The sequence below is a fragment of the Amblyomma americanum genome, chromosome 2 (genome assembly GCF_052857255.1).
Source record: "Amblyomma americanum isolate KBUSLIRL-KWMA chromosome 2, ASM5285725v1, whole genome shotgun sequence".
NCBI lineage: Eukaryota > Metazoa > Arthropoda > Arachnida > Ixodida > Ixodidae > Amblyomma > Amblyomma americanum.
Genome location: NC_135498.1, coordinates 23,921,401 through 24,063,649, shown reverse-complemented (window position 1 = coordinate 24,063,649; position 142,249 = coordinate 23,921,401). Strand labels below are relative to the sequence as shown.

Genomic DNA, 142,249 nt, shown 5'->3' with positions numbered 1-142,249 from the left:
ACCACAAAATGATTCCTAATGAACCTATACAGCCCATGATTAAATTCCTTCTTGCAAGAATTCAGCCATTGCGGCGGCAGCACCAAACTTTTTCGCCTCGCTACAATACCACGCAGATGCGCGAGCTTGCCTATCCAAATAAGAATGGGAACAGTGGTATTCACACGCTTATGACGCTTCCGCAGTGACGAGCCGCGTATTCTCTGGAGTATACGATAGACTCCTCGGGCTCATGACTAGGCAGCGTCTGGTCGCGTTCAACAGAAGACAACAGTTTACCCGACCTCACAGCTGTTCCGCGAAGGCGGCTCGGAAAATTGACCGTACACCACGTTCTTCAGCGTTCTCCCAATGAACCTCGAACGTTATAACGGGAGACAGGCTTTAACCCTCGTTTGCAGGGTACAGCAAAGACATTCGAAATGTTTTTTTTTTCCTGATTCGTTTTTACGTCCTCTTTTGTCCTAGTCGTATTTTCTCCACATGGCTCATCATCATAACTCCCAAAACGGCAGCCCACTAATTGCGTCGTCCTTGTCCGCTAATCGCTCTTTCTCGATGACGACGTCCCGCCCCGTGCGAGTTCTGCGCGTTGAGTTGCCCAATCAACTACGGGTATAATTTTGCGCTGGTCCAAGCTGAGAACCAAAAGACGTTATCTGGCGCCGTGCCGCGTTACCCTCCGGGCGTGAAAGTCGCTTGCTAGAAACGAACGCCTTTCGCTGTCGGAGATTAGCTGGCCACCATCACCGCTACCGCTTTGCGGCGTCGAGTCAGTCGGCGGTCCGCACAGCGCTAGAGAGGCGGGGCTGGTCGTCAAACTGGTTTACAGTCTTCGCCTCGGAGTTGCAGCAACCGGGCTACCGACCGCAAGACAGATCACTTCGCTTGACGCACAGTTGCGCGACAGGAACACGCTCACTCGATCGAAAGGAGTACTCGGAAGGAAGCCGAGGAGCAGCGGAGCTGCAAGCATAGCCTGCCATAGCCGTCTATACTAGCATGTTGGTTTGTTGACGTCAATCCAAGTTGCACTTCGTACGGAAGAAGCAACTACAGCCATGTCTACTCCACTGTTCAAGCTTCTGTTGCTCCTGGTTTCAGTGCTCGTGGTGCGTGCCCTCATAACCTACGTGGAGGTCCGCCTGCCGCTACGGGTGAGTTCTGGACGAAGCCCCCCCCCCCCCCCCCCTACAAAAATTTCTTTATACAGTCTATAGACTATCCGTAGACTTCTTTCTGTCTATAAAGTCTATAGACTATATAGACAAACCCTAGAGCACAGTCTATAGGCAATACAAATCCAATAGACAGTCCGTAGATTTATGGCCATACACATTTAGTAGACTTTTGTCTATAGATAGTCTATAGACTATGAATAGACAAAAATATCTATAGGAAAGCAATGGAGTCCATAAGAAGTCTATATATTGTCTATAGACCATTTTTGTAAGGGCCGCCACTGTTCGGAGTATGCTATAAAGCCGACCTTTGTTAGCCTCGTATCTGCCGCTGCAGCGGCGGCTCTACTATATGGGTGTCTCACGGGGAGTTAACTGTGGTAGCCGATAAAAGAACGCGGGAAGCTAAAACGCCCTACTCAGCCACGTTGTGCCCTCCGTACACGGTCATGAGAAAACCGGTTTGCTTTTTTTATTTCCCTGGTAAGCTTGATTTTGATATATACATGTGTTTTCGGAAGACGTTTTGGGCTGTCTCTTCTTCAGTTATTATTCGCGAGGCGAAGCTTTGTGCCCTTTGCGGATTTGGACGACCTTCTGGCCTGCGGCGTTCTATATACGTGGGGAAGCTCGCTTGCGGTGTCTCTCTCGCTCCACAAGAAGACTTGACCGCCCCGATTCTCAACACGCTTCTGCGCACTCCTTCACTACACTACACACATATTCCGATGTTACAGACAGGAAAGCCGTGAAGGTGGTGTTATACTTAACATTAATGAACTGATTTCAGTGTTTTCAGGCTACTTCAACAAATAGTTGAGAAATCACTCGGTGCTGTATAACCCTAAACTTTAAGGAAATTATGTTTGGTGTGTGTCGTCTAGTCCCATCAGTTCTAAAGAGAAGATCTGCACGACAGCCTCAACGAAATCTCCGTTCGTTTTCCGGGTGTGACTGTTTTACTGTTAGGGGAATTCTGCTTACATGGATTCACTGGAATCATTCTGACAACTTTATTCGCATAAGTTACAATTTCGAGTTATCGCGTGTCAGTGTCAGTCCCACTGCATCATACCTTCTTGATCTTGTCCTCACATCCTTTCGCCTGTGCTAGGTGACCGCAAGATAATCCATTTCACCCTGTAATTACCAGTAACATGTTCGTGTAGGCGCTTTAAATGCATCAAAGATTACAGCAAGGATGACTTTCACCCTATGAGTGATAAACTCGTCATTTTAAATGAATTCATGCCTCCGTACTTATATAAACCATAGTGTCCACTGTAACTGGGAGGTCTTCTGAAAATTTGGCTGTTGGGGAAAGGAAATGTCGCAGTATCTGTCCCATATACCGGCGGACACCTGAACTGCGCCGTAAGGGAAGGGGTAAAGGGATGTACTGAGAGGTAAGGAAGAAAGAGGTGCCGTAGTGAAGGGCTCCGGAGTAATTTCGACCACCTGGGGATCTTTAACGTGCACTGACATCACACAGCACATAGCTGCTTTTTGCGTTTGGCCTCCATTGAAACACGGCCGCCGCGGTCGGGTTCGAACCCGGGTACTCCGGATCAGTAGCAGAGCGCCCTAACCGCTGAGCCACCGCGGCGGGTCTTCAAAAACCAGGATTTCTGGTCTAGTAATGAAATCATACATATGTTAAGAAAGTGTACACTAACAGTGCTGAACTCTGGTACAACAGATGTCTCAGCCGCCTGTCCAATAAGAAAAAAACAACTCTTTCGCATCGCTCGCACGATGCACTCTGCTAAAGAAAAAAAGAGGTGCCATATTATGAAGGCTGTGCCATAATTTCTACCCCCTGGGAATCTTCAACACGCACTGACGTCGCACTGCATATGGGCACCTTTTTGAGTTTTGCTAAAAGGCGCCAATACGCTATGCGATGTCAGTGCATTTTAAATATCCCCAGGTTTGGCGATAGCCGACGAAGTGAAAGGCGAAGGAGGAATCAATCATGAAGAAATGAAAGTCATGGAACCTTGCTGCTGACACGAAAGACGCGGGTTCGATCCCAGCTGCGGCAGTCGCATTTCGATGGAGGCGAAAAGCTATAGGTCCGTGCGGTGAGATGCCAGTGCACGTTTAAAAAACCCTAAGTGGTCGAAATTTCTAAAGCCCTTCACTACGGCGTCCCTCATAGCCCGAGCTGCTTTGGAACGTTAAACCCCGATAAACCCATAAACCAAACCATATATCCGAGCCCACTGTATATAATTTTCACGTTTATCTCATCTCTCTACTTTTGTATATAGCGATACAGTTTGTGCTGTCCTTTTTTATGGTTTCAGTCCTGATATACGCCCTGTCTAGCGTTCTATATATTTTCCGTTGTGACTTTTGATCTCCTTGTGAATGTGAAATAAACTTTTTTTCTAACCAGTGCTCTTGAAAGATGGTTTGTAAATTATGCTCTAAAATGGCATGATGATGTTGTATACGATTGTGTATTTGGACCGAAAATATAATCGAACTATTCGTGCATGCAGGTCGGGTTCTTTTCTGAAATTCTGATGCCGTAAATACTCAACTGTACGAAATTGTGATTTTATCTTTTAGTCTACGAAGATTCAGTCATATTAATTTCACATCAGAAGTGTCCAGGCCATGGAGACCGCTCGTGTATACACTGCGCTGCAAATTCATACACATCCCGCATACATCTAGCTGGAATATCTATAGTGCGCACTATACCCCCGAATAGACAGTAATTTTAGTGTTGTAGATGCGTAGATGACCAAAATAGATGTCTGCTAGAGGCGTCAAATAGCCAGTGTAAATATCTCATGAACGCCCATGCAATGTTTTGTGGTTTGCTGAGTCCGTAAAAAAGATTCGAGTTTGCACAGCTGCTGCTAATTGCCGCGTGGCGCTGAACACTCAATCACCGGGGCAGTTTTGATTTTTTGGTGCGTCCCACTGATTTTCTATGGCCTTCGGAGATAGTTGCTTTGAGAGCCGGAAACAATTGAGAGGTCAGATTTGATGCGGTGGGAGTGCGCCTTCCAGGGCAAAGGTTGCCATGTGATCAAAGTGGGATTTAAAAAATCTTCTCTCAGTCAGTGATGAGCCAGCAGAGACCGAGGTTTTGAAGCGAAAGCTTCACTACGCTAGGTAAAGCCGATTTCGCCGTGCGTTGCCGGTTGACCTTCAGGAGAGCCAGAGGTCAAGTGTGGCTATAGGCCGTATCCAGTGTGCGGAACGCACTCAACGTTACAGACGCCAAGCCGCGTCTACTTGCCCGATACACCACAGCCTTAGCTCTCTAACAATGAAGGTTCAGTAGTAGTAAAACCGCAGATTTTTTTTTTTTCACATTTGTGTGCGTCTTGCTCAATCGGCGATTCAACTAAATAGGGGAAATCCTTCAGAATGTTTCGCTAACCTTCACTGCTGTGGTCGCACTCGTGGTCTGGGAACAGATGTACAGCTCTGCTTCAGAAGTTTGTCGCGTATACATAGTGCACGCATATTTTGCGTTTTCCCGTGGCGTATCCCGCGCGCAGGGCAAGCGTGCTCCTCCGGGATCCCCGTGGCCTCAGCCCCGGCGCTGGCAGTCGTGGCCGCTGCAGAGGAGCCTGGACCCGGACACGTTCGCCCTCAGCTCTGCCGCCGCAGAGTCGTGCGACGTTGTGGCCAAGGCGCTCTCCCGGTACCGCAAGCTCGCCTTCCTCGGTGACTCCACCCGGAGGAGAGGAGGAGGAGGAGGAGGAGGAGAGGAGAGGGGCTTCTCGGCGGTCGTCGACCACGGACTCCTGCCCGCGCTCAGGGTGGAGGTGGCCCAGTACCAGGGAGAGCAGCACTGCGGGTATCCACAACACAAGGACGACGAGAGCTGTGAGTCATGCAGGGGGGGGGGGGGGGGGGGGGGGGTAGAAGTAGAGGCAGAAAAAAATTGACAGCACTGTTACCACTTTGTAACGTGAGATTCAGGGACAGCTAGCTGTTAAGGCGTTTATATTTCACGATATGTTGAGATTGAGAATATGGGAGCGACTGCATATCTGTATAGCTCTAGAGCACTACTCTTAGTTTTTCGCAAATGCTTGCTTTTCGACTAGCTGTAATTTACAAGTCCGCCGCTCTAGGCACGCGGCGCCACCATTAATGACTCTCTCCTTTGCCAGGAGGCGCGTTTCGATGCAGCTGCCACAGACCCCAAAAAGCTGCATTGCTCACATAATGGATGTTCACAGAAATAAGTGAAAAGAAGTAGGACTGGCATGCTGAAAACAGTGTAATGACGTGGAGGTATCAGGGCCTGACAAAAATTGCATAATTGATTACTTAGGAAGGTTTAATGTGTGTGCGTGCGCGCGCGCGCGCTACCTAGTCATATTTTTTACAAAAATCTGAAATTTCGAGTTTTCCCTCCTTCAGGGTCGTAATTCATACTAATTCATAATACTTGCCTGTCCAAGCCAACAGAAGGCTTGTGGTGCAGTTTCAGCAGCGAGGGACACAGACTGACATCAGTTAATATCACTAAACCGAAAACAACTAGATAAAAACCGACAAAGAGCAAGAAAATAGGGAGGAAAAAATAAAAACAATCAAGCAAATGATTCTATAGGATAAGAGACCTTACGTGTGTTTCCGACTTCCCGAAGAAAAAACCCCGTTAGTTAAATCTTTACTCTTAGCAAATTAAAAGCGCGAATGTGTCCATCATATCTTGTCCGCACACTGCAGGTAAAATGAAACTCTCACTCGGGCATGACGTTCGAACAGCGGCATACGGAGGACAGATTTCTTTAGTCCACAGGAGCCCACGTACTAATGAAGCGCCATTTTCTGGTTAGTCAGGTAACTATTACTGTCTGCAAACAAACAGCGCACAAAGCTCACCTTCTGAGAACAATAAGTAGCCATTTGCGAAGTATCTCAGCGATGAGGGCGCGTATAATAAACCCCTGAACAAAGCCGAGTGCCTGGCCTGGGGGGCGCTTGTAGCCATTTTTAACGATGCGTGTCGGGCGCTGGGCTTCGAACCAACCACCTTGCGCAGCCGAGATGGGTGCCCCAAAAGATTTATACAACCTGCAGTAGCACTTATAGTGTCATTCTTCGGGCCGAAGCCGATGGATTTGGCAGGCGGGCACATGTGTGATGTAGTCGCGCAAATGAAAACGCTTGTTATTATCGTATTCTTGAAAGTACCTCATAATTTGTATTGCTCTTTCTTTTTCCTTCAAGATTCCCTCAATGTACCTGAAGAAGGAGACGCTGTGCTTAGTTCTCAAACCGTTTGGGGTGCTCTCCGCGGTGAGTTGTGCTGTTTGATATCGTTCTTGAAGCGGCGCTACAGCGCTTGTGAATGCTGACACCCATACGGCTGTGATTTGTCAGACTGCAAGAAAAATTAATTAACTAATTAATTTGTTTGTTGTTTGTTAGTTCTTTTGTTTGTTTCTTTGTTTATTTGTGTGTTTGTTTGTGTATCGGTCGGTCGGTTCGTTCGTTCGTTCGTTTGTTTGTTTGTTTGTTTGTTTGTTTGTCGGTCGATCGGTTCGTTCGCTCGTTCGTTCGTTTGTTTGCGTGTTTCTTTGTGTGTTCGTTCGTTCGTTCATTCATTTGTTTGTTTGTTTGTTTGCAAAAGGAGGGCACCGGCCACTAGTAGGGGAAGGAGAGAGGAATTGAGATTCGGCGACGTCCTCTTCTTGAGCTTCTAGAGATTTTTTTTAGAGCAAGGGAAGATACTACAATGCTCGTTTATAACACAGGCTTGATGAGTACAACGCGACGCCCTGGAATCTCAGAAATGTGGGTCACATGGTTGAAATTTGCATACGTTATCTATTGCAGGACTGGAAACTTTCAGCCAGCTTGTTCATCAGGATCCCATTAGTAAAGCGGTAAGCAAACATATAAACGTACTAACACGGCACGTCATATCTTTTTTTCATGGCGGCTCGTGTCAAAACACAATGACAGTTTGCAGACGGTGATCACATAGCGCAAAGTCACAGCATGCTGTCAACGAATTGCGGTATTGACATCGCCTCTAAGAGTGTAGAACAATGCACCAATTTTAACGAAGGTCGCATTCAGGGACGGCGCTAATATTAGCAAGAAGCAATCCAAAGAAGATCGTTGCGAATTACTAGACATTCTAAAATTAAATAAAAAGTACACATGGTACGCCATGCTTCTTTCCAATTATTCTTGTCTGTAACCCTTAAAAATGTTATACAATTAGGTGAAGATTTTTTTTTAACAAAGTGAGTTTCGTTGTGAGGCAATAAATAAAAAAGTTTCAGTAGTTTCACCACATTCGCCGTTACAAGTATTATCACCCTTGTTACTCTCTACTTAATTGATATTTGGATATCTAACTGTTGCACTTTTAGTCTCCTAGTGAAAAGTTTAAACTGTTTTTCGCAGAAGGCGTTATTCAAAGAGGAAAAATGATACCTGCGCGACCTTTGTGTTTAATTGTGCGGTTCCCCCCTTTCTTCCTCTTTCCAGTTCGTAATCAACGTCACCGCCGTGAAGGACTTTCCCAGATTCTCGTACAGAGGCCTGCTGCTCGACTCTTCAAGGCATTTTCAGCCACTCAAGATTCTGAAGCAAAACTTGGTGCGTCCTACAGATGCAAAATAATCCTTAAGATGTTCCCAAAATGACAACACACTAATTTCTTTACAGTTTCAACTTTATATAATTTTCACTTGCCCAATGACTTTTGCACCGCATGCGGCGATTTTCAAGATCATGGAAGCCAGTCACAGATCATGTAGGAGTCTGTGTATTTCATGTGACGAATGAAAGTGTTTGAAGCAGAGAAACCAACTGGCCCGGCCAATTACGGCATTTTTTTTTCAGTACGTGTGCTTGTTATTCAGTCTACGCATGTTTTCGTGCTACCATGAATTTTGATCACCCTGAACCAAATTGACTAACTGAATTTTTTTTTGTCTTGCTCATGTTGCTTGAACAATTAAGAACTAAATGCGCGTGTACAGATCTGATAATCAAGATTGTAACAATTGTTTTTCAGCTATGTTCTTTCGTATCTCAGAGATGTAGGCCTAGCCAGCCAAATATTTAACGCCACTCCTCACGCTATGTGTTTTTCTCATTCGGTGCCAGGACGCCATGGCGTACAACAAATTCAACGTCTTCCACTGGCATCTCGTCGACGACCAGTCTTGGCCGCTCGAAATGGCGACGTTCCCCAACCTGACGCAGGTACGCAGTTTGTATCGCAGCTATATTCATGAGAGTCATTCTCATGAGCGGAGTCGCGAAAATTGTGACTATATATAACTGTCCTGAAACACTTTTGGCGTAGTGACTATATGATTACGTACGTTCCCACACGGTCTGTTCGACCGAAGGAACCTTTTTGTAATCCCCGACGGTCCACAAGATCCGGAAAGCGAGTAAGAGATTATTACGTTCCCTTTTACTTTAACAGGTTACCTTTAAGTGTTCGCCGGGCAAAAACTAAATATAAAGTACAAAAGATTCTGCGATACACTAATTAGTGGCTTTCGACGTTGTACATATGCTTTACCACCTGTCAAGTAAATCATGATTTCACTGGTAACTGCTGTTTTTTTTTTTGCACGGATTTCAGGTATCTTTATGCCAGTTTGGTTTCCTGTCTATTTTTATTTTGCCTCTGTACTAATTTGATATTCTGTCATTTTTAATGTGCGTTTATGCCTGTGGGTATGTTTGCGCGGTTCCGCTGCCTGTCGGGTTCTGCCACTCGAGCCCTATGAGGCTTTGGCAGGCCGGATTTTTTGCACTTTTAAAACATTTGGTGCAATAAAGTATTATTATTATTATTATTATTATTATTATTATTATTATTATTATTATTATTATTATTATTATTATTATTATTATTATTATTATTATTGCTGTGCACATTAACACTCACTAGAGCAATGTTGCTGGAATGATGGAGCAGCGTAAAGGTTTGGGCAAGTTGGTGCGACATGCTCTGAGAGGAATGCTCTGGGTGCTTGTGTGTATGTGTTTTCTTTCGTCCACGTCTTTCTTGGCGCGCCATTCTACCAGAAGCAATCATAGAGCTGAGAGAAATGTATACATTTCTGAAACATTTTCGGTTTTTCACAAGTAGGCTGATAACACAGCACTGTGCTGTTCAGAGGCTATGAAGGTGTAATACTTGGATGGTGATGTTTACATGTGGTCCATGGAAACAGTCGCTGGTTTTTGAGTGAAATGTGCGCTCTCCCTCTGGTCCTCACAGAGCGCCTACTCCCCGAGGCACGTGTACAGCCTGAAGGACGTGCAGGACATCATCGAGTACGCCCGCCTGCGTGGCATCCGCGTCATCCCGGAGATAGACACGCCGGGACATACGCAGGCCCTGGGAAAGGCCTTTCCCGGTGAGGAGTTTGATCAAATACGCCGTGCAATGCCCACACACCAGCCATGTCTCGCGTGTGGTGATGCTTGAGTTGTTGAGTCTTTTCATCCGCTTGGAGCCTCTTCAGGCTGCCAGGCCTTTGTACTTCGTAAGCTATAAAGGCAGCAGAGGAACTTTCATTCTAGCCGTTTGAACCTAGATAGCTGGACTTGGTAGATATCGATGTGATCATTATATATCGGCTCCCTGCTTGCGCTCACGCCGGCACCATTCGGGGTTGAATGTTAAGGGAGACGGGAGGACAAGATGCAAAGGATCAATACAGATAAAAAAAAAGCTCGAAACACAGACATTCTACTTTAAAGCGCCAAATTACTTGGTGAATAATCAGGCATTAATGAGGGAATGCGCTTCGTAAATAACACAACAGCGGCTAAAAGCAGGCCTGCCAATTCTAAGATCAGGACTGTCGGTAAACGTGTTGAGGTCATTCTGACGGCAGAGAATGAAGCAGCTGTCGAGTCGCAGCAACACTGCCAATGCATATCTTCGGTGGCACCACAACATTACGGGTTTCTTCTCACGGCTCAGGTTAATAGCATCTGCCGAGAGCGAGTGATCATGACTCGCAATTAGTCGCCATGCTCATTCGCCGATACTCAAAATGGGTACTCCGGACGTCTTTTCGTGCCACCAGCACGATGAAAAAAATAGTTCCAGGCACGTCACTTTGCTGTCTGGGCCAGTAGCACAACAAAATATGTATGATCTTTTACGCTCAAGGCCAACCGCTTTGAACGAATTCATTCCTTACTTCCCACCCCTTCTCACCCTGACTGAAAAAAAAAAATCCTGAACTTTCCATTTATATTAGGGTTGTTAGTCATTTTTTTTAATGCCAGCGACCTTGTTCTGCCTTCTACGGCAAGTTTCAATTCCACAGTGCAAATTCCTGGCCCTCTTCTAGGGATTCTCACAGCGTGTTACTCCAATGGCACACGTGGAAAACCTGACTATCCAAAATCATGCGGCATTCGAGATGCTAGACCCCGACACAAAACTACACCTATGACGTCATGCGGGCAATCTTTCGAGAAGTCATCGAGACCTTCAAGGACAAGTACATCCACCTGGGCATGGACGAGGTCTACTACTCCTGCTGGTCGGTAGTACAGACTACTCAAAGGCATTTCACTGCACGCCGAAGGGAAAGACTAACCAGTACATTGTGTTTGCCTTTTTCTTTTTAATTTAAATGACTTTACATACGTTTTACGCTTTGTCATTCGCTGCCGCACATGTATGGCGGTGAATGTGCTTTTGATATTTGTTGCAATACTGAAAATAGACAATTACGGGTAGGTTTCTCGATTTCTTGAGACTTGCTAAAACCATTTGGTTTGCGCTTCAACCTTGTGCAAGAAAAAAAAATTGGCAGAGACGCTTAAGGTTGCTTCGTACGAGAATGATTAAAGTGCTGAGTCATGATACGTTTCAGATTTACTATGAGTCGGGACTACAGCGCTCGCCGCGCTGCGATGTCGCTAGCGTAATGATTCGCGCGACGCTAAGTCGATGAACAAAAAGCCATGTCTGTGGCGTCCAGTTGTGGTGTGTCTCGACATTTCAACGAGCAGTATAGCGCGACACACGGAAAGGAGCCAGCTGACAAGCCTGCGGATAAGATTGGTCCCCCTTGAGCTTTCTCACCCCCGTCGTTGTCGCTAGATGACGTTTCGATGCAGTTTTCCCTAGGGTGCCTCGATGGGGAGGCGAGAGAGCAGGCATCCAGACACCCTAGTTTTCCCTAGTGCTCCCTGCGGGAGCATATATGGGAACACTAGTTTTCCCGAGCTCCCGCCACCGGTGTACATTTCGCCTTTCGACCTCCTTCCCATTGGATCTTTCAATTTGATTTCGCCGTCACTTTTTCGACACAGTGCTACGTGCTCTTTAGGAGTGTAGGTGGAGGCGCGAAGGGGGCGGGGGGGGGGGGGGGGGGGTTGTATTTTAGACCGCGGTTTTTTCGCCGAAAGAGGACTATTTACTGATAACGGAGTAAAAAGAAACTTTATTGAGCTTTCAATTGCTAAGTTCTTTTTTTCGCCAAAATTTGGAAAGGGAGTTGTCGAAATCTCAAGATCAGCCGGAATGCATGGCGTGGCTTGTAATGTGCACCAAAGATCACGACACAACAGCACCGTAAGCGTCATTGAAGGTTGGGAGGTTTTACATTGACGCAGTGAGGAAGCTGTGATGAAGCTCGTTGGCTTTTCGCGACGCAGGGAATCGAGTCCCGAGATTGCCGAGTTCATGCGGCAGCAGGGCTTCGATGCCGTGAACCAAGTGGAACAATACTACGTCAAGCGAACACTGGCCAACGTACAGGATCTGGGAGCCAAGTACATGATCTGGCAGGACCCCATCGACAACGACGTTGACGTAAGCCGTTGTAACTCATGTCCAACATTCTTGGACAAAATTTTTGAATATTGGAAAGCTGTAGGGTACTTGTTTAGAAATATTGAAGGTAATGGTGCATTCTTCCGATATGTAACAAAAACTTTCTTTTATAGCGTTTCTATTGCTCGCATCGAACAGTTAAGAAGGGCCTTGAATAGAACCAATGTGGAACGCTTTTGACTACAGCAAAATCGTCAATAGCAAAAAAAAAATGCAAGCCAGCAGACGGGATATCTGTGGATAATTGATTGTTATAGGGAAATGAATATATGAAAAAATTTGCGTTTATAAAATTTTTCCCGCTCAAAAAAAATGTTTCTGGCCATAATTGTTGGGTATGTAGTGAGTCACTCCATATGGTAATTCTTAAAATGCCCCTCACGTGCCATCCAAGGGACCACCGGCCGCAGGTTAAATTAAAGCTTACTTCTGGAAAACAGAAAATTTTGAGAGTGACATATCAGCTTTGAAAAATAGCTATTGCAACGAGACGGAGCGAAATTTAAGGTGGTTTCTGTTTGTGCAATACGGGCAGAGTACACCATGGAATGTGCATTTCAAAACAACACTTAATCACGGGGCTTCAGCGTACTCGCCTTATCGGTTGTTGCGTAGAAACAGTGCTCATGTCTACCTCCTGTTTGTTAAGCGGGGCCACTGTTCCTGTCGAGCGGTATCAAACAGTTTTTGAAGTCGGCGCCGTGTTTTCATTGGAACTCCACTGTGTAAAGTCACAGAGTTCAGTAAAGTGACAACCTTTTGTGCAGGCCAGAAGTCTTCAAAAAGCGGAGGTGAAGGCCTCCAAGGCACTGCTCCGCTTTTTGAAGACTGGTTAACCTCCTTGCCTTTCCTCCTCGTCCTCCATCTGTGACGTGCCTCTGTCCGGTTCGTCCAGGCTGCGAATGACACCCTGGTGGTCGTCTGGAAAGGCGGCCGAGACACAGTAAGACGAGGCCCTCGTGGGAGGACGACGTCAAGCGGATCGCCCGCAAGGGATACCGGATGGTGCTGTCGGCGTGCTGGTACCTAAACCACATTGGCTACGGCCAGGACTGGAAGAGGCTTTACGCGTGCGATCCTCGTGGATTTGATGGTAGGTGCGCGATTATAAGTTCTCGTTCCCTTCCAGAACCTCACACTTGTCTGAAAACTGCAGTCGCACACCTCACTCTGCTGAAAGGTCCTCGAGTCCGATGAGGGAATCTCATACACTTCGAGCTAAAGCAAACACTATCTGGCCTGCAGTGTCTGCGGCACGCTCATCGTTTGCTCAAGAGTGACGAAAATTGCGACGTTTTATGCGTGTCATATGCTGAGAAGCTATCGATATTAAAAGGGACAGGTGTCCGACTCCCCCAAATGACAATGATATCATGTATGGGGCATTGAATAAGCCTTGAGTATACCCACTTAGATACGTTTGGTAGTTATGTACGCCATCTGCATGTACAGTCTTTGCCAAAAGTGACCAGGCTTTGGGGTTTGCTTCTCATTCGTATACTGAAGCTATTATGCCAGCCCTCAAGCTCTAAATCTCTGTATGGTAAGGAGAAGCCTTGACCTCACCTTCCGAGAGCTTTGATCGTTAGGGAAGCCGTAAGGGCCCTACTTTTCGAATGAGAAGCAGACCATGCAGCCTGGTTAAGCTTGAAAAAGGCGTCAAAGGTAGCCGTGAGAAGGTACACTAATCCCCAGCGTTTTCGCTGTATCCACAGGCACCGAGGCAGAGAAGAACCTTGTCGTCGGCGGAGAGGCCTGCATGTGGGGCGAATACGTTGACGGCACCAACCTCATTCCCCGTCTGTGGTAAGCACGTTAAGAAGACTCGCAAGCTCGCAGTTAAAAGTGCATTTGGAAAACCTTATTTCTGTACCTTATGAATTAACTCTGTGGGCAACTTAGCTGAAGTTCGAACTGAATTAATTTACTTCATTTTCGTCTCGACAATCGAGTTTGCTTTCCGCGCAAGAAACACGTGGATTGCGTGTTATTGTGAATGCGATAGGAACCAACAGACATTGAAACCAGAAGAAGCAGAGGAAAATCTTGCTCTTTTTTTTCTTGTTAGGTGGTTACCCAGTGATACTGAAAACGAAATCGATCGAAATAAGAAATGATTTTATTGTAAGTAAAGAAAGAGAACTATTGCGTGCCTCCGGGGGCATCCGAACCCACGACCTTCTCATGCCGTGTGCAGTGCTCTACCGACTGAACTATGCCGGTTGCACGTGGTTGTTTTATACTTCTACTTTATGCAAAATTTTCTGCTATACAAAGTGGTTTCGCAAATAATTTTATTCCGTAATCAACATCGTACATACAAAACAATCAGCGACATGGTCCAGCGTTTTTAGTGGCTTCCATAACTTTTGTCTCCTTTCGAATTCATATCTTTTAACTATAGCCCATCTACCCGTGTCTGTTCAATAGCATAGCGATGATCTCGGTTCCGGCAGTCTTGGTGCCATAGGTAACAAAAGAGGATTCTTGCATTGCTCCTGATTTCCCCCATTCTACCATGCTCTGCATGGCGCTTGCTATATAACAGCGCGTACCTCGTCCGCCGCTATGGTCGCAAGTGGCGCTGCTGAACATTCTCAAGGTTGGGAACACAAACATCTTTGCAATCAGAAGGCCTGACAGCCGCCGCCGTAGTTCAATTGATAGAGTACTGCACGTGTCATGCAAGGGTCGTGGTTACGCATCTCTCCAACGACGTGTGGTTGTTCTCAAACATTCTGAAAAATTATCTTGTCTGAAATGATTACGCACTGATTTTCTGCTATTATCAAAAGCACCATGCAAGATATGAAGGAGTGACGTTCTCCTATGCTTTCCTTGGTTCCAATGACGGTTGCTTTCGTTCGCACGTGCAACGAGCCCCTTATCTCCACATATGCTCGTCTGCTGTTATCGTTATGAGGCACTCACACCGTCCGCCGCAGGCCCCGCGCTTCCGCCGTGGCCGAACGCCTGTGGAGCAGCGCTGAAGTTAACACGGATGACGCCGCTTTCAGGCTGGACCAGCAACGCTGCCGGATGCTCAGGTCGGTCAACTTGACACAGCCTTGCTACTCCTTCTGCAGCGATAGCTACATTACGGTAGCATTTCGAGTCTTCAGCGTGGCGGCGCCGCCACGCTGTCACGTGGTTGGTCACGTGACCAAGTTCCACTCAGCCAGCTGTAGCTATCAAATTCACTCCAGGTTTAACCAGAGCTAAACCACCGCCAATTTTTTGTTGTCTATATACAGAAAAGCTGGAATCTTAACATTGCCGTCGCATGCTGACTCAAGTTTATTGGCGGAGAGAGTTCAATTCCACTAAATCTCTATTGATCAGCATTATCCTGTTCCAGCTGCAGCCACGTTATTGCATGTGTTTCTTCCGATGATACATACCCAGCAATTCTGGACAAAGGCATTTTTGAGCGGGAAACCATTTATGAACGCACTTTGTTCGTATAATGTAAGATTTCACTGTAACAATCAATATATCTACAGATCAACCGACGGCAGTCTTGATTTTTTTTTTTCTGTTAACGTTTTTAATTTCATCAAAAGCATTCCCCATTGGTTTTCTATGGGAGTTTTAACTGTTCAATGCGACCTATGGAAACTCTTTAAAAGAATGATTTTGCTACCTATCAGAAGAATTCACCGTTACCTTCAATATTACCGTAAAGGTATCTTATAGTATTGCAAAATTCAAAATTTTTCTTCGAAATTGCTGGACTTGAAATTTATAGAGTTGAAAGGAAGGGATTCTTACACATCCTCAAAGCCTACAAGTTCATTTCCCCTTTGTTCATACCCGTGTACTGTGCGATGTCAGTGCACGTTAAAGAACCCCTGGTGGTCGAAATTTCCGGAGCCCTTCACTACGGCGTCCCTCATAGCCTGAGACGCTTTGGGACGTAAAACCGCCCTAAACCAAACCAAAACTTTGTTCATATTGCTTGTGTCAAGAACAACCTGCTGATGGTTTGATTTTACTGTAAAAGTGGGTGTTTTCATAAAACGATTAAGAATCTGTTTCCTCATAGCAAGACACCAATCTTAATCTTTTTTCTTTTTTTTTACAGGCGTGGAATACCCGCGCAACCCGTATTGAACGGCTACTGCGGCGACTACGAATGGGACCTGGACACTTCGTACCATGTCGACTAAAACAATGTCCTCGCTGGCTCGAGGGCTAGGGCGGGTTCACTCGAATGCTGCTATACCAACAAATATACACCTCCATCACTGTTTAATGCACCAGCACTCTGAAGTGCGTCGCCGGTGCATTTTCATAGCACAGGCTATACTTCGTCTTTCTGTACACCCAGAGGGCCACTTCCCAGAGTACCAGCATTGAACCAAATCCACACTTGTACCCCGTTAGAAGAAACCGGCAAGATTTCTCTGGTGCCACCTTTTGAACGCCGTACGGCTTTAGGATATAAGTTAAGTGCGTCGTAAGAAAAGACCATCATGGTGGTTCAGGAATGGTGCACTTGTTTGAATACCGTACGATAAGTCTGAGTCGGTCGACAATGGAACGAACGGATAATCCTTGGATGCCACACCTGACATTCTCGCCAATCGTTTTTTTTTTCTTGCGAAGGTTTTCAACAGGCCTTGGAACATTTACACCTGTCGGAAAAGCGGTGGCTTCCTGGAAGTTCCAGTTTCTAGCTGAAGAGCAGATGCTCTTTAGCTATGCATAGGCCACCGCGATCCGCATCGCAAGGCGCGCACCACCATCCCAACCACCGAGGCTTCTGACCTTATGAAAATCACCTAGGCTCTTGAACAATGAAACTATTCGCCGGAATCATCCATGGGCAACACTTGTGGGGAAACCACCGCGCCATCAAGCAAATGGAGACGATATATATAGACTGCTGCTCAAATTACGTTGTTTGGTGCAGGTTTAAGCTGCGAATGTCATTTGTTTGCATATTTAAAGCATCCCACGCTTTAGGCTTTTCTGGGGTACTGAGGATGTTTCTCACCTTTTAAATCGGTCTAAGTCACCTTCTTCCGAAGCAGCCGTTCCGGTCTCTGACGCTCTTCCTGTCCTCTCCGTATTGCTAGAATCCACTCTTCCAGTTGCAGGGACATGAATGGCGCAGCGCGTGTTCCCGATGCTCCCGACGATGTAGGATGATCGTGAAACGTCATGGGGTGTCATTTTTAATCTTTTATTTAACAATGCGCTCACAATACACGTTCTCTTCTCGCATGCTAAGCCTGTCAGCGGGCGCGTTCTGTTTTCGTGTTTCATTCACTTGCAGACTACGAGTTCCCACTGAAAGAAAAAGCATGTATGAAGTGGTCACATTCATCATCATCATCTGCCAGGTTGCAGACCGCTCCCACTAAACGATCCTTCTCAAGCTGCGGCAGCCTTATCCTTACAAATTTCCTAACTCCATCTGCTCCACTAACTCCCGATCGGACGCCCTCGGCCCAGTTTTCATTCCTTTGGGTTCTACTTTTGTCACCCGAGGCCACCGATTACCTCTTCTACTCACTACAAGTACCCCATAGTTCATTTGCTGATCTTCCGCTGGGATATCATTGACCTTGAGGTTGTTCTCTGATTCCTTCTCTGAAATTTGCTCAGGATTCTTCAAACACGAATCGTCATCTCTTTTCCGCTACTCCATATTCATTGTACGGAGCATGCGAATGACACACCCTGTATATCCTTCCTTCCATGCCCGCCACTGACCGATCGCCACCGACGACGTCTGTCACCCCCTCCCCTTTCCCCCTCATCCGCGCTTCGTGAACAGAGCGACCCCTGGAGAAATGCCCTGACACACTATAGGCATGCAGGTCGGCAGACGGAGCCTCGTGGCGTCTTATCGCACCGCGTTTGAGCAGACACGCTATACGCTGTCTGCTGGCCCACTTTGCGGCAGATTTCCAACAAAGGATGTCTGAAGATGTACGACAACACAACAAGCCTCGAAAGATAGCGCGTCTTTTTATGCTGCGTGTATGCACCCGGCGTACACAGATACGTCGCATATGTTACAGCAACAGCTCTCCACACACCGCACACATACGTATCGCTCTTGAACACGTTTAGTCGTGCATACTCAGACGCCTATAAGCTTCGAACACTGTTCAAGCAGCCGTATCCGGTTCGTCCGACGATCAGCGACACGAGGTTGAGCTTCAGCTCGATTTGCAAAATTGGACATAATACTCAAGAAGGAAAAGTGTGCTTATGTCTTCCAAGGACGGGGGGGGGGGGCATGGTTGTTCGACCTTTGTGCTTTGTCTTGTTGACTTTCGCTTTTCTGAATACGGTATACGGTGCCCGTTTTCCTTTAGGATTTCGCTGACGACAGGCCGCAGCGGTGGCTGAGTGGTTTTGGCGCTCGGCTGCTGACCCGAAAGGCGCGGGTTCGATCCCGGCTGCGGCGGTCGAATTTCGATGGAGGCGAAATTCTAGAGGCCCGTGTACAGTGCGATGTCAGTGCACGTTAAAGAACCACAGGTGGTCGAAATTTCCGGAGCCCTTTACTACGGCATCCCTCATAGCCTGAGTCGCTTTGGGATGTTAAACCCTGATAAACCAAACCAAACCATTTCGCTGACGACAGTAGCGAAAAAATGTGCCCTTTAGGAGAGTGAAATAGGCTCTTCGTCGCTTCGTCGGAGAGAAAGAGAGAGAGAGAGAATAAGCATTTATTTGTAGAAAGGCGACCGGAGCGGATTGTGGGTGGGGTCCATCAGTCCAAGACTCCAGTGGCTGAACTCATTCAAGCGACGCTGTCGCCATAGTGTTCTGCCGGCCTGGGATGCCGAGCAAGAGATTTTCGAAAGTGCTGGCACTGCGGGCTGTGAGAAAAGGGCCCAGTTTTGTCCCTAATCAACGGCGAATCGTTGTCCACTTTTATCGAGAGCGTTGTAACATATCAGCCAATCGTTTCCGCCTCGCTGCTGCTACAAAGCGCCAAATGCCCCGATGCCGAGGTTGCGCTGCATCTGCCCGACTGGTTATTCGACCTCGACGTAGAAGCCTCGTCTGGCAGAATCGCAAAGCAAGCTGCGTGGTCTACTTGGAGGTGTTTCCTCCGCACGCTGGCGGGCTTCGGCGTTGTTTTCCTGTAATGGGTGCACGGAAAGCAGGTAAAAGAAAGCAGTCAGGTTCTTTGCTTGTGCATTTTCTTTGACTATTCTCCCTCTCTCTCCTGTAAGACGCCCGTCCGGGCAGTCGCCTGTGAAACGACAAAATGGGTCTGTCACTACAGACCTCTCTGCTGCTAATGCCAATCAGCTTTCGCTGCTAATGAATGCGCTAAGCCGGTAAGCTTAGATCTGATAACTTATTCGTCTCCCCTTTCACTTTATTCGACATTTTCTTGACGTCATGGTTGAGACTCGCACTGTGAGTGGAAAAATTACAGCCTTTCATCTCCCAATGTCTCCTCGTGAGGAAGACGACTCCTACGAGGACGAAGAACTGTATGTGCAAATGCTTGCCGCATTCAAAGCGAGTTCTATACTAAACAGCGATATGCGGTGCCTGCACTAGCATGCACTCAGACCCGTACCTGGAGACCATGAGTGGTGGTTTACTCATACTCACACTAACACCCGCATCCACTCACGTTTACATCTAATTCGCACTCGCGCCCACTAACACATCCCCTCAAACTCGCGATACTAACTCTCACTCACTACCACTGACGCCCACTCACACCTACCAACTCGCACTCGCGACCACTCACACTCCCATTCATGCTCAGTCATCACCAGGGACTCCGGAACAGGGGGGGGGGGGGGGGAAGGGGGTTGTCGCCCCCCCCCCCGAACATTTTTCCAGAGGGGGCATGCGCCACCTCTCCCCCTTTCACCCAGTCTCCATTTACTTGCACTTAATAATAATAATTGGTTTTGGGGAAAGGAAATGGCGCAGCATCTGTCTCATATATCGTTGGACACCTGAACCGCGCCGTACGGGAAGGGATAAAGGAGGGAGTGAAAGAAGAAAGGAAGAGAGAGGTGCCGTAGTGGAGGGCTCCGGAATAATTTCGACCACCTGGGGATCTTTAACGTGCACTTAGATCGCACAGCACACGGGCGCGTTACTGTTTTTCAGCTTGCTCACTCGCTTGCCTTCAAAAAAAAAAAAAACGGTAAGGCGCCCGTGTGCTGTGCGATGTCAGTGCACGTTAAAGATCCCCAGGTGGTCGAAATTATTCCGGAGCCCTCCACTACGGCACCTGATTGGTGACAACTGAAACACTTCAGTTCTAGGGCTCTTTTATGCAAAGCACAGTGGGGCCGAGCTACTTGGCTTCGTAGCCTGTTGTAAAGCATTTCATATATGAGTAACCTAAACCAGTCATGTCCCAACAGAAGTCGACTGTCTGGCCCGTGTACGTGATCATGACTAGCAGAATTTAAACGAACTATGCACAAACTTTTTTAATGCAACTGATCACTCCTCGTGCGTAAAGCTTCCCATTTCAGCTCGTTTTATATTGCCGTGAATCTTTGCACCGTTTGATCGTACGCGCTGAAAACCGTCAGCACGCGGCTTTATCATTTTGTTTTGTAATGCGAAATGCGACCAGACTTATCTCCATTGATTGTGGTCATGATGCAAATGCTTCCACATTTTTTCCATATTGTTGTAGTTGCTTTTGGTTCTTCATCTCGAAGGTTCCTTGCCAGCTTCTGGTGGGCGGAGGCTCCACCTTCTGAAGCTACCGACAGATGCATGAATTTTTCGCCTTGTGACAAATCTATTGCTTTCGCAGCATAAAACTAAGCGTATACCGTCGTCACGAAACACGCGTGGCAAATTTCTCTGTCGTATATGCTCTCGCACTCATGTCCGCCCAATCCCATTGCAATCTGCTCGCTAACACTCACTCTCACCCACATCCTATCTCTCACTTATTCAAATCCACTCACCCAAACTCAGTGCAAGTTTGAGTGAGGCGAAATGGGTGCACTCATGGGTGCACGAGTGGGCCGACATATATGCTCCACCAACTCCAAATCTTCAACGAACTTGCTGTCGTAACAGAGAAAATGATCTATTCAATTCTGCCTTAACATTAGTCCTAAAGGCTCAGCATTCGTGCAAGCGGTCGCTTTGCTTTTTTATTTTATTCGAATCGCTTCCCCCGCCGCGGTGGCTCAGTGCACTGGTTAGGGCGCTTGACTGCTGATCCGGAGTTCCCGGGTTCGAACCCGACCGCGGCGGCTGCGTTTTTATGGAGGAAAAACGCTAAGGCGCCCGTGTGCTGTGCGATGTCAGTGCACGTTAAAGATCCCCAGGTGGTCGAAAGTATTCCGGAGCCCTCCACTACGGCACCTCTTCTTCCTTTCTTCTTTCACTCCCTCCTTTATCCCTTCCCTTACGGCGCGGTTCAGGTGTCCAACGATATATGAGACAGATACTGCGCCATTTCCTTTCCCCCAAAAAACCAATTATTATTATTATTATTCCTTCGAATCGCTGCCATGGCCCGGGGCAGAGGGCAATGATGCATCTCGAAGTTCTCGTTCCTAAATTACCCCGGTGGTAAATGTGATTAGCAGCTGCCGCATACATACGAAGTGTACTAAAGAAAGTTCAGCCTCCTGGGGTATAGCGTTTTATTAACATATGCAAGTGAAACGTGTTGCATTCAATAAGAAATCTGCAACGTCATCTTTCCCAGGGACACGTAATTCTTCAACGCAGTTCTCGCCACTGCCGGGTCACTGCCACCCCTGGTGCGTTAGCCCTTGCACGCTGCCAGAGAAGAATAAAGGCGGCCGTTTTGCAGTCCGTATCCCTGCTCGCAGCTGCTGCACATGAAACAACGCAACTGGCGTGGCGTGCGCACTTCTGGAGTGCATCTTGCGTAGAGGTATACACAAGGCTTTCAAGAATCGCGAGAGCACGCATTTTAAACACTTCTTTAGTACGTAACTCTCCAAAAATGTCTGCACCTGCTCACTTTATCTTTGAAGCAGTTGAACGTGACATATCGGCGAATATTATCTTTAGGGCGGTCAACCCGATATAAGCTGGCAGAACCGATGGCTCTATAAAAGTAGGCTGAATGATGAATTTTGTAAAGACACGCTGTACAATTAATGTCCTAAACACAAAGCGTTCCAAAAATATGTTCAAGCATTCCGCCGATAGGGAATCGAAATGCTTGTAACCCTATCAACAATAGGTATAAGCCTTTCAAATATCAGTTCTGCAAGTTTGGCGACTAGCAAGTGCTGACGCCGTTGTCATTGCATTAAAGAAACACGCACTTGGTCATGGGGATTTCACGCCTGACTATACCCTATACTGCATGTAAGCGAGGCGTGCTCAATTCACCGTGTTTTGTTGCCATGCGCACACAACAAGAATTGCGTGTTCAACGTCCTGGAGCTGTCATTAGAGACGCTTTAGGGGAGGCTCCGGTTTATTTCGGAACTACTGTGGTTCTTCAGCGTGCACCATCATCGCACAGTACACGGACGCCATTGCGTTTCGCCTCCATCGAAATGGAGCCGCCACGGCCAGGATTTAATCTCACGGCCTACAGGAACCAGCAGCCGAACGCGCTTACCGCTAAGCCTCTGTGGCTGGTAAACATGTATGCGTGCTATCTGAAGACTTGGGTGCTCTTTTTTCCTTTTGATCTTATCCTTCTACCTAGACATATGATTGTCCAACTGTCCGTCCGCAAGGGGGCGGAAACGCTGTTGGGACGTGGAAAAGTGCCCATGTACACGTCTAATTATACACTCCATGCGTTAAGTAGGGTGCGGGTATTTTGGAAATTTTCGAATAGCGAATCGTGCACTGACATCGCACAGCACACGGGCGCCTTAGCGTTTTTCCTCCATAAAAACGCAGCCGCTGCGTTTTTATGGAGGAAAAACGCTAAGGCGCCCGTGTGCTGTGCGATGTCAGTGCACGTTAAAGATCCCCAGGTGGTCGAAATTATTCCGGAGCCCTCCACTACGGCGCCCCTTTCTTCCTTTCTTTTTTCACTCCCTCCTTTATCCCTTCCCTTACGGCGCGGTTCAGGTGTCCAACGATATATATGAGACAGATACTGCGCCATTTCCTTTCCCCCAAAACCAATTAATATTATTTAATCGGATATCATCGTGCTGTTCGATTCGCTGAACGAATCAAATAGTGCATGTTACCGTGTTACCGTTGCCGTGACTGGAATCCCGCTCACCGGCAGTAAGCATGCGCTGATTGGCCCCGATGCGGAAAGCTTGCACGCAGCTGCCGGGTACCTGGCGCCATCTGGCGGCCTCTAGGTGATCTGCGCATGCGCAGTGACGGTCATGGTACTGCTAACTCCGGCCTACTAATCCCAAGTTTTAAAATAGTTTCCGAAAAATCGGCACGAAGTTCGTAAAGGTACGCCGTAGTTTTCTCCGGCGGCTGTTTCAACAACGGGAGCAACTCCGACACCGCACAGCGCGCTGCCGCGATCAGATAGTGAACGATGCAGAGTTCAGCGCCGCTGCGCGGTTGATTCGCATCGTGGAGTTCGTACTGCTCATACATGGCCTCCACGCGATACCCCGCTCATGAAGCGCACCAGTATCAGTGCAATGGAAATAAAGCGCTTACAATTTAATCTTGTTTGCCCGGGAGAAGTATTACGCGCTTACTTGGCTAAAAACACGAAATTCCTGATTAATGCAAAGGGATTTTGATGTGGACAAATGAGCCCGTGTTCCAAAATATCACCGCCCTGGTAAAGGAACACTGCATCGAGGCATCCTAATCACTTTGGCAGACGCGAGATGATGACGGGTAGAAGGCATAATGTGGCAGCTATAGGGCCCTCTCGTTTCCCAAGTGCGGCTTACGCCGGTGTCACTGCACAGTGACCAGGAGGGCGCTCCGGTCACCAAATGGTTATAGGGTGCCGTCATTGCGAAATACCCTGAGCGCGCTATAGTACCACATCTAGGCGGCTGAGATACTATACGGTGTCATACCAGAGAGTGTAACGTTCCTTGACCTTTGTGAACAATAGGCATCCGCGCCAGCTGGTTTCAACCACCCATTCCCTCCGCAAACGCGCACAGTTGTTTAGTAGCAGTGCACTGACATATATGTCGTACACGTGCGGGGATCGTCTGTGTCTATTCACATAGAAGCAGTCGGTCTGATGTAGCAGACGGAGCAACCAGGCATGAAACAGCGAAGCAGAAAAAAAAAAGAAAATGGAATGCACATACCCGCGGGAACAGCCGGCGCCCATGTCGACTAATTTTATCATTTCCTTTTAGCAACGGTTGAAAATGAAAACTGGTTTTTGAGGAAAGGAAATGACGCAGTAACTGTGTCACATACCTCGGTGGACACCCGAAGCGCGCCGTAAGGGGAGGGATAAAGGAGAGACTGAGAGAAGAAAGAGGTGCCGTAGTGGAGGGCCCCGGAATAATTTCGACCACCTGGGGATCTTTAACGTGCACTGACATCGCACGGCGCACGGGCGCTTTTTGCGTTTCGCCTCCAACGAAACGCGGCCGCCGCGGTCGGGTTTGAACCCGGGTACTCCGGCTAAGCAGACGAGCGCCTTAACCACTGACCCACCGTGGCGGGCCTTTAGCAACAGTTCGGAACGCCGTCCTACAGACAGACTGTTTGGACACCAATATAGTCGACAGAAAGGTATGCCACAATGCCTTACTAGCCGAGTTTGTTAATCGTCGGGAGTCAGTAACAATTTAATCATCCCTCGAAAAGCGCGGATGTAAGAACAAGACACACGAGCCGGCACTTAATTATCAGAGCGCCACGCACTCATCACTAGGTTTTTATACAGACCTTGCGAACGGCGGCAAGCGAAGCTCCGCCGCGGCGGCCTTATGTCGATGGAGGCGCTACGGGACTGACGCTGCTTATTGAGCCCACATGCAGGCGCGATGATATATCCAACCATTGGCAGTTATCCAAAGCGCGCGATTCCGGTCGGCGATTTTCGAGCAGCCGGCAAGCTAGAAAGGCTTGTATCCTAAAATCAAGACTATACATACAAACATTTCATAAATTAATTTATTGCCAAAACATCATCTGTAAAGCGAAACGTAACTTTCCGCTGCCAACACGCACGCGGTCCTTGCGCAAATGGCTGAATGCGAGCAAGACGTGAAAATTGCACAGGAAAAACGGAGCTTCAACAACTGTAGTACAGAAGGAAACACATTCGCGGAGCCACCGCAAACGCAGTTCATCACCGGCGCTCAATCCAAAAGCACTCCTTGTTTTCCTTCCATTCTTGGCCACCGTCCTCGTAGTACTCCTTCTTCCAGACGGGCACTCGACGCTTGACCTCGTCGATGGAGTACTTGACAGCCTCCTGGGCTTCCTGCCGGTGCTCGGACGAGATGGCGATAAGTACGCTCGCCTCGCCAACGGGGACGTCGCCCAGACGGTGGATCAGTGCTATGTTCTTGACACGCCACTGGCGCCGAACAGCAGCGCAGATGCGGAGCATCTCGCGCTTCGCCATCGGAGCGTAAGCTTCGTAGCTCAGTTTGCTCACTCGCTTGCCTTCAAAGTGGTTGCGCGTCGTGCCGAGGAAAATGGAAACCGCGCCGCAGTCCGGGGATCCGACCTTGGCCAGCACCGTCTCAACGTCCAGTCTGGCCGCTGTCAGTTCTACGTAATCCATGGCGATGACGCCGGAGACCCCAGATCAACCGCCGCTGATAGGGGGAATGAAGGCAACTTCGTCTCCTAGCTGCAGCGTCACTTCGACGCCCGACTCGAGGTACGACTCGTTCACGGCGATCACGGCGCTATGCTGCAGCACTGAGAGCTTAGGGTACACACTGAAAATCACCTGCTTCAGTTCCTCGACGTCTCGGAGCACTGCGGGGGCGACGAGAGACGCTTCGGAGGCGCCGACCAACTCGCGGGCCTTGGCGAACAGTAGCAAGCGCACGGGCACCTCTGGCCGCATTATACAGTGAGCGGCAGCTGTCGAATATGGCTGCGGTCGGCTTTGTGCCTAGCCCTTAAGACATTATCGAACGCATGCGAATGAAATGACGACTTCCGTCGCGCACGGCGCAGCAAGGACGAACGTCCAAAACATCGCGGGGTAACTCGCCACATGTGGCCGAAAGCCAAAAGCCGGCTGCTATTTACGATCAAGACCGCAATGCGTCGCGACCGATGCGATTACAGTGGCTTCTAGCGGCAAAATATCACACTGTCAACAACTCGTGTGCCAGAGTTGCCGCAGGTGGCGCTAACTGCCCCAAAAGTGGTACGAAGTGGATGCTTCAGTCGCATTGTGTGCTTGCACCGCGGGCCGCGGTTTTAATGCTGGAGCGGTCGTGGCCCATGCCTGAGTGTATTCTCCTGAAGCACCAGCATGGCCTGCCATACGAGCGAGTTCAGGTCAATTTGTAATTAATTTCTTGTTTGTGCTACAGCGGGAAGGAACAAAACAGAAATCACAATGAACAGTACAGTAATTCGCACAGTCGCAAATGACATACAGTTCAGCGAAAAGGCAAATGGATTTGCAAATTAACCGACGGGTTTTATGTTACCGCACAGTATCCTCACTCTAGCAAACCAAAGTTAAAATTCAGCTCATTTTCTAAATAGTTAGCTCCCCCTCACTGTTTTGTTGCAATGCGGGAAAAGTAACGCGTGTTGTGCTATTGTAATGTGCAACCTGTGCAACCGCACGTTTCCCCAATCGAAGCTTGCAACTTTCGGAACATGCTTGCATTCTGTAACGTTATGACCACTAGCAACATTATAGAATTGACATGAATTCAATGAGCATAGTTTGCAAAACACCATGCGCAAAGGCATTTCGAAGGTGCAGTTGCTTTCAAATAGCCTCTTTGGAACTGTGCGTACGTTTACGCTTGCGTTAGCAGCTCAAGATTTACCAGCGAACGAAAAAAAAAATATCGTATCAACAAAAATAGCAAGCGCGAAATGCCGTCACCCGCCCCTGGACCAAACCTTTCCCGGAACAAGTAATATCCGTGCGTCATTTCCGGTAGTGCGTGGTCCTCCGCGCAGCCGCTGTGGGATTGTGCTTGGCGCATGCGTCGAGCAGTCCGCTATTAAATTCAGTACGGGGTCTTTGCCGGTTTGTGCACGGGAGCCGCACCCTGCTCAAAGCGGTCGGGAAAAAAATTTACGAACACGCTCGAGGGTTCTCGTGCACTCGCCGGGTACCGAAGTGCGGTGGATGCTGAAGTGTGGTTTGTGAGGTTTGTTGGACATACGTAGTGGACATTCTTCCATGCTGCTCAACGAACTGCTGTGACGGCACGCTGGGACACCATTCGCCCCACGGCAAGCCTGGGACACCCGGCGAATTGTTTCAGCGTTAGGCCTATTATTAGAGGGAAGTTACTCTCGGAAGGTATGGTTCCTCCATGTTTCGCCTGATTCCGTTCCAGTCGTCCTCCGATGCCGCACGGACGGAGCTTTGCGCACGCTTGCTCGAGTGTTCGGAACTGCTTTCGAGTCGCCGATTCGGCGGAAACGGTGACAATTATTCTTGAGTTAGGGCTAGCGCTGCTCCTCCCAGCGCTGTAAAATGGCGGATATTATGTTCCGATCAGCTCAAATTTCGCTCGTTGCTGGCGAAGTTGCGAAAAGTTGCGGCCGCACGAACTGGGCTAGTGGCCGCGCTTGACCGTGGAAACGCCATTTGGCCGGAACATCGTTACTGTGTCATCGTAGCTCGCGGAAGTGCCTGCAAACCTTCACGATGTGCCCGATGTGGTGTGACATACTTGGCTTGTTTGCAAAAACAACGTGGCGGCCCTTCTTGCTACGGGTTACGCCCGCTCGCGTTTTGCGATCCTCTGCATGTGTGTGCTCTTGCAAAGCGGTATTAATAGCCGTTGCTAACATCAGCTTGGTCTGTGAGTTGCACTCCCGATTCGCTGACGATGATAACCCTAAACTTGATCGGCGCCCTGCGGTGGTTTATATCGCATTCGCGCGGTTTTTGCGCCCTGATCCGGCGGAGGGCGGAGCGGCTGTTTAGTCTTCGCTGTCGCGATTATCGTACGCTTTTCTTGAGCTTAGTTCGTCTCCCTGCTCGTGGATAATCGTCTATCGTGTGCTTTAAGCCTAACGATCGTGGTTGTGACAAGTTGCTAGTGGGCTGGCCTACAAACGGTATGTGCAGCGAAGAACATTGCAACTCGTCTGCCTGGGCGTACGCGCACAACATGCGTCGAGGTGCATTGCAGCTGGGGTGTTTGTGTTCGTTCCGAGATGACCGACCCGATCGTTGCAACCCCGAAAGGCGTTGCGTGTGTCGCGGGCAAACTTGTTTCCTGCGTGCATTGCAGTCGGCATGTGGGTGCGGGCGTACTGCGTGGCGTTTTGGCAGGCCGCTCTGCTTCGTTGCAAAATGACGCGCCACGTCTTGCAAAAACTTGAGTTTGTAACTAAAGCATGAGCCGCTGTGACATATACGTGTGCATAAATAATTCACCGTGCATAATAAATGAACAGCATTATGTTGCAACGAAGGTGCAACCTGTTATTTGAAGTTACTATAAACCTTTCTTGTGCACAAATCATTGATCTGTATATCATTTCACATAATGAATTACACAGCTTTGCTAATCCAGTAATCCTTTGCTTGCTTACCGCTGTATTTCTGTGCTTTCCGTAGATTCATAAATTCCTCTTTGTTTAGCATATCAGTGTAAGCGGTGAGTAGAATCATCCTGTGCACTACTTTGACAACCCAGGAGCGATCCTGTAATTTCCTCTTGTGGCTGTACCGTAGTGCAAGATAATGCTAGCCAACGGTTCGCCGTGCATGCTTTGAATGTCTACTTGGTGTGCACAGAAAATCGTGGCTTACATTGCATCTCTTGAGACTTACACTGAACCATGGATCAGTGCATGCTCGCTAACATAGTGCAATTGTGTTTTGCAGGTCGAGGAGCCTAAGCTAACAAAATGAATGAAGTGGAGAGTCTACGTCAAGAAGCAGAGACATTAAAGAACACAATACGAGTAAGTTTCGCGGAACAACTTTCTGTGGTTTGCATGTGTAAGTGACCAAACTTAATGTGAAGTTCATGCATGTGATTTTTACAAGAAGCTCATCTGGCAGAGCAAGTCTCTTTCTTTGACACTTCACTCTTGAGAAATTGTGGCATAGCACGCAAGTTCAATGGCATCAGCAAATCTAGAGTCGGGCAGTATGCCGAAGTCCCACTGCCATCTTGTTTTAAATGCACAAAGCAGCCATTTCATGCTACATCTGCGCACGCTGACGAGGTCGACAGTCAATTTTTCTTTATATATGCATAGTAAAGGAATGCTGCCACAATGCTGAGGCACTCATTCACATGATTTGTAATGTACTACACATGGTGAAAAGATGACGTAAAAAGTACTTTGCTTACACAAAGTTCACGGAGGCAGTTGCATTGTGGTTGTGATTCATGTGACCATAACTGCAGCTGCTGCGCCATCGTTTCGGCAGTTTAGGTGTCATTCGTTTGCTGTGGTACCATTTAGTGAACTCAAATCCTTCAGTAAACACGCTTTCCTAGCACAAGAAAAAAGTTCTTGCTTTTTGGTAACTCTGCTGGCTGCGTCGAAGTAATTTCAGTGTGAGTATGTTCACTTAGTCTAGGCTTGGTCTACACTCACAGCAAGAGCATAGACTATGTTGCAAGGGAACTTCGTGATGCTGCTACTCATCGCAGTGAGATCGCACTGTAGGACAATTTCATGAACCTCGGTCTGTGGATGCGTGCAAGAATGTCACTGTAGGATCATTAGTTTTCTGCTGTTTTACTGTGTAGCTGTCACTTGTGTTGCCCTGGTATCGAACACGGGGTTATCAGTTTTATCCTGTCGACAGCACCTGCATTTAGATGTATTGCAAAGAAAAAGAAAGCTCGCGTACTGAGACTTCGGTACTCTTTAAAAAAACCACTAGTTGAAATTCATATGACCTCATTTTGGCATCACCCAGGCCCATTCCATTAGCTTTGGCACGTTACTGTTAGATTATGGTTCTGCATTGCATCCTGTTGGATTGTTTTGATAATGTTAGTGGGATGTGCAGCCAGATGTGGCTGCATGTTATCAATAAGAATTACCCTTGATTGGCGTGATAACTTTAGAATTAAAAACTGACATGTACAGGTGCAGCCAAAACATTGTGGAGCATGCTTCGGCATGTGAAATTTGCTCGTGTTCTGTACAGACAATATGTTGGTTTCCTGGGTTCATACGTAAGCGCACTACTGCCAAGTGCTAAAATGTGTATAAAATACATCCTAATTTACTTTACGTAATGTGTGAGAAGAGTTTTTTTTTTTTCGCCATACGTGCTTGGTAATATTACGGCTGGGTCTTTACGCCTCATCTATCATGCAAACTTGGGTGGGTGATCTGGCCGCTGTATTTGCTGAATTCTGGCTGTCCCCTCTGCACACATTTTAAATAAACAGTTTAAGATAAAAATTGTGACAGAATATCTGTGCCCCCCTTTTTTTTTCTCACAGCATTCCGTGGTTATCTTTTTAAATGCACTCAGTTTAGCAGCAGGGATTTGGCAGAACTGGCCACAATGCCTAATGGGATACTGAGAACACCAGGAACAACACTCGAGCATGTACATGGATGTGAGCCATTTAGGAACAGAATAAGTACAAGTGATGGGGTCTGATAATGTGGTAAGCAGAGTGCAATTTACTGCCGCAATTAAATTTTTTTAGCACCGTTCAGTCTTGCATATTAACTGACATAAATCCCTCTCTTGCTCACAAAACATCCCGCCTTATTCACATGTTTTTAAATTGCTGCAAATGTGTGTGGAATCAAGAATAGATTAAAGTGATCACTGAGTCTCTTGATGCCCTCAGTTTCTTCAGTTATGCATTGGTGCCAGGAGTTTGAATTGAATGCCTGAAAAAATCTTAACGTTTTTCACCCTGAGATTTCTTGGTGATAAATACATCTTTAGAACAAAAATTAGGCACAGTTGCCTTCGCCGTCCTTTTAATTTGGCAGATTAAATCTGCTTGGTCGTTTTATTCGAACTGCAGAACAAATTGCACTGACCCGCTGCGGTGGCTCAGTGGTTAGGGCGCACTCGGCTACTGAGCTGGAGTACCCAGGTTCGAACCCAACTGTCAGTGCACCTTAAAGATCCCCAGGTGGTTAAAATCAGCACCTCTTTATTCCTTTTTTCTCTCAGTCCCTCCTTTATCCCTCCCCTTAGGGTGTGGTTCAGGTGTCCACTGATATATGTGAGATTGTTACTGATCCATTTCTTTTCCCCAAAAACCAATTTTCAATTTTTTCAGTAAATTACATGGCACGTATGGGGCTAGGTACATTACTGCTGGGTCCGCCGTGGTGACTCGGTGGTTATGGCGCTCGGCTGCTGACCCGAAAGACGCGGGTTTGATCCCAGCCGTGGCGGTTGCATTTCGATGGAGGCGAAACGCTACAGTGCCCGTGTACTGTGTAATATCAATGCACGTTAAAGAACCACAGGTGGTCGAAATTTTCGGGGCCCTTCACAACGGCGTCCATCATAGCTTGAGTTGCTTTGGGGTGTAAACCCCCATAAACCAAACATTACTGCCAAATACATGCATTTTTGTTGGCTTTGTACAGGCAGCAATAGCCAGTGACCCTTTAACCTTATTATGATGTTTGGCTGTCAGCAGGGTTGTCAACCCATCACTGAAGGTGCATCAGATCATGGTACATAAAAATAAAAGCCCAATTAGGAGTTCTAGATTCTCAGCCTTTTAGGCTGTAGGTACTGTTGGTAGAGGCTTGCACATTGTGCACTTCTGTTCAGTTGTTGTGCCAAGGGGGTCACGGCAATTCCCGCCTTGTGAAACACGAATATGGAACTTAATATGCCGCATTAGTTCTTGATTTCCGGCATTTAGAAATTTTTACTGTGATGTGCCCGTTGCACTCTATTGCAACAGTAGTTATTGCAGTGAGTTTTCTAACCTAGATAGCATTACATGGTAGGCTTTGTAACTGCTGGTAATTGTGTGCTTTCCTGCTTCCTAAGTGAGGTCAGCCTGAAACTATAATACCATGAACATGAATTTCACGCACACGCTGCTGATCCTAATTCTGCTCTGGTGGTACTAAAAGAAATGCTGGTCTGTACAGTCCCGGCCGTAATAATACGGAGCACGTTTCGGCGATCAAGCTTTTCTCAGCCTTACCAAGCAAATATCAAGAACTACTTTATACATATATGAGCACGTGCCACTCGTGCGTTCGCGTATGAAATCAAGAAACAATCACATCTTTTCCACGGAGCGCGTGAGAAAATATCAAAATCCGAAGCGTGCTCCGTAATATTATGGCCGCACCTGTACATTTCAAGATAACTGCTGTTGAGCATTCCTGTGGGACAGTTCAATAGGTGGGTTCGTTTGGTACATCTCTTACTCAGCTCAGATTGCTTTAACTTTTTTGCTGTTTTTCTCCCCAAATTATTTTTCTCACCCAGAATTTCTTACTCAATTAGTAGAGAGAAAACAATGTTCTGACAATTCATTAAAATTCTCACGAGAGAACAGACGTCTTGAGGCTGATTCAGTACCTACTTCAGGGTTGACTGGATGGGGGCAAAGGGCGTTCTTTCTACACCTTATTTTGGCCCACTACCTCAGTCCCAGGAGAATTTTTCACAAAGTCTTCTCCAACACAAGAACAATGTCTGCGAGTTTGAGCAGAGCGCAATCGTGGAGCATTCTGAGGACTTGGTTCATGGCATCAACTTTGAGAATGCCAGGGTCGTTGACCCCAAACCCAACCCATTCAAGCGACAGCTTATAGAATTCTTGCACGAGCATACTCAGAAACATAAGTTTTAAGACTGCCTTCCATCTGCATGTGTTTTCCACCCCTGCTGCCTCACGAATACGCATTGTTTGCATCATGTAACTCGCATGGCAGCGGCCTCTTTACCGGTACTGTAGTTGTGAATTAAAAGGTCTAAAAAGCGCCTCTCTTGCCCCATTCATGCAACCCGGAAAAATTGTTAGTTGGCCCCAAAACGCCCGTTTTCTTGTGAGACTATGATCGGAGTGTCACATTCTTTCCTAATTGGCCTCCAGACCAAGCAGATCTCTGCTGATATGTTCATGTTCCAATCTTACTGCATTAATGCACCAAATTCTCATCTTCAAACTTAGTTGTTTGAAATAATGTTTTTAATTTTGTGTGAAAACTTTATGCACAGTCAGTTTTATGCTGATAGGTGTAGCAGTGCATTGAGAAGTATTATCTCTCTAATAGCCTAGAGATGGAAGGCTGTCTGCTGGCTGTTTTATTGAATGCTGGCCTGTGCTGTCATGATTGTCTTTACTCAACATCCCTATTGGATAGTTTGCCAGATGGTCTCACTATCTCTCTCTCTTGGCATTGAGTCCTTGTCGGGGGGGGGCTCACATAATGATTGAAAAGAGGGACATTGCTTGGGTGTTCATGGGTTACACTTGCAGTGATATGATTGCCGTGTCAATTGCGGCAGGTTGCACCAAAAGGCAAAGCCTTGCTGCATGCTGTTACATTACGACAAACTACAAGTAATTGTGCCAAAACTCTCCATTCCCTTAGAACAAAATTCTCGGGCGCCCTGTGTTATCCTACCTTTGCATTAGGCAGCACTAACGAACAGTTTTTTCTAGAATCCTTCAGTCAGTCCTTAGTATATGTATATATATGCAGGCGGGCATCATGCTGGCCAAGCACATTGTCACCCTGCATAATGAAAACAGAAGCGAAACAGGCCTGCAGTATGCAGGGATTTGGAGTGGGCATCCTGTGGTGTGAAGGCAAGCCGGAAATGCGCATGACAGAAACATCCACAAACACTGCCGTTGTTGACTTCCCGCATCTTGTTCGGCTGAAGTCGGGAAATGGCACACTACAGCTAACTTCTCAGTGGGCGTTAATTTTGGGGTTCGCTTTGTTGCCCTATCAAAAAGAGGCAGGTAGTCCTGGATAATTTTTTGCACTCTCATCGAACTGTCCCTGCTATGTGGTTCCAGTTCTCCAGCCCATATTCAACGTCTCACAACTTCAATCTTGCATCGTAGCTTCACCTCACGGGTGGCGTCATGTTGAACAAGAATGCACAATGGCCGCAGCCTTATGGATGTGATGCTGAAATCGAAACTTTAGAATCTATGACTGGACTGTAAGCGGCGAGATTATGGTATTCTAGCCATAGGACAGCCGTTTAAAAATGCAGCTTTAGCATAGCGTGATGTGCGTCCTACTACTATGAACCACATCCACGGTGAGCTATCTGCACGTTGCGTAGATGGCCCTGGGGAGCACGCCTGCCACTGCGCAGGCGTAGTTGGGTCCTCCTGATCGTGCTGCGCTAAAACTGTAATAATTTAAAAAATTTTTTCCCTTTTACTTATAGATTTTCTTTTCAAACTTGGTTACTAGGAACGGCAAAAGATTGCACGTGGCATGTCATTTTTCACCGTATATGAGTCACACCAACGAAAAGTTGAAAAAAAAAACTCAACTTATACACCAGAAAATACGGTATATACCTACGCCATACGCGTACTTTCTGCTGCTCCAAAATTACTCTGGCCATTTCTTTCACTGCACTTGTGGACTAGTGGTTTAGCCGAGAGTTCTGGCAAAATTCTCTTGTGGCGGCACGCCAAGCTTCATTGTTGCAGTGATTTGCAGTGGTGTTTTGTAGGGGATTGATAATCCGGAGGTGCACTTGGGCTGTTCCTACAGCAAAGTGGAGGGCTTCGAAATAATTTCGAATACATGGGGTTCTCTCTCTAACTTGTACTGAGATCACTAATTGCAAGGGTGTTATGTGCGGTGGTTGCCTCAGCCTTGACTCAGTTGTGCAACCTCATGCTCATAGCAACAAAGTTCGTGGTTTTCAGTAGATTTAATTTGTTGGCTAGTGGACCACCATGTGGCTCTGGTTATCTTGTAGCTTCCAGGGTTTCGTCATAATAAGCACAGTGCACATTATGGTCTGCAAACTCTTCAAGTGCACATTCATAACAAGAAGAGAAATTGTGCTGTGGGTCATCACTTGAAACATGTCTTGGCTGTCTGCAGGATGTGATATTTGGTCCGGGCCTGGGATTGGATTAGCTGATTATTGACACTCTTATGTCGCATATGTAAAGAAATCAATTAATCATTTGTACCTGTTGTACATCTGCAATGTGTGCACCATTGTTTTATTAAATACTGCCGTGCCACTTTTTTCATGCCAAGATTTTATACTGAAAGTACCGTAAACCAGTCTTAAAAACATTCTGCACTATGCACAGCATACTCGGCCGCAAGTTGCGGCTTGACAGCCTCACCGTGGCTGCTCACAACCATCCATTCATTAATTTGTCCAACAGCAGCTGGTGATGACGCCTATTGTTGAACCTGAGTGGCAGATGCTTCTGTGTAAAAGATACTTGCAGTGGCTTTGTTGTGGCAGTGCCCCCTTTATTCTACACTTCGCAATTTTGTGCATCTCTCAGGCAGCCTGTCATGGGCCCCAGCTCCCTCTGCCCCTCTCCTCTTGCTTTTGCATAGGGATGTGGCATCGCTATGGATTTCTGTGCTTATGAAGATTGAAACTTATTCAGGGTGCATCTTGGACTTTTATCTGAATACTTATGTGTGTAGCACTACTGCGGTCGAAAGGTGTGGCTGATTTCATTGGTTCCTCCAAGATGTGATCTCTCCGTATGGATGCCATTAGTAAACAGGCTTCTTTGGTGGGTCTGTTAATACAGAGAATTATTTATCAGAACTCTTTTGTCACAATACTTTTATGTGTTGGGCACACCTGCTAGACACCTCATTAACCATTTTTTTTTTTGTGTGTGTGTGAACACTAGCTTGGAAGCAAAATATTTTTCCATATTTTGATGAGAATGCATCAGCATGACCCTTCATTGTTGCATGTGCTAAGCAGACAAATTTCAGGAACAGTAATGTGGTCCATTTGAAGCGGACTTATCTTCAGTGCTGATACTGTACACTTTTTTCCCCCCTTACATTACTCTTACAGGACTCCACAGGACTCCATCACATGTTGCAAGTGGTAGGAGTTGTGTTGTCTGGCATCTCTTTGTGGCTGCATTCCATACATTCGTTCAGTTTCGTTGCACACGTTTCTAAGGCTGTGACGTGTTGAGTGGGGCTAAGCTCTGCACTTGAGATATGTTTTCACTACTTCAGTCATGCATATAAAAGATGTACAAGTTCGTCTACAGGCCACTCGTGTGGAAGCATCCGGAGTGGCATGGGTTTCTTGGAATCGTAGTGCTGCATCAAGAGCTGATGCCATGTTTATTTGCGGATGCGTACAAGCGGTATCCATCTCCCATCCACGCGTCTCTGTAGCCCCATAGCTTAGAATTTCATTTCGTGCGCTGTGTTCAGCTGCTATTACCTCTCACCTCTGTTTGCAAAAGGTTTGGCGAATTGCGGAGGGACAAACGTTGCTCCTAAAATGGGTGGCTGGCGTGCATTTGCGGCCGCAGCTGCCTGCACCGCGTTGGGCCCAAGTGGCAGCTGCGGGATCGAGCAACCAGCGCGTCCATGCCTTTTCACACGCACGGGCCGCCTGGTTGGCTTCTCTGCGACCGGCCCCAGTCAGTTCGTTTCCCTGCACGGCTCGCTGCTTTTCGAGCATTTCTGGTGCTCTCGATTTGCCCCGTTCCCCCCCCTCGAGCGACCCGCGTGACGTGAGCGGCGGCCCTTCCCCCCCCCCCCCTCGCCCACCCGGCCGGCCGAAAGCCTTCGGCGCTCGGCAGGCTTTTCTGCCCGGCGCGGGCCGCGGCTCAAGTTGATCGATTTTCGAAAACGGCGGTGCTGGCGCGAAAGTGGGGGGGGGGGGGGGATGAATTGTGCGCCTCCTCGCCTAATGACGTCACTGGGAGCGGCGTTCGTTCTGCTCGTCGCCGCTGCCCCGGGAGTGACGTGCCCGCCGTTTCTCCTTTGATCTTTTCTGTGCACGCGCGTGTGGGCTCGCGATCTACTACCTTCGGCCTCAGACCCCCCCCTCAGCTTCCCAACCACGTGCCTAGCGCTGGGCGTTGTTTCGCGTTTTCCTTGTTTTCGTTTTTCGTCGGCTGGCGGGCCTGTTTGTGTTAGCGTTGTCGCCGGCCGGAAGCGAATCCTGCGGCTGCTGCCTATATAGGCAGGCCTGGCTGTTGCAGCGGGACGATATGATCGCCGGGAGCTCGGGCCACGAGACTTTTACCGCGGGAAAGAATTGCACTCTGCCACGCGCCTGCGGCATTCCCAGTGCGTCCCGCGTGCAGCTTTCGCCTCATCCGTGGCCGATCTCTGCGTTAGTGACGAACGGGGGGGACCACAAAGCGGGTGGTGCGCACGGGAAATAAACAACGCTAGCTCTCCGGCGGCGCCGCACGCGCTTCCCTCGACCAGCGTGCAGCCTCGTTTGTCGTTATTTGTTTTCCCTCGGGTGCCTTCTGTTCTCTCTCTTTCCGCCCTTTGGATTGGTGGCGGAGATCTGTCCGTATCCTGGGCGGGATCTCTGTCGCACGCAGCTGCGGCATTATTCCGGACGGGCTTTGCGGCGCGCAAAGCTGTTTCCCCTTTCCGCTGCCCCGTGTGGCTACGTGCCCGTCGCCGCGTCTGCTGTCGGGATTCTGCGTGGCGAGTCGGAACTGGCCACCGCCCATGCGGCGCCGCACGTCCTCCTTCGCAGACAGTGGGACGGGCAAGCAAGGCGGAGGTGGCGCTCTGTGCGACGACCCGAGCGGGTGCGCATGAGGTTACTTCCTTGCCACTTCTAATCCGGCCTTGCCACCGCAAGGTGGCGCCCAGCGCAAATGCATCCGCACGGCCGCGTTAATGAAGGTGGCGAGGCGTGGGCGGACGACGCTTTGCAGCGCGGTTGAAGCCAGCGTCTCCAAAACGCCTCTGCCGCGCCGTTAGTTTGGAACCGTTGCGTGCGGTCGAGCTAGCGGAAGTGAACACAGATGCACAAACAGGGCTTGGCGGTTGTGTGTCTGCGCGGCGGCATCATTTTTGCGTTTTCCGAATGGAAGCAGAGGCGCGGAAAAACGCGATGTATCTTGACGAAAGCCATTCGAAGCTGCTCGCTTACGACGCCCACTACCGTGGGGCTTCGAAACCTTCGTGGCCAGACACGAACCCGTGCTGTCATTCCTGGCCGCGGGGCACTCTGGCGGACGTGCCTCCGTGCACGCGGCGTAGTGCACCTGCTAGCCACATGGAGTGGACAAACTCGGCGAGCGGACCGTGGCTCCGCGAGGGGAGGAGGGCAAGGAGCGCTGTGCGGAGCGGGAGGGGCGGCGCCCCCTTTCCCTCCCTCTCAGTCTCTCTAGCCGGCGCCTCCTCGCCCGCGAGCCCTGGATTTCGGGCTTGACGTCACTCTGACGTCATTCGCCCAGCGCGGGCCTTGAAGGTCACGGGTGTCACTCGTGTGCCGTTGATCACTGTGTGTGGGGGAGTGGGGGAAGGGTTCACACTGTTGACACTGCTCCTCCTTCCTCCGATCACTCGGGTAAACTGGGAATCGGGGCGGCGGCTCGGGCGCCAACCCCTGTGTGAGTGTGGCTTCCGGGTCGGGTCGCAATGCTGCTACCCGGCTGGTGCAGTCATGAGCCCCCTGCGCGGCTGTTTGGCTCGTTTCCCTTGCCATTGCCGGGAGCAACAACCCCTTGCAGGGGCGGGGGAGAGTTGGACGTATCTGTTCAGTTAGTAAATTTCATGTTTGTGACAAACCTACTTCAGCTTGCTCAGAGAGCAAGTAAGCAAGGTAAAAGTGCAGTTTTGCACTTTGTGCATTCTGAGGTTTTGCCACATTCTGGAATTGTGACGTGAATGCTAATTTGAGACTTCTGCTGATTTGTTGCCTTCTTGAGTTGAAATGCACCTTTTGTTAGGTTGTCCTTACGGGTTTACATGTTTTCCTTCAGTTTTGTTTGCTTACACCACTTCGTTTATTTTTATTCCCCCCCCCCCCCCCCACCCCCCCACCTGACCACACATCCCGGTGAACTCAGTTACAGTGAAACTCCAATTTTGAAAGTGCTAATGCAGTGACCAGGTCAATAATATTCTCAATAAATATTTTTCGGTGCTGACAAAATTCCACACAGACTTGTCTGTGTTCAAGAGAGCAGATTTGTGCAAGGGCATTCACAAGAGCTTGTGTGTGGCTTGGAAGTTTTAGTATTTGGATAGACATAATACATTGATTCTTTTTCAATTCAGTTTTGTTCTTGTTTGTACTCTTCTGTTTTTTTTGTTGCTGTTGTGAATGTTCTAAGCTGTGCAAAAAAAGAAAAAACTTGTGGCCTTCTTGACCGCATTCTTAACGAAGAAAATGCGAGAGCATTTGGAAGTGGGCGGACCTATATTAATTCCTGAAAAATAAAAATCACCTAATGTTTTTAACCAGTCATAATTTGTTCCATGTAATTCTTATTCTGAAGATATATTACTTCTTTGGTCTCTGGTTAGAATTAACACAAATTTAAAAAAGAAAAAGCTTCTCTGGAGTGGGCTTCTTTCCCTCAGTGCACTCCTTAGTATCCGGTTACAATACAACATATGGAAATGCACCATATTTATTTGATTCAGTACACTGTAACACACTGCAAAATGCATAGATGTTGCTTCATCTTAACACGAACAAGGTTTCATCATTAGCGGTTGACGTGCAGTACCGAGCATGTCACCATTGTCGTCTCCGTTGCTCTCATCTGAAGCAGTCTTCAGTTCTCAAAGTAAGTCGCTGTCGTAAATACGCTCTAGATTGTCAGCAACGTTGCTGTCCGAACTGCTTTTCGCAGCAGCTAATTTTCTTGGGACACCTCTGCCACTGGCGTTCTTCATGTGTGACGCCATAGTGGAATGATTGTTGTTAAGCTCAAAGCACGCTGAAGGCGCAAAATGCCTTTTTTTTTTTTTTCTTGTCGATGGCTACTACCCTCTAGGGCTGAAAATTGCGAGCAGCGCAGTACTGGGCCAGACGAGAGTGACTCGGCATTGGCTATATTGGTGCAATCTTCTGTGATGAGCAAAGCTTGAGGTTGGTGGTGAAAGGGTTAAGGTTGGAAGAGTGGGTCGGGTTAGTACAATCCAATAGAAGGTAATCGAAATTTTAGTCCTCAAATTCTCAGATTTGGCAGTACTGATGACTTTACAACCCTCTCGACCAGTCAGCGAAGTCGGGGTTTTCGCAAGATGACAACCTAAGTGCTATCGCATTAAATTAAAATGACCTAAAGTTGAATCTTTATATTTTTCCACTTTGATACCTGCGAAGTGTGGTGAACATAGCCTTCATAAATGTCATGTTCCAGCTCATCTTTTTATCACGCATGCACAACACGTGAAAGGGTGTGTCAGCTTCCAGTCACAACTTCATGGAACCTAGCATCATTAATTTGCTTGCTCTGTGCGACTTAAGGGAAAACGCAGCACCACTGCATTTTGAAACCAAAGCATATGTATGGCAGCCAAACTTGAACTTGCTTTCTAGGTTATGCTCTGCACAATGCTGTTCTGTTACCAGAGTGCATAAGCTTGCCGCAGCCGTAAGTAAGTGGAGTACTGAGGTATGTGGCACAATTCTTTCTGCTGCAGGATGCACGGAAAGCGGCATGTGATACCACACTGGTGCAAGCAACAGCCAACATGGAACCGGTGGGCCGAATCCAAATGCGGACGCGGCGCACGCTACGGGGACACCTGGCCAAGATATATGCGATGCACTGGGGTTCAGATTCCCGGTAAGAGCACTTCCAGTGTACTTCCCCTGTGTGGTCGATCCATCCTTTGTTGCATCAGACAGCATAATTCTGTGGCATCGTACCTGGCCATGTACAGCTAACAGGTGTGCAAGATTTAATTTGTTTTCAGGTGTGAGTTGAGAGTGTGAGACTTTGTCCACCGTATTTGAGCAATGCATTGTGGTGAAAAGGAAAATAACAGTTGCTGTGCTGTGTTTGTGGTGCAGTGCTTACAACTGTGTGGCTTTTGTGTAGCTCTGTACAAGTTTTGTCTGAAAAGCACATCACTCAAGCCCCCTGGGCCAGCCACAGCACATTCTGTTCAGTCTGAAGCAGTGTAAAAGTGATCACTCTAAGCTTGGCCTAACTCTGTGCCAGCTCGCTTTCCCAAGGTTGACACAAGAATTGTGCTTTGGTATAGCTCACTTGTCAGTTACCACATTGTGCGCCATCAAATTTACTGGGAAATGGACACCATTCTCCCAGAAAATCAGGTTTCAGAAACACACGGTCAGACACAACTGTTTTACTTTGGACAGTGCGTTAACTAACTGTTCCCATTTTCGGCAGTAAGTATGTTGCGCCCTTGCTGTAATGCTGAGCACTGGCATCAGGGTGATGGCCAGAGAGGTGCTGACTTGTTGGCTCATGTGTGACCTGCTACACAACAGAAATTGGTTCAGAGTTGTGCAAGATTTCACAAACACTTTCTAAGATGCCTCTGGTATTCAAATGTACGCTGATAGCGGAACCAAAATTTTTACTTCACCTGGAAGTTTTCCTGACTATTTCATTCAGTCGCAAAAGAGAAATGCTACACACACGCAGTATGTTGCATTGTTGATCAGTGAGTGTGGTGCTAACTCCACCTGTATTTCACCACTCATGCGTTGCCCCTATACTGCCTTTTATAGGGTCTCCCAAGCCACTTTTATTTTGCCCACTCTTTATGTGCATCTTTCAGCCATTTTCTGGGTAACAGGAGGAGCATGTCATCATTGGCTAGTTTTCTCTTCTTATATTTTCCTTGAGTCACTCCATTCTTGCTTGTTTCAGCTTGAATCTTTTTCTAGTAAAGACTGTACAGTTATCATCGTTTGGCGGCACATATTCAGATTGCAAAACATTTTGGATTATCTCGCAGCGTGTGGAAGTTTTGTGGTGCATTATCTAGTGGGGCTGTCACTGTATTGGCAGCGAGCGCTGTTGGCCTCTGCTTGTGCAGTTCTGTTGTGGTTCATTGCTGGTGGTTTTCTTTCCTGCAGCTACCTGGTGTCAGCATCTCAGGACGGCAAGCTGATAGTGTGGGATGCATACACCACCAACAAGGTGCATGCAATCCCGCTCAGGTCAAGCTGGGTGATGACGTGCGCCTATGCCCCATCGGGGAGCTACGTGGCCTGTGGTGGCCTCGACAACATCTGCTCCATCTACAGCTTAAAGACACGCGAGGGCAATGTGCGCGTCAGCCGAGAGTTGCCGGGTCACACCGGCTACCTGTCCTGCTGCCGCTTCGTGGACGACTCACAAATTGTCACTAGCTCTGGGGACATGACCTGGTAGGTGCTTCTAGTCTGCTCCCTCCTGAAGGGGTTCCCTTTGCCAGTTGCATTGTCAGAAACTTATGCATGCTCTTGAGAAGAAGGACTGCCCTGAATTAGAGGGGGCGTAACCAGCATGCTTGCTTCTGCAAGTAGGTACCACAGTAGAACCCCGCTGTTACATTTTTCACGGCACCGCTGGGGAAGAAAACGTACCAGCCGGGAGCCGTTAGCTGGGAAGGGCGTGCGGGAAAAAAAACGTACATCATTGTGTGCAGTTTTATTTTATTTTTATTTTATTCATTCAAAAAAAACTTGGTAGCACAACATGCTTCTCTGGTATTTGCAAGGCTTTTTGGTTGTCGTGATAGTTTGCATGCACAGAATGGCCTTAATGCCCTGTGATGGCTCTCTGTTTTCCTGGGCAGCAGCGTAGTGGGAGGGTGTGCAGAGCTGGCGAAGTCTGGGCACATGTGCGGCATCTGTGCTAGTTTCGCGCCAGCTGCTTTGCTCCTACACAAACCTCGTCTATTGGAAGCTAGAAATTGCAATTGTAATCTACAGACAACAAGGAAAAGGCAAATGGTGCACACTACCCGAAGGCAGCCTGCACAACCGCATCTCATAAAGTGCTTCCCCAAGCAGCAGTTTCGTCTTTGTGCCTTTGGCCATTCGCGCTCTTGCTGCAGTCGCGGTGGAATTGCACTAATAGCCACAACAAGATTCACGCCGTCCATTCTCGCCCTTGGCGTCTGTAGGTTCAACATGCCGGAAGCCACCAAACATGGTGGCAGTCAAGCACTGATGGAGCAAAGCAACATTTTCAGCCTACAGTGGAATTTCAGTGGTACGATCATGGTTGATGTGAATTTTGAGATGACACGAGTTCACAGAGCTCCTTGACTGGAGTGCATTTTGTACAATATGCAGGTATTCGGGTGTTCCGAACACTCTTCCACGCATTAGGAATAATGTGAGCCATGACCACACCCTCAAGCAAGAGCGAAATTTGCAGCTGCCGAAATCATGCAGTAGTCGCTCTTGATCGCAACCGCAGGGCCAGACCTTGGAGAAATGAGCTTTCGCTAATGAGTGACACACTCAATGCTCTGAAAGTTAGTTAACCGCAGTACTTGGTCTTTGTCACTGACGTGTGCAGCCTTCATTTGCAGTGGGGCTATCACTCATTGTAAGCCTATGCCGTGATCCCGTATGGACTGGTTAGTTTATGATCGAGAGAGTGCAGTTTGTATTTTATGAATGTGACTTGAGAGGGGACGGGACGCAGGGATTAGACTGCGAAAATGACTGAAAAAAATCTATTTTTGGAAACCATACATTTCGGTATCTGCAACGCCTAATCTACATTGTATCAAAATGGTTTCGTTGAAAACACACTAAAAGTGTCAGAAAAAAATTTTAGTTTGTCAGTGCGCACGGTGAGGAAACAGTTATAAATGTCCAAAATCACCGCAGTTCGCGGAGCCATATCTCGGCTTTCCCGCCACTGAGCGCCGCCATCTTGGTACCGTTTGAAAGCTCAAAGCTCCGCCGTTCAGTCTCTGAATTCTTCAGTCACACAAATAAAAAGAAACGCAGGTATGCAGGGGTGGCCGCACGGGCCCTCTGATGAAAGAGGTCCTTCGATTGGCTGCCGGTCTGAAAGGCGCTTCCCCATTGGTTGCTGCTGTGGCAGCGGGCAAGCTGGCAACCACAGCGGACTGCTGTTTGCTTCGCAAACCACGCCGCAGTGTTCATTTGACTTGCAGAATTAGGATTTTTGAAAGCTCCTAGGTTAGTGATGGATCGTCGCTCATTTGAAAAGAAATTTTCGGCGAAGCACGCCTTCGGAAATTGGGAGCGCAAGCCTCCTATGGTGAGAAAAGGACGGCGGCCAGCCGGAGAAGCGGAGCACTCGGCTGAACATGCGGAAACGTGCCGCGCTATCTTGCACCGCATTACTCTAGCAGTGAAGCCGACAATCGCTCTGTGCAATCGATGCTGATAACCCAGTCGACGGAAGACACGCCAACGGAGTTTCTTGCACCTTTGCGTACAGCTGCGCAAATCGGTAGCCGAGATCGCAGCGTTGGAGGCGACGCGGGTCGAAGGTCACCATCGCCGGCACAGGCGGTGTGTTCTGTTTCTGGCGCATCGTACGACACGGACACGCAGCCTCCAAGTGAGTCCCAACCGTCGACGAGCTACAGTGTGATAGCCGAAGATTCATTGGACGAATCGTCCGCCGGACGTAGCACCATTCAGGCGCACGTCGAGCCGCGTTTCGTGACTGCAGTGACGGCAGAAGTGCAGACATGCAGCGTTCGCGACTCCCTTCACGCAGCGTTCGTAACTGAACGGAAGTTTTGTCAGCACTGTCAAAGGACGAGCATGCCTCGCTTTTTGCGATAGAGACGGCAGTAAATGAGGCAGGCATGAAGTACAATTCAGGGAGCCAAGGAGCCTACTCGGCAGTGTGTGCCACCTTCATCATGGCCATCATGGTTTACATCATGGTGCCTTTGCCGTCCAGAGGGCTCAAGAAAAGGACCAAGCCCACCAAACAAGGAGGCAAAGGTGGAAGATGCCTGACAGCAATGATGTAAAATATTACAGCTCTGGTGCTTTCTAATAAATCTGCAGTGCTTGCAAAACTTGAGCCAATTTTCTCAGAAGTGAGTTTTGAGCCAACTGTCCCGCTTGCAGAAAGCTTAGAACAACTGTGCCTTGTGGAATTTGCATGAGGTTTGTTGCATTGTATTTCTTAGTAAATTCTCTATGCAGTGACATTCCTATATTTTTTAATCACTATCTTATTTTTTTTACTGTTTAGCTAAATTAGCGTGTTCATAACGACCGCATTTTTCAAACATGGATATAATGTCCTGTGTAAAAAAAGTAAGGGTGATAAAAATATTTGTAGAATGTCACTGCATGAACTATTCATTTGGCTAAAATATAAAAGCAACTATGGGCTTCTACCACGTTTTTTTGTCATGCCAGGCTTTCTGCAAGTTGGGTGCAAATAAAAATTTGTAATGTCAAAACTACCGTACTTCACGATTGTAAGTCGACCCCCCCCCCCCCCCCCCCCCCCCCCCCCCCAAAAAATCACGTTTCGGAAAAATAAAAAAAACTTCCGAGGTTGTTTAAGGGGGGAGACGGCTCTTAGAGGCGAAAAAATCGGTTTTTCAAAAATGTAATTTTCGAAATCTGCAGCTGTTTCTCTACCACCCTGTGAATTTTCTAATCTCTAGAGCCAATATTTGGGCTGTAAAAGGAGTATAAAACTTCGATCTGAGCTCGCTCTTGGCAAATTTTCGCGCAATAACGGGGCTTTTTCCGAGACATGCTATTATCGTTTCACTGCAGCGATCGCGGCCATCTTGGTCTCGTTTGGAAGAGCTGCTTTTCGTTTTAAATTTCGCGCAGTTCCTGCTCCTTTATGCTTATTGGATGAGGGAGAAAATGCCGCCAAAAAGCAGTCGCAACGCGCGATGCTATTCGCTAGTCGGTGCACGTGACTGAAAGCTGCTATCTGATTGGCTGAAGGGCCTCGTGTCGTCTGCTGGAAGCGTCTGTTGAGCCCAAGCGGTAGCCATTTTGTCAAGGTGTGTTCGTTGGTGCTTCTCGCGACGATGTCAACGCCGGCGCCAAAGTTCAGCACGACGCACAGATATGGAAAAAAGAGGAAAAAATCGCTCATTAACAACCTCAAGAAGAGCGCCACGGTCACCTCGAGCACCGCGGACACCACAGGCACCGTGGGTACGCCTCCGCCAGCGGATCGGGAGGTGCCGACCGAGCTAGGCCTAACGGCGCCGCCGGTCGCGGAAGCCTCATCGGGCAGCGGCCGTGTTCGTTGCGATACCCGAATGCTGCAACCTTCCGAGATAGAAGAAAGGGACAAAAAAGCCCAGGAGAAACTTCAGGAGATGGCATCAGCGGCAGCAACAGAGCGAAAGGCAGCATTCTTCGGTGCAATGGGAGACGCCGCAACTGCCCCACCCTGCGACACCTTCTCCATCGTCGGCTTGCGCTTGGTGAACGAGAAAATCTTCAGCGCTCACTCAAAAAGCGCCATTTTAATAACTCTGGTCAGACAGACTACCTTCCAGGAGGTTATTAAGTGTCTGCTGATGCCAGTATATAAATAAATTTGAAGTACTTTGCCATAAACACCACTTCGTTTGTTTTTGCTGTTTTTCTCAAAATGGAAATTTTGGACTCGTAGCATGTCCCAAACTAGCATATCTCAGCAGCTATGGCAGATAGAACCATAATTCTTTCTTTAGCAAGTAGCCATATGTGTAGTCTACACAATGTTGGGAGTAGAATTTGTAATTAAGGTTCAGAAATTTTTTAATTTGCTCTAGTTTTTGATTGCAAGTTAGGCACTATTTGTACCTTGAGTTTCAATGTCTTTAAAAACTACTTATGATAGTAAAATTAAAAAACTGTTTCCAACATTGTATTCATTTCTGTTTCTAGAACCCAACCAAGTGCAATTTATAAACTTCTTAATGTGTTTTTTCTCTTAATTGTTCTTATTAGTGAGAAGGGTGTAATTAAGTGTATCTCAATAACTAATGATCCTATCATGAAACCAATGACATTTTTGGAATCAGCATGAAAAACTAGTCATGGGTGTGCAATTTGATTAAATTTGGTGCAGAAACAAAATTTTTTTCTTTAAGAGTAGCCTCCCCCCTTAAGCTTGGCCTTGAGTAGTTGAACGTGATAGCATTAGCCAGTGGCCGCCGTTTATCGCCAGCCGCTATTGGCTGCCGCGCGCGGGCGTGCCCGTAGGCACATTCCAAAACAAAAATGTATTAGTCATTGGACTACTCGTCCGCACTTGCGCCATCATCCTCACTAGCGCTGCCGTCGTGATCGCTGCTGCTGCGGTCCCACAGCTCGTCGTTCTAACGTCGTCGTCCAGCGAAATCCCGCACTTCGTAAACAGCCACATCACGACATTGCGTGGAACAGCTGAAAATTTTCCTCGCTGCAGCTGTCACACCTGTATCACCCGTTGCGAACTTTGAACTTGCAGCCCAGTGCGCGGCTGTTCGTTTCTTCGACATAAAAAAATGGCAGCCATCTTGAATGTAGCCATGAACGAGCGCCGGCCGCTTGCCGGACCTGGAGCGCAAATGATGACTGACGAAGCACTACATTAAAAACTTGTGAAACGCGGCCGGCAGTAGTCAAATGCATCAGAGCCAAAGAGAAACTACGCATGAATGGCGTCGGCTCTTCCGTCGGCTACCGACACTCCCGAGCACCACTGCCGTTCAAAGTGGGGGTGCCACCTCGATTGGAACAGCAGCCCTTCCATCAACCATCAATGCGCCCTTGAGCGCCGAGCGTGCATTTGAAAGCAAAAAGAAAATTTGTTGGGCGCTTGAGCTTCCCTTAGAATGCGATTGCGTTATTGGGCCGCCGCCGCTTATCAACAGTTGCAGTCACCAACCACGTGTGGTGAGTGTTCGGTGCCAGTTTGCTGTTTATCGATAGCCGCCACCCACGCACACGGGGAGAGGATGCTAGTTCTGCGCTTTGACATAGCAGCTGCTCAAGGCCAGCACCAAGAGCGATGCGACGGAGCCACGTAGCAAAAATGCAACCACGCTGTAGCATGCTTGTTGTCTCGTCCCAGTAAAAAAAAAAACCAATGGGTCCATTTGGGAAATTTCCAGTTGAAACCAGTGGGTCCAAATCCAATAGTGTTTTTGCCAGCCATTGGGTTCTACCAATTGAGCCCAGATGGTGCTTCCAATTGGAAATAATGTGTCACCCAACCAGACCAAATGGCCCACCAATTTAACTCAATTGGCATACCTATTCGACTCAAATGGTTTGAACTGGTCAGCAAAAAAAAAATATAGTTGCATTGGAATCAATTGGTCTTTCGTCTATGACTGCTGTGAGCCTGCTGCCAACATTTCTACAAGGCAACTGAAATAATACATACACGTCGTTATGAAAGACAAGAGAGACCAACAAGCATGCATTACACACATAGAGTCAAACGCTGTATACCAACACAAGTTCTCAACGTATATCCACAGATCACACTTTTGCAGTCACTTACATACCCCACTCATGAGACCGTCTAGCTGGAGCCAGTGGTGGGTGAACATTAAGCAAAGCTATCTAATTTAAGAATGCCTGCGGTGACGGTGGAAGTGATGAAAACAATTCAAGAGATTAAGCTGCTAATACCTCTTTTTACAAGAACCTAATTAGCCTAGTGTTCTGTTTTATAGCCAGCTAAATATATATACAGAATGAAGGACATCATTGACTTGCACTTAGATTTTCCAATTGGATCGCCCAGTTGGAACCAACTGGAGCTTCCAGTTGGGAGATCAACTTCCAATTGGTTTTTTTGGTTCCAACTGGGAGCCCAATTGGTTTCAAGTGGTACCAGTTGGGCCATCCAAGTGGGAGTGCCGAAACCGATTGGAACCTCGCAAACCAGTTGGGTAATCCAGTTGGAAATGCAGAACCAATTAGAATGCCCAACTGGGACTAGGGAAACCAAATGGACTACCCAGTTGGATTCATGAGCCCAACTGGCTGGCTGACCAATTGGGTCCAACTGGAATCAAATGGTATGCCCAACTGGACCCATTGTTTTTTTTTTTTGTTTTTTTGCTGGGGTTTGTCTTGCCTTTACTTATAGTACGATGTTTTCGTTTCGACTGTAAGTCGACCCCCCACTTCAGATTTTCACATAAAAAAAATAGGTTGACTTACAATCGTGCAAATACGGTATTTAAGATATATCAGTGAAACTTTGTATTTAGTCATTCAGCACACTTCCCAATAATCGTGCCAAATTTTATTGCTCTACTACAAAAAATGAGGAATTTCACTCGGATCCCCACCTCCCCCTTTAAGTATAAGTCGCATCCAAATGTAGCTTTGTGTTGTTTGCACCAGTGGTGGTTCCATCCAGGAGGTACAAACTGGTCCATGGGCTCCACAAGTCTCTTTGGATAGTCTTGTGGGGTGTGTGTTCCCTAGTGAGGGCCAGACATAACTGCAGGCACATAGTGCCCCAGTGCTCCCTGTATTGACACTGGTGGTCTCCTCGCTTGCTACACGGAATTGCAGTAGACTTCCGTTGAGACGAATTCTTGGTTGGGTTCCCATAGGACTTAGTGTAAACGAAATTCCTGTGCTTTGGTTAAAACGGACTTTCGCAGCGACCACAAACCATGGCCGCCTTGCCCACCGCCACGTGTGGGGGGTCCGCATGTCTCTGCTGAGGAAAGAAAAGCTATATAAAACTCTTCCACTGAAGAAAGCACACCACTACACGATAGCTTCTACGCACCTTTGTGCCAAGGTACAGGACTGCTGCTTTGCAGGAGCACCATTTCTTGGGGGTGCAGAAAAGTCTGGGCGCCTCGGCGCCTTGACAGGGGCATGTCAATAGCCTTGACCTACCTATTCCTGAGTGCAGTTGCCACCATTAGCGAGCCATCCTAGATGTGTTCAGCCTTTCCTACAATGCATTTCATACGTGATAGGCTACAGCTAGCTTTCTTTTGTTTTTGTGTTGTTCTGCTTACCATAAACGTACCCAGTAATTTCATGCAATCCAGATCGTCAAGAAGACATGCTTTAAAGATAACGTACAGCACATGTGTTATAATGTTGGCTGCTTCTGTGAACATATCACCTTCCTGTTCCCCGTCAGCAGCTATCCTACATAATACTGAAAGCATTTCAGTATTCCACTTCTAGCTCTATTTCTTTGTTCTTTTTGCTATAATTATGATGCATTTTATTGAAACACGCAGTGCGACCAGCAACACATATGGTGGGGGCCGAGTTGAAAGGTACTGTTTTTAATGTAGAGAAGTGATATGTTTACTTTCATTGAAGATAAAAAAATTGCCTGCAAAAATGCCCATGTGCTGTGACAGTGTGAAAAGAGACGCTGTTCCTGCAAAAATGCCTATGTGCTGTGCAATGTCATTGCGCGTTAAAGAGCCAAATGGGGTCCGAATTAATCCAGAGCCCTTCACTGCAATCTTTTACCCCTTTTTTCATCCCTTACCTCAAGGCCTGGTTCAGGTGTCCACCCTGAGAGAGGCAGGTGGCTACTGCACCTTTTTTTTTTTTTCGCAACCATTTTATTTTTATTTTATTCAGCTTTTCTATATTGCGATACATTATGCTGCTGCAAAGTGAGAAAATAAAGGGGCAGCTGCCGTCACGTTTCAGGTCACATTGAGTGCAACTTTAAATGTTCTTATCCCCTTTTGTATGTGTTCTCACATGTGTTTCCCTTCTTTGTGTGTGTTGTGCAGTGCACTGTGGGACATAGAAACTGGACAGCAGTGCACGTCATTCACAGGACACACTGGGGATGTCATGTCCCTCTCCTTGTCCCCAGACATGCGGACATTTGTGTCGGGAGCCTGTGATGCCTCTGCCAAGGTATGAAGCATGGGCCTCTGCCCCCCGCCCCTCTTTTTTTCTCTCTCTTCCCAATAATTGATTTGATTTACAGATATAGCTTTGTAGGGGACCTTCTTTCAGTGTTAAAGGTGTACAAGTTTTCGGGGGAGACAGTTATTTGTTGCTGAAAGTCAAGCCCGTTACCTGGTTTTATTTGAGGAAGGTACCATGCAACCAGCCAGAATTTCTGCACGCCACTGTGGAATTCATTTACACGGCTACAACACACAGGCATGAATTGGGAACCCTAGCCTCTACTTACTTATGACTTGGTGGATAGCTTTAGGGGGTTGTGATGAACAGGCACATTTAGTCTTCTGGTCAAGGTCCTTTAGTGTTGGAATGTGGATTGTTTAGTGGCTTTTCCTTGACCATTAGTTAAGCTCTTAGTACTTTTAAGTTCTTACTACTGTAAAAATGTTTTCCGTAATCAGTGAGGTTGGCCTGTACTACAGTCGAGCCCACACATAACGGCCCCACTTAAGACTAACTTTCACATATAGCGAACGAGACCTGCGCGACCATCAAAATATACATTATTTCAATGGCACAAAATCACACGTATAACGAACGTCATTAAGCCCTGCTGATCGGTTACAACGAACGGATGGCGTAAACCCGGCACCGCGATGCAAGGTGACCTGCCTTCAACCCCTTTGTGCGTCCGACGTACGGTATGTTTTTCCGAGCCTCATCGCAGGCGAACTGCCCGGCCCGTTTCTTGCCGCTCTTAAGCGAGCTACCCTTTCCCCGCCGATGCGCCTTCCAAGATTGCCCTCCCGCCCCTCCTCGCACCTCCGCTTCCCTCTCCTCACTCTCTTGCAAATCCGTGCGTGGCCTCCCCAATGAACCACGGCACCGCCTGCACTGTTCTCGGAGGCCACGCTCCGTGAAGTAAGCCTTCCGTGGGAGCCAAGAGGTGGCTGCACAGACGCTCACAGACTCCCCTCATTGGTCTCTCCGCTGGTGCTGTGCATCCGTATATCTTTAGCTTGATTGCTGGTTGTGCTCCTTGCAAGTTTACCCTGTCGCGCGCTTTTGTCACCCGTTGCGGTATGGACGTTTCGTTGGCGTCGTTCAAATCTCGGGCCCTGGTTGTAATTTGGGATGGCGGACGTCAACACCATGACATTTTCCATTGTACTAGCGGTAGAGATGATGAAAGTGGCCTGGGCGGAGGTGGCAGCCACTTGCGTGCGGAACTGCTCCGCAAGGCCGGCTTCGTCGACAGTGTCTGATGCTTAGCCTGTTGCTTCGGACGACGACCAGCCTGGCGGCGATTTGTGGCAGCGTGTCGTCGACTCCGACATGGGATTTCATGACATTGGTTGGAACGATTTTAATTCTGTCGATGACGACGCCGACACCGCGGAACCGTGCACGGACGAGGGCATCGTTTCTGAAGTGCGGGACAAGAGTGATGTGGAGGAATCAGATGAGGATGAAACTTCTGAGCCAGCACCCATAAGCGCGCTTGTAGCAATGGGCTACATAGAGAGCCTCAGACAACTTGTCTTTGCCAAGGGCCTCGGCAAAGAGTACGCTTCTGCTTTAGATAAACTGGAAGCAGCGCTGCGAAAACCAGACATCCATCACGAACTTTTTCGCAAAGAAAAAAATATTGTGTTTTGACAAGCGACTGTCTTTAAAGCTGTGGTTATAAGCGGGCTCGATTGTAGTTAGCCAATACAGCCAAGAAGGCAAGCTCCCCCGCCCCACTATGCAAAATCGTGGCATAGTTTAAGCTCAGAAACTTTCACCCTAGCTTTCTTTTGGTGAAGGCTACAGTTGACGCTTGTGATTAGCAATGATGTACTCTTCCATGAAGCAGGTGATCGTCCCTGTTAAGCAAAGACAGGGCCCTTACAAAACTGAATTGCTGTAGGCACAGAAATACCCAAATTTGCTTGGGGAAAATTGTGGCTAGCTGACATTTTCAGCGCAATTGAAAGCAACCTTCAGTCACTTCACTTCTCCGTGGCATAATTTAGCACGTGATAGATTCAAAGACACGCATGGCTTAGGACACTGATCCATGATATCGACGTGCATGCTATACACAGTGTTAATTAGGTGAGGCAGAACTCTGCGGTAGTGTGGAAATGCGTACCAGTCAGTACAAAAACATTGAGTTAATTATTGTACTGCGTTCCTTGGCGTTTCTTGTTTCCGGCACAAAAACCTGTGTGTCTAAATACCAAGTAGAACTATTTTAAAACGGCAAAAGCAGCAAACCGAAATTCTGTTCTTGCCCTGGGATGGTGCTCTGGTTGACGAGCGACGATGTCGCCGACATTACGGAAGGGCACTCATATGCTCATTGAATGGCTGAAATAACGGCTGGAAATGACAACTCTATTCATAAAATGTCCAAGACCTGATACAAGCCTCAAAATTTGTTTTTCACATAGGGTGCAGGCAATAATATGCAATTCGTGTTTGTGCCGTCAGAACTCATTGTTGCCAGCAGAAATCACGTGAACTGAAGCCGCGAGAATGGCGAACTTTAAAGGGACAGAACCCTGAATTGTAAGCACCCAAATTTTTTGACACAATGTAAAGCTTGCTGTCTAAGATGCTTGATTCCACAACGGTCTTGTTAAAGTGCTGTGGATGGTTTTTACCAACAATTTTTTCACTGCGTGTGCCCGTTTTTATGTCGACCAATGCTGGAAACCATGATCAGCGAAAGCGATGGGAGATTTCATTTTTTCAAGAGAGATGTGCCAATGACTAACCCAATATAAATCTCACCCCCAAGGCAGTAATTAGACAATTTTAATATAGAGTAGCATCCGTTTCAATTTCCACTTAATTTGGAGAAAACCAGGCCTGGCGGTCATGTGCTTAACCTCGTGGCAGCAATTTTCTTTAAAAATATCGGATGCATTATTGCGCATTCACACTCTTGGGATGGTTAACGCACAACTTTGCTGGAATGGTAAAGGCCTTCATGGCTTCCTTCACGGTTCGACACAGTAGCAGTTTAGCCTCCTCATAAGCAGCGTCGTCGTGTGTGAGTGTGAAGAGGCGCCATCACACAAACTGTAAACAATGCATGAGGCGTGCACAGTTTCGTCCCAATAAAAGAACAGAAGAATCTCGGAATGGCAAGATGCCTTCTGGTGAGAAAATGAGAAGGCCGGTGACACACCAGTTAGCATCCGAAACTGCTCAAAACTACTCGGCTGCCTGGCTGATTCACGGCTGGGCTGCCATCGCTATTATCTAGAGTGAAATTCCGAAAAGGGAAACCAAAACTTGTATGTGGCCGCATAATTCTTTGGCGCCGCGGCCGTCCGAACGTCGGCATGCGTACCGTTGCCTGACGTAACAAGTGCACGGGCACCTCTCTGGCATATTGGACATGGCGCAGGATAGCAGCACCACGACATGGCCTATAGTCGAGAGCAATTCCGAATTAACCAGTGTGAGCCCAGCAGCGTCCAAATTAACAGCCATCCAGTGCCATAGACTTCCATGGGCATTGGTTGGAACCTTGTCAGCTGTCAGAATTGTCCGGATTTTCGAATTAATGAGGTTTCACTGTATTGTGCAAGTCCAAAAAGTCTGCCTTCAACGAACTGCCAATATCGGATAATAATGAAAGAGTAGTATGTGATGTTGATGTTCGTCAGCTGTAGTCCTACTCACCTGCGCACCCTCCGGCCTAGTAGTCCACTGAATGTATGCTGAAATGAATGTTTTTTGAACATTTAGTCTGTTCTTATGAAATAAGGAGCTGACCTGTGCACACTTTTCCCTTTACCTTCGTGGGGCTGAGCCTGTATTTGTGGTTGGCATATATTCTCATGAATGCAGAACCTGTATACAGAAACAGCTGGTGTCATTGCAATGAAAATAGCGCTCATTTTTGTTCTTCGTGTGTTTTCATTGTGCTGTGACCTCATTATTTCTTTACAGTTATGGGATGTCCGTGATGGCATGTGCAAGCAGACGTTTCCCGGACACGAGTCTGACATCAATGCTGTGACGGTAAGTACAAACCACATCTTGCATGGACCTTTGGAGACAGTTTTGTATTGTGCTTGCTTTACTAGACTTTTGGTTGGAAGCATTGAAGCTTCTGCGTTTGTCAAGTTGACATAGAGATATTCCAGTTTTGCCCAAGGGTCTGAAGGTGCTCTGTGGTGGTAGAATGCCCTATATTGCATTATAGCGATAGCATCCGTGGCTCTGAGCAGTGCTGTGATGCTGTAAGAATAAAGTGTTATATGGCATTTATGTGTCTACTGACGAGCTCCGGAACGAAATTCTTGTGATTTAATTGCGCTGGACAAGATGAACTCTTCATCCATCGATTTGCAAACTACTGCAGACTACCTACCACCAGTGTGGTAACGCTCAAAACATGCACAACGCCTTCTCACACCACTTACACATAATCCTTGTTTCCTTGTTAATGTTCTTGCCACTGCTGTCTCTTTTCAAGTGGCAGTAGATGCAGCGGCATGTCGGCTTGTTTTTTTTTCTCCGTCAGCGGGATTTGTGATGGGAAGTGGTGCTCAGTAAGTCGTTTCATATTCAGGGGACATCCAGGGCGTCCTTTCTTCTTTGCCTTGCAGTTCCCTGAATACTTGCTGATGATCTTGTGAACAAATTGCAGCCAGTACTCTAGAGGGTTTGCTCTTCCTCCTTCTCGCCTCATCAAACATGTGCTGGGAGATCTTGTAGAAAATCTTCTTTCACTTTCTTGGCACAGAGTAGCTCGACAGCATCTGTTCAGACCTGTCAGCGCCTCCCATTGTGTTGTTATAATCCATGATCGCTTCAGGGTTCATGGTCTGGTTCCCCAACTTGTCAATAACTGCAACAGCCTGCGAAAAGGCTTTCGGGGGCCCAAGAAAGGCCTATTCCCGGAGTTGGAGCGTCGCCTTGCAGAGTTCATTAGTGAGCAACGTTCCCGACTACTTGGAGTAAGCATTGAAATGCTTCAGTACAAACCACAGGAGCTTGCACGGGACACGGGCTTGACCCAAAACCAGTTTAAGGCATCACGAGGCTGGGTGCAGAAGTTTATGTGAAGGGTTGGGTTCTCCCTTCGACGCACGACTTCTATTTGCCAGAAGCTGCCCGGGGACTTCGAATCAAAACTTCGAGAGTTCCAGCGCTACGTCATTGATCTTCATCGCTCTGCCAACATGCCACTTGGACATATCGGCAATGCCGACCAGACCCCCGTGTATCTGGACATGCCTATGTCCAGAACACTGCACAAGTCTGGTGAGCATGAAGTTCGCCTTAGAAGCACAGGCAACGAAAAAAATCGATTACTGTTATGCTGGCATGTTTGGCTGATGGCCGCAAGCTCCCTCCATTCATTATTTTTCGCCGGAAGACAATCCCGAAGGAAACTTTACCGAAAGACGTTATCATGCGCTGTCACGAAAAGGGTTGGATGGACTCGAATCTTGTCATAGATTGGATTCAAAGCTTGTGAGACCGAAGGCCAGGCAACGCTGCATCCGGAAGCAATATTGGTTCTGGACTCTTTCCGAGGTCACCTGACACCCGGCGTCAAACAAAACCTACAGCGTGACCGAACCCATCTCGTTGTTATACCGGGTGGCATGACCTCCATTCTCCAGCCTCTGGACTTTTGCATGAACAAGCCCTTCAAGGATCGCTTGCGACAATTATACTGGTAGTGGATTGAAAGCGGATCAACAGCCTGCAGGTAGGCTGAAATGCCCAAGCGCGTCTACCATTGCCCACTGGGTTTCAGCAGCCTGGTACGGCCTGCCTCATGTTTTGGGCTACCGCGCATTTAAGAAATGCTCAATTTCAAATGCTCTAGACGGAAGCGAGGACGACCTGCAGCTAGTGACAAAGAAGAGTCAAGCTGTGATGATGACAATGACGGCGACAATTGCCATGAGGATGAGGGTGTATAGGAATGCCTGTTTGGCTTGTATTTCAATAAAGTTGTCTTTGACCCTCAGAACTGTGCGATGTCGGTTCCTCGCGTCACATTCGGGCTCTTTCAGTTTTTCTGTCGCACGCCCGAAGTCTACTCTCGCGTTACAATCGTAGTTTTTTTTTTCCCCTTTTCTCACCCGAAAAGTCAACCCTCGCGTTACAATCGTGGTCGCGTTACATTTGAGTAAGTACAGTATACCCTTATACAGCACACAGCTTTAGAACTTGCTTGCACCTTATGTTTTTTCGTGACAGTCCTTATTTACGAGCAGGATCCTCAGGACTAACTTTCTTGGCTAGTGGATGGTGAGGAGACCTTGCCTCAGTTGTTTGCTTTGTTGACTTGCTGGAAACTCCATTCATGTCACAATCTTTGCACAGTTAGGCAATTTGAAAGAATTACGCAAAATCTGGTGGATTGGCTGTTTTTAGCGTGAATAATTTGTGCTGCAACCACTGCGTCGACCTTCACTGCATACTGGTCTTCCGATGGCACAAGGGCGCGCTACGCCGCTGCAGTTGCCCGCAGGGATTGCACGCCGCGACAAGTACGTCGATGAGACAGCGGAGGTGCCACACGCATCACTGTTGCAGCGGAACTCCAGAAAGGGCGCGAGTGTTCAGCTTCGCGGCCAACTCGTAGTTCACATCGTCCTCACTGCGGGCATGCCGCACTGTAGCGCGACTCGCAAGAATGTTTGCTCCACAGATCTTGGCAATTCAAGCGCTCGGTGACTCGTCATCATTCGTACTTTAATTTTTGAGAAATCTTATCTCCTTTTCTAATGTTTTATCGAACATGTCAATGCTTTCAGTGAACCTAGAACATCCGGCCGATTCAGTGTCACCTCTGCCGAAGTTAGGCTTAGCTGCTGCAGATGAGTCCGTTGCACGCCACTTTACTTTGTTCCGTGAACTTCTGCTTCGTCGGAAACTTCCAACATCGAAAGTTGTTTCTTTTTGACATCCATCGAAACAAGAAGTACAAAGATTCGCGAAAGCATGTGGAACGCGTACTGCGAGCTGCACGTTGCAGAAACAGCAGACGAGCTATGGCCACTTTGCGTGCTAGCAGCCAGTGGCGTGGCTGAAATGACGCCACGTAATTTAAAGGTCCAGTGGAAGCATTCGGTTTTCGCTGTGCTTTCTACATGCTTACATTCACACAGCTTAACAATGAACACTGGCAACAGGGAGACGCCATAAAGCACTGTGGTGTCTCCCAGTTGTCATTGTTTGTTGTCGCGGTGTGTGAGCTTATCTGTTGCTATGTTTTACGATATATTTAACTACCGTAAAAACCGGAATATAGGTCGAACTTTTTTTCAAAAAACCAAGGTGAAAAGTCGACCCCCGTCTTATATACCGGTCATTGGCGGAAAAAATACGGAAGTCTTGCAACATTGGGTGGCTGAAGTCAACAGCCTCCATCACCATCGCCATCAGCAGCAGTGCCGCCATTTTGCGTTTCAGTAGATGCAAAGCGGAAGCTAGCGGCAATTTACCGTCGCCTTCAAGAAAAACACGATTGAGTACGAGGAAGCTCATGGGAACCTGGCGGCACAGCGCGAATTTGGAGTATCCGAAAAGAGCATTCAGTACTGGCGGAGGCAGAAGCTGCGTATTACAACTTGCAGCAACCAGAAGAAAACATCATTTCGTGGGCAGACCGTAGTGTATCGAGAATAGGAAGGAAACGTTGCGCTGCGAACAAGATCGCTGCCTGTGACTGCCGAATGCATCCGCGTGAAAGCGGCAGAGATCGCGCGTGCCTTTAGACTCACGAGGGCGCAATTCAAAGGCTCGCCATCCTGGTTGCGGCGATTCATGAAGAGGAGGGCTTTGCTCTACGGCGCCGTACTTGCCTGTGCCAGAAACAAACATGCGGGCTGATTGGTGCGCGATATTGTCAAAAAATTTGCCGGGTGTACATACAAGCAGCATTTAAATGAAATTAAATACTGTCACCATTGTGCAACACCTCGAGTCGCATTTGTTTCAAAGTAAGGATTTCTTTCGGTACTTTTCCCATTGAAAAATCTTTTTCATTTTTAGAATTGGTTAGTTAGGGGGTCGACCTATATTCCGGTCCGACCTATAGTCCGGTTTTTACGGTATTTTGCGATCCTCTTCGTGTTCAGTATATGCGGGATCAACTGTATTTGTACCCTGGTTCCAAATATAACTTGAGATGCATGCTGAAGTGAATGATTTGAGGAGAAAGTCAAGCAAATATGGTACTTGTAACTACAGTCGCCGACCGATTTTTCGGACTCGAAGAGACCCGAAAAATGGTCCGAATAATCTAACAGTCCGAAAAATCCGTGAGGTACAAAAAAATCACTTTATTGAGATGAAATCGGCTTAAAAATGTCGCTGATTTCACCTTGCGGAAAATTTATCTTGCTGGCGATGATTTGCGCCAAGGTATTGCTTTCACTGTACATGCTAGACAGCAAGGTCACCGCATTTAGTTAGAATACTTCCCACGCTTCTTTGATGGACCCGGCGGGGCTATGTTGTCCACAATCCGAATGTGCACCACACCGCTCGTTAACACGCGCAAAGGCACTTTTCTTTCAAAGCGGCGGAACCGCCGGACGCAATCACAAAACGGCGAACAAATGTAACTTCGTGAAGACTGAGCGCCACTCGGTCAACGCGCTCAGAGAAACCCAAGTGACAAAACGGCGAATGGCGAACATATGAGACCTACCGCGGTTGCTCAATGGTTAGGGCGCTCGGCTACTGATCAGGAGTACCCGGGTTGGAACCCGACCGCGGCGGGCGCATTTCAATGGAGGCGAAACGCAAAGGCGCCCCTGTGCTGTGTGACGTCAGTGCACGTTAAAGATCCCCAGGTGGTCGAAATTATTCCGGAGTCCTCCATTACGGCACCTCTTTTTTTCCTTTCTTCTCTCAGTCCCTCCTTTATCCTTTCCTACCGAGATGTGGGATAGCTCCTGCACAATTTCCTTCCCAACAACCAATTTTCAACGTATGGGAGAAGCGATAACTGCCCGCGACAACGTCGGCAACAAAAGCAAGTTGGCGGCAATGACAATCCGGCTGCCACCTTGAAGTGTCAGAGATGGCAGGGACCTCTACTGGCAACAATGAGGTACCGAAAGTGTGTCAAGCCAAGCCAACTGCAGCATAAATCCACCTCAATCCAAGATGGCGCCTTTTGCGCAGCCGAAAAGCCGATAAGATGGCTGACTTTGGCCCGCAGGCGACTGAAATTATTCTGAAAAATCGAACTTTCGGACTTTTTAGGTTCGAAATATCCGTCGTGAATGTATATGCGCTTCTATTGGGAGACTGACAGTGCCTCATCGAGGTCCGAAATATCCTACAAGTCCGAATTACCCGTTGGCTACTGTAGTAGTGCAATAAAAGGTACCCCTGAAGAGTTCTGAAAAGTGCATCGATGTCGCATACAAATTGTGTGGCACCCATGATTGGGTTTTCGCTCTTGAAAATTTTTTTGTTTTTTGTCAAAAAATTTTTACATCTGCCGGTTCATACTTGGACAGCAGATTTGTGCTGGAGTATTCTACATGTCTGTGGTGATGGCAAACATTTTTGAGTGTCTTCCTTGCTTTGCCCTTTCCAGTTCTTCCCCAATGGCTATGCGTTTGCAACGGGGTCGGACGACGCCACCTGCCGCCTATTCGACATCCGGGCGGACCAAGAGCTGGCCATGTACTCGCACGACAACATCATCTGCGGCATCACCTCGGTGGCCTTCTCCAAGTCGGGCCGCTTGCTGTTGGCCGGCTACGACGATTTCAACTGCAACGTCTGGGACTCCATGAAGGCCGAGCGTGCAGGTGAGCTTTTTTTTTTTTCTTGCATCCACAGCAAGTGGTGCGCTCATGCTGTGTGAGCAGATCACAGAGAACAAGGACACCATAGCATTTGAGCCAGCACTTTTATTCGGACAAAAACTAAATGCTGGTGGATGAGATGAGATGCAGGCACGCACTTATCTTAATTGCGTGCATCCCCTTTGCAACGTGAATGCATTCTGTCCTCCCTTACAGGGTACCCTTCACTTTAAACTTGTTTATTTAGAGTTTGATTTGCACCAGATGTTCATGGTTTGTGTAAACCAATTCAAAAATGAAAATATCTTTCTCCGAGATCAAATAGTGCTTGGTAAGACATTTCTGTTAGTATATTTGGAGGAAGCCTGGCGATTGGACATTGGATTACATGGAAAAGATTTGCCATATAGAAATGACATAGTGTTCAATGGGGGAATATTGTAGGTCTTTGAAAGCTGGGGTTACACCTTGTCAAACTTGTCGGAGAGAAAGCCCATCTTAGCTCCTGGAGCAGATGATTCATTTTGAAGTATTTCTTGAATATCGAATTGAAATTATCTTATTTTTAGTGGTTCCGGCAGATAATTTTGATAGCACATTTAGGGCTGAATATACTGCCTCCTAAAAAGTTCCAAGTGTGCCAGAACAGATAAAAAAAATGTTTTGGCACTCATTTCACAAGGCCATTAAAAATTCTTGCCGATATATTCCTGCTGGTTTCTGATGTCGGCATGTTGTTTCCTTTTCCTGTCGGCACAATTGCGCATGTGCAATGAGTCTTCTGTTGAACTGATTGCACGTTCCGTAGGCAGGAACCCCTGGCCAAGCTCCACTGCTCTGTGGTCCATTGTAGTAGTTGTCGGTTGTCACACATGAGTATCAGCTTTGCAGTAACGCTGCAGTTGCAGTCTGCCTTTTGTTGCCACTGCGTGTTCGCCGCTCGTCTTGCTCTGCAAAATATTAAAAAGCAAGTTAATTGTTTCGAGGTCACGTGTGGCACCTGTAGGAAATCTATGACTGCCACTTCTAACCACACCTCTGTCATTGCCTAAAGGCTCATTTTCCACTCCGCTGCTGGTTTTCAGCAAAAGCTGCTAAGTTGTCATTTCTTACGTCCGCCATCACGATTTTGGTGTCCGTCCGTGGTGGAAGTCCCTTCAGAAACCACTCTCTGCCCTTGCTGTCATGATATCATGGAAGTTCCATCAATTAGTTGCACCTTTATTGAGCGATCAGGGAATTTCAACTGGTTGCTGCTTCTAAGTAGCATGCTGCAGCGAGGCAGCATCACCAGCGAGCTTGCTTCCTTCCATTACCACTTGCTACCCCCCAACCCCTCTTTTTTGTTTCCTTCGTATTGATCTGTGCAACAAAACGATTTTAAAACACTTAGCAGGCCTCATCTGCTTATGGTGGAACAGGACGGTTGTAGGTAGTAAGCTGGTATGTCGCCAGCCAAAGGTTCAATTTCAGGAAAGTAACGACAAATTTACCTTTTATCTTGTTCCTATGTTTAAGGGAAACCAGTGGCATGTGTTATATAGCCTGTTCCTTGCAGTGCATTCTTCAAATAACATGTCAGAAAAAGTCTTGCATCACGTGAAAGATGAAAGAACTTGTTTGACGCAAATATGAACAGCATATTACAATTGCCACACGAGATCACAAATTATGTAATTTCAGTCTAAGGTCCTCTTTTTCCCCGTTATTTAGGAGTGCCTTGCAGCCTGCGCGCCTGTTCTGATGTGCCCCTTCTTCCTGGCGCAGGTGTGTTGGCTGGTCACGACAACCGTGTGAGTTGCCTGGGTGTCACTGAAGATGGCATGGCAGTGGCTACCGGGTCCTGGGACAGTTTCCTCAAGATATGGAACTAGGGTGAAGACAGCAGCAGCACCAAGGAATGGGAGACAATGAAAGGAAGAGAAAGAAGACTGGATTGCCCCCAGCCCTGCTTATGTTTTTTTTTTATTATTATTCCCTGTGCTATGTTTTTACGGACACTCCTCAGCTGCCATTCCCGCTCTACGAGTGTGCTTCTCGTCTGTTTGGTTTTCTCTCTCTCCCTCTCCGCCAGCCCAATCCTTGCTGCAAACGTCCCTCTTGGACTTCTCTCTCACACAACCTTCGGCCGGTCGCATCCGGTTGGTCGGTCTGCCCCCTTCTGGAAACTGCTGCCTGGGGCACCTTCGCTGCCATTATGTCGACTCAGCGCAAGAGTTTCCGCGACACCACTGCTTTTTTCCACACACAAACAGAGAGGTGGGCACGGAGGGGAGGGGGCATGTATGCCTTTTTTTTTTGTATCAGTTTTATCTTTGTGGTGGGGAGAAAGGGGTGAGGAAAGTCGTGTGCTGCTTCACATTGCACTGGACCAAGAAGCTCTCGTACTTTGTTTCAATGTACAACTGCACTTTGTGCGTAAGTTCTTAATTTTTCTTTTCCCCTCCCCTCCTTGCGGCCGTCAGAGCCTTGTTTCCACTTAGACATTGAGAGGGTTGTCCATGCCATTCGCTCTGCATTTCAACGTGAGCATTGGACACGGTTCCCATCGTCTAGCCTGCAAGGCTACCCCTCTCCCCTCTTTTTCACATCGACTGAGAATGCCTCTTCCCCCCCTCCTCCCACCCGGGCAAAGAGTAGTCACTCGTACTCTGGCCATCTTGGTTTCTCTCTCTTTCTCTCCGCATCGGTCCTTGTGAGGACACCCTTGGCGGACTGGCGCCGTGGAGCGTCCGGTACCCCCCTTTTGAATTGTGTGCATGCAGGCGTGTGTGTATGTGTGTGTGTGTGAACAGCGTCAATGGAACAAATATGCTGCTGCATGAGTGGATGTGTCTGCATGGGGTCCAGGGCTCCAGGCTACGAGTCGACCGAGCGAATCGCAAGTCTGATCAGCCTCCCCTGCTGTGGTTGTTTTCTTACACCCAGTAGTGCCGCTAAATGGGGGGAATTATTTTTTTCTTCTCCCCCCTCCCTTTTATTGAGAACGTGGAAGCAGAGAGCGAGTTTTTTCGTTGGGCACGCCAGTTTTTCAATTCTCTAGTCACAGGTGTTTGTGAGCGCCTGTCTTGTGCGTGCTCAAGCACAGAGAAACGCAGGGTTTCATGTGGAACCCCTGTTCGTGTTTTGTTTTTTTTACCCACCCTCCTGACTTTGCTGTAAGTTACAAGTTCTGTGTGCGATTCCTTGTTCATTTTTATCTTAGATTGTTTGTGCACAATTGACTACTCAGTTTAAATCTGTTCTTTCTCGTTTAGTGCCCTCCACTTTGTGAGCCTCATTGGGGCTGGCAGAAGTTCAAATGCAGCCAGTTTTGTGACAAGTCTGGTAGGAAGATTTGGAGGAAAAAAAAATAATGTCTTTGACTTTGCGTTATCCATTGTCAAGTCTTCCTCGTTTTTTTTTTTTTAAGCCTCCAAAGTGATTGTTCTTGAAGGCGTTCGTTTTCTTCCACATTGTACATAGCTTTGTATAAATGTTTGATTGGGTGCTGAGCCTACTCTTCTGTTGGGCACGGCATGTCCCGCGCCCTGTAAAAGGCTTGGATCTGCGTCATTTGTTCTGTTGTCTTGTTTGCTGGTCAGATTGGACAGATTTGAGAAGTTGTTGGCCATCCTTCGCAAGGTGTTTCCCATAAGGCATGCACTAATGATGGAAACACAGCTAAGTTGGCAGGTGTGTCCCTTCTTTTCTTTTTTCCTTTTTTCTCTTCCTTCTGTTTCATCTGTTAAGCAGGTAGTCTCTCCATTCTCTGCCGGCCTTTTTTTTTTTTGTTGTTGTTGCTGTTGCTTGCGTTGTTCCTGTGCGCTCATCTGTACAGAGTGCGTGACTGGTGTGCGAGGCAAGGCCCACAAAGGTGGACCCGTGCGTTAGATACTGTTAACAAGCCGTGTACTCTCTCGGTCTTTTTCAAGCCTGCGTGCCAGGGTGCTGTCTTCTGCCTTTTCTAGGTCATCACTTTCTCTCGCAGCACCTGGGCATGATGCGCTGCCTTCTCCCTTGGCACCCATTTTTCTCGGACTTTTTCTGGCTCCTCCTTCCCTGACATATGCACAAAACACACACACACACACACACATACCCTTGCTCCAAGCTTTCATCTGCCCCCAACTCTCCTGTAAGCCAAGCTTTCTACTTGCCGCAGCCTGCACCCTCCCTTCCTGTGGCTCCCTCCCCGAGCACTTCTCTTCCCTGAACCTTCAGTTTTTACTTCTCTGCGCCCATCACGGCGAGAAACAACTGGACAAAATTGTGTGGTGATGCCGTGAACGTGTGCGCTCGCGCGTGTGTGTGTGTGTGCAGACTTGTGCGATGACCGCTGCCGTTTGCATCTGAAAACTGTCGTGCAGTTTTTACATCGTGCTTCTGCTCTGTTCATCTTCTCTTCCTCTCTCTCTTTCTGGCCCACCGTTTTTCTTTTTTCGACCCGTTTGGTTCCTCTCGCGGAGGGGACATCTGTGTGCGCGGCGTTGTTCTCTGCGCTTAGGGTAGTCTTGCACGCATTGCCGCCCAGCCCCTCCCGGCTTTTGGCGACGAGGGCGCGTGTGTGTGTGTAGCAGCACCTTGCCCATTGCCACGGGTGTGCGCGCGTGCACAGCCCGAACAACCAGACCAGCTTTTACTTAGGCACCCTCCGTGCTGCACGGCAGGCGAAAGAGGGCATGCCGTGGCCAAGCAAGCGGGTTTTCTCATTGTGTACACGCGCCTGCCCCGTGCATATGAAACTGCCTCATGACGCGTCTCTCTCTCTCTCTTGCTTGTGTTCTTTTCAATCCCATCGAAGATGGCTCTCTTTTTTTTTTCTCTCTCTCTCTCTGTCTCTCTCGGTTGTTGCACTGAGCCGGAATTGAGAATGTGTGCACTGCCTCTCAAGCGTCCCTTCTCGGGCGTCCAGGCTCTTCCGCACTCTGTCATGTTGCTCTGGGAGGTTTTGTGCAGCAGTGGCAAAAAAAATAAAATAAAATAAAAATGATGCAATGTGGCACTAAAGCATTCTTCTGCCCTGCAAGGTTTTGTGGGAGGGGTGGCGTTTGGGCGTGAGCCCCAGCCCATTTGCCTCACCCCAGCCTACACCTTGTCAGATTTTGTCCTAATGGGGGAATTGCACAAACAGCCCAAGGAATGTTTGTGTTGTGTGCCCCCTCCGGCCACCTCCACCCATCAGAGCGTGTGTGCTTTGCGACAGAGTGCGGATGTTGCCTCTCTGTGGCTGCCTGCCTGCCCCGCTGTTTGCCACTGGCGCCCGGGAGACTGGCACTGTGAGATGTGTATGCAGCACTCATGTTGGTGGCGTTGTGAGCCGCACTTTTTTTCTCGGTTTTTTTTTATTGTTAACACTATTTAACATTCTCTGCTTTTTTTTTTTGTCTGCTGCCATTTTCGTTGTTTGTGTTGTGCTATCGAAGGAGTATTATACATGCTGTGAGGGGGGAAAACAAGTCATGGGGGAGGAGGAGGAAGGTTTTGTAGACCCCTTCTTCCCCCCTGTGGGAGCTACTGTTTCAAAGCGCAGCGGCAGTCTTCTCTGGACAAGGATTTTGAGAAAACGAGAACCTATACATATATTATAAATATGTATACTTCCAGACACGTCTGCGTCGTCGCTCGTATATATATAAATATAAATACACTCTATATATATTATATATATATATACAAACACATGCCACATACACACATACGCAGACACACATATACCTATAGGACATTGCTCGGGCGGCGGCGTCGCAGGCGCAGCGGACACGTCTGCTCCGTCATTCTCGCCTCCCGGGCGCCACAACTGCCATACTTTGAGAGACGACGACAGTGCTGACACACCGGTTGTTGACTTTCGTCGTGCGGTTTAGGGGTGGAGAGGTCCTGCAAGGGAAAATTGGCACCGCGCCCCCTCCTCTCTCTCCTTGGGGACTTTCCCTCTTTCCGCAGTTTTCTAGAAAACGTGCGCGTTGCGACGGAGGGTATAGGGAAGATTTCTTGGGACTGTGCTTGCCAGTTATTCGCCCAGCGGACAGCAAATTGGGGATTGCCCGCTGCCTCCCTGTTTTTTGGACTAGCTCCGACCCACGGCAAGTGCCGATTGGCCCTACGATCCCCTGTTTTCAGGCTGTTGCAGGATTAAGTGGTGTTTTTTTTTCCTTTCAAAGTTTATGTAAACATGCGAACAGAGAAATCGCAAAGGAATTTTGAGGATGCGGATTGGGTTATTCTAGCAGATAGTTTCACTCCTTGACTTGCTTATTGACGCTTCATAGTAGTACGTGCTAGCCGGAAGCTTGAGAGAAAAAAAGGGGGGAGCGAACAAATTGTTCCAAACTTTTTACGTATATACACGTCGAGCGAGCATCTTCTCACGCTCGTGCCCGTGTATTGTGAAACCGGTAACTTAAGAGACCAAAATATTTAAAAAATGCGTTACTATGTGAGACGGTCTCACGCCCTCCTTCCTCCTCGCAGAGAGAGGTTCCTTTGCGCTTCTGGAGCGCTGCGCCTAAACCAAACAGTACCGGGAGGCCCTCTGTTGCCATGGTAACGGAGTGCTCCATGGACTCCACCCAATGCCACGCTGGTACGGGAGGGGCGGTCTACCCCTGTGGCCTCGTATGCGCTGGATTGTCGCGGGTGCACGACTGTGCTGCCTTTTTGTTCGTTTCAGACGAATTTGTCGGCTTACATTGTAGCCCCCGCGCGCACGCGCTGTAGTGTGAACGCGGTCGCCTCCTGGCCTTGGAAGAAGTACACAAAGGGGTGCCCGGCGTGGAACGGGCGAGCGCTGCCGTGGTGGTAGTCGAGACTTCTCGACCTTCCCTATACCGATGACTTTTATCTTCCCGCCGTCGCGATCTGTGCACAGCCGCACTGGCAAATGAGTATGCGTGATGAGTGAAAAAGAATGGCCAAGCTCTGAAACAGTTTTGGCGGTAGTTGTCAAGGTTTTGCTTGGCCGTCGTATTCTCCAAGCTGCTGCCCCGTTTGGTTCATTTCTTTTCCCCCTCCGCTTGACCCCGTTTCGCAAGCAAGGGAGAAAAGCTCCCTGCGCCTACTTTTATTGTCTCTTAAGTTGTCTCCACCAGGGACTCAAAACGAGGGGGTTTTTTCAGCAGCCACACAAATGGGACGAGGGTTTTTTGGAGCGGCCTTTGCAAGCCGTTGCCAGAAGAAAAACCATCACACACATGTGGGTGCAAAGGGGAGGGTATCTTGAGAAAAAAAAATGAGGGGTGGGTTGGACAGACGTTCCCGGGTGTTTTATTGGGACACCTGGTCAGCCTGTGTGTCTTATTTCAGTATGTAGCTTTCAGTCTTGTTTGTGAAACCAGTTTCCTTGTGTATGTTATTTAACTTGTCCAATAAAGCTGTTTGTCTTTACGTACAAAACCAGACGATGTGTCACACCCCAGTTGGAGCGTGAGCTTCCGCATTGGTGCTTGTGTATAGGAACTGGTGACTGTCGACGCTTTTCTTCAAGACTGCTAACTGGTGGGGGGACCACGGTAGTCATTGATCTGTGCTTGTGGCTTCAGGTATTATAGAATTCAGAAGTGCTTGCAGTCATGACTTGCATTGAGTGTAAGGTCGGCCCCTGCGTGAGAAGCCTTAATGGTCGCTAATATCTTTATAGTAGGATATAACTTCAAAAAACATCAGTTAACACTGGGCCGCGGTCCGCAGCATACTTTATTACTCTGCCACGCAGTCACAAAACTAAACGAAATTAGCTTTTAAATATTTGACTCTTAAACAAGCCAGGTATCAAATTCTAGAGCTTGTAACTTTTTTCTCGTGATTAGCTCCATGTTTAGGCAACAAAAGTTTTAGCAATGGCCTACTTTTTTGTCATGGAGGAAATCTGTGCACTGGCCCTGAATTTGGGCGGAGCTTCACTGCAGACTTAAGTTGTATCCTACTATAGTTGCACAGAAGAAAGTGAAACTGGCCACTTGTTCTGGGGCAGCTAAATCAAGCCTGCGTAGCTGCTGCTGTTGGAAGGCCATCTGCTAAGCACATCTGTTCAGGCAGCCTAAAGAATGAGTTGTTTTCCATCGATCTCGAAGCCCAAGTTCGCTGGTGTTTGTGGTATCAGTGAATATCTTCTCGTAATGGACCACTCCGTCTGGCCAGTCCGAGGACGCAAGCCTGAAATGATTGCCAGTGAATTGCGCTATGAAAGCTTTCCAGAGTCCTGATGATGTGCAACCGAGCGCGACATTGAAGAACGTACACGGTGCCGACCATTTCGACGATTTCCTGTTGATAGATTGGAATGGAGAGCGGCGCGGTTCAGCCCCAGACACGGACGCTGGAGTCCCAGGAGCCTGTGACCACGACCACGCCATCTGGGCTGACTGAGAGTGATGTCACCTTGTTCTCGTGGCCGGTCAGGTTACCTGCAACGCACGCAAAAATTAGGCCCTGGTGTTGTTCGACAATGCCAGTGAGCTTTGTCTCCACGTGGCTAGTACAAAGTGGACACAAATTACCTTCCGCAAATATACAATTCCAGCCTGTCGTCGCCACTTGAGGGTAACGTCCCATGGCATTTATCTCAGTCCAATGGTACATGCACCGTCAAAAGGGGGCAACTTAAGGTGATTGAGGTAATAGAATTGAACATGACCACTGTGAAATTGACTGCCAGCTGTGTGCTACAATGATCGTGTGTATTCTGTGTGCGTATCAAATTCTCAAGGACATTGCTGAGAACAGTAGGCGCTGGACTTCGAGATCGGATCTGCTATCCTGATCGTTACCGTGACCTTCCCCCTGCAAATGCACGCCTTGCTTGTATCGGCGCATTGATGTTCAGGCGGACTAGAATTGTGAACTGTGAGATACGTGCTATTTTGAGGCTTTCTGTCACGCGACCCACGGTGGCAAATGTCTTGGGGAACTCTGCCCATCCAGTGCTGCTGCTACACGATGTGGCTCCCGGAATTGCTGCCAACCACTCTGGCTGTTTGGCAGTGGTGTTAACCAGTCAAGTTCCACCGGCAAAATAAGCTTAGTGAAACCATGTAACAATTATTTTGGGGAACTTCTCCTTTTGACTGAAACTAGTATGTAATTTAGGGGGAAACCTTTTAAAGCAAAAGCTTTACTACTGCCTTCCGTAGCTTGTTCGGAGTGTTTCATATGGCCTTGAACCGAGGAATATCATTCTGGGTGATGTCAGCATTTCTCTGCATATAGCTTGCTTGTTTTAGTCAAGTTTGGAGGCTAGCTTGCGACGGGCTCAAACCGGTGGCATATGCACCTTCAGTTGCATGTTTTAAGGCGCGGTTCAGAGAAATTTTAATCCATTACTGCGACAGCCACCGCCTCTACCCGGCCCCTGCCAAGGGTCTGGGTAAGGCAGAGGAGCGAACTCTGCAGCGCCTACAGACAGGAACTCTTCTCTGTCCTGCCGTAGTTAAACTTTGATCCGGACTTAGATGGGCGTTACCCGCACTGTGGAGAGATCTGCGATGTATTTCATATGGCATGGGCGTGTACTCGCAATCCTCACCTTCGCCCTACCCCTACTCGATAGGCACGGGAGACTGCTCTCCTCAACTGCTGCACACGAGTCCCAAAGGGCTCTAGTAAAGCGGGCGCGAGGCGGGCCTCTTCTTGCGGTGACCTGGACTAAGGACACCGACCATGTAGCGGGGTCTTATGACTCCCAAACTCTTTTCTGAACTTTACAAACGTTTTTCACCACCTCCGAGATATCGAGATCTATTGCGTCCTTTCCTCAAAACATACTTTCGCAATTCTCCACGTAAGCATGCCCTCAGCATTTTTCGACAGAAGTATGCGGGGCTAAGTAAAATAATGGGCGAAAACTCTGGCCAGCTTCTTTGAGTGCCCTAATGGAGTATGAACACCAAGTTCTGGCTACGAGGTTTCTTTGTAATTATGCATGAGAAAGTGTACATGGGTCGCCACGTGGTATTTGTCTACAAGCGCTACAGATAATTTGTAACGATTTCTTCTCATGAAAATTGTTTTTCGAGGAAAGGAAAAAAACGGACTGTCTCATCTCCATGGAGGAAGAAAAGATAAAGGCGGTTATGTCACATTTTTTTTAAAGTCGGCTGCCCTCTGCCCCCTCCCACCTCCCTCCATTACTTGACCGCCGTCTCGGCACGCATGCGCAGCAGACGACCGCTGCGGCCAGCATTACTATTGACTGCGCCGTCAGCCAAATACTCCCAGTAGTCCTCGCGAAAGCTCGTGACTTCCGGCAAACTTTTTTGCCGTGCATCTCCAATGGTACCCTATTCTAGTTCACTGCACCGATAGCGAGAGCCTCTTCCTTCATGCGCATCTCGGTGGGCACCCGAACCGCGCCGTAAGGGAAGAGAGCAAGCTGGGAGTGAAAGAAGAAAGAGGTGGGGCAATAGTGGAGAGCTCCGGAATAATTTCGGCCACCTGGTGATCTTTAACGTGCACTGACACTGCACAGCACACGGGCGCCTTCTGCGTTTCGCCTCCATCGAAACGCGGCCGGTTTTCGATGGAGGCGAAACGCAGGAATCCCGGCCGCATTTCAATAATCGCGTTTTTTCTTTCTGAGGGGGGGGGGGGGGGGGGCAGATTGCCTTGAGCATTGTTGTGAATTAGAAAGCGATGCAGCGGTTATATCGCAGTTTGACTTCACAGCTAGCGATCGTTGGACTGCTGAAACCTGTGAACAGCTTGAGAGAATAAATTCTATTATGGAGTACTTAACGATCACAGGTTGTGACCTGCGTTTGCCAAAAGCTTATGCATCACTAGAAAACGCGCGAAAAATTTGTTGCCTCAGCGTCCGAGGTGTTCAAAATTATTCCGGAGCCCTCCTCTACGGCACCTCTTTCTTCCTTTCTTCTCTCAGCCCTTCCTTTATCCCTTCCCTTGCGACGTGGTTCAGGTGTCCGCCGATATGTGAGACATACTGCGCCATTTCCTTTCCCCCCGAACAAACAAATTTCTTAACGTCTTGAAAATGCGTTTGTGTTGCAAATGACGTACTTATGGCCGAAAAAAATTCCATACGTAAGACTGTCCTGTAGGGCGAAGAAGGTGCACAGCATTCATCAACTGCCGGTCTTGGAGCAATTAAACCCGAGACTCACCGACTCTGCGTGTGGATAGGGTGTCCCAGACGTGGACGTCGTTGTCATCGGCGCCAGCGAACAGGAGCCTGCCAGAGAGCGACAGCCCGCAGCTGGTGAAGGCGGTGGACTCCCGCGGATTCTGGTAGCGGCACACCTGCTGGTCGCTGCGCACGTCGAACAGCCGGCACGACTTGTCCTCGGACGCCGTCGCAAACATACTGCCGCCGTTGTGGAACTGTGGAGGACTTCGTAGTTATGCCCATGGACGGACGACAACTGAACATGACGCGTTGTTGTTTGCAGAATTAACTGCCTTGGGGACGGAATGCCAGAGCCTACTTCCTATATGTCCCTCAGACCACGGTTACGGTTTGGTTTATGGGGGTTTGACGTCCCAAAGCGACTCAGGCGATGAGGGACGCCGCAGTGGAGGGCTCGGGAAATTTCGACCACCTGTGGTTCTTTTACGTGCACTGACATCGCGCAGTACACGGGCCTCTAGAATTTCGCCTCCATCGAAATTCGACCGCCGCGGCCGGGATTGAATCCGCACCTTTCGGGTCAGCAGCCGAGCGCCATAACCACTGAGCGATCGCGGCGGCCTATAGACCATGGTTAGACGAAGGACGTTGTGAAGTGACCCAAAGGTACGTCCGACCTACATTCTTAAAGGTTACGTTCGGAAAAAATGACGAAATCATGGTTTCACAAAGCAGTCACAAGACCCCAGAGAAAACCTGCACAACTTCCTCAAACTATTGTAGCTGAACTTGACTGGGCCGGGGTTCGAACCCATGGCCGTCGCCAGGCTAGGGCAGGACGTGGCTGATGCCATCTGGTGACTCGCATTAAAGTGAACCTCTACTGATTTTAAGCAACAGAACTGTGACCTCTCCAGGCGCTTTAGTCAAAGGAGCCAGCGCGCACCGTATGCTGCATACTTACGCAGACTGAGCTCACGTCCCCTTCATGTTCGCGAAACGTCTGGCGGCAGTGCTTTTCGCGGATGTCCCAGAGCTGCACATGCAAGAAAGCAACTCGTTACTGCCAGGACACGCAAGATAAACAATTTAACACGCACACATGCACACAGAGAGAGAGAGAGAGTCGCGTGGCCTAGGCTGCATTATGTTTTATTCTTGAAAGGTCATTAGTTAAGCTTCATTCGCAGCAGTATAACAACTTTGTTCATCGGAAAGTGTGAGGAAGGGAATCACGGGATTTTGGATTAAAATTCACGGTGGGCTGTCTTCGAGACAGCCTTGCAGCGATGTCTTCGGTCCTGCCCGTCGCACGGAGTTGTAGCTCCTGGTCCGAGCTGGACACGCTTCCACTGCTTTAGGCTGGAGGGTCGCAAATGCTCGGGGATTTGTCCGCGGGGCATTAAAAAAAGAATGTGATTGAGAATGGCTTTGGGTGCCCCGCACTTAACGCAGTCCGGTCTGAATTCGACCGGGGCAAATTTGGAATAAATGTACGGATTAGTAAAGGTTCCTGTTTGCAACTGCATTCAGACTACTACTTGCGTTTTATTGAGCGAGGTGTGAGGGAAGGAATTTAAGTTCACTGTTTCTTAAGTGGGCGGCAATTTCGTGGTACGAGACAATTCTTTCTAGCCTATCAGAGATCCGAATCGCCCATCGAGGGAGCAAAATTTCACTCTTATACACAGAAACTGCACTTTCCTACAACACTGCCTGGGAGGAATAGACATAGAGTATGTCTTTATCTACTACCAGAAACGAGTTCCCCACACATACCGTCTTTACCAAAAGTAACCGGGCAACGGTGGTTTGTTTCTTAGCCGCGTAGCGGAGCAATTATGGCAGCCCTTAAGCTCTGCATCTGTGTAAAGGTGAATCCTTGTCCTCACGTTCTGACACCTTTAGGTCTTTAGGGGTGCCGTAAAGACTCCGTTATATAACTGAGCAGCAAAAACCTGTTGCTTGGTTATTTTTGGCGAAGGGGGTACTAAGCTTGATTAGCTAACTTTTTAATTATTGGTTTGAGGAACAAAGTTTCAATATAAGTGTTGTAGACTGTTTCGAAAACAGCTAGCATCGCTGTTTCCATCACGGTATAATTTACGTGACTTTATTTATTGGCCTTCAAAAAAGCTATCACGTGACCAGCTGCTGGCTCACATCTCTGCCGCAGTGCCCACGCACAACCTCATCGGGGAGAGCACTCGAGAAAAAAAGCAGATTTTGTTTTCTGAGACATGTCTCGGGAATTTTTTGTGTGTGCAAGTGATGGCTTTAAGGCCGATAAATAAATTAACGTATGCGGTACCTTGGTGCAAAAGTTTCAGTCATCTGTTTATCAGAGCGATCTACAACTTCTGTGTTGAAACTTTGTTCTTCAAATCAATGATTAAAAAAGTTAGCTAATTAGGCTTAACTAAGTAATTAACTTTGAAGAACGAAAAAGATACTGCAGACTAGGCCACGCGACACTGAACAAACCTCAATTGCTTTCACCGAGCTAGGACACTTCGTGTTTTTTAAAAGCTTGGTTACATTTAGGTGGGGCACCTGTATTAGCTCACGTCAATTCAATCTGCAGTATGATACAACTTAAAAAAAAACAGCACTTGGTAATAATGAGCCAACGCTCACGAAATCCTGTAATATTTCGCTGATCAATCACAACTGTAAATGAAAACAACTTTTTAATGTTGTGGGTACTGCCCCGCTGTCCCCTTTCTTGGCTTTCCCGCGATGCACCCTGCAGCAACGGCTTCGCCTCGGTGCGGGGCGCGCCACCTGGAGTATCCCTTGCCCTAGCGTGGGCGATTATTCGCTCGTAACCTTGCTGGTGAGTCGGACGATCTCGATTCCTCAGCGTGTTTTGTTGCTATCTGTCGTTATTGTTGCTGTAGCAATAAATGCCTGTTTGCGTCAGCAAGTGTGTCGTTCCTTTGTTCCCCCAGAGCAAGTCCCACCGTCGTCGGCGTGCGCTCGGTAGCGTGCGCGTTCACGAGGTGAGGTCCGGGCGGTTTTGAACTGAGTCAGCCGTGATTAAATGGGGGAAACGTATTTAATTTGCCTATTAAAATCCTCACAATGTTTGACTATATCCAACAAGCCAGAGGCACCAGAATTATTTAACTATATTTTTACCCTGGTGGTTTTTACCCTATAGGTCACAAGAAAAGCTCTCAAAATAGGCTACGTTTTTTCTCGCGGAGGAATTCTGTGTGGTACATGTCCCTGAGTATGGGCGGAGCTTCACTGGAGAATTAATTACGTTGTATCGAGTATAGCCTCCGGTACAGGCTGTTAAATGGACAGGGTGTCTTCTGCGAACATCTGTTGAGTCTGATCCACAGATATCTTCGTAAATAAGGTCGGTTCTTTACCCACCTGCCTTATTTTTCCGGCTCATCACGGAACCAAAGCAGCAGTAATCGAGGTGTCAGCCAGTTTAAAACGAGCATTTCCTTGCATGTCGGACGTTTATTGATTCTGGCCGCAGAAACTGCGCGCCCCACAGTTCCTTAGCTGCGCGAGGCACTTTTGCTGTAAAGGCCACCGCTTTACATTGCTGTCTGATATCACACTTGATCAGTGCCTGTAATCTTTTTGAGCGCCCCCTAGAGGCCGTCCTTTTTTTTTTCTTTTTTGACTCGCGCGGAAGCAGTTCAGTGCAGAGATCGATACTGATATCTAAAGGAATATAGGTATCGTGTGTTGATCCAGCCGTCATAGCATTGCATATAAATGAAGCCTACACCATGTTTTCGATAGTATTTTTTTTTCGCGTGAGGCTGAATATCCTGCAATCAGTTGGCTGATCGGTTTATTCGTTGACAGTAACCGTAAGCATTTGTTAAAGAGGGTCCAGTAAATATTGAAACATAAAAAGTAGCAGAGTTGGTCAAATGTATAGGGGAACACCCAAGGCGGAGTAAATTTGTAATAAGGGAGTAATTACGCACTGGCATCTACCCAAGCGCAGCCGTACTGCTACAAATGAAAGCTACACAGCTTTCTCAGAAACTTCGCAGTTAAAGAAAAATTCGCCCTGGTCCCGAGTGAGTAATTACTCCAATATTATGAAAAAAAGTAGCAGAGGACATCCCTAAGATTCGGTTGAAGAGAAAATTCGTCGCGGCGTTTCCTCGAACAGTGTGCTTTGTCAACAGCAACGAATGCAAGTCCACAGGCGTGTGCATTATACCCGAGCGGTGTTGTCCACGGATCCGGTCACGAAGGTTGTGTGATCAGGGTTCAGCGACAGGCTTATGACATCTCCCTCGTGGCCATCGAATGTCATCACCTTCTGGCCTCTTTCCAAGTCCCACAGGACACTGCACGCATGAGCAAGGTTGGGAAAAAGTTATGTAGTTTAGAAGCAAGTACCACACTTTTTATCGGTGCAGCCGTTTGAAGAAAAATGAGTGTCATCTTTGATTTGAGCTAACGGTGTCGCTTACAAGAGAAGTGCTGCGCTTTGTCACTCGCTTGGTGCGCATGTGCCGTACTTAACAAGGCTGCCACTCATTAATACCGATTGACCCATTTCAGGCGGCGATAGATGGTAATCTGTTTAGATACTATGGCCAGCCAGCTTTTCTGCGCTCTCATCTGCCTAGTCCCCCACCCCCTTGTTAAAACGCTGATTTTCCCATTCTTGTAACAAGGTTCATGACCATTGGATTGTGGTCCTTGCCGAATTGAGACGAAGTTCAAACCAGTACTTTTTAGCACTTTGGTCAATGCGGGGCAATGCAGGGAGTGGAAGATGAAAGGGGATAGTCCCCTGCCTGCATTGTCACGCTAGCAGGTTCACGAGAATCAGCCGACGCCATTGGCTGGAAGGCGGTCCTTTCGCGGGGAAAAGCCATTTTTGAAGCTAAAGCTTCACTACGTTATACGTAAGGCCGATTTCGCCGTGCATCGCCGGTTGACTGGAGGTCAACCGGAGGTCATGTGTGGCTGTAGGCCTTACGATATGTGGTCAACCATGGTGTCGCACCACTTGACCTTTGACCTTTCGATTCGCCGGTAGAGTGTGGAAGGATAGGCCGCAGCGTTCTTTGGGTGACCAAACTCTCGCTATCAACCATCAAACTAACTGTCACCTGCCTGGGTGGCGGGGTGGGCGCGCTGCCTATCCAGTGTGCAGAGCGCACTCAACGTTACAGACGCCAAGCCGCGTCTAGTTACCCGATACACCGCAGCTTTCGCTCTCTAACAATTAAGGTTCATCTCAGCAAATTTTTTTTCTTGAGTTGTATCCGGCTAGGAGAGCAAATTCAGCCGGTTACTTCAGAGCCCTTCCGTCGAGATATCTGCTGTTCCTTCGGCGGCATCTTCTCGGGGAGTACTCACATGCGCGTGTCTCCAGATCCGGTGATGACCTGAGAGTCACCGAGGAAGCGCACACTGGACAGGTAGCCGTCCATGCCGGCCAGCTCGCGGCGCACCTTGGCGCTGGTGCCACGCAGGTCGTACACGGTGCACATGTTGTCCATGCCGCCCACGGCCACGTAGTTGCCTTGCGTGTCGTAAGCGCACGCCATCACCCAGCTGGACCGCAGCGGGATCACGCGCATCTGCGCCCAAGAGCAGCTCTCTGAATAATTAATAATAATAATAATAATAATAATAATAATAATAATAATAATAATAATAATAATAATAATAATAATTGGTTTTGGGAGGAAAAGAAATGGCGCAGTATCTGTCTCATATATCGTTGGACACCTGAACCGCGCCGTAAGGAAAGGGTAAAGGATGGAGTGAAAGGAGAAAGGAAGAAAGAGGTGCCGTAGTGGAGGGCTCCGGAATAATTTCGACCACCTGGGGATCTTTAACGTGCACTGACATCGCACAGCACATGGGCGCCTTAGCGTTTTGCCTCCATAAAAACGCAGCCGCCGCGGTCGGGTCCGAACCCGGGAACTCCGGATCAGTAGCTGAACGCCTAACCACTGAGCTCTCTGGTCCAAACACCGGCACGGATATATAATGCTTTGCGAAGAACTCGCTTCAATTGAGTCCCTGTTCGCGTTATATTTACGCATCTAAGGCCGTCTGAAATTGAAAAGTTGTTGAACGAATGAGGGCATAGAGAGTGTCAGAGATGGGGATAGATGCTGTCAGGATTGACACGTTCACCACGGCGTTCGGCTGGTGAACTTAAGGATAGAAGATCAAATACCAGCCGCGTCCGGTGTATTTTGATGTCTCGGCGGAATGCAAGAACTCCCGTGCGCTGTGCGATTTCGGCCCACGTTAAAGCATACCCGTAGAGTTAAAATCAATTTAGGGCCCTCCACTGGGGTGTGTTTCACACAGCTTTGCCGAATACAGCCTTGCTAAGTTAAACCCCATGCACACACCATGCCACCACTGTACAACAAGTGAAATCCCTGATGTTTAGACAGCTCTTGAGCCACATCCCTGATGTTTAGACAGCTCTTGAGCCACATCCCTGATGTTTAGACAGCTCTTGAGCCACACGTATAACCCTCGCTTGCTGAATCGCTTCAGCTTTCCCACGAACAGATCCTACTTACGCAATATATATCTCAAACTCCCTCCCCGTCCGAAAAAGGGGCCAATGCGATTTTACCTTTTAAAATTTGTCTCATGTGGGTAGGGCTGCGATCGCACCTATACTCCCTTCCCCCTCCGCCCTCTGTGGCGCGGTCCACGGCGTCTGCGACAGGAACTTAATTGCCAATGTGCATCTTCAATTCCGCCCCCGCCGCGGTGGCTCAGTGGTTAGGGCGCTCGCTCGACTACTGATCCGGAGTTCCCGGGCTCGAACCCGACCGCGGCGGCCGCGTTTTTATGGAGGCAAAACGCTAAGGCGCCCGTGTGCTGTGCGATGTCAGTGCACGTTAAAGATCCCCAGGTGGTCGAAATTATTCCGGAGCCCTCCACTACGACACCTCTTTCTTCCTTTCTTCTGTCACTACCTCCTTTATCCCTTCCCCTACGGCGCGGTTCACGTGTCCAACGATATATGAGACAGATACTGCGCCATTTCCTTTCCCCCAAAACCAATTATTATTATTATTATTATCTTCAATTCCAGCCTCATATATCGGCTGGTGCTATCTACAAACACATTTGTACGTCCATTTATCGTGCGTGCATTGTCATCTACAACGAAATTATACACTCTAAACACGCACACGCCCTGTATGGCTGTAAGCTGTCCCCTAGCGCAGTACTCCCTTTCATGAAAGGGAGTAGTGCGCTAGGGGGCAGCTTACTCCCTTATTACTCCTTTCTGTTTAGAGTGTATAGCAGGGAATTGCTCCAGTCATGAGAAACGCTCGCCACCCTCTTCAGCGTCGCGCATGAAAATTTCTCTGCTCCATTATTGGGGGTGGGGGGGGGGGGGGGGGTGACGAAGTTCTGCTTACCTTGTTGCCAGTAAAGACATCCCATATGATGAGCTTCCCGTCCAACGATCCGGATACGGCTTTCCTGAAAATCCGACTGAGGGTTAAGGTACGTTTCTTTCGACATGCTGTATCTATTCTACTGTGCACAGTGAAGTGTTGTGGGGCTGGTCCCAGGACTGATATTGCGTGTACTATTTAGCTCAGGAACTATCCTTTTGACGTTGCTGAAATCGATATCGAATGTGAACCTGAGGCAGTATTCTTGAAACGTACGGAAAATCAAGTGACAAATCATCAGATATGAACGTCCGCACAGCGTTTTCTCGAGCTTCCTCTGCATTCTCACGTCTCTCTTCACTTACAGGCGCCCACAAAAGTTTTCGGTACATAGTAACTACGGATATTCAGGCTGAATTTTCTCGTTGCCTAGAGGCGGCTCCAGGTATTGAGCGGTGCACTGAGCAGGTCGCTCAGGGAAATGAAAATCGTACCTTTCAGTTCGTGGCAGGATGCTTATACTGGACACAAATTATTTTTGTTTATATAGTTCGCTCTGCCTGAGAGCATCCTCGGCACGTACCATCCCCCCCCCCCCCCCCCCCCCGAGTCAAAAGTTTATGGAAGGCCGTACTGGCGCGGAAACATTTACTTTCATCGCCGAATTTTCATGCGTACTTGAATAAATATATGGATCCAAATTGTGACTGCAAATTACACAGTACGGCACTATAATAGAACACAAGCAGTGTGCCTCGGATACAAAGAAATTAAATTTCTCCATCAGAGTCACACGGAAAGCATAGCGCGGGAAGAGCGAAGGAAAAGACAAGTCTCGTTCTGTCCTTCGTTCTTCCCGCGCTATGCTTCCCGCGTTACGATGAATTACCAACCTGCCCAAGCCTATTCGCTTCTCTGTCAGAGTCGCCTTCCGTGAATATTTGACGGACGAGTGAAAATCCATTATCTTGACCACCGGCAGGGTACAGCTGGTTCCCTCACTACTTCTTCACTTCGATATTTTCGCTCTTTCCACAGAACCCGCCGTGGTGGTTTGATCCCGACCGCGGCGGCCGCGTTTCGATGGAGGTGAAGCGCAAAAGGCGCCCGTGTGCTGCGCGATCTTAATGCACGTTAAAGATAATAATAATAATAATAATAATAATAATAATAATAATAATAATAATAATAATAATAATTGGTTTTTGGTGGAAAGGAAATAGCGCAGTATCTGTCTCATATATCGTTGGACACCTGAACCGCACCGTAAGGGAAGGGATAAAGGAGGGAGTGAAAGAAGAAAGAGAGAAATAGGTGCCGTAGTGGAGGGCTCCGGAATAATTTCGACCACCTGGGGATCTTTAACGTGCACTGACATCGCACAGCACACGGGCGCTTCAGCGTTTTTCCTCCATAAAAACGCAGCCGCCGCGGTCGGGATCCCCAGGTAGTCGAAATCATTGCGGGGCCCTCCACTACGGCACCTCTTTCACTTTCTCCCTCCCAACGGCGCGGTCGAGAAGTGTCCACCGATATGTGAGGCAGTTCGACGTGCCCTTTCTTTTCCTGAAAACCCAAGTTTTCTTTCCACATGACTAAGTTTTGCTTCGCGGTCGTCGCACACATCCGGAACACACTTCATTCTAGGTCGTCCAGCCTGTTAGCAGGAAATAAAATTGGCGCTGGTTTAGCTCTGGTTAAACCTGGAGTGACGCAATAGCTAGAGCTGGCCGAGTGGAACTTGGTCACGTGATCAACCACGTGACAAACCACGTGATCAGCCACGGGGCCGCGCCGCCGGCAGCTGCTCCGCACCACGTGACCAACCACGTGGCAGCGTGGCGGCGCAGCCACGCTGAAGGCTCGAAATGCTACCGTAAAGTAGCTATCGCTACAATACGAAGCGCGCCCTCAGTTTAGCTTCACGCGCCTCAGTTTCGCTTCGCAGGCTGGAACACAATATGCTACGCTGCTCGCGCCCCCGCGGTGGCTCAGTGGTTAGGGAGCTCGACTACTGATCCGGAGTTCCCGGGTTCGAACCCGACCGCGGCGGCTGCGTTTTTATGGCGGAAAAACGCTAAGGCGCCCGTGTGCTGTGCGATGTCAGTGTACGTTAAAGATCCCCAGGTGGTCGAAATTATTCCGGAGCCCTCCACTACGGCACCTCTTCTTCCTTTCTTCTTTCACTCCCTCCTTTATCCCTTTCCTTACGGCGCGGTTCAGGTGTCCAACGATATATGAGACAGATGCTGCGCCATTTCCTTTTCCCCCAAGACCAATTATACGAACAGCGGCGCAACTTCAGCATGCGATGATACCCGCGTCCTGTCCGAGTTTCACGGCGCCTGGGCTGTAAAACGTTCTTTGCATTCCCGACGAGCCGCAGAAAACTTTGCGCTTGTGTGCGTAGGAAACCTAGCGCTATTTACTGCCACTGCTTGGCCATACTGTCAAGCGAACCTACTGGCGCTACATTTCAATAAGAAACAGCGCAGTGATCTTACGCATGCAGCCATTTTGATTATTATTATTATTATTATTATTATTATTATTATTATTATTATTATTATTATTATTATTATTATTATTATTATTATTATTATTATTATTATTATTATTATTATTATCGTCAATGTACTCCTTTCCACATCCTGGCGTCCCGCTTTCAATCTAACGCAAGAGTAAGCCCCACACCACCTCAAGTGGCACTGCCGCATATGTCATCCGTCCTCCCAGTTCTCAACCCCCCCCACGCCCACTTGTGTCCCGTACGGAGCTCCCCCTAACGTCATCACCCTTGAGATCTTTCCCATCTTGCACGCTACAAAAATCTGAACACAACTCCCTCGTACGAAAAACTGCACGTATACAATTAACTAGCATTCTCAAGGCGGCCGACCTTCCATACAGAACCGCACCATCCCTCATATGACTTGACAGAAGACCTTGAAGACGCATTCCTAACGCTACGCTTTGTTGTTCTTAGATGGATCCCTGGCCAATAAGGATTGCCGGAAATGGGCTGGCTCATCAGCCTGTCTGCGAACTTCGCATCGGGCTGCAGCTATACCCTAGGTAATCACCCAGGCACTCGCAGCTCCGACACGACATAACACACGCAGCCCGTCGCACTATACTCTGGAAATCCCACACCAACACTCTCCTTAACCCCACGAATCTGTATATGGATGGTTGCACCTATACGGCATCCACACCGACCTGTCCTGCTCCCCTCCCTATACGCCAACCTGCAGAGCACTGCCTCTAGATTACCACTATATCCCGTCGCCGTCATATCCCACCCCAACCCTCTTCCTCCATCCTAGCGTGCCTGGCTGGCATCAGAACGACGGGACGACCAGCTAGCTTTGCTACGGCAATCCATGGAAGTCCTGGTTGCTTAGTATGCGTCCTAAATGAAGTGCTTTCTACTCCACTCTTCGTCAACCTTCTCTCCTAGTGGTGAGCGAAGCCCATGCATATTTGAACCGCGCGTAGCAAGATTTGCCTTATCTAAACGCTACTGGTGCCGGACAGCTGTAAAGCCTCATTAAAGAGCTCCCACCACTACGCCTTCGTTTTAAAGCCCCCTTTGTTCGTTATAGGCAAGAGCTAACGTTGAAGGCCAGTTTCCAGCGCGCCCATCGCAGCGATCGCCCGCAAGGTCCCACATCAAGCGTATTGGGCTTTAAGCATGGCCAGCGAGAATGCTGCAACGTCTCTTTTCCGCGAATCACAAGTTCGTACCAGACGCAAAATGCTAGCGCAAAATGTCTTCGCCCACGGCCGCCACTGAAAACCACGGTCGGCCTGAAGTCCAACACCCTTCATCCGTGAAGCCCCATGATGACACCTGACATGGTTATACCATCCCAGCTTTGGATCCATGTGCATTATAGCTGCGCCAAAGTGCAGTTAATGTAGTGACAACTGTTCAGCCTTAGTTATCATTTCTTTTTTTCCGTGTACTGTGCGATGTCAGTGCACGTTAAAGAACCCCAGGTGGTCGAAATTTCCGGAGCCCTTCACTACGGCGTCCCTCATAGCCTTAGTCGCTTTGGGACGTTAAACCCTCATAAACTAAACATAATGTTTTTTTTTTTGTGGGGGAAAGGAAATGGTGCAGTATCTGACTCATACATCGTTGGACACCTGAACCGCGCCGTAAGGTAAGGGATAAAGGAGGGAGTGAAAGAAGAAAGGAAGAAGGAGGTGACGTAGTGGAGGGCTCCGGAATAATTTCGACCACCCGGGGATCTTTAACGTGCACTGACATCGCACAGCACACGGGCGCCTTAGCGTTTTTCCTCCATAAAGACGCAGCCGCCGCGGTCAGGTTCGAACCCGGGAACTCCGGATCAGTAGTCGAGCGCCCTAAACACTGAGCCACCGCGGCGGGTTCATAAACTAAACCATTCCTTTGTTTTTTTCGTCGCCGCTCTTTCAGTTTCCGGCTGAATCTCGCAATGTTGACAATTCGTAGCGCAGCCCGAGCGCGACGCGCATCATGAGTCGGCGTGCGCGCGCGTACTCAAGCGTCGCGGGTGCTCGCCAGGTGGCCGCGCTGTCGGCGGGCAAAGCAGGCCGCCCGCGGACACCCTGCGCTGTGGTGCTTGTCGGCACTTGGCTCGCATGGCTGAAGTGTTGTACAGATGCCGACGCGAGAAAGAAAACGTGCACGTATACAGTTGTTGCGAACGTGTGCTTCGCTCTTCCTGTGTGCTCAACAACGCGGTGCTTGTTGCAATGCGGAACATTACTCTGCTGTGTGGGAGACGAAGAAGAACGCGCTGCTCCTGTTAACCGCGGATGGCATTGTTTTTTTTTTTGCCCTTCACATTCCCCGTGAAGCGTCGCAAACACGCATAAACAGAAGCTTTCGCGTCGCCTTTCTTTTACAGTCGGTATATGGGGACATTTGGTGCTTGACTGGGCACAATATATAGTTTGCCTCATTGGCGCCTCAGCATGGACAGTGTATAGCTAAAGCATATATATATATATATATATATATATATATATATATATATATATATATATATATATATATATATATATATATATATATATATATATATATATATATATATATAAGGCAAATGAAGTGAGGGGCTCGTTTGACAAACATATTAAGGAAGCCAACAGTCACCGAAACCAAGGTGCATAGGGGAATGTTTCTATTTTTTTTTAATATCTAGTGCCAATCAATTAGTTTTTTTGAAGATAATTACTTATAAAGCAGCAGAAAAAACAGCCATTCCGCCGGTGGGATCCGAACCCACGACCTCCGAATATCGCGTCCGGTGCTCTTACCAATTGAGCTACGGTCGTGGGTTCGGATCCCACCGGCGGAATGGTTGTTTTTTCTGCTGCTTTATAAGTAATTTTCTTTAAAAAAACTAATTGATTGGCACTAGATATTTAAAAAAGATAGAAACATTCCCCTATGGACCTTGGTTTCGGTGACTGTTGGCTTCCTTAATATATATATATATATATATATATATATATATATATATATATATACAGTGACTCTCCAATACGATATGGTTTTGCTTCGTTTATGAGGTTTAATATCCCAAAGCGACTCAGGTTGCGAAGACGTCGTAGGGAGGGGGGCTCCGGATAATTTCGACCACCTGGGGCTCTTTAACGTCCACTGACAACGCACAGACACGAGATTCTAGCATTTTGCCTGCATCTAAATGCGACCGCCGCGGGCGGTATCGAACCCGCGTCTTTCGGGTCAGCAGCCGAACGCCATAACCACATAACCACCGCGGCGGCTCCAAAGGACAACTTTCTACTTTCCTCGCTGCCTTCTTCATGCTCAGGAGACTTACTATCCACCCACTTTTCAGCGCACGAATTCATTGCGCTTGAAGAGGATAACAAAGTAGACTTAGAAGAATGGCTTGACTGAAGAAAATTGTTTGATGATTAAGGAAGGGTATGAAATTCCTACATTAAACACTTATTGATTCAGTAGTATGATAAGTACGTGTCTGTCGACGGGTGATGCCGCAGTTTCGGCACAATTCTGCATTGCCCTGAGCTTACTCGAAAGCTGTTGTTTACTAACGTTAACCTCTTTCTGGTTTTCCGAGTTTCACGTCGATCGCTTACAGGAATTTATTTTTGATTTTTCGCTACATATCGCTTGTTTTGTCACTTGAATTCCTGTGTCGCTTTTCTGACATGACTAATATATATCAAGATGCAACAGCATCAAGTATACCCTTATCTTGCTTCTCTATACGGCGCTGTGTAGAAGCCAGCTTTGCATTACTGGCGAATATTCTTGCATGCTTTACATATTGGGGTTATTACGCATAGTCGTGCTTAACACTAATTCGATGAACGCCACTGCGATTCATCTACAGCCCGCGTTCAATCGACGTTAGCTCCCACCGGGCGTAGCACAAAGATGGCTGCCCAGTGCCACTGCGGCACGTACTTGCTGTCCCCGCAGAAGTGGCACGATGTCACCTTGGAGATGTGCCCTTTGAGGATGCGGCGTAGCTTGACCCGGAACTTGGCCTCCTTCTCGATGTCCTTGAGCACCTCCTGGAAGGTCTTGTCCGCAGCGGCCTGCTGCCCTTCCTGCGTGACACTCGGCGAGCTCAGCGACTCGCCTGTGGCCCGAGTGAGGTTCACATCCGCGGTGCCTCACTTGTAATGTCCGTATTTACGCTGCCTATCTACCAGGACATTTTCCCCGTAAGGATGAATTTTTTCGGCTATAAAACCACAGCTTGATGCACGAAACAGAAGAAGAATGTAGAGGACACCATCTACTTCTTCTCTTTGTCACTTGTTTACACTCCTTCTTCTAACTTTCTCTCCCTTTCTCATTATGCCTAATGGCAAACATCTCGAATAAAAAAAAGTATCTTGTGTGAAGTCTCGGAGTCACTCGGGTAAGCCCGGGTTAGTTCGGAGGAGCGTCGCACAAGCTGCAGCCAATGGGAGGCTGACCTTGAGAGTGATCATGGCCAAACCTAGCGCAGGAACAGCCCAGGAAGGAATAAAATAAATATTGCCACGACTGGGTTTCCATCTTTCATCTGCGACGCGAACATATCAGATCAGCTTAGTCTCGATTAGGGCCTGACCTGAGTCTAAAATCGTCGCCAGTAGTGCTGGTCGACGACCCGAAAACGCAAAACCACGAGCCAACCAGGTTAAAATATGCTTTTGCATGTCTACCTCGTTTAACTACGTTAAAACTCTACCGTTTTTTATTTTGTATTGAGCATATCGCGCTTGAGCGTCAAGAGATGGTAGTACATCGATCAGCTTTGTCAAGTAGTCGCGCCATTGTCCTGCCCAAAATTTCCGCTCAAATACTGCCAACAACGTTGCTTTAGCTTAATCATTACACATTGAAATAGCCTGCACCACCCTTAATTCAGCCCTTATCTAAAACGTGGCTTTAAGCTTGGCCTGGCCGAAAGTCGACATCGCGTGTGTAGAAAGCTGTGTTCTCGCTCCTCCTCGTGCGGTTATTTTCTGCCCATCCCATGCGGCGTACTCTTTCGTCCTCGGCCAGCTTTTGTTTTCCATGTGGTTACTTCTGGCCAGGTCTCTCAGTCTGCGCTCCCTCCCCGAGCACGATGCCGGAAAAAAAAAAAAAAATGTCCGTAGTGTAAACGGTCGGCCAAATGTGGCTCTGGATCCAGTCGCTGGGCCGTGGGGTTTTTTTTTTTTTCCTCCTTCCGTACGACCTCCTTCTCTGCCTCCTCTCCTGCACTCCTCCCATGGTCGTCCTCCTCTTCACCCCCCACCTTGCATTCTCCTTACGTGCTCTCCAGATTTTCTCTATGCTGGCGATGGTGAGCGGGCATTTTCCGTTATCCCAGACTTCCAGTCTCGGTGGTCGCCCGGCAATTCCCATTTGCTACAATTTAACTATACACTCGCTCTCGGATAACTTAAGCTGTTTGTTTGTTCTTGGGAGAGTGAGCGACGCGTGCCATAAATAGGCGGCAGTGGTGAGAAGGAAATGCGTCCGATGATGCCGAAGATTATTCTTGTATGATGGCTCTACAGTTGGGTGGAGCCGCATTTTGTGTGTGTGTGTGTGTGTGTGTGTGTGTGTGTGTGTGTGTGTGTGTGTGTGTGTGTGTGTGTGTGTGTGTGTGTGTGTGTGTGTGTGTGTGTGTGTGTGTGTGTGTGTGTGTGTGTGTGTGTGTGTGTGTGTGTGCGCGCGCGCGCGCGCGCGCGTGTGTGAGAGAGAGAGAGAGAGAGAGAGAGAGAGAGAGAGAGAGAGAGAGAGAGAGAGAGAGAGAGAGAGAGAGAGAGCTATAGCAGCTGAATGGAGCGGAAATTTTTTGTCCGCAATGTTCGGATCTCTAAGAGTTCGGGATAGTAAGTCAGGAGCGCGTGGGCAGAGACACCTGCACTTATACCCCACCACCTTGTGTAGAGCCACCTGCTTTACCGCCAGCATTATGCGCATGAGCATCGCGAACCGGTCAGCCGTAATGTATTGCGAGTGCTCTCGTCTACAGATGCTGGCCGGCGGGTTATAACTCTGCAAGGCAGCATTTTCGGCCTTGTAAGCCACATTCTGCATAACACTGCTGCCAAGCACCGAGGTGCCGAGATCAGTGACCAAGAAAAAGATGCCAGTCGCGTGTTTCGAAGCTGGCTACCTGTGCAAACTACTTCGCAACCTCAGTTTCACCTGAGAGAATATCAGCGTGTGCGATTGCACGTGGCGAAAGCTTCCTGCTGCTGAGAACTATAGGGAAAGAAAAAGGAAAGAAAGAACAAAATAAGCCTCCAAGAAATCTCCACAGCGGATAAGTGCTCAGACCGGGGGAAACGTTTGGCTTGCCTGCGTTAACTAAATTATATTTCTCAGGTCTTGATGTTGTCACGAGCGCACAAAATATTTTGCCGCCGTGAGTCCAGCGGTTATTTCTGGGTGATCTTTCTCCATGCTCTCTGCAACAGCTCTCTGTGCCTTCAGAAACATGGAGCAGCGTCTCGTGGCGCATTTTTAGTCAAATGCAGCTGGGGCAGAGTACATCTTTAAATCAAAATTAAAACACAGGGACGCCTAATTCCATAATGAGTTTAAAATGCGATAACGTTCGAAGCTGTTGATGCCTTTGCCAGCAGCACAGTTTTATGTAACGCGTTACAAGTAATGATTACTTGTAATCAATTACATTTTCTTGTAATTTTGTAATTCATCAATCACTGTTTTCAAACGGTAGCGTGTCAGGTAATTAAGATACTTGTTTCTGTAACTGATTAGTGGTAATCAGTTATTTTTCGCGAAAAACAAGTTGTAACCAACGTAACTTTGAGAACCCCAACCTGACGGCAAACGCGGGGATATGTTTCCTTCGTTAGACCGGCTGCGGAGAAGCATCGCGCGAGATCATGTCCGCGGTATAATCGGGTTATAATCAGGTTATAATCAGGTTATACTCGGGTTATAATCGGGATATAATCAAGCACGAAGCGTGGGACTTCATAGAGGACTTGGACACTTGCATCGAAGCAATGCGCAACTATGCGACCTGGTGCCAACGTGTTCATACGCTATAAAGCACCGCCCTTCCCTCCAGCGCATACATTGAGAGAGTGTTCAGTGTAGCTGGTGAAGCATTCACAAGCAAATGTGAGAAAACTAGCGACGACGACCACCTTCGAAAAACAACTACTCTTGAAAAGTAACAACGTGTAACAAAAGATGAAGCAAGCCGCAGGAGTTCATTGTAGTCTTAGTAAATTTGTGCTATGGCAATAAAAGTTCGAAGGAAAGAAATGCGACAGTAATCGATTACTTTTCTGTAAATGTTCAGTTACTTTTCGGTGGCCGCAATTGCCCACTGTAATATTTTACATTTAATTCAGACCGAGTAATTGTAATCGCAATCAGTTACTCATGCAATGTGTAACGGCCGTATCGGCCGGAAGTGATTGTTGGGGCTTGTGAGACCCAGGTTGCTGTTCCTAAGCTCTTCCCATGCACTTCCTGCCACGGTTGGCAGGCCGAGGCTTCACACATGCGAACCTGATTTTGTGACGTCACATCCCTCTAAACAATGGGATTTCTCCGTTATTGTGACGTCACTGACGTTGTCAGCGAGGTCTGACGAGGATTCAGACGCACTAACTCAATCCTCAAGAGCTACGACTGCGGCTCACCTTTATCTTGATGCTGAGTAGCTGCAGCTCGCTCTTGAGCTCTTCGATTTCGTCCTGTAAATGAAAGAGAAAGGAAGGGTGCATTTTGCACACGAATACTCCGTGTGCAAAAGCTTTAATCAATCCAGCCAACTCTGGCCTCTGTATATATCTGCAAGCTGCCATAGTGTTTTGCGGCTTTTCAAGTTTTCTGTTTTATGTCTTTCAATGTTGAAAGCGAGGAAGGGCCTTGGTGCTAACCTTGCGTTACTGAAGCTTACTCACTTGCCTCGGAATGGCGGTATTGGTGTTGCTCTTGACGCTTCGCATTTTTCACGCGTTTGCAAGCAGTAAGAAATTCGTACACCGGCAACTACGTCTATCTCGCGAATTGAACTTGCGAATCGTGTGCGCTCGTGTGTGTGTGCATGTGCATGTGTGAGTTGAGTGCATAAACTGTTCATTCACGAAAACGGTGACAAGATTAGAAAATAATTTATGCTAGTTCGCGTCCCGAGAACTTTCCTCAGGCAGTATACTGTTGGTACTCAATTAACATTAATGCCGCGGCGAAATATATAATTCGCTTTTCACTTGCCCTTAATACGCGAAAAAGCGTGAGAAAATTGTGAAGCGTCAAGAGCAATACCGAATGACGCCATTTCCGAGGTGAGTGAACAAGAGTAAGGTTGGCGCGCAAGGTTGGCATGAAGGCCATTCCGCGCTTTGAACTCGGCGCGTAAAATCCTGAAGGCACGCTGCGACAACGACCAATGAACGGGCGCTAAAAGAAGCGCGAGTTTCAAAGCAGCTTGCGCTCATACCGCGGTCATTAGTAGTTTGTTTTTTGTTTTGTCTTTTCTTGCGCGCGTGCGCTCCGCTCAGAAGGTGAAGGAATAAGAAAGCTCAGAATAAGGCTGCTGTTGCAGGGATAATATTATTGGGGCTTTCTTGCGATGCTATGCAGCTTTCTAACTGAATATATCAACTCTTCCCCTGTGACTGAATAGTCATAAACAATATTAGAGCTAATTATGTACGTCAGTAAGGATAGCTTCCGTTAAGTGATACTGTCAAACAATCGCGCTTCTCTTTCTTGCTCGCTGCAGCTGTTGTAAAACCTTGATTCATGTGGCGTGAACCGCACAGTATATAAGCGTGAAGATTATGGAAACGACAAATAATTGAGTAGTTTTCGATACCAGGCATTAAACGATTCTTATCTGTCACTTTTGTGCGCTGGCCAAAGCGTTCGCCGGAAACTAATCGAAGCCTATAAGTTCCCAGATATCCGAAAAGTGAAAAGCTGAGAGGGATGAAAGCGGATCCTAAATAGTGAGGCTAAACTTAATTAAACCCGAGGAAAGTGATGAAAAACCAAAGAAGCCGAAAGTATCTCGTGAGAACTCCCAATCAAAGATTCCGCTTGTTCTCATCTGCAGGGAGTTAACGCGCTATAGTTGCCATCGGAGCTGCTGTGACAGTCAGGTTACCGCTGCTGTTGAACACTCTAAAAATGAACAATGCTGATGCACATCAGACAGCACACTTTTCTTTCGTCTTCTCACAAAAACAAAATATGATTGAGCGTAGACTAATTATAAACCATAGCCGGCGAAAAGCGCTGTACTGAACTGAATAGTGCGACTTTGCCCCTTAACCTGGGGGAGAGGGGGGGGGGGGGGGGGGGGAAGGGGGGGAAGATGCACGCTAGTAATGTATACTTTCACCAAAACGAAATAAAAGGTATTGTTCACTGAAATATACCTCGATTTGGCGCAATGAAAACCGTGACCCCGCTTGTACCATCGGCAACAGCCTACACCAAGACCGGCCCTTGTCAATGCTGTACCTTCAGGAATGCAGGTACACTTTCAAAGACGTGCATATGCATATGAGCGAGGGGGAAGAAAAAAAGCTTAATGTGGCAAGTTATCACTTGCTAAGTTTTTATCGTCATTGGTTGACATGGCATACAGGGGAAACAATAGTAAAATACAATCAAAGTTAGAACTCACAGATGGCGGTCGTGAACAAAGAGATATATCTTACTACGTTTTGCCAATGAGTATATATATAGGATGGGCCAGATAGACTCACAGTTGCGCGAGAGGCTACTTTTTATGCAACCTACTATCATAATACCGTAGCCTGTGCAAAACGAACATCCAGAAATCCAATTTATGTCGAATACAGACTGTACACTTGCGTGTCTAAGAGTTTCATAAGATGTATAGCGTGTCTCACTTAGAAAGCATTAGCGTTAGCATTAGCTGCTCCCATTTGGCTAGGTAGGCCATATTCGCCTCCTGTCATTGCTTCCGTTTCACAGTGGTGCACAGCTTTCCAAAAACTGACTGCCCTGATACATGTAGACTTCGAAGAGCCTTGGCAACAACTGCTGCCAACACAATCCTTCTCTTTTTTACTAATTTCTTTATTTCCGTTTCGTCGTCGCTGCCGCGTGAGTAGTTAACGCATGCAGATCCTGCGTTGGCTCGAAAACAGTGCTGTATACTGACTCCATACGAGACCACCAAGTCTTTGAGCCCCAGTCTCCATTGCCACCTTCCCACGCAACCAGCGCGTCTTTCGCCGCGATAAACAGCTCCACTCGTTCCCCCTATTTTTCCCCCCCGTCACCCAGAAACAATCGACAATAGCAGCAGGCACACTCACCATGATCGACAGTCGCCGCTTCTACCAGACGCACGCGGGTACACTCACTCACGGACTCACGTGTCGTAGTCGTCGTTTAGTTCCTGGTCGCCAGACGCTCCTCGACGCTCGCTTTCCGCACGCACTCGGCAACACACCCGAGACGCAGGTTCGGACGGGGGGTACAACACCACCGGCGCAGGTGCAGTAGGGTGGAAGGAGAGCTACCCAGTCAGGTGCGACGCACGGTCACCAGGAGCACACACTGCGGGGTGCCCGTGAGGCGCGCCCCCCTTTTGGCCGCGCGCACCTTGGGGGGGGGCGAAGCCGTTGAGCTGTGCTCAGCGTTGCGTGGTCTGGGCGCGACGCGCCTCACTGGGCCCCGGCGACACGCGCATCCTTCGTGTAATGCAATTAAGGACAAAGCCGTGCCTCGGCCGGGCTTCCCCACCCCCTTCCTGCCGAGGCCTTGGGAGGGAATCGGCTTCGACACGTAGTACACACACACAAACACACCTCGCGGGCGCAAACAGGCTTAAGGCGACCAAGGCTGCGGCCACTGGGCTGCCCGGGTCAGTGTTATGGTTCTGGTGTACGGTCAGTACCGTTTTTTTTTTGTCGAAAGTAACCAGGCAGCATGGTTTGGTTACAGTGGAGCACTTAGGGCTTCCCTAAAGATCAAAAGGTCTTGAAAAGTAAGGACAAGGCTTCTGCTGCCTGATTGCTTTTGACGATTACGGCACAATGGAGGACGCTGCCGAGAGGCCTTGTGCGCTGCATACATTGGTGTGATCATCGGCTTAAACTTGATGCAGGTTGCTGGTTAGGTAGTCTGCTTTGATGGTATATATAGGATTCGGGTTGGCCTTGCATCCTGTGGAATCAGGGCAGCACGTGCAGATCGGGGTCGACAAACAATGCAAAGTCAAATACCGAAACTCCATCCTTTGTCCTTGCTTACTCGTGGCTAGTTTCCATTTTTCATCAATGAGGCTAGCCCTACACGTGTCCTAATAATGCTGCCTTTAGCACGGTGTTCTGGAACCGGAAGTTAGAGGTGCTTCAAGGACATATTGATTCGCACGAACTCGTTATTTCGCCGACATCTCACATTGAAGCATCAGGTCCGTTCGGTTCGCCTGCACTCGCTGCACCAGCCCTGTAAAGTTCCGTAAAGAACCGGTGCGCAGCGCCAGTTCAGGCAGTTGAGGTGCAGCTTGACACTGGCTCCATCCAAAACGAATGGTCGTCTGCTGTCCTGGAAAAAAAAAGAAAATTGTTTTTTCAAGGGGGGGGGGGAGGAAATGGCGCCGTATCTGTCTGACATCTCGGCGGACACCTGAACCGCGTCGTAATGGAAGGGATAAAGGTGGGAGTGAGAGAAGAAAGGAAGAAAGAGCTGCCGTAGTGGAGGGCTCCGGCATAATTTCGACCACCTGGGGTTCTTTAACGTGCACTAACATCGCACAGCACACGGGCTCCTTTAACGTTTCGCCTCCATCGAAACGCGGCCGCCGCGGTCGGGTTCGAACCCGGGTACTCCGGATCAGTATCCTCCAGTGGTTGCAACCAGCTACTTTAACAAAAGAACTGTAGCGCGACCAAGACGAACACAAGACAGAGGCACACAGGACTAGCGCTAATTTAGCGCTAGTCCTGTGTGCCTCTGTCTTGTGTTCGTCTTGGTCGCGCTACAGTTCTTTTGTTACAGTATGCACCATCTAGCCCAACAAAAAGTTCTAAACCAGCTACTTACTGCTCCCTCCCTAACCGTAACCCAGGCCTCCCATTGGCGCCGACTCCAGACCCAAACTGCTCCGTACCCTATTCTCCTTCATGCCCGCTACCCCGATCAATTCCTCAATTCCTTTCTTCCTGTAAGCTCTGCGGGAAACCGGGAGACTTCCTTCAAGTCCTCCTCACATGTCCTGCCTTCCCCCCCCCCCCCCACCACGGCGGAGTCATACTGGGAGACTCTCCTGGCCAGCTCCGCTGCTGCTGACCAGCGCCGGATAATTACCGACGCTCTGAAGCGGATAGCCCTCCGCGTTGCCCTGTAAGGGCAGCCCCCTAAGGGTTGCCTCGTGCCATGTTAGGGGGTTTGCCCCCCTCGGTATCTGGCAATAAATGTTTCCACCACCACCACGTGCCGCCCTCCACAACGGTCAAGTACCATGCTTGCCGAACCGCGTGAAGAATTTTCAAAGAATAGCTGGCACGAAACACGTACACGTGTTCTTTTACTGAACACGACTGATGTGCATGTTTCGCGGGTTTTACAGCAACGTGCATCATGCTGCATGCACATGTTTGCTTTTTAGTTTGCATACCTGGCGCCAAGACCGGTTATTGTTATAACCGCGTGGACATTCCAACGGAAGCCCTGATCCAAACTATGTCGATTTTGGAGGACTGTTCATGGTACGCACCCTCTTGGCAGCAGTTGGCGCGTATTAGAAGTGGACAGAAGTTTTTCCTGTGGTATACACTCCTGAAGAAGCAGTTCATGGTTGGAGCCCTAGCTGAGAATAGCATTTTGCTCAGCATCGATTACCAGATATGATTGTTCCAGATGATATGGGCCTGTATTCGCACATTCTGAGTACTTAGACATTCTGAAACGCAGTGGAACAGGCCGCGTGATTGCCCCTCTTGTACCATCCAGCATCGAATGGGACAGTAGAGCGCGTTGCTCAAACAGTCAAGGACAACCTGAGGAAGACTAGAGCTGGATCTTTCCAAACGGAGATTGTCAGCTTCCAGCTCCACATGAATCGACACGCTCTTAAGTAAAAAACGCTCACTGAAAGCGAACGTCCAAACACTGAACAGCGTAACGCGCTTGTCCGAGTGTCCTCGATAGTCTTATTGCACTTTCTATATATATTTTGTTGCACAGTATGCCATATGGCTTGGTTTATGGTTTATGTGGGTTTAACGTCCCAAGGCGACTCAGCAGGCTATGCGAGACGCCGTAGTGAAGGGCTCCGGGAATTTCGACCACCTGGGGTTCTTTAACGTGCACTGACATCGCACAGCACACGGGCCTCTAGAATTCCGCCTCTATCCAAATTCGACCGCCGCGGCCAGGATCGCACCCGCGTCTTTCGGGCCAGCAGCCGAGCGCCATAACCACTCAGCCACCGCGGCGGCTGTATGCCATATGGCATATAACTTATAAGAGAGGCATAATGAAGAAGAAAGAAAAGGACAGGAGCAGGTGTAAGCATACAGCATGGCTGGGTTCAAATCAGCGCGCAAACTGCGTGAGTAGGCGTCGGCCACGTACTTATATATACCGGCTGTTTCAGGGAAGCCGGCCACTAATTTTTTTAAGTAGCTTTTATGTTAAGAGACGCAATTTGCGGCATAGTAATAGCAGTGTTGGCGGACAGCAGAAGAGAGGTGAATAGTGCCAACTAGTAAAGTGATGAACTAAACACTAATGGCCTACTTTTTAACTATCGCAGATATTTGCCCTAATTAAAATTAGATATTTGTAGTTGGCCATTAGTTATAGCCATATTAGTTTTTTGAATTTCGAAAACGTGATTCTCCTCGCCGCTGTGCACATGGCTCAAGAAATTCTGCCCATTTCTCGCGGAACTCGAAAACCACGCGCCTGCTGTGCGCGCATAGTGACGTCCATCAATTCGCGTCACTTCGTGGTGCACATACCACTTGACGCTCTCTGCCCCGCCTTGGCTGGAGCAGCGCAGGCCGGGCAGATAAGGTCACGCGGCATGCGTGCCACGGATTGACGCGATTTGATGGACGTCACTATATCTGTGCACAGCAGGCGCGCGGTTCTCGAATAACGCGAGAAATGGCCAGAATTTATTTACCTACAGAGGCGAGGGCAATCGCGTTTTCTAAATTCTAAAAAAACTAGTATGGCTATCTCAATGGCTAGCTATAAATCTCTAAGTGGAATCGGACACCTACCCGAATAGTTAAAGTTTAACTATTCGAACTTAGTTCATCACATAGCTGGCACTATTGGCCTCTTTTCTGATGTCTGCCAACGGTGGTATTATTGTGCCGTGAAAAAAAAAAAAAGAAGTGTCTGTGCCTCAAAAACCTATCCTTCCCTGAAACACATAATAAATATAAGTGCGCAGCCTCCTCGTACCGGATTTCGGTAGCTTCGATCGATGGATTGACGCACGTCCGCCCCGGTCCCCTCTTTTAATTTCTTTCCAAATTTCTTTCAGCCGTGGTTGTTGATGAAGAAAGGCCTAAATATCGCGCTCATTCAGCAAATGGCTGTCTAGGCACACCAGCATTTTTTTCCTTCTCTCTCAAGTAAAACCCATTTATATGGAGTAGCCAGCTTTCACCTTTTATACTCCGAAAGGGTGCAGCAACTCCAAAGATTGACTATTCTTTCGTTTCTCCATTAGTATTCTCTATATGTTTTGAGCGCTTAATAAAGGGCTTTGTGTCTGCGAGTGCCTTCACGCTACAGGCGAGACGACGAGAAAGTGCCTCTTCCGCCCCTTCCGCATCTTTATCCTTGCGCCCACGGTGCGGGGTAGACCCAGTGAGCGGCACCATACTTTCTTCGTAACCCCTCCTCATACATTTTTTTTTCAGTACTTCCGTGAAAACTTTGACACTACTTTTCCTCAAACCCGCCGCGGTGGCTCAGTGGTTAGGGCGCTCGGCTACTGATCCGGAGTTCCCGAGTTCGAACCCGACCGCGGCGGCGGCGTTTTTATGGAGGCAAAACGCTAAGGCGCCCGTGTGCTGTGCGATGTCTGTGCACGTTAAAGACCCAAAGTTTAATCTGGATACCAAGTCACGCGGGGATCAGGGGCAATGAAGGGGCAGACATCCTAGCTCGAGGAATGACCAGCCGAGCAGGAACGTCGTTAACCCCGGAGGAGTCTCAGGTCGCTTGTGGGGACAGCTATTCGGAATTACTAAACCTATACAAGGGGCTAAGAATCCAATATCCCCCACCGCATAAAGCATTAACCAAGGAGGAGGCCACAGTACGGCGTAGACTGCAAACCGGCTCCTTTACTTATACATACTAAACAAGATGTTCCCCACACAGTATAGCGCAAACTGCCCGTGGTGCGGAGCACGACCGACATTATACCATATCACGTGGGAGTGCGAAATAAATCATGCATTCCACAAACACAAAACACCATGTGCGGAACAATGGGAGAGCCGGCTCACCAGATGCGAGCTCGGGGTCCAAAGGGCCCTAGTAGCGCACGCAAGCGAGGTGGCCCGACTCAGTGGAGCCCTGGAATAGGGGCCCACCCACGGCCAAGGAGGACCCAAGCTTCAAGATGAAGACTTCGTCCTCCACCGCTACCACCCCCCTAAGAGAATCGATAAAACGTTTTTCATTCATTAATTCCCCAGGTGGTCGAAATTATTCCGGAGCCCTCCACTACGGCACCTCTTTCTTCCTTTCTTCTTTCACTCCCTCCTATATCCCTTCCCTAACGGCGCGGTTCAGGTGTCCGCCGATATATGAGACAGATACTGCGCCATTTCCTTTCCCCCAAAACGAATTATTATTATTATTTCTTCGGAATCGGGCACACGTTGATGTGTCTCCTGGCATCGCGTGGTATCTCCTCCCTCTGATCGATCGTTTAGAGCAGGTTAACATGGATTTTATTGGGTAGGTCTCCACAGCCAGGCCTCAGTCATCTGGTTCCCCGGTCATCTGGAACCACCAGGAGGAAGCGAAGCGGATTCTTCCCCCAATAACCATGCAGGTTACAATGACTTCAACGACGTATGTGGATAGTCTGGCGTCGCATAGAGCAGCCAGGCAAGTGTACCCAACGCCACATCAGTCCCTCAATAACTTAGAAGAGAACAGCCTTAGGAGATTACAAACTAACACCTACCCGACACAAGCTATAGGTTACACCAGTGGCACCCCACACTGTATACTCTCCGAAGTGCCCGCAATGTGGAGACGCAGCTAGTTAACCTATACCACATTGTCTGGGCCTGTCAATTTAATCCCATGGTTGATTCTATTCCAAACCCCTCGGAGGAGCTGCGAGAGTCCATTCTGCTCAGCGGTGACCTTGACCACCAGTACTGGTTAGTGGGGAGGAACGCGGCATCGATAACCACGCAGTGGGCTGCCGGTGGCCCAATACACTAGTGGGCCACTTACATGCTCCGAGAAGATTCTATCGATAAAAATGTTTGCACTCGACCAAAATCTAGTTCTTCGCCCCACTTCCTTTTCCTATATTTATTTTTTAACCGCGTGGTATTTGTACCATGACGCCCAAGACGAACTTTACCCACTTTGCGAACATGACTGAATACTGAGACGTCAGGACACGTGACCTGATATTGTTTTCGCCGCCATTTTTGTGAATGATCGACCTTGGATTCGGGGAGGAGAAAATGCTTGCATGTATTTTTTTGGGCGATATGCTCCTGCGTACACCATTTGTACGCCATTTTAATCAGGCTAGTGGAATCGAAGAGAGATAAAAAAAAAGCTGCAGTAACGCGACTCCTTCGTCCATGGCAGCTTACGCGATGCGTTATAGTCGTTTCGGGTATCCTTTTAAATTGGACAAAAGCAGCTCATGAATGAGATTGAAAACGAAGTTTACGCTTTAGGCTTCATCACAAGTATGGTAGATTTGTTGTCGACATTTTTAGCAGCTAAAGCAATAAAGAGCACTCGTTCACTTAGAGGCGCAGTTAACAGCAGCAACGCTGTGGTTTTTGGCGCGTTAAGGGCGATTAGGACGTCAAGGGCGTGCGAGTTAAGCCCGCCGACATACGGCACTCAGCCCGCCGCTGTGGGCCAGCTGTCAAGTGCAACGAGAGATGTTTGACTTTCGCTCGTTCGTGGCGGCCGGTTGCTATCTTTTTTATTTCTCAGCGCGCGGCCTTGCTTTTGGGTTTTTGTTTCAAAGAGGTCCCTCGCCGGGTCACGTATCCCGAGCAAAGTTGCGGAGCTGGCTTCTCTCTTTCGAGCGCTTATCCAACCGCCCGAGAACCGTTGGACGTGGCAGTCCCGACTTCAGCTTGCGCTTCGGCGGGGTACATCAAAAATCCAGGCTATTTTGCTTTTCGTGAAATGCATTTGCGGAAATTCAGCTGACCAGAAAATCCTCCCCATTTTTAGTTTTAGCAGTAGCTCCGCGGGGTTATTGATTGACGGGAAATAAAAACTCCAACTTTTGTCGATCTAAGAATTAGCTTATCCTTCATACACTTTTTCAAGCTTTGCAGGGTGTACGTCATGCTGAAAGTGAAAGCAAGCTTATCTTCGATCTTCGTGTTATCTCATTCTACCCTTGAAATGAAGGCTAGCTGCACTCAGAACTTCGCGTTAAGAAAGAGAAGTGCTCAAAACTCGCGCTATTTTGTGGAAGCGGCTTTTAGAGTATTTCTTATTACTCTCAATATGAGCTGATTGCTATCTCCATATTGGGAGCTCATGCTTTATATCAGTCGACGCGTTTCGTCACGTGAAAGTACACTGAAACTGTTGCGCTAGAATCAAGTTTCTTTGCGAAGCCCATTCGATTGTTCGTGCGCTCGTGCTCAGAAGCTGAGCAGTGGAAACAGGGAATGATTCGTGTCAGAACGAGGATTTGCTGTGATCGCAAACATATGCGCCGCGATATACAAATGCCAACTTGGCCGCCGATCTGCGTGTGGGCCGCGCCGCACCCTTGCGACACGTACGCCTCGCCTCGGGGAACAAGACAGCGAGGCCGTCTAGGAAGTATGTGAGCCAAGGGAGAAAGTGGAGAGAGTGAATCGAAGCCGTAGAAGGCGCCGAGGAAAGCGATAGAAAGTAATAAAACACAACGCAACGAAAGTTGAATGAGCAGCAAGAGAAGCGGCGAAGGAGGGAGTGGCGGCTCCGGAGTCTGGGGCAGAGAGGATGGAGAGAGAGCGAGAGAAAGGGGGAAGCGCTGCGTCTGCGCCGCGCAGGGAAGGGTCGCTGCCTTGCCCATTCGTTTCAAAATGGCCGCGCTACGGCTGGTGCTCGTCGCCTACATAGCAACTTTCTCTTGTCACGCGGTGGCCAATGATGACCCTCAAGGCAAAACAGGTACGTGAATAGATTGGTAATGAGTCCGGAACGTTCTTCGATCACAACTCTGCTTACTGGGGTCGCGCACTCTTTCTTAAACAGCTCTTCACTCTGCGCTGGGACGCTCCGCGCGGGGTCCGACGGACGGTAGTACGTGCGGAGGCGATTGTTTAATCGTCGCTAGAATTTTGAGCACTCGTGAATTTTTGTCACTGGTGGAGCTGTTGCGCAAACAAATCGGTTCTACGTTGCATCTTTTTCGTCTGATGACACATTTATTGGGGCGACTCGCACAGAAAAGTGTGCATACGGATCATTGGTGGAGATGAACTCGGCTCTTTCCCCGTGCCCCTCAACTCCTTTAAGTTCTGATTTCATCACACTATTGTCCCATTTGTTCGTACTTCCGAAAAATATTGAAATATTTATCCGTGTTGTCCGTTTAATTTGTGCGTTGTGTAATTTTTACTTTACACTTAGCACTCAACATTATTCTCTGCAAAGCACCCGACCGCGGGTAGTTGCGTGTTCCGGATTCATTCGGTGTTCGGACGGATGGGCAGCCTGGCGAGCCGGATCCGTAGGTTGTTGACGCATAGTTTGCTGCTCTGGGTTACGTATGGAGCTCACAACAGTGCCCTTTTTTATCGTTTCCTCTTAGAAGAAGCCGATAAAGAAAGATAAACCGAAGCGGTGAATCAGCCTCATAAGCTCGAATGCAGGCAAAGTATGTGCAGCGTCGAACCAACTTGAATTTCTTTTGAGGTCAACAACTCCCTTGTTTGAAAGGTGCATCCGGATGAAATAACTGCTTACAAAAAAATATCTGTTTCGTTCATTTATGCCAGGTTTTTGCGAAGTAGCGGCAGACGGTAGCGGCCAAACCGTAGCTTGCCAGCGCCCTGTGGATGCCGCTGAACATGTGAAGTCAGTTTACGGCGGGAACGATTCCGAGCCTGTCAAACCTGGTAAGTCAGGTTAATTTGGTTACACAGAAAAATAATAAAAAGAAAAATCCGCTCGTGCCTTGCTTACGCTGGACAGATTGTGGGCCTGCACTCCTTCCTGCATGAATTGGTTTCTCTGTTTCAGGTACCCATCGCCTTGTCATATTTACTGTTGCTAGTGACGAAACAGATGGATTTAAGCGTTTTGCTCGGTCTGCCAAAATCTATGGCCTGCAACCAAAGGTGAACACTTTCCTCCTTCAATTTGTCTTGCCTCTAGAACTCCATTGAGACACATTATTTATATCTCTTGATGATATGATTAAGTGTAATTGTACAATTACAGTAGAAGCAATTAAGGTGTAAGCTAATGTGCGTATAAATGCATATATTTAAATGTTTGTGATGTTTAAGCACATGTATTGTGGCAGAAGCAACCATTGCACATGTTTTTTGGCAATTATTAAGTAGTTACTCTACGTGCGTACATGTGAAACCTTGTGCGAAAAAAGTTCGCATTATGCTTCTTTTAACACGTCTGGCTTTTAATGTCTAACTATTGTGTAATTATGTTTCACCGAGTTAATAAAAAGAAAGAAAGCAAGAAGTGAGTGGATCTGTGCTATCTACATAATTGCATATATGCTAGTTTTGGAGTTTTAGTTTAGTTTCTAAGTTTATTGGTACTCTTTATGCAACACTTTTTTCAGTTTCATTGGTATTTTTGCACTCAAAATGTTAACAGTATAAATAACTAAACCCTATAGAGTGTGCTTTGAAAGTGCTTGACGTAACCGTTTCAGGCACTTTGTGCACAATTGTGTACACAGCAAAATCACAGCTTTTTCCGAGAGTATGCTGCACCTAACAGTGATTTTATTGTTTCAATCAAACTGAGCATCCTTCTTGTTGCGAAAAAGTAGGTTTTTTGGGTCATGTATTGAACGCAGTAAATAATATTTCACAAAACAGTGCGCTGGGTAGTACCTTGCCCACCATTTTTATGCAGACAGATTTTGCCCCCAGTGATCGTTTTTGCTCAGTTTCGGGTGTAATGTGCGTCTTCAAAAAACAGGGTGGTTACTTACCAAATCCGGGCATTTTGATGTCACTTGTATTTACCAACCTAACTCTTTGTACAGAATTTTGCGCATCCTTGTGAAAATCGGTTCCATTTCTTGAGGCCTTAATATACTATTTAGGTGGAAAGTTAATTGTTTTCGATCAAAAAAAAAATCGCTCCTGAAGGGGATAAACTTCAATAAGCTAGCGAGCACGCGGAGAAATTTTCTTTTCTATTTATATTTTTATGTTACTATTGTTTAGGTGTAGTGCAGCCACTGATTTTTCTGGTCTGAAGTGAACACACACACACACACACACACACACATATATATATATATATATATATATATATATATACTGTGGCTGGTTGGATCTTGTTTATGAGCTTTTTCAAAGAAAGAGAGTTTTCAGCTAGAAAGGCAGCATACTATTCTTCTCAGTAACGTTGAACTATTTTCTGTGCTATTTTCAGATTCTTGGAATGCATGAAGAATGGCGTGGGGGTGACATGGCCCATGGAATGGGAGGAGGCTACAAAGTGAGGCTTCTAAGAAAGGCATTGGAAGACTACAAGGGTGATGCTTCCACACTCATCATGTTTGTTGACAGGTAACGTTTCCACTTACGCTATATACGCTATGATGTTATACATCCAAATGCTGTGGTTGGGTTCTTTACATCTGTGTGGAATGTGCTTGTTTGACAGTGATGGAACATTTTGCCGTGCAAAGACCCGCCGCGGTGGCTCAGTGGTTAGGGCGCTCGGCTACTGATCTGGAGTTCCCGGGTTCGAACCCGACCGCGGCGGCTGCGTTTTTATGGAGGAAAAACAAACGCTAAGGCGCCCCTGCGCTGTGCGATGTCAGTGCATGTTAAAGATCCCCAGGTGGTCGAAATTATTCCGGAGCCCTCCACTAGGGCACCTCTCTCTTCCTTTCCTCTTTCACTCCCTCCTTTATACCTTCCCTTACAGCGTGGTTAATGTGTCCCCTGATATATGAGACAGATACTGCGCCATTTCCTTTCCCCAAAAATTAGTTATTATTATTATTCTTGCGCCTTTCATGAGAGACATAAGAGTTAGTGCTGAAAAAGTGATACCCAGTGAAAAACGAAGGACAGGAAGTTTACTTGTGCTACTATTTATTTTTGTTTGGTACTAAGCTTTTTATTCCCATTTTTAACGTAGTCCACAAGAGGAAGGTAAAGCATCAGTGGAAGTGTACTGCTAAGCATGTGTTCACATATTAGATTCCTAGCCATGGTGGCTGCATTTTGATGAAGTTGTGCGAAAACTTGTATACTGAGAACTTTAGAGGCCCTATATTAGTCCAAATCTCTTTGTTACTGATATTCCTGGTGTCACTTTTTGACATGTGAAAATTGATTAGTTTTATTTGCCATCCCTAATAGATTCACGCTGCATTATTTTACAGCTGCCTTGCATTGATTTTTATGTGTAGCCTGCTACACATTAATGGATATACACAGGATATCTTTCCGGCTCTTTAGGCAGGCTGGCTTAATTGTTGTAGGGAATTAAAACAATGTACCAGTGATTATATTGCAATTTTTTTCATGCCACACATCAGCTATATCCACCTTTGATGCCACGGCCATTATTTGGTTGTTGAAACCCAAACTAGAACATCATCAGAGAAGGAAGGAATTAAATTATAAATTATTTGCGGTGAAAGGGGAGTACCGTGTGGTGTTGCATATGTACTAATGTCTAATGCATAATTTTCAAGGAAACACACTAGCAAAAATTTTATGTCTATACTTCTTTAAGAGGCATTCTATTGAGCATACATGCTGGCAGCCAAGCTAGTTGGTCTGTGTGTCTGTTCATCGATGGTTAAGTAAGAAAACAGTTCTGGGGACTCCTCAGGATGGCTTGCTCATTTTGCTCGTTTGCATCTGTAGCTTTAAGAGTGCATTTCAGTATAAACCTTCATTATGTGCAGAAACTCTTTTATTCTCTTCGCCACAAATGTGGAAGTGGTTTATTATTTTTTGCACCCTGTATGCTGGCTTCACGTCTGATGGAGAACATGAACTCCCAAGGAAAAATGATATTGAAGCTTATTTCTATAAAACTAATCCAGATGGCCAGTAGTTCCAATCCTTGCTCCTTGCACCTAAATGGAAAGCCTTGTATTTTCTGACAGAACCGAGCCTCCCGGTTCTTTATTGCTTTTTCTTTACTTTTTGTTCTCGTCTGTGTGCACTTTTTTTCCCTCTTTTTTCCTCATTACCTATGGTTCTTCATTGAAGATCTACTCTTTTCAGCCTGCACTTGCAGGCTGTGCATGCTTCTCACACATAGTCGTCTATATTCTTGTGATGCCAGGCAAGCATCTTGCTCACGTTACAAGCCCTCTTGCTTTACTTTCAACTTTAGTGTGGGATGCACCTTGCTCTGATGTCAGCTCTTGCTCACATGTTTTTGTTGTTTGAATAAACGACGCTTGGAGTGTAATGCCAGTAAGAACAAAGATTTTCTTTTTAACACTGCCATTTAATTGTTATTTATTGTGGGCACTCATTCTGGTTTTTTTTTTCTTTCATTAACTGCCTTGTATAGCCTAGTTGTAGCCGGCGGACAAGTGAAGTCTGCAAACAGCAACCAAACAACAGGGTTTGTTCCTTTGCTGTGTAGCGGAGCATTTATGGCAACCGTTAAGCTTTAAATCTGTCTGAAGCAAGGATAAGCCTTTACTCCATCTTACGACACCATCTGGTTACTTTTGGTAAAGATGGTACATTGCTAGACTGAATGGATGACAATGTCACAGTTATCTGTGGTGAAACCAGCTTTTCTGAGGCGTTTTCAAAGCTTTCCCTTTCAAGTAGTCATGTTTCGAAGGGAGAAAAGCTGGCGAATTTGTTTTATGCCTCTTTTTCTTACACCGTGGTCATTCCCTTCGTTCAGTCCTCTTACGAATTTCACCATCATGGCAATCTTGAATGCATGCCTTCCTTAGTTCTCATTTTCGTTATGTGATTAGCTTTCAGCAACTAGAGCAGCAAATGGTCAGCTAAGCACAATCAACAAATGTTGTGCGAATTCTTCCTCTGTTGTTTTTCTTTTGTGTAACGCAAAGTACTACAGGCTCACTCCAGTCTGTCTTGCTGTCATCTCACCCTGTGTGTTTTCAGTTCTTCTATTGCTGCCAACAAAACTGAAGTTGGACTTAGCCTTTTGCATGACATTTGTTTTGCTGCCGCTTTATTTTCAACTTTGTCTGTGTTAACAGTGTAATACTTATTTTGCAATGCAAAGTATGCTGAGGAGCTGTGCTGTGGTGGGTGCCAGTCTGTTTCATAAGTCTCTCCTTCATGCACTGCAACAAGTCTTCTTTTTCTTTCAGCTACGATGTAATCTTCACAGCTGGCGAAGACGAAATACTTCGCAAGTTCTACAAATTCAACTCTAAAGTTGTGTTTTCGGCTGAAGGTTTCTGCTGGCCAGACAAGAGCCTTGCGGTGTGTATAAAAAAACACCCTTTAAATGCTGTTGCATGTGCACTTAGATATGCATTGCCTGTTGTTAATTGATGGTTGTTGAAATCCACTCCGCATGAAACTTTTGAATCCATTCACCTTAGTTTGCAGTAACCTTTGCTTTTCTTATGATTTCTGTTGCACAGCTGCTACGTTAGAAATAGATGGAGTAATGAGCCAATTTATTGCTGCTTGTAGAGCTTCCTGTTTGTTTTGACTGAGAATTGATGTGAGTTTAAATAAAAGCAGCACAGTGTTGTCACTTACCACATCACCATAACTTTCTGTAAACAATATTGTGCATAGGTAACTTCCTTGTTGCTGACATGCTGAGTAGAGGATGCACTTGGGGTGTTGAATTCCTTGCTTATTTCAGGCCTTGGAAAATGGAAGTGACTAGGGAAATGTCATGTTGCTGTTGTGTAAATGCGACAAGCATGAATGCAGGAGAACTTACTTCTTGTATATTGTTACGTGGCGACCAGCCGAAGAATGAGGCGATTTGAATGATGGCAGTGAGATTATTTTTTTAATGGCTGCTGGCCTAGTGCGAGCGCTCCGTCCCGCGCCACTGCCAGCTTCGTCGTCTTCATGACACCACCCGGGGCTGCCGAGTGATTGTCCCGATCGTCAATAGAAGACACCGACGAGGAGATGCGCTCGGTGGTGGGTTCAGAGGATGGTACAACAGAAATGGCATGGGGGGGAAGGGCTGGCTGCCACGATGAAAGATATGGCTAATTGAATCCTGGTCCACGAAGCTTCCGAGCCGCAGGTCGCCAGGAGCCGACGGCCGAAGCCCTTGGACGCACCGAATGTCAGGGGCAGGGGGGCTGTGTCCTCACGTGTGGGCAGTGTCTTGGGTCAGTTGGGTCATGGGGTGGGGTCGCGGCAATGTCGTCATGCCGTCGTGTCTTGTGATCAAGGCGGGGGACGGGGTTGGGGTGAGCGGTGAGGTCGGGTTGGGCTTGGCACGCTGGGGCACGGCCGGGCGGTGTGGATCAGGAACTCACGGCCGACGACCATGGCTGATGGAGGATGCCGAAGCTCCAGAACCAGGATGAGGATGATACTCCGCACCTCACACCAAATGTTACGTGGCGACCAGTTGAAGAATGAGGCGAGATGAACGATGGCAGTGAGATGATTTTTGTAATGGCTGCTGGCCTAGCACGAGCGTTCTGTCCCGTGCCACTGCCAGCTTCGTCGTCTTCGTGACAATATTTATGCATGCAGGCATCTGCAGGGATATGGCATGTGAAGATGGGATGGGCAAACATACAGTGCATATATTACAGGTGCTGGCAAATGCAGCTAAATAAGGTTGTTGATGCAAGCATTTACCTTAGTTGGAGGTGTAAAATTGGGTTCTGCGGGATGGCACAAGGTAGTTTTCATTGCACAAGGTGGGGTCAAAGACCCATTTGCGAAGCATCTCGCCCTAAAAAAGCCGAGCACCAGGCAGGGGAAAGCTTGTGCCCATTGTATCACCGGTGGGTACTCGGCGGTACTAAGGATTGCACCCCACACCTCCCGTATGCGATGCGGATGCTCAAACCACTAAGCCACCACTGCGGTACATTAGGAGTAATCATACTATAACTGCTTATAACAGATTGTTTTGCTACACAGCCAGTTATTATAAATCGAATTTGGCAATATTTTGAAGGACTGTGCATTTGCATGCTCTTTCTAGCATGCATGTTAGGCAGGAAGGGATGGAAGCCAAAGCAGGCAAGGTTTCTCAGCACCTTCTGAAAACCATTGAGGCGTGGCCTCAAGGCTGCAGAGTTTGAGAACCGCTAGCCTAAGTTAATAATTTAATCACTCAAAGATTGCACTCTTCGGAACTTGTCAGTGTGAGCAGGTAACCCTCATGGCCTTTGATGTGTGTGCTTTGTGATGTGCAATAGTATCTAATGGCATTTCAAATTGCGGAGCAATAGTTATTGCAGCCTGGCATCTGTATTTTTGTTTTTATGCGATTGTGAGCTGTCTCCTGGCCATTGAGCAGCCTCTGAACAAGGCTGCTGGTCAAATTTAACTCTTAAGCATTTAACTCTTTTCTCATAGAAGTTTATTTAATCACGATTGCAAGGTTTATGCTCAGATCATCGTCTCATGTTCCTTACATTTGAAGTATCAGTCCATCTGGAGTAAATGGCAAATCTCTGTGTTAGATTAACGTATGGGTGCATTGAATTTTGCCGAAGAATTAGCGCTAGCCTTATTCTCTTAACCCTGCCCCTGAGCGCTTTCATTAGGGGCCTGATTAATGCTTTTTGTAATCTTGAACTTCATGGTTAAAGGGGAAAACAGGGAGAATAAAATCACTTTGTTACTGACACGAGGTTGACATATGCTGTAATATCAGAACAAGGGATATCATCTCTCTGTATGCTCTTTTTTTATGAAGAGATTGGTCTGTGTATGGTATAGCTGCATGACTGTGCTGCAGTTTCTTGCTAGCATTGTGAAGTGGCAGTTACAGGTGCAGCCAAAATATCACAGAGCACGCTTCGGCATTAGAAATTTTCTTGCACATTCCGTAGAGGAAATGTGATCGTTTCTTGGGTTCGTATGCGACTGCACTAGCGAAATGTGATAACATGTGCATTAAGCATTTCCTAATTTTCACTAGGTAAGGCTTGAGAAAAGTTTGATCGCCGAGGCGTGCTTTGTAATATTATTGCCGGGACTACGTGTGTATTGTAGTCATATCTAAAAGTTTGAGCAGAACGTCCTCTTAAAAACTTTCTTGGGGCTTTTTAAATGGGGTCACTGTAATATCGGTGATGTAACTGTGCATAAGCACCAGAAAAATAAAAACGAAGGAAGTGTTGGCAGCTGTACGAAACTGGCTGTGTGATGTACTATTTTGTGTGAGGATTTTAAACATTTGGAGTGGAAAACCATAAGGAATTGAGATTATGTTTTGGTTGATATCTGGCTGCAGATGCTAGCCAAGAAGTTCAATAATTACCACGTGTGTTTCCTTGATGTTGTGTGTTATGTAATAGTGGTTGGTTTTTATTGCAGGAGTCTTATCCAAAAGCCAGTGGGGAGCGCTTCCTAAACTCTGGAGGTGAGACTTTTAGTGCATTTATTTCAGACAATCGTTGCTAGCTGTTGAAAGTGCGTACACTGTCAAGGTAATATGAGCACATTCTAAACTGCTCTTAAAGGCTTAGAGCACATTGTATAATGTGATTAGCAGATATTTTATTATGTAAACATCCTTCTTTGGACTACGTATGTTGTTTAATGTGTAAGCTACTGGTTTGGCTGCATCATTAACTTTAGTAAAGCAAATTAGCATAAAAATACTTGTGTGGTCTGGAGTATAGTTTTTTTTTTAAACTGAAAACCTCTGTAGCAGTAAATTATTTCAGGACCTCGGCTGCTCTTTACTCATTACGTAGGTGGAAGGGGTGACAGTCGTTGTATCAAGATGCGTTCTGGCACACACATATGCATTAAAGCTGTGTATCATGACAAATAGTAGCAAATAACGCACTGAATTAGAAAATAATTGGAGGCTATTTATTAATTTTCACAAGAATATGAAAGATCTTTCTAGTTACTGCAGTTGAAGAAATTCATTGCCAGTGTCAATGGAGTTTGACAAGCTTTTTATGATGGTTATTTATCCTACTTAGGGGACCAGAAAACTAGCTTTATAAGTGTTGCTTCTTAGGCTTCATTTCAATCCTTAAATGCCGGTTATGCTTGTAATATTTCTCAAGAAGCGATAAAAATCATTTTAGCTGGATAGTGTAGTAGTACCATGTGCAGTCATATCCCAGCCATAATATGTGAAAGTTATAGATGTCATTTTAGGACCTGATTAGAAGATATTGAAGGAAAAATACTGGGTCTAAACATTGAGTAGCATGTAACACTTAACTAAAGTCTTTTTCAGTGTCGCTCGCTGCATTCAGTAAAAAAGTGGCATTTCTTTTCATGCTTTGGAAATGTTATACATTTTTACTCATGCCCATCTGGTATGCTCATTGGGAGGCTTTTGCTATGTTCTTGTTCTTCACATTATATGTAGTATGAGCTTCACTTGCAACATTTGAGGATAGTATCAGTTCGCTGCATGCATAAGTAGTAGTCTACTAGAATTATGTGATGATCTTTACTCGGAAGCAAGCTCCTCAATCTGGGATACAACTGGGACCTCTATACGCAGCGAGAACAAACTAATTGGGAAAAAAAATGCAAGTAGCTTTGGCAAAGCAACAGTGCAAACCATATGAAATGCATACCAAACATATGCAATTCTTATTGTATTCAAATATAAAATTCTGTTTAGTGTGAGATAGATCTAAATAACGTAAAATGCTCATAAATGCAGTAAGTTGCCGCTTATATAAAGACATAATTTTGAGAGTTTATGCCAAGTAGCAGCGTATTCCGGATGGAAAGTGAGGAGAAATGCACTGTCTTGTAATCGGTGTGAACATCTACGTCTATGTTAGTACTGACAGGAACTTTTATGAAGTTGAAGGCATGTGTATCTAATTATATATTAAACTGAAAAAGAAAATTCTAAATTGTAGGCAGGGTCTGCCACACTACAATTATCATGCGAGAGCTGCTTTTTGCTAGCATTATGAACATTTTAAAAGCTAAGTTCTTTTATATCTTGTGGTGACGAATATTAACTTTTAACTTGTTGTGCCATAATAATATGTTGTAGTTGATTGGGGAATGAAGGATGTATAGTAGTGTGATATGAGTGTAAATTGGTTAAAGAATGTGCACATTTTAATCGAATATAAATTTTGCGAGGTAAGTTTTCCCGATGTGATGTTAGCAAAGTAATGTTAGCAGTGTTAAGAATGTTAGCAAAGTAACAAGTTAATCGCATTTACTATTGACATTTACTATTTTTCGGAACTGAAGGACAATTGCATCATCACCATTTAGTACGTATTCAGAGGATGTCAGACAGGAAGATTATACTATTAGTTGGTGAAGAGTAACAGGCCTAATGTAGTATATGTCCCTGTGGTATTCGTCGGCTAATTCTCACCTTTAAGTGAGAACCTGATGTACCAAAAACATATCTTCTTGGAAAATATTATTAGGTGTAGTGGGAGGCTGGTAATTAATTCCAGTTGTTTCTATCATGCTATCAAGTACTGAATAGTTAACTGTGGCAAAGCTTTGGTTGTACATGAAAACAGCGTCTATGAATGCAGTACATGCAAATTTTTTATTGTCAGTGACCCTTATATTAAGTTTATCTGCTTACAGTACAAGTGCTAAAACATCTGAGGTAACCTTAATGAAAACCACTAGTGTGGAGAAATAACGACAAATATGTTGAAGTAATGTAGATTCTCATTAATTCAAAGTTGCTTAATTCAAATGGCCAGTTTATTCGAACTGACACTTCGCACCTGTCGATGTCAAGTGCAATAAAAAAGTCCCCCTTAATTCGAATTATGCATAATTCAGTGTTTTCTTCACCTCCTTTCGAGTCTGGTTTATCGAAAGTTGACTGTGTTTTGTTGGTGCTTTTCAACTTTTTTGATACCTTACTGCACTATGGGAGTGCACAAGTTGGTCTGTAATTTGTGTACGGAATATGGTTACGTTTCTTGAAATGTGCGTGTATATGTGTGTGTGCGTGTGTGGACAAGAGTTTCATTTCCTGGCTCACATTGCTTATTCTGATTTTGTGCTGTTCTCTGCTGTGAATGGCCCTAACTCCCTAGCTTGTCCCGATTTCTCTTACGCAGGTGAGTACTGTGCTGAACTGACAGCATGCATGTCGTGCTCGATGTTATGTTTGCCGTTCTTGCACACATCTGGCTGATGTGTTGAAGTTGCGCTTGTTTGTTGCGCATGCTGTTTCTCACCTGACCCGGAGGACAAGCACTCTGTGCAAGAACTGGAATGCTGTTTTTGTTTTTGCACAGCGGTCTTAATGAATGTCTGCAGAATTCAAGCGCATTTACTGATGTTGCTATCTGTTCAATCTGCATCAATTGCATCTATTGTCCCTGTACACTGGCATGACTTTGAAGCATGACGACAGGTCTAAAAAGTGCATGAGGCTGTACTGTGCTAGAGAGCTGGGAAAAAAATTGTAGGTAACAGTGCAAAGAATTTTCACGTGTTAGCCTTATGAAAACCCCAGCGTTTTTCATCTGATGCTGCTGTAATACACATTGTGCATACCTATATTTTTTCTTTCCTTTCTGGGTACATAGCTGTCGAAATTCCTAGCTTGGATCTTCTGCTAGTGTTTTTTTTTTCAGTTTTTTTAACAATAGTGTAATCTGAGACACAAAATTTGGCAGACGTATTTGAGTAAAACTTATGGCTAAAGCATTTAATACGCTTCTGCGGCATAGAGGTGTTCAGCATCAAGTTCTGGAAGGCGAATCAGAAGGCAGTGTTGCTCTGTGACGTTGATGTAGATGGTGCTTACAGGTGTTGATGCAGAGAGCCAAGGTGTAGTGTTAAGTGTCGCACAGTGATTGTTCTCTTGAATAGCACTTGCTACATCAATCCGAATATATTGCTGCCCATTTATATACATTCTCTTATGTGTTTGCCTTTCTGTGCAAAATTAGTTGCAGTGATGCTTTCAGTGCTAATGTGCCACCTAAATAAAGGAAGATTGTATTGGGTCGGCCTGATATCATTCGGAAAGAATTGTGATGACAAAAAGCCGGAAGTTTTCGTTGTCTTGTTATTGTAAGCATGTCTTCTTTCTTCATTCAATTAATTCAGAATGTAGCTGCTGCGGTGGCTGAATGGTTGTGGCGCTCGGCTGCTGATCTGAAAGACATGGGCTCAATCCCGGTCGCGGCGGTCGAATTTTTTGTGGAGGCAAAATTCTAGAGGCCCGTGTACTGGGCGATGTCAGTGCACGTTAAAGAGCCCCAGGTGGTTGAAATTTCCGGAGCCCTTCACTGTGGCATCCCTCATAGCCTAACTTGCTTTGGGACGTTAAACTTCCATTAACCAAACCAATTCTGAATGATGATAGGAGAAAGCATGTATTTAATTTTATGTTTGTTTTGCTTTACCATTCTAGCAACTGTAAAAAGAAATCTCTCTGCTAATCAGTTGCATTTTAGATAACCGGTTGCAATGAAAAAAATACAAATTGATTTGAGCCGTTCTGGGTTCATTAAATGAGTGCACCATTATATTTCAGAGATCCCATTTTTGTGCTGATCATAGCGTTGATTTGAGGGCGGGACATTAGATTTTATGCTTGAAACGTCCTTGCAGCTATGTTATTAATGTTATGCATTTTCATTGATAGAAGAAAACCAGGAGAGTTGTGCTTTTTTCTCTGAGCCCATATCATTAATGATCTCAGAAGCTAATTAGTGTAGAAATTTGTGGACTCCTTTAAGGAGAGTTTGCATGCAGTCTGCTTAATTTTCTAAACACCGCTCTGTGAAGCAATGTTTCAAAGACGAAAATTCTTATTAACAATTCACGTATGCTTTATAGAATAGCCGTGAAAAAGAAATGTAGCCACATGTAGTATGACTAAGTATGTTTTTTTTCATGTTCCATTTTTGTAACATTGGTGTTTCCCATATGTGGAATGCTAATGTCATCTGAAACAGTTCTTAATGTCTGTGCGGTGTGAATTTCTTCTTCTTGCTATCTGAAGACAACCTTATAGCTGCCTGTAATGTCTTCGCAAATTATAGAGGGCAAATTATAGAGAAAATCGCTATCCCTGAATAAAGTATTCTTTCATCATGCAAGCTGAATTGGGTTCGGAGCTTCAGAAGCAGTGGCAGGCAAGAAAGCATTTTTTTACCGGTGGGTTTGGGAGCATAGTTATGATATGCACATCCCATGACAATCCACATGTGGCTCCGTTCCATTATCATGCGTCTCGCACTGCCTTCTTCATCTAGAAGACAGGAGAGGAAGGTGGAAGGTGGGGGAGGGAGAGATTCATCCCCATACCTTGCACGCACCCTGCCTCTCACTTCCTGTAATCTTTGCCATCTTTGTGGGGAAGGGGGGGGGGGGGGGGGGTGTCGTGAGGCACCCCAAACTCTTCGAAACGCCTCTCAGAGGCACTGCACGTAACCGTGAGGTGAAAACTGGAAGACGTGCAGCGGGTCCAACATACATAGCATCCACTTGGGACACTGCCCAGTAATGCGCTGCCCGATAACATGCTCGGATCTGTGCCCACATATTTGATAGACAGAGTGGCACAGTTTTATGCCAGTATTGCCTGTCTTTGAATTTTGCTTTTGTCAAACGCCAGTATTCCAAAAAAAAGGAATGTTTTCATAAAACTCACTATGAGTGAGTCACACAGGCTTTAGTCCTTAAATTTCTTTCATGAAATAATTGACTATATGTCATTACTTTTGTTCTGTTTTATTGATTCCAACATTTTTTTGATCCTGTGAAACTGCTTCGCGAACGCTGAGCTGTGACAAGTCCCAAATATGTCCTTTTACCAGAAATAGCTCGGTCTTTAAATTTGTTGGTAATAAATATTATAATTGCAAAGTGTTTTACAATCATCATACATTATACACAAAGAAAAATTTTGACGAAAGGTGTATTTTGAAGTGAAACAAGAAAATTCAGTTTGGTATGTTCCAATTTTGCAACATCGGCAAGTAAAAAGGTTAACAATGGCGTCAACGTGGCAAATGCTGCCATTCATCTTTTGTTACATGCATGACGTAAAATCCAGTGCTTGGGTCATCATCTCTGGCTCAGAATTCAATACAGTAGAGTTAAACTTGTTTGGAAAAGGATCTGATGTTCAAAATCCGTTGCTGTATGGAGCAGAATTTGAACTATACGTGAATGCTAGTTGTGCGGGCACTGTTTCTTGTCCTGTGGCATATATTTTGCTTTGTTGCAGCCTAGTGTTATGTTGAAGCTCATATACTTTGAGTGTTGTTTTTCTGCACGTTTGTCTGATATTACTGGCTGCGCCCTTCGACCCACAAATAAGGTGCATGCATAGCCTCATTTTATGCATGCTGTGAGCTATGATAATTGGTCGCAGGACAATTTGCTCTGAAGTATAATTTGTTGCTGTGCTAAGGTATAAACAAGTATTTCAAGTTATGCTTTCTTCCTGTCATATTTAAGGGTGTTGCTCTTTTTATTTTCTTTGTATTTTCTGCAGGTTTCATCGGCTATGCCCCTCAGGTGCACAGCATCGTGACTAGCTCCGACTTGGAAGATGATGCTGATGACCAGTTGTTCTACACGAAGATTTATCTGAACGAGGATCTTAGGGTGGGTGACGAGTTTCTTCACAAACAATTTTTAGGTCAATTTTGCCCCAAGTTGCAGCGCATTAGTGCTATAAATACTTGATAATTGTATATCTGTTAATTTGAGATCTGGATAATTCATAGAATTTTGGTGACCCGGTAATTTCTGATGTGAATTTTGTCAGATAATTCGAGCTATCAGCTTGCACCTGCTCGGTTGACTTTAAGACCTGGAAGGAATGCCTGGGTTCGCTACAAACTCAGGGATGCTCAAGTTCAACTTTATAATGCAGCGTCGCTCTGCTTTTGAACTGATGTGTGAAGGTGCAGTAAGCAGTGTGATGCTTAATCGGACTTTTCAGTGCTTCACACCCTATTGCACATCATGATGACGTCACGTCGGCCAAAGTGATCCTCTGCAGTGCACCAGCGTTTCACCGTCAACATGTTTGGCGGTGGCTGATGTGCGCAGACTGTGCCCGGCTGGTACATAGATTATAGTTGTTATTTCGTGAACGCTGCATGCTGCACTGAAATCACCGCAGAAAAAATCACGGTGCCATCTTTGAATTGCCGGGATGTACCGCACACTCCCCTCATCACTCCTTTTTAATTGACAACTGTTCCTATCATGATCCCTTCTGCACATGCTCACCAGAGATGCATCCTGCCATTAGCCTGACATGTCTGGTCTTGGCTGCCACATATGCGCATGCCAGGAAAGTCTGAGTAGGAAAGCACTCGTGAATGGCGAATACCTTTGCCATTCAGTGGGTGCCATTGACAGAGATGCACGGCCATGTTCTGCCCGCGTTGAAACCGCCGTGACTTAAATTTTGGTGACTGGTGATCATGCGTCAACCATGACGAGTCCAAACAAGCTGCTGCTGTAGAGGGGTTAATCGTGGAATGTCTACTGCAGCTTTGTTGTGTGCAATGGTTGGAATTCTAATGCACTGCATGCAGTTGAACAATGTTTTGTGCTTGGGTTTTTCATTTTGCTACATATTTCAAAATCCCGCTTAATTTCAATCATACAGTGCGATAGGCTTGGAACTAACGAAGTTCTTCAATCCAGAGATCGAACCCAGTTTACATATTCGTTTCATACAGTGCTTTGATGTTTTATCTTTTGTTTGGTCATCAGGAGGAAAGGCATATGTTAAGCTGAGCTTATTCACCTTTATTTGTTCATTCCATTTTCTTTGCAGAGAAAATGGGGTATCAAGTTGGATCACAAAGCTGAAATCTTTCAGAATCTAAATGGAGCTGTAGGTGAGAGAAGAAAATTGCATGTAGCTTAGTCCATGCATGTGCAATGCAATACTTAATTTTGTGAACTTCCTTCTTATAGTGACAGTGAGGAGAAATTTGAGTCAGCCTGCTTCGATAGATTGCCAGGTTCTAATGACAGAGATGCTACATTCATTGCAAACTGCTGTTTTTCAGGACAGCTTTTTTTGTGCACAGGTTCCTGAGGCTCGGCTGCACTGCTATTTGCTTCAATTAATGGTCACGGCATCCTTTTTAACTTGAGTTGAGTGGCAGGAAAATTTTTTAGTCCAATTTTCTAGGCAAATAATCCATCTCTTGCTGCTAGAAAAATGCCGTCATAGCCGGAAAGATTGACGTAATTAATTTTTTTATTAGGACTGAAAGTCGGACGAAATTCTGGCTTCAGCGTCCCCTTAAGCAGCATAAGTATGGATGTAGAGGATCAGTTCTTTTTGTATTAAAATCATGTATTCTTCCAAGGTGAGAATAGTAAAAGCACGGTGCAGTGTGTTTTTGTGCTAAAGCTGTGACAGCTATGTTAAAGAACTATTTCGAAGTGATTATCAGTGGTGCCTTGTTGCTGTTCATTAAAATTAAGAATTTTGCCTGCTGAAACTTGCTTGCTCCAACAAAGGTGTTGTGTCACATTTTGAGTGGAATGAAGCTGACAAGGATGTGACAGTGAAATTTTTGCATCTCTGTGCAGGCTATGTGGAGCTTTTAGGCTTGGATTCTGAGCCATATTTGCACAACTCCGCATACGGGACAACACCTTTGGTCATACACGGCAATGGACCAAGCAAAGTATGTGGGATCACCCCTTTACTGTTGTAAATTATGAGGCCTATTGCCAAAGTTCTTCACCTGTGAATACAGTGTTTATGTAGGTGTTTAACCATGCATTTGTGCTGTTAATCCGAAAGTGTTCAGATTAGCCCAGCTGGTTTTTATTTCTGTTCTTTCATAGTTTTTTTGTGAAACTGTTTTGTTGCATAGTGCAGTGATGTGTACTTCATAAATAACAGAACAGTGTTAAGATCTTTTGCATCTACAGTCTGGACTACAGTCGAACCCCGCTACAATGAAATTCACAGGGTGCGCGAAAAATTTCGTTGAAGCGGAAATTTCATTGTGGCGAAATCAGCCCAAAAAACAGGTATGACTGCACTGTTCAAAAATACCATTTATTTCCAAAACATTCGGTCATCTTGGCTTGCGTCCTTTAAGTAGACATCAGCGTTATGTGCGAGTTTCACACTCGGCCAACAACTGCATCGCGATGTCGTCGTCATGCACACCAATGAAAGTATGAATGGTGTCAAATGATTCCATCGCATGCAATGCAGACGATGTCACCTTTCTTCCTCCCGCTTGAGGCCTCTCGGATTTTGCGTGCTTTATCCTCTAAAGAAAGGAACCTGCGCTTTCTGCACGGCGTAGCCGTGCTGGCGTCGAATCTAGCACACTAACACAAATGAAACACCGGACAATCGCACTGCGTCGGGCCGGCTCCTCTGCGCTTCTCTGTCGATGTGATGGACGATATCGAATGGCACCACCCATTCGCACTCGACGCATTGTGGGGCACACATCGATTCCAGCAAGAGTTTTCAGTGAAATTAAATGCCATGAACGTGCGGACGGGTAACATTATGCTTGTTTTGTAGTAAAATAAATGTTAAGCCCATCTCCACTGAACAAAAATTTCGTTGAAGCGGAAACGCACCTGAAAAGGTAATTCATTGTGGCGAGAACTAGCATGCGTTCTTTTCTATGGCTAGTTGACGGGGAATCTGAAATATTTCGGTGAAGCGAAAATTTCGTTGAAGCGGCGTTCGTTGTTGCGGGGTTCGACTGTAGTGGCATTTAAAACAACCTCAAATGATATGTTAATCAGATGTCATCAAGCATGACTACTGACCAAATGTCAGTAATTAAATAATATGGCTAATGAAAGGAAACTTGCATTTTATTGCTTTCTAGTAGTTAACAGCTGTCCACTCTGCCTTAGATATTTGCTCAAAGGCCCACATGTCATGATGCTCACTGCTCCCATTAGTAGTGTTGCTGTTATTAACTCTTATATTCGACGAAAACCCATCTCATGGTGTAGTATAGTAAACGTTAAAGGAATTGCCACAGGGATCATAACTGCCTCATGATGGGCACCTGAACTAAGCCACAGCTGAAAAAGTAAACGACAGGGTAGAGTCAAGGTGGGACAATGCGATCAGTTATATGTAGGATAGATCTTGTCTGGAATTGATGAGTTGGAGTGAGCATCAGATAAGAAGAAATGCAGGTGGCGGCTCTAAAGAGCTCTGGGGTACCCTACGAAGGGCCCCTGCCCCTGTGGCATGAAGGGGGCACCATGATACATCTCAGGCAATAAATTTGGCAGGGTCAGAGCATCTTGGTGCTCTGGTTTAGATTCCTGGTGAGCTGCCTCATTGAGAGCTGGCAGAGTTGCAGGGTGTCCACACAAAAGCATGCATAGCTGTCATACTTAGACCAGCAGTGCTAGCTTTAATTTGCTCATTTCCGAAGGACAAGACAGTACAACACTTTCTCAGGCAGTGGCGCTGCGGTGGCTGTAGGGTTATGGCGCTCGGCTGCTGACCTGAAAGATGTGGGTTTGCTCCCGGCCACTAAGTTGGGATTTCGATGGCAGTGAAATTCTAGAGACCCGTGTACTGTGCGATGTGAGGGCACGTTAAAGAACCCCAGGTGGTCGAAATTTCCGGAGCTCTTCACTACGGTGTTCCTCATAGCCTGAGTCGCTTTGGGACGTTAAACCCTAATAAACTTTCTCAGGCAGTAGGGAGAGACACAAAGCAAGCAACGGAATATAAGAGGGGGCCCTCTCCTTGGGCACACCACTGCTGTGCTACGATGAGTGTTGGCAACCTTGATTTCACCGAATGTAACACGTTTGGCAATGTGTGTGGTCACAGAAAATTTAATTTGAATCGAGACAGAGTGAAGAAAAAGGCTGTGAAATCCAGAAGCTTCATTCTTTCACCGTGTTCTACTGTTATTAGCTTGATCAAGGGTGGGGGACTTGTGAGAGAGCTGAAATAAAAAAGGGCAAAGGCAATTTTTTGCATGTATGGAGGGAAATGTGCTCCTGGCACAATCAGCTTTTTAGGCCAAGTTATGTATCGGGAAAGGCTCTGTGACAAAGATGCCTCAGACCAATGCCTGAGGGTTTTACTATTAACAGTGGTTTGCTGTCCAGGTCACTAACTGCTTCTTTAAAGGAAGGGCTTTTAACAATAATAAATGGCAAAGAAAGTTGAGAAAAAGAAATCGTGTTTATGCACCCACAGGTGCAGTGTTTTTGACTGAAGTTAATACATGTGACTGCACGTGCAGCCTGATTGGTGAAAGGCATGTGGCTTCCTTTTTGCTTAACTAGTTCGCACTGTCTTTGTATTTTGCTCTAATGTGACAAAAATTTATAGCACCAATTTTGTGATATTTTAGTGAGAATTTATTAATATGAAGCGGTTATTCTGGTATGCCTTTCACAGGCGCTATGGAAACTAAAATCGGGGATTTAACTTTGAGCTTATCTTTTTGCCAGACATTATCTTTGGCACATGCTGTCATTACTTGAGACAACTGTGTTGCAATTTCCCCCTTCCTTTTTTGCCCATCCTCATAGGTATCATTGAACAGTTATGGAAACTACCTCGCTAAGTCCTGGAATGACATGGCTGGCTGCCGTGTCTGCTATGACACCTTCAGCCTTTCGGACAAAGCGGTTGGTTGAAATTCAGACATTATGTTGCCTGCTCAGTGTTTTAAACAACTGATTGCCCACTAAAACTCAGCTTTTTTTTTCCAGGAATCAGAGCTACCAAAAGTGTTGCTTGGCATTTTTGTTGAGCACCCAACACCTTTCTTGAAAGAGGCCTTGAACAAAGTCTTCAACCTGGACTACCCAAAAAAGAAGATGCACCTCTTTGTGCATAATGCTGTGAGTGATCCATCTGCACAAAATTTTGTACATGCCACATGGATTTTATCTGGGTTATTCTGTGTATGCAGGAGTGAGGTAAAATGCTTTGGCGGTGCTTGAATGAGGAACAGACTTAGCTTAGTGTTATGCTGGTCATGTCTTCTGGTTACAAAACAACAAACTGTGTGACCCATGCCGCTTCTACATAGAGGGTATTAACACGCAGTTGTTTGTTCATCAACTCATGGCAGCTTTGGACAGATAAATATGATTAGTTATGGAGACGGCTCACTGGGGTGGTTCTTGCCAGGGGTATTCTTTTTCTGAGCACATTTTTGTGCGTTTCATTTCTTGTTACCGAATTTTAGTGGTGGTGAAATGAAAAAATTGCCTGTATACTGAATTTCGGGGCTTGTCGAATAACCCAAGCTGGTAGAAATTAATCCAGCGTCTTCAGGTATTACATGCTAGCCTTGGTGCAATTTTTGCATGAGAAACACACTAATTTTTATTAAAAAAAAAACACTTCAAAGCACCGATTGCAGTGGCTCAGTGGTACTGGCATTCAGTTGTTGGGCATTCCTGACTGTGGTGTCTGCATTCAGTGGAGGTGAAATGAAGGAACACTTGCATAACTGAGATTTTGTTATGTATTACGGAACTGCATGTGGTTAGAATTGATACAGAGCTCACCATGATAATGTGCCTTGTAGCTGTTTCCTTCTTTGGCATGTAAAATACATTAGTATTGACTAATTGAAATGACAATCAGTGAATAAGGGCAATGGTTGAAATTCGTTTTATGGTATGGTAATGTACATTAGGTGAGCATTGTGCAGTATACTAAGGTAGCAAACTACATTAATAGGGAGCACTCAAGCAGTGCTATCATATTGTGAGCTATACATTGCTGCAGCTGTGGTTTTCTTTTTGGCTGTTTTCTGCATGTGCTCAGAAAATCAACGTTTGTCTGAGGTTTGCAATCTGGTGCCTAATGATGTGAACAGGCACAGCTGTGAAGTAATTAGAGAGCACAGTTATTTTAAGCATTTGACACTTCCTTTTTTGCCTGACTGTTGCATAGAGCACTTCATCATATCAATACAGACGGATCATTGATGTGATGCTTCTTTGATGTGACTGTGGTGTTAACACTGCTGATTTTCTTTGCCGATTAGTTTACAGCACTACACAAAAGGTCTCTAAGAGATCAAGCATAGTTATATCTGGACGAGGCTTTCTGTTCTACTTATAAAATCAGACTTGGAAATTCCAGTTCAGTTGTTGATCAAAGAAAAGAAACAACTTCCCATTCTTTCAGATGCACAGTGAGTTAAATGTCTCGGTTAAAGTGAGTTAAAGCTAAGGTTAAGTGAGTTAAAGTTAAAGTGAGTTAAATGTCTCGGTGTTCAGAAAATAACCGAGCAATCTTTATGGAAACCTAAGATGCTGGCTGCTACACATTTGCTGCGCTTGACTATTTGTTTGGAAGTGGGAACTTGGTGGTGTGAAATGCATGACAGCTGCACAAGCATTACCAGGTTGCTTCTTAATTTCATTCCTGAACAAGGAATCAGTTTGACAGCAGTACTAATGATAGATGTTTCTATAATTGAGGTGTACTAAGTGAGAAAACATACATGAAATATAGTAGTACAAATGGCCTAGCTTTCAAGGAAGTTATTGCAGGCAACCTTGGCAATAAAGGGGCTGTTATCTTACCTTTTCAGTGATACTTCTGACCTTTTAGGGTCATAATTTATGGCACAAAAAAAAAAGATGTCAAATGAAGATAAACACAAGCGTAGCTCACGGTTGTTTTCTGCAAAGCTAGACATGCAGCACATTTGCATGCACACCCTTGTATGAGCATGATGGTAAAATGCAAATTCAACCTTAAAGGCACACCAAGGACAATTCTGTCCAGTTAGCTTTCTCAATAAATGTTTATTCTCTGACATGCAAACCCTTGTATGTGCATGGTGATAAAATGCAAATTCGACGTTAAAGGCACGCCAAGGACAATTCTATCCAATTAGTGTTCTCAGTAAAGGTTTATTCTCTGACTCTTTTGGGGTATGTTGACGTTTTTCGGGCAGAAAAAAAATATGCATATATGGCTGAGAAAATTGAATTTAAAAACTATCCTGCCATTTTATCTAACTCTTGATGTTTTGTTGCTGCCATTTTGAAGTGGATGATGGTATAGCCTAGCCTCTGAGATCTGCTTGAAAAGTGAGTGAGAGTGATCTCTTTGTTATTGGAACATGGCACTCTATAGAGGCCAGCAATTTGTCCTCAGTGTCTTTTGAAGGGTACAATATCAACCAGCGCAAAAGTTAACTCTTGTTTCCGGCTTCATCTTTGGCTTCATAATAAACCCAGAGATGCCCATTCAAGTTCCGCACACGAATTGAAGCAGAACTTCCTGCAATGTGGTGGCACAGCATAAGGGTAGACTAAAAGAATTCAGTGACTTGAGTGTTTGTCAATGCTGTTCTTTTGTGCGTAGCCTTAATGCAAGTTGGATTCAAATCCACTCATAGTTGCATTCATTGTACTTAAGCCGTAGCACTGCATTACCTCCTTCCTATTGCCCTGTCATCACTTCCTCCATTTCTCAAGTGATTCTTGAGTTATTTATGACTCGGAACAACTAACCTAGACAGGAATTTCCTTCAAGTGAAGCTTCTTTCCACCTGGATATGTTTGAGTGATTGTGAAGGTTCAAATTGCTTTCTTGTTAACCACCAGGAGAAGTTTCATAACGCGGAGGTGGATGCATTTGTGGAGGAGAAAGGACCATCTTACCATTCTTTCAAGTACCTCGATGTGTCTGAAGCCAAAAAGGAGTGGCATGCCCGCAACCTAGCCCTGTAAGTTGTAAAGCCAATGAATGGCAACAATTAAACTCTTTGTTGCTGTGCTCGTGGCAGGCTATCGCATTTTATCCTATTTACTCGAAGCTAAGTTTGTCTCGAATCTAAGCTGACTGTGGTAAGTCTTGAAGTGAACGAAGAAAAGAGAAAAGTAATCTTTGAAAGCAGAATTACTGAAAAAATGGCTAGGTAGAACTCGAATGATGTGTTTTATGGTTTATGTGAGTACTCAGCATGAGACTGGCAGAATGTTGATTTGCCATCGTCTATGAATGTTTCTTAGCCACTTCTCGCATCCCCCAACACTCCATCATTCAGTGCTGTCTATCTCCGCTGGCTTCTACATCATGATCACGGTACCTTTGCCGTGCCGAAAACGCCATACTTGTTGAGGCACAGCTGAACAGAGGCAATCATTGTGTTCAGCAACAAGGAGACATGCCAATCTTGTGTAGGGTGTTCGAAAGCACACCATTTAGCTAACAAATTGACATCTGGCCACTGCTACAAGGTTCTGAAATTAATATTTGCTTGGTAGTGCTGCCACATTGACCGACAGCCAAATGGACACAAGCACCTTACCGTAAAGGGGCTCTGAAACATCTTCTGATGAGAGTACTTAAACTTGCTCACTCACTGCATTCCCTTGTCATGAACACCTTAGCGAAATAATACGCTTTTACGCACAGCAGAGAGCCCACAATCGCGTGAAAGTTGGCGGGTTCTTTCCAGCGACTTTTTCATGGTTGCGTCCACCTCCGGCATGTGTTACCGCGTATTTCTATTCAGAGGTTAGATTCTTCCAGGCATCAGTTCCAGCGGGTTAGAAAGTTCCTCATCCCCCTCACGGAATTGCCACGCGTGTCAGCAGCTTGTAGAGGAGCGCCGACCTTTGAGCATGCAAAAAGTGACACGAGAAAAGGGAAAGGCACGAAGACGCTGATATTCAAATTTTGACTACAGGTAACTCAGCTTCTACAAAATGCACTGAAAAAATTCTTTCTGGAGAATATTCGTGAAGCAGTGCCCTTTAATATTCCAGGAATGCCGCACCTTTATTGAGAGCCCCTTTCAGAGCCTCTTTAAGCTGACTAGTTGCTCTCTTTTATGCTGATTTTTACTATTTTGACACACCGCTCAAATGTTCTACACAAGACTTATGTGCACTGAACATTTGTTTCGTCCACATCGTATTATTGCTACGCTTGAAGATTCAGGGAGTTGTTCACTGCCAATAACATTATTTCAGATTTGAAAGCAGCAATGTGTGAGCACCGCATAGTGGCAGGCATTGTGTTGCAGAGCAAAGCACGCTGTGAATTGCTCCAGCACTGCAATGGAAGATGGCAGAGCAGTGGTGCTAAATGAAGGCCATATCCTTTGTAAACCGGCGGATCTAAGTAAACCGGCAGATTTTGTATCCTTAGTTCTTGTAAAAACCATAGGTTTAGATTTTATTAAATACTATAAGTTAAGAATTTCATTTTTATTTGAAATAAGATTCCTAGTCGGTGGTAACATACCCTTGTGCGTTGAAGTTTGGGAGCTTTCGAGGTTATTATCATGATGAAATATGTCCCAGTAGTAAGGTGTATTGACTAATGAATGAATGATGTTTTCCTGGACCTTTAGTTGTACTTTCATAGTGGATCAGTCATGTGTGTATTGGAGTTATTGCTTCATTATGCTTCAGTGCTTCTGTTATTTTTTTGCAGGGAGGAATGCTTGAAGATAAACTGCGATTACGCCTTCTTTGTGGACAGTGAGGCTCATCTTGATAATCCAGCCACCTTGAGGTTGCTCATAGAGACTAATCGGTATGCTTCAACTACCAAGACTGCATTGTATCCTGCCCTGCCTTGAAAAAATTTTAATGAACTGCCTGTAGACTGGCTGCAGAGCGTCTGTAGATTGTTTAAGGGTATTTTTATAAGGCTCCTTAGGTCGTTTTGGACTCTGAATTTGTGCCAATAGTACAGGCTGCAGGTTCAGCAGCTCTGAGAAGGTAATCAAAAGTGATGTGCTTGGAGTGTGTCATTAACACACATATCTGTTGTTGCCAGTACACAGAGCATCCATTGTAAGCTTGTATGGTATTTAAGAAAAAATGAAAGTGGTTATGCAATATTACAGAATGGAGCAAAGTTGAATGTTACTTGTATATGTACTGTTCGAGTGAGCGTATATAGTTTGTAACAGTGATAAAATTAATAACTGTTTGTGATTGGTTAATTTAATTCCAAGTTTGATGGGTACATTTTAAGTTGGTCAGTTAGGAAGCTGTACAGTGCCACAAGAGAGACCAAGAGACACGGTTTTTAGACATTATTTCTCTAAGTTTTGTCATGTATTTGTGTTCAGTTTGGAAAATCAGGAGAAGTCCTGGCCCAGGCCTGAGTAGTACCTGCAGATATAGGCTCACAACGAAAATGACCCGCAACAGCTTTAAAGGAGTATGAACATTAAATTTTCGGTTACATTTTTTTTTGGGGGAATTTGAAGTGATGCACAAGAATTTAGTATGTATACATGGCACGCTGTGTGGAATTCGGCCATGCCTATCGAAAATTTGTAATTGAATTTCTTCTCTTTTTACGATTTCAACAACTAAACAGTGGCTATGATGCTATGATGCCAGAGTTAAGTTCAAGTTAAGCTCAAGTCATGTGAGGCATAACAAAATCTGTGATTGATATTACTGCTATTGCTCTAGCCTGCCCCAAGAACCGGAATGTCTATTAAGAGGGTATAGTACTTCTGTCCTTACGTTCTTGTGTCCTAAACTTAACTTGGACGTCACAGACACCATTTGGTTGCTGAAACTGAAGCTGAAACATGAGAGACGAAATTTAGTTAAAAAATAACCGAGTGGAGGCGAATTCCATGTGGTCTTTTATGTTTGCTTATGTCTTGTGTATCACTGCAAATAAAGAGCATGCAATCGAAATTTGGTGCACATACTGATTTAAGACTAGCGAGTTATAGCCAGGCGTTAAGATGCGGGCATTATATTCCTGCCGACTTTGTAGCACTCGGTCAATACGAATGCCTACCAACCTGGCCAGGCTTCCACCGTTGTAGAATTCAACGTGCACCCTGTTCAGACTTCAGCAGCTCCTTGTCAGTGACAAATATAAGAAGTACCTCCGATTTTTTCACTGCTGCTGGTTCCTGAAATTTTGTGTTTTGTGAGCTTTCCAACAAAGGATTTTAAGTATCTTTCTCTTAGGAAAAAAACCTCATTATATTTGTTATGGTCAACTAAATGAGTCAGCATGATTCTGATTTTTGTCTGCAGGGATTATTGGCTGATTAGTATATCTTGAGGCTCTCACTTAGGTATTATGAATCGCCAACTGCATTCCTTTAGCCTCATTACCGTGCATTGTGCAGCTTTAGTTAATGCACAATTCAAGCTACCTGTGGCATCTGTACGAGCTGTGTGGTTATGGGGTGCAGCTGTCTACACAATCAGAGGACTACTATTAAGTAAACAAGCTTGTTGACATAATAGAGAGATATAGATTTTTTTGTTGCTTTTGTGGGGGTTGCACATGTGAAGCTCCATGCAGATCTGCTTGAAAGTACTCAAGCTTTTATTGACATCGCTCTGGATGCTGGCTCGGCCAAGCAAAATGTCTCTGCATTTTCAACTTGCTTGTGCCCTTCTTGTGGGACATTGTCTGGGATATGCCGCATAAATGAATAATTTCCGGCAGAGATGGTACTGGTCTTAGAAAAACACGATTGTTGGAATCTCCATGTTGCAGAACAATTGTTGCGCCACTACTGTCAAGGGAAAAGAGCCTGTGGTCCAATTTCTGGGGTGCCTTGTCTTCGGATGGTTACTATGCACGATCTCATGACTATGTGCCTCTTGTCAAGCGGGAGCGCATGTAAGTCTGCTTTTATCTGTTTTTGTTTTCGAAATGGTAAGCCTGTGGAAAGTACAAGAGGATCTGTTTTGTGAAGTCACTCGAACCAAAGACACAGCATGCAGTGGATTTGTAAATTAGTGGACATTTGAGCAGCCTGTGCGTAGTGTATGGGACAAGCTGACGGCTACTAGTACCTGGGTTTTTGAGCAAACATTGGGCACTGAACACTCATGTTCAGTTGTTGCGTGGCTGAAGATGTTAGTGGTACCGTACTGCATCTGTTCGATTTTAATTTGTACAGTGGCCTCCCTTCTGTGACAAACATGGATGAGACCTTATTCGTCGGTGCAGCCCGCCACCTCCCCAAATTTGTGACGAGTTGAGCATATCAGCCAGATAGCTGAATAGACGTGTCCAAGGTATAAGGATGCATACAAGCATCCAGGCATTCATAGTGCTCATGGATTGAGAAAAATACAAATGAGGAAGAGTTTTCATGGAAACCCTGGATACGAGCACTGGGCAAAGAGTATTTGTGCTGATAGCTGTACTCTCATGAAACTATTATTACTTTTGAGGAGCCTGTAGTGTCTAATACATGTCACATGCATGGTTGCCTGCTGTTTACCACTGCTTTGCTCAGCTCTGATAACGTGCACTGACAGACCTACTGACTTGTGCTCTTGGGTCACATCAACTTGAGACAGTGGAGCGCACTGATAAGATTCGGGAGGTGAAAAGTTATTTGGATTTAATTTATTTTTTTACGTTGCGTCTATGGGGAGCTTAACAATAGTCTGAACTTTTCAGCTTACCATGGAGTTCATTTCAACTGATTTTAGCTGAAGGAGAGTATACTGCACCTTAATTGTACTGGCGAGTTAGGTCAACTTGCGTGAGGGCATGGTGTCCACTGTACATTGGTCATATGCACTCCAACACTTAATGCACAGAGTGTCCACATGAAGTCACCAGTTACTCTTTTTAAACTGTCTGGGGAGTAGAACAGTGCCTGCATTATGAGCTAAATTAATCGAGGATGTAGATCTTTCTTGTCAGCAGCCAGTGTTTCCATGTGGTGCCAGCGTCATCCTTCAGTTGGCCGATTATTCATGTCATGCTTTCTTTGAGTCCACTGGGTACTGACGTGCATAGGGAAACAATAGATGTGTTATGTGTCAGTATAGGGGTCTGCATTTGGCACCTTTGAACTTTTCTGGCCGTTGTGCATTAATTTGGAAGCAGGGGGGCACATTATGTTGTGTACCAGTTTGGTTCTGTTTTGCCACAATGCATTCTGAGAACTTATTCTTGTCAAGTGTAATGCTGTTGAAGGTCAGCAGCTACTCCTTGGAAATTGAAAAAGCCTAAGTTGGTGAGTGCATGTGTGCTGATGGTCCATCCAATCAGTGCCTATGGTGTTGAGAGCCAGTGGGTGAGGGCTAATTAAACTTGCAGAGTCGGCACAACTCAAGGGCTGTATGGCGTTGAGTGGGTTGTATCACAGCAAGTGGTGCACGGTGTTTTCCAGAAATTTTCAAGCCACTCCCAGTATGACTAGGAAGCAGCTGCTAAGCCGTGTTTTGGGGCTCCTTTTGAAATCCTCATCCTTTTGTAGCCTTAGTGCATTGAAAACGTGATGAGCTCAACAGGAGCATTACTACATGGGTCAGTGGCGATTCTGCTCGTGCATTCTATGTGGCTTTACAACATTCGAAATGCACTGTGGGCCCTAAAAATTACTGAATGTAGCACATGGGAGGAGATTAGTTTGTTTCTTGCAGTCATGTGGCAGGCCAGACTGGACACTTAAAAGCGGCCGCTTTTGTCAAGTGTTGCGTGTTTCCTGTGCATGTTGCTTGTTTGCTTCAGGAGCGATTCCAGGATATTTGTAGGGGGGTGGTGTTGGTGGCATAAAATAATATTTTTGGCCAGTAGCTTTGTGGCATTGGTCCTCGTAAAGATCGAGGCGAGCCACAACTGAATGCACCAATTGACACATTTGAGTCACACGTTTACAAATAAAATCACAATGGGATTGAATTAAGAAAGCACCTCGCCTTTTCTTGGCACTGTCACCAGTTTGCTTACACAAGCCGTAACATCACTTCTTTGTATTTGCTTGTTGCGGCTTGCTTCGTTTTGCGGCATTATCAGTTGAAAGGCGATTCGATGTGTTATCCTTGGTGAATCCTCTGAATTTTTCCTGGGAGCCCTGCAGCACATGGGTTGAATGTGCCTGTGTACACAGTTGTTTCTTTACGATGTAGAAGGCAAATTTTTGTTTTTGGCTTTTCTATGAACTTCGATAATGCGCTTTTCAGGAGGTGCTGACAAGTAGGGAATTGTTTGTATGTTAGCTAGGCGAATGAGGTAACAGAGTTTGCAAACCCTGCTGTGACTGAGAGGCGACAGGCGAGACTTGCCACCACACTGTATTATATAATATATGTACAGATGACTGTGCTTTTCATGTTTGATACTGTGTGGAGCAGAAATCATTCCCTGAGGAAAGTTTCACTTGTTAGCCCGTAACAGCACAGTGCCTTCAGAAAGCGATGGGAAAGTTAATTGTGTAGGCATAAAAAAAATGTTTTTTTTTTTTTTTGAGCATTGATTGTGTAGAGGTCTATCTCTGGCATAAATCAGTGTCCACTGAGTTTGCTGTCAGCTTTCTCGCTGAGTGGATGGCTAAAATCCTTGGAGTCATTTTTTTAAAACACTGATATGCTGCTTATATGCACAGGGAAGCTTATTGCTTGGATTTCAGTTTAGATGGCTTTCCTTTCTTCTTTGGAACAAAGAGGGCTATGATTTAATAATAATAATAATAATAATAATAATAATAATAATAATAATAATAATAATAATAATAATAATAATAATTGGTTGTTGGGGAAGCGAAATGGCACAGTATCTGCCTCAATTCAGCGGACACCCGAACCGCGCCGTGCTGTAAGGGAAGGGATAAAGCAGGGACTGAGAAAAGAAAGGAAGAAAGAGGTGCCGTAGTGGAGGGCTCCGGAATAATTTCGACCACCTGGGGATCTTTAACGTGCACTGACATCACACAGCACAAGGGTGCCTTTGTGTTTCGCCTCCATCGAAATGCAGCCGCCGTGGTAGGGTTCGAACCCAGGTACTCTGGATCAGTAGCCTAGCGCCCTGACCACTGAGCCACCGTGGCATGTCAAGGCCACGATTTAGTGCCTGCATTTTTGCACGCACGTATTTGCTGCCTATTGCTGCATTTTCCACTCCTGAGGCTGAATGCTTTTGGAAAGCTTGAAAAAAAAAGGGGGCTGTCTTGAACAAGTGCCGCGATGTAGTGTTCATTTTAGGAAAGCATACAAAGGAAGATTCGGATGGCTGCCATGAAGTGCAGTTGAAGTGATTACAAATTTGTCATGCTGACTACACTTTAGTGCCTTATAATGAAGCCAAAGGGCCGTCACAATTTCTTTGTTATAGCCACTGATTCGTTATAACGGTACACAACTTTGTTAGAAACTGTCACATGCCACCAGACTTGCCTAACTGTGTGTATAACAGGGACAGCAGAGTCGGCGTTCAGTGTACTGCCGATGTGCATTGCGGGAGTATTCAACACTCGCACGGAGCGCCTGCCACGTGTGCTGAATATACCTACACCAATCGAATATATCAGCCTTGCCAATGAGCCCGCTTTTTCCGCAGCGTGTATTGGCTTCAGATCCTAAAGAACAAGTCTTCTAAGGAATAATGTCGTAGCGGACAAGGAGGGCCTATTAAGAAAAATTTTTTTCGTTTGCCAGGTGCTGAAGTCGATACACGTCACTGTAAAATAGAGCGCACAGCATCGATTTCTTCATGAGTACCTGTTTTGGTTGGCTTCACTGCATAGCTCATGAGAACACAGGTGACAGCACTTCTCGTGGAGAATCTTGCGGCAAATCTGTACAGCAGGCTGAAGACATTGATGATGGCCGCCTTCTGGTCAATGAAACTGTTTTACGCTTTTGTTTTCTGCCGCTTGATTCTATGAAGCAAGTGGGACCTCGATACCATCAAGCACAATTAGTTGTCTGCCAAGCAGCTCTAACCATGCGACCATGCTGTGACAATGGAAACAAACTGCACATGGAAGCAGAGAAGCAGAGCGCTCTTGTTGTGGGCCATGTGCAGTAAGGAGGTTTGAGAGCGGGGAACTGCAAACTGCCACATCGAACCAGTACGGAAGCGTTCGGCACTACAAATTGACGTATTCTGCTTGAAATGGCCAGTGTGGTTAATGAAGGTTCGTCATATCCTGTTATAGGATAATTTGGCTTCGCAAATACGAGACATCAAGTACTACCTCGATGGAAAGAAACGCGAACAACCTGGCGCCGACACGCTCCACTGTTTCAATTTCTTTTCACCGCGCTTTTACTTTGGTGATAGCAAAAAGACCCTAGACTCGTCCATGATACATTCCAGGACGACTCTAACGTCTTTTTCGTACCACCCAGGTAAAAGCGCGATGAAAATAAATTCCAACAGCGGGGTGTGTTGGCGCCGGGTTGTTCGCATTTCTTTCCATCGAGGTAGTACATGGGCTACTATAGGAGTTTCCAAGGGGAATTGCTATTACTTCATTATACCAATTATTTAATTATAAATTAGGTTTTATGCCAGTGCTCGGTTTGGCATTAAAGCTCACCAGCAGAAGAAAATTTATATACCTTGAAAAATTCAGTGCAGATTGCCGAACAGCGGTGACTAGCATACACAACACACAGGTGGGCTGTTTCGATGACATGTGACAAGGGAATCAGTGTGCGCTGATATCTAGTCAGTGGATAGGGAGTCTGTGTTCATTTATGCAATGAATGATAGATGGGAGCAGGGAACATGGTTGTTGAAACATGAACATCAACGGGCAGACGGAGCCCTGTGAACAGCTCATTGAACAGTGTTCCAGCAACATTGACTGGGCTTCATTTTGGCAGCTGCAATTATCAGCCAATGGTGAGGACAGTTGCCCAGTTGCTTGCTTAAATTTTGGCCTGCTGTTGGAGGCTTATTGTGATGTAGGTATATGTGAGGCCACTTATCTGTCTCGTTGAGTAAAGTGACCATGCATGTGGTAAATTTTGTTTTATTGAGTAACTTGAGAAAAGCTTTTCAAAAACTAAGTTCTCAAGCGTTCCAGTCACAGATTCATCATGCATGGTGCAGTGACACCGGAGAATGGTTGGAAGGATTGTTCATTTATTTTTGTAACAATTGGGAACACACAATGAACTGAGCTGCTGCAGAGCTACACAGAGAATGCTCAACAAGGTAGGTGTAACGCACACAGTGTTTATCATGTTGATTTTGTCGTTTTGTACCAAGCATATAAGACACCTGTTTGTTCTTGACACGACAGAAACTTTGGCACTGACAGGTACTGGGAAACGGGCGATCTTCAGGTGGTACGCATGCCTTGATGTTATTTTGTGAGTTGAACGCAAGCAAAGGCTTGCTGGGTCTAAACCATGCACATGCTTGCGCAGTAATGTTGCTACGCTGTAATGCCACTAAGGATGAATTCTAAGTGAGGGTGAGTGAATGGGGCTTACTGCACTGCTAGCAGGACATGCTGTTTTTTGGCATCTTTGCCCCTAGCATCATCACATTCAGTGTTCAACCGCATTTGTAAAAACTGAATAATTGTAAAAATTACATGCTTTATCAAGGGGAACCCCAATGTGTAAAAATTTCTATCCTCCAAACTTGAAAGAGAAAAACAACTGATTTCTTTTCTCCACCTAATTTTGCACAACTTTCAAAATGCCATCTCAGACTGTGTAATATGTGACTCTTACTGTTATAGAAATTTTTAGCGACTGAATTTCTGCTTTCTAGAGACTGACCTGTGTTACATAGACTTATTTTCCTGTCTGCATTAATTCTTCTGAGAATGATGGAAAATTTTTTACGCATGCGGTTTCATTTGTGAAGGAGGCTTGATGTGGGCTCATGTGGAAAACTTATTGCCAGCTATTTAAAAAGGATTGAATGCCGTTCCCGAGAAATATTGCAATCTTTGTTCTGTACGCATACTTTTTGTAGTCTGATTGGAGGTAGGGAATAACAGGCAACAACTGTGTTTCAGGTATTGAGATGCTATGCATAAATGCTAACAGTATCTGTTTTATTTGGCTACCAGCATTTTCTGGTAGCATAACTAAAGGGATGAAATGTAGTAACTTAATTAGAACGGACTATGTACAGAGCCTTGGCTCTTCTCTTTGCTGTGTGTGTTCACGTGACAAAAAACAAGAAAAATGTGATTACATAGTAAGGACAAAAGGAGAAACTGTGACAAATAATAATAATGATAATAAATAATAATAATAAATATTTATTGCCATAGAGTGAATATTAGAGTGCCTTTAACCTAATATTAGCTCAAGAAAGAATATTTATTCTTTTCTTGCCTAGTCTTATATCTCTTAACCAAAATTCCTGGCTTTGGGCTGCTATGAAACAAGCATGGAAACTAATTAAGCAAGAAAAAAAGCTTCTTTCACATTTGGCTGTACTGCGGTTCAGTTTAATTTTCTTTTGAGTTCATTTGGTCTTCCTTTATACACAAATATACTTTCCTGTGGTTTTCTCTTCTGGTTCTTCTCTCACAAAGGCATCGGCTTGTGAGACCGGTGTAATTTTTTAAAAGAAACTGAAGTTGAAGTCGTAATGTCTGTTTTGCCTTTCACTTTTCTGTAAATGCTCCTGAACTCTGCTGTGCGTACCCACCTGGCTGTACTACAACAAGTAACACAGATTACTCACTGCCTGTGTGATGGATAGACTGATGAATGGAGAAATACTGCGTGCGTGTACGTGTGGGCAGGTGGTGACATCTGTTGTGTGACGATGGCATATGTTGTCACGTGGTCTGGAAGGAGAGTGGGCCAGCCTAGCTGCCCAGAGAGCTGAAGTCGGCCTTGAAGGTCCGGCTGTCAATGGCGTACTTGTTGTCGGCCTGGCATTCGTAGTTGCCCGAGTCCATTTGCCTTGCTGGGTCAATCTCGAGCTTGCTTTTGATGCGGTCCCCTTCCAGCTGCCACTCAGATATTTGCAATATGGACTGCATGGTAGAGAAACATTGGGGAGTGGCGAAAGTGTCAAAAGCAAGTGCGGAAAGCAGTTCATGATCGGTCAGCTTTATCAGTTGAACGAGTTCTCGGCGGTGTATTTTGAACCCTGTGGAGCATCTGAACCAGGCATGAATAATGTCTTAAATTTCTAGTATGTGTTTAGAGGCATTATAATGAAGAAGATTGCCGCTAGAAATAGCTGCGGGCACCGTCACGAATAAATAAATGAATAAAATATACGATTCTTTGAGGTGCAACCTCTGTTTGCAGCATCGTAATATTTCATTGCTGCATGCATATTATGGCACCTTGCTAATACAGGAAAAAATTTAGCATGTCAAACTGGAATGATTTATAGGATGGGGAAATGTTCGGTGGTCTCTAAACCACATGAGGCAATGAGTTTGAATGCATTGCCACTTGTTGACATTATGGTAACTTGGGAAGAGAAGACATTTGGCCAAACGGCGCACTCATTTTATGCAACATGATGGTAAGGCTGGCTAGTAATTTTTATGTTGTGTACGCAAAGCTGATAGAGATAATATATCGCTGGCAAATAATTCAGTTACACTGTAGTATTGAGGAAGTTGACCGGGCAGAGGCTTTAGAGGGTTGCTGACTAAAATGCTTTGTGTGGATGTACAGCTTATGAAATGCTTTACGTAAACATGAGAAATCTCTTACTAGTCATTTTTTAAAGAGAAAATTGTAATATACGATCAGTGGCATGTACTTTTGAAATTATTAACCATAGCAAAATATTTTTCAACAATATAAATCTGGCTTTTCAAGGCAATGGCTCATCCACTATTAGCATTGAGTTGCTGCTGTACTTTACAGGAGCAAAGCGGGTCTTAAAGAGGCAGCATTGAGTAAATGGGGCTGCTCTTTAATTGTTGTTGCCGTTTGTTTGGTGTAGAATTTTTTTTGTTGCACTCAGGGCTTCGCTGATTGCTGTGTAATGAGATACTAGCACACACATTTTTGGTGGACAAGGAGTGTTTGCCATGTCATATATGTGAATGACCAGAAGAAGTTCCAGCACAAGTCTATATTAGCACTTTCTGTACGGCGCACCAGTTTACACACTTCATCAATGAAGCCCATAATGTGTTGAGTTCGGCTAGTGTAACGTGTTTGCATGCAGTAAGGCGGGATATTTCGCTTTTGATTTTGAAACTAATTTTGCACAGTGACAACATTTGCATGTGACAAGATGCACATTTGGCTTGGCAAAGTGGTGCATCTACCTGCATGTACGGGTGGGCGAATATCTCGATGCCGTCCTTGTACCAGGTGATGCGCGGCCGAGGCACGCCGCGCGCCACGCAGATGAACACGATCTTGTGGCCCAGGAAGAACTCGTAGTCGAAATGCGACGCCTTCTCGATCTGGGCACCCTGCGTGTTCGCATGATGCGCTCTCATGAGAATCGTCTTCGCTTCGGAAAGCCGCCGCCTGGCGACAGGCGGTTCCAGTGGCTCAGATTGAAAAGTCACAGACAATCAACACGATTCATGCATCAGAGTGTGCGTTAGCTTCAGTGTTCCCTCTGACGGTGGCGCGATCTAATCCACCAATCACCGTTTGACACGCTTTACCCCTCTCCATTCTCCCGATCCAATCCAGCAATCGCAGCTTGCCACGTCATACCCCCTCGCCACTCTCCTCACCCCTCGCCTCCACTTGGTGACGGCGGTTTCCCTCTCGCTGCCTGTCGCCTGCCAGTGACTCGCCCTCTCTCTCCGTCTTTCCATTTTCGTCCCTGCCCTCTCTCTTTGGCCATTCCCCTTTCTCCACTTCGCCTCCTCTCCCCCGAGGCCTCTTACGCCACCGCCAACGCCGGACACTTTCTGTGTGTTTTGAAAATTAAAGAGAAGGTGAAATGGTTTTTTGGGAATTTGAGGTTATTCAAGAATTCGAATCTATGAAGCTCCTAGGTAAAGCATGCAAAGTAGTTTTGCGCTAGCATTTAACACGGTGACGTTAGAACCGTTAAAGCCTTAAAGCCGTTACGATGTTCAGGCTTCTCCTCACTGCGCCGAACGTGTGCAGGAAAACTTGTGGTGACGTCATTGTTGCCGAAATTTCAGATGTCCGCTCCCATCGTCTACATGCTTCGTGAGCTTCACCTTCAACGGCATTCGATTTCTTCTTCGAAACAACCGCTTCTTCGCTGGACACCTTGCGCCGTCGTGCGTGACGTCATCACTGCGGCCTCTGCCTTTCGCTGTGCACTGCAGAGAAGCCTGAACGCCTACGGCGCTTTAGTCGGCGATTACGTCAGCATTTCAAATGCTAGCGGAAAAAGAGTTCGCGTGCTCGTTTAAACTTATCGAATTCTGAAAACCTCTTCACTTGCCCTTTTTGTGACTTTCTCGAACACTGTGTGCCCTCGTGCACGACGCATACAACGCATACAACGAACCTCAAAGGGCTTTGGTGACGAAAGTTGTAGCCGCTGCGGTACGGTATTTACACTGCAGACAGAACGCAGGGTGAGGCAGAGGGATGCCTCTCAATTCCTGCGCCACGGTCTTAGCTACAGGGAACAGTCTCAAGGGAGGGTTGATAGGACGCGCACGTACCGCGTTTGGTCAGTCGGAACTTCGGACTCGTGAAGTGAGGCAGGCGGACGGAGTGACAAAATCCTCCGACAGGACAACGAAGTCGCGGCCGTCCACAGAGACGAGAGCGCGGAGTCTTAGCACGAATTAAGAGACCTCGGTGGTCCTTCGACGGGAGAAGACGGTCGTACGTGCCGGGGAGGGTAGAGGGGGAGAGCACTAGGAGGGAGAGGGAGCGAAAGGCCGGGACCTAATCAGCCCGTTGTGTGCGCAGTTCGCCAGCATGATACGTGCTTTTCCCTCATACGTGCGACCGCACGCGAGACCCTTTGTCCTCCCTTCCTTCCCTGAAAAAGTTTCCTCGTTTCCCGCAAAGCAGCCGGCTGTCACGCGCTCCCGTTTTCCCGAAGGGGAACCGGCCTGCCCGGGGATCGGCTTTCAGCTTTCGTTGCCCATTATCTGCTTCGACTTCCCGGCCGGCTTTCGGTTTCTTATTGCCTACTACTCGTCGCGCTTCGTTTGTTTGTTTCGTTTTTCATCATGGCGGTATACTTGCCGGAACTTCTTGTCGCAATCTTTGCCACGGGAGTTTTCCAGTTCCCTAATTTTTGTTCGCTTTGCTTCCTTAGCCTTTTCTTTTGCCACCCCCGCCTGTCGTGTTTTATGTTTGTCGTCATCTGTAGACGTTCTTTCTTGGCGTCTCTTCGCCGTCCGCAAACGGCCCCGCCCATTATTCTAGCTGGCATAATACCGAACCTCCCCCCCCCCCCCCCCTCTCCCCGAAAAAAAAAGGGCTGGCGGCTGTTTTACGCCCTTCGGCAACCTCGGTGTATGTCTCGCACAATATACCGACGCGCGCGTGGTGTTCACCCCGCTTCTTCCCGCGCGCCTGTAGCCGCTTAGGCGCCGAGTTGCTCGCTATCTCTTAGTTCCTCTCCGTGTCTCTTCTCTCGTCTTTTATTTGCTGAGACCGCTTCTCATCCTTCTTCCAGTTCGTTGGTCCGTTTTACGCCGGGAGTTTAAAGGCTCGTCCCATTATTTTCGAACTTGGCCTCTTTTTTTTTATAGCGGTGGCTGTGTAAAGGACTGCCTCCTCAGCAAAACGGCACCGCCATCGCAGTGTGTCGTCAGGGTTCTCTAATGCTGCCAGTTACGAAACTAAGGATCAAAATTCGGCCATAAACAATGGCCAGTTTCCGGTGGTATAAGAGATGGTGGCGCCGCCTATGAGCTGGCCAGTCAGCTATTGGTGGTGGACTGCAGCTTTCGTTTTACAGCTATATACGTGCCTTGGGCAGCGCCGACCAGTTCGTCTGAATGCCGTAGGTGGCGCGACAGTCTGCTAACTTCTGGGTTCATTCGGGGCTAGGTTTAGGGTTAATGGTTTATAGTTTATGGTCCCAAAGCGACTCAGGCTATGAGGGACCCCGTAGTGAAGGCCTCCGGAAATTTCGGCCACCTGGGGTTCTTTAATGTTCACTAACATCGCACAGTACACGGGTCTCTAGAATTCCGCCTCCATCGAAATTCCACCGCCGCGGCCGGGATCGCACCCGCGTCTTTCGGGCCAGCAGCCGAGCACCATAACCACCGCGGCGGGCCAAAAAACAGACCGAGTGGCGTATACTCCGGAAAGAGTGCGAAGTTTGAAGCGGCAACAGTAGAATAAATGTAACGAAGAAGATAGCGCGTGTGTAACGTGTGGTAAATCCGCAGAAGCGATTGAACACATTTTACTAAAATGTGGCAGTATCCATTCACATGGTTACACAGACGCTGCCACTATCCCCTGAGGCCGTAGAGTTTAGCTAAAACAAAGGTAATGGGAACGAATCTATGGTAGAGGTTGGCAAAAAGGGATTGGGAGATTGGTGGCTTTCAAAGCAGGGCAGTGACGTAAGGTTACAAGTTTTTTTTTAAATTGGGTCTAGCGTAAAAGCCAGCAGAATCTGCATTTAAAGAAAATCGGCAAATTTCTAGGTAATGCCGTTAAGTTTGACAGATTGGTTATAGAATTATATATATATAACAAGGAAATACCGAGCATGATGTAGCCTTCCACCACCCCTTTTGAAAGGGAACGCTCCTACCATCCACCCATGTCTATCCATCTGATGTTTTGGATCTCTCGGAGCGCCAGTTTTTGAGACATAGTCCCCGTGGAGCATCGTCCAAGAGCTGTCATGACCACAAACTTTCGCCACTGAGGTCAGGTGGGCTATGGAGCGGGCGCTGTCGAAGCAGCGCCATCTGTAGTCGTGTGAGCGAAACGCACCGTCTGGCGTGTGCTCCGGAAAGAATGCGCAGTTACCCGCGGAAAGAATGAGCGGCAACAATAAACTTCACAAATCGACTCTTAAATATTGCACACACGTCGGAGCTGGAACTGAAATCGATGACAACGCAATCGATGACTCTGAGCTTGCCAGTCGTCCGTGGTTTTGGCGGCTTTTCATTCGTTTGCGAATGCCAAGGTCCTTAATCTTTATCATCTTTTTCTTTCTGCCCCCCCCCCCCCCTCCAACCTTGCTTTCCAACTGTTTCGTTGTGGTATTTCCGAGCGTGCCACTGGACTCGGCAAATGGAACGGTGCGCCCATTAGCGATCCCAGCGTACGGACTGTGTTTTTTGTGTTTTTGCATGGTTTGCTTTGAGCCGTGACGTTTGTTGTCTATTTTTATTTTGTCGTTCTTGTTGTCGTTTCCGTCCGGATTCGGAAAGCGAGGCTTTCGGCAAAAGTAAGGGTACAAATTGACATTCTTGGGGTTAGGCGGCGGGGAGGCACCGGCTGTGTTCGGACAACAAATTAAGGTCGGAAACGATCATTTCTTTCACGTCGACGAATCTTTCCTTTGCTTTTTAATTTCTTTCCTGCCAGCTGTTGCTGCTCTCAGTGCAGTGCGCTTGCACCCAGAGGATCTGTCGACGCGGGAAAGTTGTTCGAGCGTGGCGGTCGCCTGTGCTCGCCAACCCGTATATAAGTCCCCTTTTTTATTTTCTAACCATCGATATTTGTGCCTGTTAGTTCGGCTAGACGGCGCCGCTGAGCGAGGTGCGACGTTTTGCCGATTTTTTTTTTTTTGGGGGGGGGGGGGGGGGCGGGGAGGGCCGTGGGGTTGGGGGGGAAGTGTTGGTTAGTGGACTTTGACGTGGCGAACCAGATTTGCGATTCGTGAGGGCACGGAGAGTTCCGGATTAGTTTCTAATAATAATAATTGGTTTTTGGTGAAAGGAAATGGCGCAGTATCTGTCTCATATATCGTTGGACACCTGAACCACACCGTAAGGGAAGGGATAAAGGAGGGAGTGAAAGAAGAAAGGAAGAGAGAGGTGCCGTAGTGGAGGGCTCCGGAATAATTTCGACCACCTGGGGATCTTTAACGTGCACTGACATCGCACAGCACACGGGCGCCTTAGCGTTTTTATGGAGGCAAAACGCTAAGGCGTCCAACAGAATTTCTGAGACTAAAGGGATGCTTGCGCGATTTGCGACGTGTGCATACCGATAACTGCTGCCTGATATTACGAGGAAGCAAAGACACGTTTTCGGGTAAACCTTTCCGTATTTTTCCCGGCGCTCTTTTGCCGCACCATTTGAGAGTCGCGAGTACATGGCTCACGTGACTGAATTCGTCGCTTTGATTAATCCGAAACTAGAAGGTGGTGCATAGTCTGCTGCTGATTTAACGAAACAGAACTGCTCAGTACTGGATCGCGCTACAACGTACACACGTACAGTCGGGGACAGAAGTCTCCGAACCTCGTCTACCAGTGTGGTTTCCAGTCACCGGCTAATGGTAGAGCTATCTGCTTCCGTTGAGGAACACGTGGTCCACAGACTTTTGTCTCCGACTGTACGCAGAAAGGCGAACTTGCAGCGTCTAATCGGTAGCTAATGGCACAGATTTGAGGCGCGACCAAGTGGTAACGTACAGATATTAGCCGCGCAGTATGTACCAGCGTTGAGTTTCGGTAATGGTATACGTTTAAGAACAGGCTGTTTCCTGGCTGTTAAACACTGGCGACGGAAAGGTCATTCACTGTACACGGCGGGTGTGAACGTCACCGGACCGAGCGACGGGTGTTTCCGGCCTCGTGTCACTCGTGGTGCAGAATACGAACCGACACCCGAATCGGTATTGTGGACGAGGAAATCGCGTATCCGGAGATATTGGTTTGCACTTGGTTTGACAGGGAGCAATCCTGGCCTGAACCTTGGGATTAAAAGATGTAAGGCGGTTATAGAACTATAAATATAAAATATAAAATTGTAAAAAAATTTGTTGTCTCCTTCTGGGTACGTTGACGTTTGCCCGGTAGCAAAAGACGCATTTATCGCCAATAAAATAGGATTTGAGAATCTTCCCGCCAAGCGAGTCAAACTCGTGACGTTTTTACAAAAAAAAAAAAAAAGCTACAGGTTGTCACCAAGTCAATGGCTGTATAACGTAGCCTCTGAGATCCGCTCTAAGGCAAAAAGAAAACAACAAAAAACGCACCCATATTAGTTTGCGAAGTCTGCCGGAGACGGCGGCACCTGCATTTCGTGTCTTGGTCTTTGCTAGCATATGAAAGCCCCGTTTTGGGTGAGAGAGGTCTCTCAGTGGTGCAAAATATACTGAACCCATCAGTTGCGCTCATTGCTGCTTATGACACTCTACCACACACAAACAGAGAGCACGCGGCGACTAATCGCTGCTGACTGGCAACTTAACTGGTGAAAAATGTGCGAAGAAAAAGTTTTTTAAATTTTTTTCAGAGCGCCGAGTTACAACCTCGTTTGGAAGCTGGTGCCATTAGTCTTGTACCTGCCTGTTCCCCGACCGTCGCGTCGTTTTCATAATGGTGCCTTGCCGAATGTTGTGAACAAACGGGAACAAAACAACACTGCAAAAGGAATGTAGATGTTAGGAGAAAGGAAGGGGGGGGGGGGGGGGGGTTCGAAGGAATGGTGCTTGCGGCGTTTAGCTTGGGGCTGGCGACCCACGTACGTGCAGGGATCCGGACTACGTCCTCAGGTATATAGCGTCGGAGGCCGGAATAGTGCACCCCAGGGCACGCACATAGGGAGAGGAAAAAAATAGACTCGATCTCGTCGTCTCGGGGTTTCGCGGGAGGTATTTAGCGACGCCCGATTGGCTTCGCGCGCATGTACGTATATAACGCGTCGTGTAGCAATACTACGCCCAACCTTTCCCCTGACACCTCCTTTTCCGTCTGTCCTTGTCTCTGTACACCCTTTATTTTATAGTTCCTCGCATCGGCGTCAGCCGAACCTGGCCCTCCATATATACGTCGATTGCCTCTCGAGGGGTGGGGGGGAAGAGTGGGGTGGGAGGGGGCGTGACCCTTACGGCAGAAAGAGAACGGAACAGAGAGCGCATATTTTGTTTACCGTTATTTTCTACCCTTTCCCCTCCTCCTCCTCATCCATTGGGTTCCGTGAAAGATGGTTCCTGCCGAGCTGCGACATCTGGGCGTAGTGTTTTACGGGAACGATCGTATACTTAGCCTCGCCTCTGCCGCTTGTTTTCGGTTTCTGGGTTTTTCTGTAATTCCTTTCCTACAGGGATGCCTAAACGTCTCTCGTATTTTTCTTTTTGTATTTTTTTTATATCCCGGGCACCGAAGCGGCCGTAACAAAAAAAAAAAAGGTGCCGTTTTTTCTGCGCGCAGCACCGCCACCATGGCGTACGGTCCTAATGAGACAGTTCGCTTCTGTTTGCTTCGTCGTCCTCGTTTCACTGGTGTTTCGGTCCTCCCTCCCTTTTATTTTTATTTTTCTCTCTGGGTACCGCTTTTCTTTGTTTATTATTTATTCTTTTCTGGAGTGGCCGCGGGCTGCTCTTTGGAGAGCCGGACCCGCGCGCCCGGCGCGATGACAGCGGCGGAGGAGGCGCATATAGCTCTGTGCCTCGGGGTAT

General features: G+C 46.8%; 6 protein-coding genes and 1 pseudogene across 11 annotated transcripts in view; 3 read left to right on the top strand and 4 right to left on the bottom strand.

The window, feature by feature from the left end:
• LOC144119582 (uncharacterized) overlaps positions 1-17,128 on the top strand; it is a 47,761-nt pseudogene extending 30,633 nt beyond the window's left edge. Inside the window, exons 14-26 of the transcript XR_013312395.1 lie at positions 1,002-1,157; positions 4,706-5,036; positions 6,396-6,464; positions 7,005-7,054; positions 7,668-7,778; positions 8,292-8,390; positions 9,427-9,565; positions 10,514-10,708; positions 11,832-11,988; positions 12,905-13,102; positions 13,725-13,815; positions 14,955-15,056; positions 16,094-17,128. The product of XR_013312395.1 is annotated as an uncharacterized LOC144119582 (transcript). The remainder of the gene's footprint in view (positions 1-1,001; positions 1,158-4,705; positions 5,037-6,395; positions 6,465-7,004; positions 7,055-7,667; positions 7,779-8,291; positions 8,391-9,426; positions 9,566-10,513; positions 10,709-11,831; positions 11,989-12,904; positions 13,103-13,724; positions 13,816-14,954; positions 15,057-16,093) is intronic.
• Positions 17,129-25,032: 7,904 nt separating this feature from the next.
• LOC144120779 (molybdopterin synthase catalytic subunit-like) lies at positions 25,033-25,669 on the bottom strand. The gene has a single exon (XM_077653482.1). It carries the CDS (start codon positions 25,667-25,669, stop codon positions 25,229-25,231), a length of 441 nt encoding a protein of 146 aa, XP_077509608.1. The 3' UTR covers positions 25,033-25,228.
• Positions 25,670-25,693: 24 nt separating this feature from the next.
• Mocs2A (Molybdenum cofactor synthesis 2A) lies at positions 25,694-25,960 on the bottom strand. The gene has a single exon (XM_077653483.1). It carries the CDS (start codon positions 25,958-25,960, stop codon positions 25,694-25,696), a length of 267 nt encoding a protein of 88 aa, XP_077509609.1.
• Positions 25,961-27,057: 1,097 nt separating this feature from the next.
• Positions 27,058-67,962, top strand: LOC144120777 (guanine nucleotide-binding protein G(I)/G(S)/G(T) subunit beta-1). The gene is made up of 8 exons (XM_077653478.1): positions 27,058-27,394; positions 28,937-29,016; positions 40,651-40,796; positions 42,062-42,355; positions 50,668-50,797; positions 54,743-54,814; positions 60,375-60,591; positions 62,356-67,962. Exons 2-8 carry the CDS (start codon positions 28,960-28,962, stop codon positions 62,460-62,462), a joined length of 1,023 nt encoding a protein of 340 aa, XP_077509604.1. The 5' UTR covers positions 27,058-27,394; positions 28,937-28,959; the 3' UTR covers positions 62,463-67,962.
• On the bottom strand, positions 60,769-92,047 carry LOC144120778 (guanine nucleotide-binding protein subunit beta-2-like). 3 transcript variants are annotated; one of them, XR_013312484.1, is made up of 10 exons: positions 91,855-92,047; positions 89,197-89,250; positions 85,487-85,632; positions 79,051-79,114; positions 77,003-77,226; positions 75,849-75,978; positions 72,612-72,683; positions 71,685-71,901; positions 68,807-68,972; positions 60,769-61,538 (listed from the first exon to the last, which is right to left on the bottom strand). XR_013312484.1 is itself a non-coding variant. In XM_077653481.1 (10 exons), exons 1-9 carry the CDS (start codon positions 91,855-91,857, stop codon positions 68,866-68,868), a joined length of 1,017 nt encoding a protein of 338 aa, XP_077509607.1. In that variant the 5' UTR covers positions 91,858-92,047; the 3' UTR covers positions 60,769-61,538; positions 68,818-68,865. The 3 variants fall into 3 exon arrangements, 2 of the variants coding, with proteins under 2 accessions (XP_077509607.1, XP_077509605.1); XM_077653481.1 differs by having other exon boundaries at positions 68,818-68,972; XM_077653479.1 differs by lacking the exon at positions 60,769-61,538 and having other exon boundaries at positions 63,713-68,972.
• Positions 92,048-99,758: 7,711 nt separating this feature from the next.
• Positions 99,759-142,249, top strand: part of Plod (procollagen lysyl hydroxylase) — a 127,324-nt gene continuing 84,833 nt past the window's right edge. For 2 of the 3 annotated variants that reach the window (XR_013312483.1, XM_077653476.1), the window contains exons 1-14: positions 99,759-99,904; positions 100,735-100,854; positions 100,979-101,076; positions 102,371-102,507; positions 105,273-105,387; positions 108,445-108,490; positions 114,560-114,672; positions 115,862-115,925; positions 116,632-116,729; positions 119,593-119,691; positions 119,776-119,907; positions 122,644-122,765; positions 124,484-124,585; positions 126,539-126,664. Coding sequence is in view for 2 of the 3 variants with exons in the window: in XM_077653476.1 (XP_077509602.1) it covers positions 99,817-99,904; positions 100,735-100,854; positions 100,979-101,076; positions 102,371-102,507; positions 105,273-105,387; positions 108,445-108,490; positions 114,560-114,672; positions 115,862-115,925; positions 116,632-116,729; positions 119,593-119,691; positions 119,776-119,907; positions 122,644-122,765; positions 124,484-124,585; positions 126,539-126,664 (1,460 nt within the window). In the remaining variant the exon portion in view is untranslated. Of the gene's footprint in view, positions 99,905-100,734; positions 100,855-100,978; positions 101,077-102,370; positions 102,508-105,272; positions 105,388-108,444; positions 108,491-111,134; positions 111,159-114,559; positions 114,673-115,861; positions 115,926-116,631; positions 116,730-119,592; positions 119,692-119,775; positions 119,908-122,643; positions 122,766-124,483; positions 124,586-126,538; positions 126,665-142,249 lie in introns of all 3 variants that reach the window. The other variant, XM_077653475.1, reaches the window with a different exon arrangement.
• LOC144120776 (immunoglobulin domain-containing protein oig-4-like) overlaps positions 131,751-142,249 on the bottom strand; it is a 41,750-nt gene continuing 31,251 nt past the window's right edge. Inside the window, exons 3-4 of the mRNA XM_077653477.1 lie at positions 135,009-135,158; positions 131,751-133,745 (exon numbers count right to left, since the gene is read on the bottom strand). Coding sequence (XP_077509603.1) covers positions 133,575-133,745; positions 135,009-135,158 — 321 coding nt within the window. The 3' untranslated portion in view covers positions 131,751-133,574. The remainder of the gene's footprint in view (positions 133,746-135,008; positions 135,159-142,249) is intronic.

Bases quoted from the DNA above. Each gene is read 5' to 3' on its own strand.
- LOC144120779 (XM_077653482.1), bottom strand. From the start codon at position 25,669: ATGGATTACGTAGAACTGACAGCGGCCAGACTGGACGTTGAGACGGTG.
- Mocs2A (XM_077653483.1), bottom strand. From the start codon at position 25,960: ATGCGGCCAGAGGTGCCCGTGCGCTTGCTACTGTTCGCCAAGGCCCGC.
- LOC144120777 (XM_077653478.1), top strand. From the start codon at position 28,960: ATGAATGAAGTGGAGAGTCTACGTCAAGAAGCAGAGACATTAAAGAAC. The intron at 42,356-50,667 runs GTAGGTGCTTCT...TGTGTTGTGCAG, and splicing joins AGCTCTGGGGACATGACCTG to TGCACTGTGGGACATAGAAA. The intron at 54,815-60,374 runs GTAAGTACAAAC...TGCCCTTTCCAG, and splicing joins CTGACATCAATGCTGTGACG to TTCTTCCCCAATGGCTATGC.
- LOC144120778 (XM_077653481.1), bottom strand. The intron at 79,115-85,486 runs GTACGTGCCGCA...TCGGATTTTCAG, and splicing joins CACTTCTGCGGGGACAGCAA to GAAAGCCGTATCCGGATCGT. The intron at 71,902-72,611 runs GTAAGTATGCAG...AGTCCTCCACAG, and splicing joins GGGACGTGAGCTCAGTCTGC to TTCCACAACGGCGGCAGTAT.